At 43.9% G+C, this 144,179-nt stretch overlaps 2 protein-coding genes across 2 annotated transcripts; one reads left to right on the forward strand and one right to left on the reverse strand.

The window, feature by feature from the left end:
- The first annotated feature begins 2,672 nt into the window (after positions 1 to 2,672).
- Positions 2,673 to 28,000, forward strand: ACTR2 (actin related protein 2). Its single transcript, XM_080342211.1, has 9 exons — positions 2,673 to 2,769; positions 9,379 to 9,489; positions 14,976 to 15,191; positions 19,277 to 19,349; positions 21,620 to 21,756; positions 22,469 to 22,618; positions 23,307 to 23,452; positions 23,863 to 23,995; positions 25,080 to 28,000. The coding sequence occupies exons 1-9, from the start codon at positions 2,722 to 2,724 to the stop codon at positions 25,248 to 25,250; spliced, it is 1,185 nt and encodes a 394-aa protein (XP_080198337.1). The 5' UTR covers positions 2,673 to 2,721; the 3' UTR covers positions 25,251 to 28,000.
- Positions 28,001 to 53,217: 25,217 nt separating this feature from the next.
- Positions 53,218 to 116,574, reverse strand: SPRED2 (sprouty related EVH1 domain containing 2; the record flags this gene model as incomplete). The annotated part of the gene is made up of 6 exons (XM_080341155.1): positions 53,218 to 54,292; positions 54,649 to 54,798; positions 74,181 to 74,245; positions 76,748 to 76,916; positions 78,207 to 78,384; positions 116,528 to 116,574. The coding sequence occupies 6 exons, from the start codon at positions 116,572 to 116,574 to the stop codon at positions 53,642 to 53,644; spliced, it is 1,260 nt and encodes a 419-aa protein (XP_080197281.1). The 3' UTR covers positions 53,218 to 53,641.
- Between the last annotated feature and the right edge of the window lie 27,605 nt (positions 116,575 to 144,179).

A 144,179-nucleotide genomic window follows, 5' to 3' on the forward strand; every position in this document is an offset into this window, starting at 1 on the left:
AGCAAATGACACTGAGAAGTACAGACCACAACAAAACCTCCCTCCCTGTTACTAACAAGGTTGCTGCCATGCTCTGCAACCTTCTTATTACAGACACTGCTTTTTTTATTTCTTTAGAACAAGCAGCAATATCTCAGTTCAACTAAACTGGGAAAGTAAGTTTTAAAATAGATTTCCATTCAAACCACAATATATTTCCTCTCCTGCATTGTACATGACCTTTAATAAAACACAAAAATCTTTTAAGGCTATCCAACGACTGACAGCAAGAGTTGGTAGCAAGAACAGCGATGGATTTACTGGCTCTACTGTGCAGTACGTAAGTTCCTCCTTAATAGATCTACTTCCAGTATAGAACATGCATCACTTTGATATGTGATCTTATATGCTATGCTAGAAGCAGAAAATCAACCATTTATTTTGCAGTGATCGGTAGATTTCAATATTGCTATTTCTTGAGTGACTTTAATGACGCTGTGATTTCTGACTGTAGTTCTCAAAATAAGCCTTTGTCATAGAGAGTTTTCTTTATCTAATAGTCTAAATCCCAGGTAGGAAAAGGCCCATGTGATATAAGTTACAGGGGATGTGTATTAATGTAATACAATTACAATCTTCAACTTATATAAGGATCTAGTGAATATCTAATCTCAGAAGAGTTAGTGAAGGCAGTTTGCTCTTCAGTTTGCTCTTTTTTTTCTTCAGGTCTGCCAAATTAAAACATAGTTAGTCTCAGTGTATATTTTGCCATCTCTGTACATGAGGAGGCATAGCTGAAGCATTGTCTGTCAGATCAACACAAGATTTGAACCCAACATCAAACATTTCTTATTCAGAGATTGCAGATGCTTTATTCATGAGCATTAGTATGATATGGCATGGCATCACTTCCAGTTTACTGAAATTAAGACATAGGCAGGTTAAGTGATGTGTCCAGAATTAGAGCAGAACAGTAAACGGGGCGTAGTTCCCCTGTCTGAGCCCTTGATGCTGTGTTCAACAAGCTGCGTGGTTTCAGATACATAGTTTAACTATTTTTTCTGGACAAAAACCAAGCTTTTAAGGCAATTGCTTTATGCATAAGGCATCAAACAGCAACGGATCTACTTGTATAAATATCAAGATGTCATGCCCTGAAAAATATATTAAAATATGAATGATAAACATGTCTGTATTAGAAAACAATTCATACCCAGCTAAAGCTGCTACGGTTCCAGAGTGTCCTTCCATTAGAGCTGGCTGGCACTGGATTAGTCCACGTTTGTTTCCATAGCCTCTTCACCCTCCTAGGCAATACTCTGTCTTCTCCTCATTCTCAATATCTGGTTATGATTTAAGTTTTGTTTTGTTTTGTTTTGTTTTTAAAAAAAGGTCAAATATTATGGCCTATATTCTGGATTTTAAAAATTTCTGATTCTTCCCACTAATCTGTAAAGTTCAAGTTGGAAAAAAAAAAATCACAACCACCATTATTTACATAACTCATATAACTATTAAAAACCCCTTGCGTTTATATTGTTTCTGCTATGCCTAATTGTAACAGGCTGTTGTTCATAGCAGACTCATGTAGCTCATGGCACAGGAGTAAAAGGTGGGGGTTTGTTCCTGCATTCTCAAGCTTCATGGAAGTCAGTGGACCTTTGAGGAACACGAGTCAAAAATCGTGGACCACCAGAGGCAAAACAGATTTATTGTATTTATTCTTTCCTTTATTTGGAGTCCATTGGAAAAATGCGAACCATGCGCCGAGCAGACCTGGGCAAAACCTCTTTGGGAGTGTAAAAACTCTTCTAGGGTGACGAGCTATAAAATAACACAATATTAACAGAATCACAGGATGGCTGGGGTTGGAAGGGACCTCTGGAGATCATCCAGTCCAACCCACCTGCTAAAGCAGGTTCACCAGAGCAGATCACACAGGAATGAGTCCAGGCAGGTTTGAATGTCTCCAGAGAAGGAGACTCCACAGCCTCTCTGGGCAGCCTGTTCCAGGGCTCTGGCACCTCACAGTAAAGAAGTTTCTCCTCATGTTTAGAAGGAACCCCCTGTGCTTCAGTCTGTGCCCATTGCCCCTCATCCTGTCGTTGGGCAGCACTGAAAGAGTCTGGTCCATCCTCTTGACACCCGCCCTTCAGATATTTATAAACATTTATAAGATCCCCTCTCAGCGTCCTATTAATGGCAAATAGCTCCTTAAAGGGTGCCTAATTTTGCTCTGTGCCAGGAGAGCTGGCAGGTGAGCCGAGTGTGCGGGGAGCGGGCGGGCAGCCCCTCACGGCGGGCTGCGGCCTGCTGCCCTCGGGGACCGGGGACGCCGCTCCCGCCCGGACCCGTGACACGGCTGCCCCGGGCACCCCGTGCACACGCTCCTGCGCCGCTGTCCGTCCGTCCGTCGGAACGCGAAAAGAATGAATGAATGAATGAATAAATAAATAAATCGGGCTGTTTCGCTCGGTTTTCGGGCCGCTTTCCTGCCGGGAGTGCCCCGGCCTGTGAAGCCTGCGAGGCCGCGGGGCCGCCGCCATGGCAACGGGGCGGGACCAGGCGGAGCGGGAAGGGGGGGGGGGTGTCGCCGCGCTGATTGGGCGGTGGCGGGCTCTGACGGCTTCCGGCGTGCGCGCGCGGCGGGCGGCAGGGCGGGCGCGCGGGCGGGGGGGCCCGGCGGAGGCTGAGGGCGGCGGGAGCGGCCGGGTCGGTGTCGGTGCGGGCGGCGGCGCAGGGATGGACACGCTGGGCAGGAAGGTGGTGGTGTGCGACAACGGCACCGGGGTGAGTCGCTCCGGCCCCGGGACCCGCCCTGCTGCCGGGGCTGGGGGGGGGGGAAGGGGAAGCAGGGCGACACCCCCCCAGCCCGGCCCGGCTTCCTGCCGGCACGCCCGCGGGCCGCGCCCGGCCTGCGCCGCCGCCACCGGGCCCGGCCGCCTGCCGCACCGCGCCCAGCCGCTGCCCGGGGCCGCCGAGCACCGCGCCCGCCCTCCCGCAGCCCCGGCTGCGCGGTGCGAGGGGCCGGTGCGGGCCTGCGGAATGAATGGGCGGCGGGAGCTCGGCGCGGAGAAGCGGCGGTCCCGGCGCTCTGCCGGTTGTTGGGTTGTCGCCGAACCGGCTGAGCAGCGCCTGCCGCGGCGGGGGTTTTGGGTGCTGTGTCTGGTGCGCAGATGATGTGCTGTGCCCCCCCGCGCCCCCTCCCCCCCGCCCCCGGCATTTTGCTGTCTTACGGTGGATATCTTGTTTCTCTCACGCCTGGAGCCAACCTCTCTGTAGCAACGGGCGCTTAACAAAAAATCCCGTTTTTAAAAAATTCTGAATGAGCCCATTATACACTGAGCAACCAGGGATGTGTCCTATGCATGCAGGATTATTAGCTTTAGGGAAACGATGCGGGGTTTTTTGGAGCAGCATCCTTTCCTCCATACCTTCCCGATCTGCAATATACTCAAAATTGGCATTTTTTTAATCATGGGACCCCCCCAAAGGTTTTCTCCTCGTCCTTGCACCTTTTCCGCTCTCTGTGACCGTGTGAGCACCCACTAGAAAGTCATCCTTTTGTCAGTGTACGCAGGCTGTGAGGCGCCTCAACAGGAAGTGGAGAAGATACCATTTTAAAGCAAAAAGATAAGATGCTTTAGGTGGATATTTCCCCTTGGTAATTTTATTTAGCAATCCAGGGTTTCCCCCAGTAAAAAATATTATGCAAAGAGTTAACAAAGCTGACAGCATGTAAAGATCTCTTGAATAGCAAAAAAAAAAGGGAAGTGATTTTTTTTTAATATAAACACATGGAATAAAGATTTTATGTTTGTTTTTTTTTTTTTAAAGCCCAAGAGGGAATAGTTGAAACAAAGGCCATTGTCTTAGAGATTCAGCATCCCGAGTTAGGGAGGTTTGCAATTAGCATCTGGATTGATATTCTAATCAGGTTGAGGAAGAACGTCACATTTGACAGTTCTGATGTCTTCTCATTTTTCCTCCTAAAGCAAAAATCTTTAATAGGGCTGGCATCGGATCTGGAGCCTTTGAGTGGTTTTTGCACTCATTTAGAAAAAGGAAAGAAAAAAAGAAGGCATTTACAATTTTCTTCTTACAAAGGGACATGTAAGCTTTTTTGTGTGGGTGGTGGTGTTTTGTTTGTTTAAATTATTATTGTTTAATACTCTTACTGTCAGGCCCATATCAAAAAAACCAAACCAAACAAAACATTTAAACCTTTGTCCCGTAGCATGATCCTTTACATAGCAATACATCATTGGGTTGTAAAATGTTTAGTATACGGGTAATGTCAGCAGTGTGGGCCGTGGGGTTGAAGCCATTATTTTTACCCAATTTCCCAAGCTGGGTTTGCAACACAGATTTTGTACAGTGTAACACATCTCTTTGTGCTTTTAAATCAAGAGACATCTTGGAATTATACTTTTTTTTTCCCCCTCTGTGAGTTGTACCAGCGTGATATAAATAACTATAACAGCGGACTCGTATCACTTCAGCAGCTTTGGGTTGTGTTCCATCTCTAAGCAGAACAACACATGTATGGAAGTACCCTGGCTGCAGAGTTCATTGTGTTGAGGGGAGTAAAGTATCAAGAAATAATCGTTAAGTCAGTAAGCTTGGAATATTTAGGTTGACTTGGGATAAATAAAGTGAAGAAAATTCCATCCAATACATATTTCGAGCCTCAACTGTGTATTGAGATTATCAACTAGTCCTATATTGTTAAACCAGTATTTTTATGATATTTTTTCAGTATGACAGATAAAAGATGCTTTATGTCAAAATGATTTCTGATACACTGTTATATGTCATACTTAAAACCATGATTGAAGTTAAATCTTTTGCCAGGTGCCAGAAATATTACATGAAAATGGAGAATATCTTTAGAAAAATCAGGTGCAATTTTAATTTTAGACTTGTCTTTGAAAATTACTGTTCTTATTATGCTGCAGCAGGACATCTAATGTCTCTGGCTGCAACCGATCTTTGAGGAAGAGGTGACGAGGAGGAAGTTCTTGCGACACGGAGTGTGGCAGAGAGGCAGGCGATGGCACCTCAGAGGTCTAGAGCATTAGAGGTGGATGTTCTTATTGGTATAGGACGATCGTAAGTGACTTTGTGGCCGGTCAAATTGCTCTAATTGTGTTTAGGGTGTTTGAGAGTTGCATCAACGGAAAGAATCAAGCACAGAGACCTGATAAGGATATTAGTATTCATTTTAATACTTGTCATGTGACCACTTCGTGAGCTTCCTCATTCTTTTTGTTTGAAAGAGCACTTATACATACGAGTTCTTACTGTTCGATGACTCAGTAGGAAGTGAAAGAGTCGGTATAAACCACAGTGAAATGGAGAAAAAACTATATATGGTAAAACTTCTTACATCCGTGGCCTTGCACACAGGCAAGCTAAGTAGCTATTCTTAAAACATTCGAAATGTGTATCAAATGCTTGCAGAAATGAATGATGATGAACTCTTGGCTTCCTTACAAAGATACATAAATTCATTGAGCGTTGGTGTTATTGTTCGAGATATGGTGTACTGAAATCATTTGGTAATTGTTCCAGGGGGTGTGCACAATGAGGGACAGAAGAGAAACAAGTGCACTCTACTTAAATTTTATTAGAAGGCTTCCAATTGAGAGTGGAAAGAACAGTGAGTAATATCTGGCACTGGAAAAGGGAAGCTGATTATATTGCAAACTATTGACTTCATAACATTTAATTGAAGATTTTGGATGATCTTCTGTGAGGAAGGGCAAAGTATCTTATCTTTCTTGTACACCTTCAAAAATATAAAGCTGTTCAAGATCTATTATATTGATATGTTTGTGTTTCTTAGGTGCATTTACCTCTTGGTAGGTTTTCCACGTCTGGTTCGTCAGCCATAATTTCCAATGTTGCATCATCATGAACCTACTGAAACAGCTGAATATTCAATGTTGTGTCAGGGAGAACACAGCAATGAGGATGCTCTCACTGATGGGGAAACTTATGTACAAGGCTAATTTGTTATCATCTTCACCAAATTTTCATGTAGCCTGGGGGAGTAAATTTCAAGTTTGAAGAGGAAGAGGCAGAGTTAAAGTTTTGCCCCTTCTGTCTACTGTTGAGTTTACCAGACTTCGTGCAAATGTCTTTTTTAAGACTCTCTGTTCTGGCCTGAAAGAAGTAGGGAAGAAGAACCGTGAATGTCCAAGCTGAATCTTGCTAATTGAAGTTCACGTAGATTAAATCTGGTTTTGATTGTGTTTTAGGCTGTTTGGAGAAATGACAATCTGCAATTAAAATCTAAGATTTATTAATTGCCAACATAGTTAACTACCCAGGAAGGTATGTCATGGCTTTAATATAGAGGGGGGGCTGGAAGTTACTATTACAGCTCAAATAGAAAAAAACTTAGAATAGTATTTTTGTATGTTGGTGTTTTTTAGGTCAGCACAGTTGCATGTGACTTTTAGAGGTATTTTTAAGGTTTGCCAGGAGATACTTATTGATTTTATGCAGTAATCATTTTGGTCATGTATCTCAGTGACTGCTATATGTAAACGTCAGGATTTATTGTCCATTTGGCAGAAATTAAAGCTGTGGCTAGCGGAGCTTGTTGAGGGCTGCTCCAGTACCTTGGGTTGTAAAGATTCATTTAGGTGTTACTGGTCCTCTCACTTCTCTTACCCAACAGTGATGACAGGTAGGGAAGTTGCTTTGTGCTGGGGGAAAGAAAAGGAGGAAAAGCTGTGAGTTCAGTATATGGATGTAAAGGTGCATGGGCTACCTGGAGGTGCTCGTGGTTGTACTCAGAACAATTTATTTGGGAGGGCTTGTATGGGCTGCTTTATAGAGCTTCTTTCTTGCTTGACCAGGTCCTGTACAATTAAATTTATAATGAACCTACCTAAATGTTGTAGTCGCAACAAAAATTGTGTGATTGCCCTGAATGCAGTAATTTTCTAAGTCTGAAAGGGGGCTTATTTAAAAAAAAAAGTAAACGTGGACACCATTGGTATAAAACTGGTATAAAACTTCCGGTGAAGTCTTGTGGAGTATTTCAGGTAGTGTGATCCAAAAATGCTTGTGGCTACTTCTTGCTTTCTCATAGCAGCACTGCATTCTTGAATAATCAGATAAGATCTATGTAACTCCAAGGTGCTTCTGGCCTATAAGCGAAAGAGTTGATAAGGACTTGCCTTCTTGGAGAAAATGGATTGAAGTAGAATGAGCATAAAGAATTGTATGCATGGTGTCATTCTTTGGGTATTCCAAACAGCTCTGCCTTTGGAGACAGCAAGCACTGAATGGGTGAAAGAAATTAGGGTCACAACAAACAAAACAATTCCCTTCCCCTCTGTATTAGCTTCACTTTAATTAAAATCTCTCTTGGCTCTTTCTGTAACTGGCTTTATAAATTTGTTTTCAAAACAGGTGCCATTTTGACTACAGTGAGGCGAATAATTTGAGCAACAGAAGGTGACTTCAAGTTACCGTTAGTGTAATGGCAGAATTCCTCTCAGCTGCAATTAGCTGTATGCCTTGCTGTGATAATTGTTTCAGTGGCAGCCTTCAGACCTCCAGAAAACTTGGTGAATGTTTGGGAAATTATAGCAGATTTCTTTTAATACAGCCCGAAATGGATGATAAAGCTTTGGCACAGGGTTCCGGGGAAGTTGTGAACTGGAGGCTTCCAACACCCAACTGGTCAAAGCCCTGAGCAATGTGATCTGAATTCAGTGCTGACGGCTTTGAGCTTGACGTTGGATGAGAGAGCTCCTGAGGTTCCCTCCAACCTGAGTGATCCTGTGCTGCTGTACTACTGCTGTTACACCCAGATGGTTGAGTAACTTTGCAGATGAAAATGTGTAATGTTTTGTCTGGGACTGCGGGATGTTGTTCTGGCATGCTGGTGTAGCACAGTACGCTAAGTGCGCATCCAAAAAAGCGAAACCTGCTCTGTATGAACTGCAGCAAAACATTAGAGTACGGTATGTGAACATCAGGAGGGCCACCAAAATGATCAGAGGGCTGGAACACCTCTCCTGTGAGGACATGCTAGAGATTAAGGTTTGGTCAGCTTGGAGAAGGCACTATGGAGACCTTATTATTGCGGCCTTCCAGTACTTAAAAGGAGCCCGTAAGAAAGATGGGGACAGACTTTTTAGCAGGGCCTGTTACGACAGAACAAGGGGTGATGGTTTTAAACTAGGAGAGAGGAGATTCAGGTTAGAGATGAGGAAGAAATTTTTTTGTGCTGGGAGTGGTGAAACACTGTCCCAGGTTGCCCATAGAAGAGGTGGATGCCCCATCCCTGGAGACATCCAAGGCCAGGCTGGACAGGGCTCTGAGCAACCTGATCTGGTGAAGATGTCCCTGCTCATGGCAGGGGTTGGACTGGATGAGCTTTGAAGGTCCCTTCCAACCCAAACCATTCTGTGATTCTATGGTCAGTGTCGGATAGCCAAAGAGCACAATTTGCTGCTCCTCACCAGCTAAAATTGTAACTTCTCGCTGACACATTTAAAGTTCTCGTTTTACAACTGAGCTTCCTCCAGTAACTGTATTTTTAATTTTTCTTTTAATGCTTAGTTCATCTTCACTGATTTCTTAGTGTATACACTATATTGTGCCCTAGTGATATAAAGCTTCCTTTCGTACATATTTGGGTGACAAGCATTCTGAAAGAGTGTCCTGTTTGGTGTGAACTACCATCAGCTGAGGTTTTGGTTGTGCTGTTGTTTTTAGAAGTGCTTACTGCAAACTTGAATTTTTATCCTTACAAGAAACCCTGAAAATTATGAAACTCTGTGAAATCCGTCTGAATTGCACAATCTGCTAGTTCACTGTTAAACTCTGTTTATAACAGCATAACACCTGAATTCACAAGGTGTGTGGTTTTGGTGGGGATTTTTTTTTTTTTTAATTTGGTTTTGTTTGTTTGGTTCGTTTGTTTATTTTTTCTGTTATATAATTCATTAGGCTACTATGTGCTCTAATTGGAAAGGCGATTTAATTTGGTCTCATTGGGTAAGCTCTATAAAGTGATCCATTACAAGATGATGTGTTTCAGCTTGCTAGAGAACTTCTTTATAGCTTGACAGGAAATCCAGAATAATACACTGGACTTTTTTATAGCTCTCAATGTCATTAGTTGGTTTACTACTATTTCTCAAAAATCTGACAATCTCATTCAGAAAACATTCTGGAAGATACTTTAATTCAGTGTTACAAGTCTACATATTATCTTAAACATGTACATTTGATTTGAAAGTATAAATCAAATTGGTTTCTGATGGGGCACACGCTGTTAAATCTGGGCTTTTAATTCTTTACTCACAAACAGATCTTTGTTAGTAAGGAAAAGTGATGCATGTTCTAATAAAAATATTTATTCTTTTTCAGTTTGTGAAATGTGGCTATGCAGGCTCAAATTTTCCAGAGCACATTTTTCCAGCTTTGGTTGGAAGACCCATTATAAGATCAACTGCCAAAGTGGGAAACATTGAAATCAAGGTAATTTTCTTTTTAAAAAATGTTTATTCCTTTCTGACGGATTAAAAGTTCAGGGCAGCCTTTGACTTTTATGTAATGTTTGGAAATGTTTTTTTTCCTTAATTCCCCTCTATGTTTTTTTGCTATCTCTTGATTAATTGCTGTATTGGGTTTTAGCCTGTCACATATTACAAAGTTATTAAGAGGATAATCTAAAGCACTGGAGGCCTTCAGATAGTAGGGCTGAGGAGGCAGCAGGTAGGGCTCAAGTGGTTCTGGGCAAAAAGGGGCTTCAAATGCCAATATGTAAATGATCTCAAGATTGGAAGGCAGAAATTGGATAGAAGTGGTTGATATTTGTCACCGAGCTGTGCTGTGAGGTTCTGAGACAATGCTGAAGAACTGCTGGAGCTTCCAGGTCTTTATATACTGTTTGCTTTCTGCTCACAGTTAATAATCTGTGATCTTGTATGAGATGTTTAACCTTGGTTGTGTTTGCATTTCATTGTTTCTGTTGTTTTTGTTTTCTTTTTGCTGTCGGTAGAGATAGTACTCCACACCAGTTAGAGATGGAGAGGCTTTCTTCAGACTGCTTCATTTTGAGGTGTTATTCCAAGTTTGGAATGCGGGGGGGAGCCACTGAGAATATTTTTCTAAAGTCTGGGGAGCTATAATTTCTTGCTTTATTTTATACTTACAGAGAAATGCTTCAAATGTTAGTAGTCACTTCTGCAGTACAGGCTTCAGTAAATGTCATGGCCCTGCTGTGGTCACATCCTCCCTTTCTTGCTTCTAGCCACATATTCTCACCTTGTGCTGGCCGTACTGGTTGTGTAGTCGCGTGGTGAGCCACTTCAGTGAGCTGATCCAGCTGAAAAAGAGTGATTTCCTTGTCTGGCAGAGTTCTGACCGCCTCACCAGACGATTGAGGAAGCTCCAGTTTGAGGGCAAGGCAGAAGCAGGAACTCGAGGGAGAAGTGGGAGGTGATGCAGAAGCCCTCACTTAGGCCACTGAAGGTCAAGTAGAACCACACATGTACAGGCTTTCAATTTTGCCTTCCCTGTTGCTTCTGAGCAGCAGCTTCTTAAAAGAAAAAATAAAATCTGGTCAGCCTTCTGTATTATGTACAGAATCTATGGGTGACAAGGAGAACTCCAGTTATCTGATGGCTGCTGCTGCCTGGAAAAAGTATTATCAGCAGAAGGCCATGTGGGGAAGACAAGAGGATGAAAGACATCAGACCTTTCCAACCTTTCCAAAATGTGCTCTTTTTTTTTTTAACATTGGAATACCACTTACCTTACATCAGCTAGGACAATTTGCTTGAAAGGATGGAGATCTTTCACAGTAGACAGGAGTTTTTTGTAAGGAGAGAGAAGAAATCTTTTGCAAGACTTAAGGAGAGATGTTTCTTCAGATATCTACTTGAACTTTGTGTGACAGTTTCTTCAAGGAAGTCTTGGTGAAGTTTTATGGAAGTTATGTAGTGATTTACAAGTCCAAGAAAAATTCTCTTGCATGGAATCTCATTGTTAAGGTCATGTTTTCTTTCCAGCTGATCTGATAGAGCTTGTCCTGCCAGTTTTGGTATCCTCTGATTATCTGATAATTTAATATAATTACAGATGACAGTGCTGAATTGGAGAGATAGGAGGTGGAAGTGGTTAGTTGCTGTGAGATTAGTGCGAAAGAACCAGTGAACTGTGATTTGGCTTGTGTTGCCCGTCTTCTGCTTCAGCATGGATCACATGGGTGTATTTTAGAGAGTATAAACTGTGTCTAGATTCTTCCTGGAAGTGTTGTAGTATCTTCTGTGTAACAGCTTGTCACTCTTTCTTAAGGAAACAATGTGTCAAGAGAAGAAATCCCTGCCACAGATACTTCAGGTATCCCAGTAGGATAATGCAGTATAAAGACTTATTAAGCATGAGTGCTGGTTTTCTTTGTGAGACTCTTGCAGATTTCTTAAAACAAAACAAAACAAACCAAACACAACTATTTTAGCAGATGAGTTTTATTGCAAAATTTATTTCTAGCTATTCACTGCAAGTTCTTATAGGATAAGTTTAAAACTAAGTAAATGAAGCTGTCAAGAAGATTATCAGTTTAACTTTTCAAAACTATTCAGAAAAGCTGCCCTTCCTGTGAAATTCAGCGACTATGTGAAAAGAGTCTGGAAGCTGAGCCAAACAGTGGTTATCATGCAGCTACTGAGTTACTGATTTCAAGTTGCTTTGTCTGTGTATTCTTTCTGGATTCTCATTTGAGCCGGCAGCAGGCCTATAGCTTACTCTCTTACAGTGTCCCCAGTTCAGGACATAAACACAAAAAATCAGTTATTATTTGGGTTATTTTGCTTAATATTGCAACATTAAAACTCTAAAACCAGAAGCATACATACCACTCGTAGCTTTTACTGACATATTAATCTTTGCAGCAGGTTTGGGGCTTAATAACCTTCTTAGGAAGGCAGGACTGATGAGTAGCTTTGACAAGTTAAAACAATTAGGATTTTAGGGCAGATCAGACCTGCTGAGCTGTAGTCAGTGTCCTACAGTTCTGCTCCGTTTCTGCCAGCGCCTGGAGAAGGTCAGTCTGTGGATTTGAAGTGAGGAAGAGGGACATGTTCCAACCAGCCTCTTTGGTGCTGCCTGTGCAAAGGCAGCTGCCAGAAACTCTACGCACTTTTCCTCTGACACAATTAGCGGAATAAATAGATTTGTCCTAGTGGTGCTGATGGTTATCCTGTGGCTTTTGACAGTTTAGGTGACTCAAAGTAAATTTAATCGAAGGAGGAAAAATCTCAATAATTGTGAAAATTGCTTTAGTATAATTTTGGACAATGTTCGTAGACTTACACTTCAGATTTCTCCCAGTGCTTCCCAGCTGCTTTAATTATCTTCCTACCTCTGTGGCTCGCTATAGGGAAAGAGCTTTGACACACAGCTTTTACTACTGCACTTCATGATTGCTCATTTACATTCTGAGATTAGGTACCATAAGTTCAGTAAATATCTCTTCTTTTATTCTTTTGGGGTATTTGTTCCAAGATACATGAACAGATTAGCCTGCTTATAGGTGAATGCTTTTATGTTACAGGTTTCAGTTCTTGTGTATTTAAAGTAGAATATTTAAAACAAAATTTAAATTTAGTGTTTGTCAGAGCTAGTTATGGTAAAATGCCTTGTGCGGAGTCTTGTCTAGTTCATATAAACACCTTGCCCAGGGTCAGACTCCAGTGTTACAGAATATTTATGCACAGACTCTTATTTATGAGAAAGAAGCAGATGTACTGATCTTGTTTGCAATGTAAGAAGTGTAAACATGAATCGCCAGTGACATGTAGCAATAGGGCCCTTTAAAAGAGACAGTTCAGTCTGACGTCCTGAGAACACTAGTCTGGCCCTAACTAAACTAACTCGGACCATTTCCCGCTGTACATGCATCTCTTTTCAACCTATTTCTGCTGTGTACTTAAAATAATTTGAGAATTTCATTTAGGCCTTTTCTGACTTTCTTGCTTCTACCTTCTTTCTTCACCTTTCTTGACCTGTTGAAGTAGAATAACAAAAAGATGGTAAGTGAGGTGCCCCCATGCTGTTTGTTTGCCATTTTTGCTTGATGGGACTTAGTAGCTGTTATGTTATTTTTTGATGCTATTCATTGTTTTGTCTTGTCCTACATTTTACATCTGAATACATACTTATTTTGGAAGTTGTTCATTGCTTTGGTTTACTAGCAACTAATTAATGAGAATATTTTATGTGTTGCTTCTAAATGCCACACAACCTGTAGTTTTGAAAGATGCAAGAATAACTCTTAAAGATCAACTTGAGCTCAGCACCTTTAACAGCAGAAGTTGCTATATTTAACATTACAAACCAAGAGCTTGAAAAAACTTTGATTTCAGTTAGACAAATATTACTGAGTACCAAAGTGGTGGCAACGTTGAATGTCATACGGGTTCCTCTCTGCAAGTGCAGTTGTGCTGTCCTCCTTCCTCCTCACCTGCCAAGTGTGCGTGTTTGTTGGAGTGCTCTTGAGAACAATTGATCTACCCTTTAACTTTGTTTTAAAAGGATGTGAAAGTTTTGTGCAACTTTCATTGCACATTTGAATAGCGGCTTTTCCTGGGCTGCGTCCTGTTGAGCAGCATAGAGCCTCAAAGAACAATGCACAAAAAAAAAAGGACTTGGGATTTTCCTAACTGGTGGAGTTTCTGTCGTCTTAAATTCTCAGGAGTAATGTGGCTGCATGGTGTGATTTTCATAGTATGGTTTCAGTAGAGTACATTTGATTTAAAGTGTTAGAGTCTCGACTTCTGTACAGTGATCTACTGTGCAAGGGAAAACAAAATGCCTTGTCAGGGAGAGGGGTTGGAAGAGGAATGGTTTGATTTAAGCTATTTTCAATTAACTTCCTTTTTATATAGTTTAGGTTACTTCTTTAAAAGGGTGTTATAAACCAGACGCTGGATTTTTCATTGTGCATCATTTTTCCCCTAGCACTGAATAGTAGGTTGAGTAACCCTCACTTCAGAGTTTTCTGTGCCACAGTAACTGCAAACTGCAGTGGCATATTGTTGTATGAAGCAGCTGGGTTTTTTTGCAATGAAAGGAATATAATACTAGCGTGGTGCTATTGGTACCTAGAAATACGTTTTTATAGGCTAAATATGAGCAAGTCAGTTAAGGTTTCCTTAGAAAACATGCATACTTCCTCTGGGAAATACGTGGGAAAGGAGGAGATACGATGCTACTAATTTGAATGTGCAATGTTTGTGTAACTAACTTTAATAAACAGATTGCTCAATCAGTGTGAAATGCCTATACAAACTATGCATCAGTTGGTTGTGTTTGTGTAAAAATGCATTACTGGGGGTTTTGGCATGGAACAGACAAGGGTATATTTTATATTAAGATGTGTCTCTTCACACTCTACTGACACAGGCAATATGTAAACCATTGTTACTTTTAATGTCTAGTGTGGAACTTCTAATCTCCTATTTGCTTTTGCTACTGTTCAGTATGCTTATTCACCACTCATTATTCCTTTTTTGGTATTGTGCACAGAAATTTGCAACATGCATGGAAAAGTATTCTGCCGATCGCACCTACTACCCTTATGTGCTATTTTGCATCTCAGCCTTTTGAAATTAGTATTTGATAAAAGAATTTTGGAGGCATCAGTGGAGAAACATCTGTGCTTATAGAGGTCTCTGTGGTATCCAGCTGTAGCAGGGTTTATTGGTTTGCTTAAGGTTAATTGGACGATGGAATTAACAAAGTATTTTGGAAAAGGTTTGGCATGGGTAACAACCAAATTTAAATACTACATGAAATATATTCTACTTTTCTCCTAAGTGTCTGAAAATGATCCCAAAATGTGGGTATTGTTTAAGAAGACAGTTGGACACAGGCTGGAGGTGTTCACTGGCATTCTTGAGGATTTTCATGTTTGGAAAACTCGGCAAGCTCTGACATGCTTCTGTATTAAAACTTTACAGGATCTCATGGTGGGTGATGAGGCAAGTGAGTTACGCTCAATGCTGGAAGTGAATTATCCGATGGAGAATGGCATCGTTCGGAACTGGGATGATATGAAGCACCTCTGGGATTACACATTTGGACCAGAAAAACTTAATATTGACACAAAAAATTGTAAAATATTACTCACGGAACCTCCCATGAATCCAACTAAAAATAGAGAGAAGATTGTGGAGGTATGTGTGTCTAGTAGAAACTGATATATATACTGATGTTGAAGCATCACTAGGAGATTTTAACTTCTTGCAACACATAATAACTCTGTAAGGCAAAGCAGTTCTGTTTTCTAACCAAACCTTGTCCTCAGCCATAGTCATGAAGGCGTTGTGGTGAAATTCAAACAAACCCATGTAATTCAAAAGCTATGAGCTGGCTTCTTGTCTCAAGCCGTGTCACCAGTAAGACACAGAAATAGAAATACTTGTTTATCTAATATATCCAAGATACATTGATTACTAGCTATTGGATTAATGGTAATTACTGTGAATGACTTACACTTCTGTAAGCCAGTCATGTTTCAGAGGAGACTGAGGCTTGAGCAAGACGGTGCTTACCAGATGGAGTAGTGTTGTTGGAGGGAGCTGAGACACAAGGTGTGATGACAACAAAGTAAGTAATCTTTGATTAATGCTAGGGATTATCAATGAAAGCCTTCTAAGAAGGAAAGCCTGGTTCTTGGATTCTCTGTCTCACAGTGCTGCCCTGGGCAACCTGAGCTCCATCTGAACCTTGCGTTAAAGCACGTTGTCAGATGTATATTGTTTAGCTCTAGTGCTACACAACAAAAAGTCAATTTTGAAGAGCAGTAATATTTGAGGAGAACAAAAAGTTTAGTTTCCTTTTTTTTTTTTTTTTCCTTCTTCAAGCATCGTAGGTATTTCCAATTCAGCTAAGTATTCAGTGTAACAAAAATGTAGTTAATGTGTTGTAAGAGTAGCTGATGGGGCAGGAAAAATTGATTCTATGTCTGAAACCTTAGCCATTTATCAGAACTTTGAATATGAAAGCTTGTGTGTGTATATATTTTTTCCCAAATCTGTTGCTTAGTCTAACAAAAATGTACCTTTATCATTACCTGCTGACCTTTCCTTTTAAGCCCTTTTGTTGTCACAGCTACAGTAGTGCTTTCTGCAATGTGATGGTGAATATATTTGCACTAATCTTTCTTTGAGTGACTTAGGAGCAAGCAAAATTGGAAAAACTTAGGTGAAAAAAATCAAACTGTACAATCTAAATTCAGCATTTCTTAGCAATTGTGGACATTAGAGACTTATTGCCTAAGTATTATGTAATGCAGCATTAGTAATACACTCTATTGTATATCAGTCAGCTGTGGTGTGATGGACATAGTGGATTATTCTGGGTGGCCTCCATGTAGTGGGAATGTTGAGTTTCCTGTTCAGGCTTCTTTGCTTTTCAGCTGTCTGCAATAGTGTTCTTGTTTCTGTTTTCCTGCTAAACACAAAAGGCTGGGATTTAATTATTCTGGGATCAAGTAATTATATACCATAAATTGAAAGTTCTCGTATGGCTTCTGAAGTCTGCTAAAATATTAGTATTGCTATATTTGCTTTTTTTAAAATCACTCCAGAGATTGTAGATACTTAATCATGATCCAGAGGATTAGGGAGGCCTAAAATCCATTTTTGTAAATTTAAATTTGAGTTCAGCAGAAGCTCATTGTTTCTATTAATATTTTGAATGGATCATGATGTTATGAAATCTAGCAATGTTTAGTTTTTAACTGCCACATATTTATACTCCTTCTGGTTTTGACATGGACTCCTCCTTTTCAGGGAAGCTATCCCGGTATGAAGCAGAGGACTGAATTAAGATTTTTCCTAAAGCCTGCAGTAAATATAATAATGTCTCTGCATTTTGTGATACAGTACAGTAGCATTTTAAAAGAAAAGCTCAGTCATCTGGACCATATCAAGATGATATATAATTATTTACGCTGTACTTCATTCTATTTCCAGTCGTTCTCCCTCCTCACCCCATTGCGCCAGCAAACTCAGCCACTTAGTGACAGCAGCAAGTGTTCACATGACAGCTATATTGTAAAATGTATATTTTAAAAGTGCTGTTTCTTTCATAGTGTGTACAAAACACTGGTTGCTCCTCAGCTTAACTGAGTGTTTGCTGTTTGTTTGCCTCCAGTTACTTGCTGCATTCTCGTTCTGTAGTATGGTCGGGAGCAGCCAGACTATAATTGCCTGTTACGTAGCTGTAGGGATACTGAAGCACACTCACTTCTTGTAATCCCAACCTAGTGTGTTTTATCCTTTTTTCCCCAATTTTTAGTTTGTCCTTTCCATGCCAAATTAGAACATCACTTGGTACATAATCCAAAAGCTGCTGTCACAAGTAGAATCTTTTCCAAACATCCTGCTCAGTGTTAGCATCTTAAGATTTGTTAACATATATGTCCTGTGTCCAGGCATTTTTCATGTCAAATAAAACAGACGTAGATGTCTTGACAGAAAGAACAACAACCCTCCAACATCTTGCATATGGGTTATAAAAGGATTTTGCAGTGTGATTTTGCAGTGTACTATGTTTTAGTACAACATGTGAAAGCAGTAACTAATGCCACTTGGATATTAATTTTGTTGCACGAAGATGATAATTTGGATTTTCTTAAAATAGTTTCTTATTTTGTAAGCACTCAGGTTGTTCGAAAGACTCATCCTTTGGAATAATGCTGGTTTTAAGCAACGACTACTCAAATGAGATCTCTTTTTGAGTTGCTGCCCTTCAAGCTGTTCCTTTTTCTGGCAGACACTTCTGCTTCTTGTTTCTGAAGGGATTGCGTATGTGCTAAATTGTGGCCGGTACGCAAGTTACCAACCAACTTGGAAATGCCTTGCTCACACTTAGCCCATGCACCCGACTCCTGTATTGATTTTTCTTTTGATATTACCCGGTTCGCATTGAGGGTTTATAAAAACCCAAAGCGTGATGTTCTCCTGGCAGGGTGCTCTGTGTTCCTTTCTGCTTGACTTCTGCTGTATTGCGCGCACACAGCAAATATCCCGAAAAAAGCGGCATCACTCTTCCCAGGGGTTTTGCCTCGTGCTCAATACAGCTATGAATAATTAACTTGACTTTGCAAGGATCAGGTTTTTGATATGAGCCAGCCGTTTAAAATCACAGTATTCTAGCAGGGGTGGTTCTTTAAATAGTTCAGAATTCTAAAATTGTCAGGCATCAGCTTTTCTTAAAAAAAATATTTAGATATCTTTTACTTGAGCTGTGGGAGTACTTAGAATTTAATCACTTTCTAATCCTGGAAGTTGCAGAAGTGCTCAGGAGGCTGCAGAACAGCAGAAGCAAAACTTCTGTATATGCTGGAATACTCAGAGTTCAACCTTTTTTCCTGGTAAAGCATTTTGAGGGGAGAACTGCTGTACAGTGTGATTTGTTTACTTGGCCTTTTTGTGTTTAGAAAGAAGATCCTATAAACTCTGCATCATTTAATCTTAGACTCTGTTTTTTCACTGAAACTAGTTTAGTGGTTAGGAGAACCTAATCTATGAGACAAGCAGTTACTTTTCATGTTTCAGTAACGTTCTGCAAACCTGTGGTTTTTCTGTATGTGGTAACCGTGTAGCCCTACTTGTACTATTTCAATTGTAGTGGATTTTGCACTGATTTTTAGAATTTTGTCATCAGTTGTGCTTCAAAGAAGGGGAAAATAAGGCCCAGATGCAAGAGAACAACCTCTGACAGAGGACTGGTTCTAGACCCATATGCTTAGGAGTCTGTTTGGTCTTGTCTTGGCATAATCTGCAGTTGTACAAAGTCTGTAGGGCTTGATATGAAGAACAAAAAAACCCTTGAATTTCATTAGATTTACAGCATACACCTTTAACAAACATTTCCTTCCCAAGTCACACTTAAGGAAATACTTGGCTGGTCTACAAGTACTGCCTCCCACTCCTTAAGCACTTTGGAAAATGGCTTAGTAAAGCTTCAGAAATTGATGTGTGGGTTTCTTTTAAGCGTTCACTTTCGTTGCTGAAGGGATGTGGAATATTTCAAATGGCTGATCTTGTATGAACAGGTAAGGTATAGAACTGAATGTGGTACTTACTGCCATAAAGCAAGTGGGTTTCTAATGTTTATGTAGAAATTTCTTGGAAAGTGTTTTTGATTAGTAAAAGAACAAGATTATAGAAATACAGTTTTCAAACATATATGACATTTTGTGTAAGTATTTGGCCTGGTTTGGATGTTAATTTTTGCTTCCATCTTACAGGTTATGTTTGAGACATACCAGTTTTCTGGGGTATATGTAGCCATTCAGGCTGTTCTTACTTTGTATGCTCAAGGTAGGCAAAGATAACTTAAAATCCATTTAATTTATAAATATGTTGCTGAGCCAAAGTTCTAATGTGGTATTAACAGGTCTTGGGCTTAATTCAGCACTGCTACAAACAAGCTCAGCTCTGTCTTATGGGCTCGCTTTTTGTTTTGAGGAACTATTGACAGGTACCACTGTCAGCATTTTCATGGACCAACGGTGGAGACATGCTTGTAATTGCAAAAACCTGGTTTATCAAAACTGTCATTGTTTCAGGATACAGTCATTTAGCCTTAGCGACATGCTTTTGATAAAGGAAAACATGATTACAAGTGAATTTCAAGCAGGTGACTTTGCAGTCTGTTAAAAAAAAATGTTGATTCTTTTGCTGTAGATAAATGATCCTCAGCCTGAGGAGAAAATAGCGGATTCACTGAATTTGATAGAAATTCTACTGCTGGCTGCAATCCATCCAGGATTTTAGGAAATAACGCAAGCACAGGAGTTCTAATAACAGGACTTCTTACATCTGTTTATTCGTGGCTTGCTGTATTTAACTGTCACCTAGCAGGAAATATTTAAATATCTTTGTGCACTAGTTTCTATGTCTAAGAGCAAAAGTGATGGGATACTGGAAGGGTAGTTTTGTTATGCAAGTCATTAAAAGTAGCTGAACCAAAACCACTTTTGCAGACCTGAATATTAATATTATTTGCTATGGTCCGTGCAAATCTCTTCCTTCTCTGCCCCCCCGCCATGTTTTTTTTTTCTTTATAAGTATTTAATGGACTAACATACACAGTTTTAAATTCTACTGTAATTTTACATGTATTTTACCGTATAGTGCTCAACTACTTTGTGAAGAACAATAAGTAAAACAACTTAGAGCAGTCCACAGAGTTTCCACAAACTATCACCTAAAAGAAAGCTGAAGACGTTCTAAGATGTAAAAACCAAGTGGCACATAAATAAACATTTGCTTTTGAAAGTTAAAATAAATTAATAAAACCCCCACAACTTTAAAACATCCTACTTATTTACATTACATTAAAGTAGTGCCTAAAATTACATAGTGAGACGTGCCTCATTTCAGTGCACCACGTTTTGTTGCTGCTGTTGAAACTCTCTTAAGCCTGCTGTTGATTTTATCTGGAATGTTGTGCGCTCATGTACCTTTTAAAGGCAAAGGGGTTTATGTATCAAAACATAGTTCTAATAAGGAAATTTGTTCGCAATTCCTCACAAGTCGTTGGAGTTTGGTGTAGTCCCCTGTGACTGTTTCCTTCCTCACTGCGTGTGTCCCATTGCAAGGCTTGTTGTGTTTACATGACGGTTATTCCAGTTCACTAATAAATCTGCGGATCTCATCACACAGCTGAACCAAGGTTTGTTCTTTGGTTCAATCAAGGCAAATAACCAATTTGTTTGCCTTCTATTCACAAAACTTGAGCAAATTACCGACCCAAAGTACCTTGTCACTGCAGAGTAAATGTCCCTTCGTTATTTTAAGGTGTCCCCTTAAAATAGATTTCCTTGCTTTAGGTGACTTGCGAGAAACTATAAAACTTGTTTTCTAATGAATTTTTACCATAAATTCTGATTCTTACTCATTTTGTTAGTGAAGTATAGAAACTTCTGTTTCTACATGCTTATGATAGCTTTTTTGTACACCTTAGAATTTAATGGTTTTATGGTAATTTTTTTAACTGGAGTTAATTTCTTTAGTATACAAAAGTGGATCTGATTTAGCATAATACTATTTATGTGGGAAAAAGATTAAATGTGTGCTGTATAGTGCAAACCTTATGAAAGCATTGTTTTGTCAAACAATCAAGTCCTCATAATTGTAACAAGGTAAACTTGTGGCCTGAATACCTCTAGATTTCTTCATATTTGAGAAATTAGTATAAGATCACACATACACAGCTGAATCTAAGGAGGAATTTCTGGCCCATCAAGCATTTGATGATCTTCTCTTTAGAGTACAATTTAAGATGTCAATTTAATATGTCAAAATGCCAGATTAAATTGTGAGTGGTAGTTATAAGGATCTAGGAAAAAGGAGAGGTAATACTTTTTTAAAAGCTCCTGTGAAAACCTTAAGTTTAAAATCCAGCAGAATGGAAACAACTGAATTTTAAATTGTGACTACTTTTCCCCAAATGATGGCTGGGGGAACTGAGGTTATGTTAAGATTACAATTTAAAAGAAAATGTGTTAAGCTTGCTACTATCCTGCTCTATTTATGAAGGTGCTAATAAAAATCATACCTTTTTTTTTCCCACTCCATTCATTTAGGTTTGTTGACTGGTGTTGTTGTGGACTCTGGAGATGGTGTAACTCATATTTGCCCAGTTTATGAAGGTTTCTCTCTCCCTCATCTCACCAGACGGTTAGACATCGCTGGGAGGGATATCACTAGGTACCTCATTAAGGTAAGAGGAAAGAATTTGTAAGGTTGAGGCTGCTATCAGTGGCACATTGGTTCAGATTAAAATCCCTTGATAGCAAGAAACCACTTTACATTTTTCCTGTATTATTCACATTAATGACATAAAGAAGCGTATTCTCGGTATTGCTTCAGTCTATCGTTATTATGTTTCCTTATCTAAATCATATTTAATACTATTGGTAAGTTGTCTTTCTTGATATAAAACAAAAATAAAATTGTATTCTAATAGTTCTACTCACCTGTTTTCAGAAAGACTTTTTCTTACTGCGTGGAAAATAGCGTAGCCATTCCTGCGTGATTATTAAATAAGACAGTATGTTTTATAGACTATTTGTTTGGGTTTTTTAAATACAAACAACACTCTGGATTGACAAATTTTATGGTTAAACTCTAATATTGAAGTTTTCTGAACTGAAGTTCTAAACATAAGAATTACTTGGGTTATCTTTCACTTGTCTTTGTAACAGTTACACTGAAAGTTGTGATGACAAAGAAAATTTCCCACTCGGGGTCATGCTGCTGCTATTCTGATTTTCTAGTAATAATGAATTGTGACAGATTTGACTGAATATTAAATTTGCAGTTAAAAAAAGGAGACAAAGTTTTAAAGATACATGTCTGAATGTACACACGTACTGATAAATGGATCCGGACTGTTCCTCTCATTAACCGCTGACCTGCTGTGTTCCCTCCAGCTCCTCTTACTGCGAGGGTATGCGTTCAACCATTCTGCTGATTTTGAGACTGTTCGCATGATCAAGGAAAAGCTGTGTTACGTGGGATACAACATCGAACAGGAGCAGAAACTGGCACTAGAGACCACAGTACTAGTTGAATCCTACACAGTGAGTGTTTTGAGACAGCTTTTCTTGTCTTAAACTTCATAAGTTTAAATTCAGGTAGCATTAAGCATTGATTGCTTCTAATTTCTTTTCTTGGCCTTAGCTCACTTCCCAGACAGAGGAATCTGTAAAATGAGATTACTTGGTTCTGGGAAAACTTTTTAAAGTGCTTTTTTTTGTTTTTTTTCAGATTTACCATATGACTTTGTACTCATTTTTGTCATTGTAGATCCTTGAAATTTGAATATTATAGTCTGGGAACTGTAGAGAAAGTGGGCTTACTCTAGCATGTCAGATCGAGCAGTGACACATATGAGACTGGTATCTGCTGACAAGAGCAGCAAACTTGCTCTCAGTGGAAACTTCCTGTGATCACACATGGAAGAGAAGAACTTAGAGGAAAGCATTACTCTTACATTGCTGTGAGATCATCTTTTAGATGGATATTGTGTTGCAAGGAAATGTTTGTTACGTTGGTATCGATGTATCTGGTCCCTGATGTCTCTAAGTGAATCACGTAATGATTGAAGAATTTGTGTCTTCTTTCAGTAGTACTTCTTGCAGTCATGATAATTATCAACAATTTCCTGTTTTAAAACATTAGGGAACAGCGTAGGTTATTTCCTCTTGGTTTGTTTAGTATCTTAAGTAGCTAAAAGTAGTCTTCTAAATGGTGTTTTTTCTTCCCTAGCTCCCAGATGGCAGGATTATCAAAGTCGGTGGAGAACGGTTTGAGGCACCAGAGGCTCTCTTCCAGCCGCACTTAATCAACGTAGAGGGGGTTGGTGTGGCTGAATTGCTGTTTAACACCATCCAGGCTGCTGATATTGATACCAGGTAAGAACAGAACCCTGTTCCACCAGGGTACAGGGTGATGTGAGAACTGTGTTCAAACAAAATAACATCTTTTGCTTTAAACACTGACATGAGACTTGCTGGGGAAGACAGACTGGGAGTGGGGATCAATCTGAGAGACTCCTTAGAACTCAACAGGTTTTCTGGGAACTTGACTATTTTAGTATGAACAAGCAAGGATAAAATCCTGAAAGTGCAATTTTTATTATTTTTTTTTAAATGCTGCTTTGTGGGACACCTGGAAAAGCACAAGCAAGTCTGCCAAACTCACAAAAGCTGTTTTTGTGTAGCGACTGTTTGTTAGATTTTTATTTGTTCTCCTGTATGTACACGTACCTACTTGTACTATAGAGTATACAAAATAACACCAGAATGCCTGTTTTCTTGTTCAGGTCTGAATTCTACAAGCACATTGTGCTGTCTGGAGGGTCCACCATGTACCCTGGGCTGCCGTCGCGACTGGAGCGGGAACTTAAACAGCTCTACCTGGAACGAGTTCTGAAAGGAGACGTGGAAAAACTCTCGGTAGGCACCGAGTCGCTGCTTTACTTGTGTGGGGCCGAGGTTTATCCTCAGTCCCCACTAGAGGGAACCACGTAGTCAGAAATCTTGGGTTAGTTTGAATGTAAAATGGGCTGTTAACTGCTAGGGCAGGACTTGCAAGGTAGGTTTAATGAAGCTTTTGAGTTGTTGAGGCTCAGAAATTCATCGTTGAGCAAAAAATGATATTTTTTTTTAATCTTTGAAAGTTTTGGCTCGTGCTATAAGTGAAATACTCAAAGGCTAGAGTTCTCATATGCCTTCAAGTAGAATAAATTTCCCTTGTTCACTGGTTACTGTGATAAGCAGACAACAGCCACACGCACGTTACAGAGGTAACGCTGCCTTGTAGCGCTCTCTGCTTTTCAAGGAGGAGATATTTACAGAGAAAATTCCTTCGAGTGAAGTTTCGAATGTTGAACTGAATTGAACTTCCCTGGTTCTTAACACAGTGTTCTCTAAAGATCTTATGCAGCTATGCGGAATGACTCAATTGCACAGAATGTTTTAAGTCTAAAACAGTATTTCACACATAGCTTTGACTGTACTCATTTTTGCTCTTGGGGTTAGAGCTTTAGCATCCAAGAATTTAAGGGAATATTAATTGGTTAAGCTCATCTAGAATGTGTAAATTTAAAACCTGTCCCATCTGCCATTCTAAGACTTGGTATGATTTTAAAATATTTTGTGATTTTTATGATCTGGCAACTTCTGATAATTTTAGCCATCGAAGTATTTTATATTTTACTCTTTACCATGTTCATGAAATGCAGAAATACAGTCTTTAATTTTGTATTCTGACTCCTGGGCTGTTTTTGTGGATACACTGAAAGTATAATTTAAAGAAAGTGTCAATAACTGTCTATAATTTCCAGCGCAAAGTAGTTATTTTGCTTTGGTTGTGCAAGCTGGAAGCTCACACAGAGTGCCCTATGCTAGCATTTCAGTTTTCTTGTTGCATTGTTCTCACTAAACAGTTTCCATTTCATTGTTCTGTCGGAAAGCACAATTTGATTTTGAACGGCTTTGTTTCAGGAATCCTAGTAACGGTTTCTTTTCTTTTTCTTAGAAATTTAAGATCCGAATTGAAGATCCGCCTCGTCGAAAGCACATGGTGTTTTTGGGTGGTGCAGTTCTAGCAGACATCATGAAAGACAAAGACAACTTCTGGATGACCCGACAAGAATACCAAGAAAAGGGAGTGCGTGTGCTGGAGAAGCTTGGTGTGACTGTTCGATAAATCCCAAAGCTTGTTCCCATCACATGTCTAAAGCTTTTTTTCTTTCATTGCCAATCTCTGAACTCACTCAGCTACATGCTATGGAAAGGCCTGTCTGTGGCCTTTGACCCAAAGGTCAGGTTTTGTTCTGGTTTCTTGGGGTAGCTTTTGTTAAATGTTTCTTAATGTGGCGAAATTTGACTATTAAATTTGACCACTTCCCTGCAAACAAAACAGAGCAAGAGCAGCCTGTCTACTTCATTGTTCCTTCCCAGTAGGCAATTGGGTAATTCTGGTAGGCTTTTTCTTCTGGGTTTATTGCTGTAGTACCGCTAGCTTTTGTCTCTAGTTCACAAGGGGTTGTGTGCCTTTTTTAGCATAAGAAAACCTTGAAACAGGAGCTTTTGCTATTGGGTCATTGTGGTGGTTATCTTTGCATCTTTTTGCCTCTCTCTGCATTAAGATTATTTTTTTCCTTTCCTGCAATTAGGAATTTTGATTAAATATTGTTAGAAACTAGCTGAAATGGCTTTAACACACGGTTTCGATTTAACATGGTTCCATACGCACTGCTGCCTAAACTGTTCTGAGGTGGTTTGTCCTTCACGGTGGTGGTGGGGCTTTCATACTGTATTTCTCTAAGTGGGCATGTACACAGTTGCCACAAACAGAGAAACACACCTGATATTCTGGCAAATGTAAATTTGTGGCCTTAGGTGTCTTTTTCTGGAGGGAGGAGACAGGTTTGAGCTGTGTTGCTTTTCTGTTAAGGGACAGATGGGGGTCAGTCTGACCAAAAATGCCTCTTTTTATAGCTAAATTTTGGTACTATGTTGTCTCAGCATAGGGAGCAAGAATGTTAAATTAGCTATTATGTAATTGTTGAGAAACGTAGATGTGCTGAGACAGGAGCCTCTAAACTTCTGAAGAGTTTTAATGATTTCAGAAATGCTTGTGAAAACTGTAACTGTAGATATTAAAACCCCAAAAACTAAGTGTTAAAAGTATAATGTTTTAAGTGCTTGTATGTACATCAGAAGCACTTCCATTAAACTTTACAAGTATATTAACCTAGTGCCAAGTAGTTACTGCAAATGAATATTTTGATGACCCGTGTTTATTGCAGCAAGCAGATATTTATAAGCAACCACTGGCAGTAGGTTATAAAGAATGGCCTATATTTGATCTAGTTAAAAATAACATCGGAATATGAGATGTTGTTGATTGGTCAATATCCACAACTCATTTTGTCCAGTCTTGATTTTTGATACTTAACGTGGGATGGGGAAGGAAGTGAAAACCAGTGATGAAAGTGCTGTTACCAGAAAGTACATTAAAGCTGAGTTGTTCAGAAAAATAGAAGTTGTCACTAGTAATTATCAGCCATCTTCTCTTAGTTGCCTGTATTTTCTTCCTACTAGCAGACTGGTAACTATCTTCGCAATAAAATCTGCCTTACATAAAGCGTAGCAAGAACTGCTTGCATACGAATGCCAGTTAGACTTAGTTCTACTTTGCTTTTCATGGAAATGTTGTATCACTTCTTACTGGTTTTCCAAGCCTACCATAACATTTAAGCGTAAGGAAGTTAAGATCTGCTTTCGACTTCCAAACCTTGGAATGTACGAGATATGCTTTCATGTACTTGCCATTTGTCTACATCTTTACATTAATAATTGACCCCAGGAACATGGAAACATTAAACTCCCTTGGATTCTTAAAATTTGCTTTCTTTCTAAATCGAGCAGACAGCTTCCTTTTGGTCGAGCGAGCCAAACAGGCAGAAACCATGTCTGCATTTCTTTAATAACAAGACAGTCACTATAGTATTGCTAGTAATGACCATTTAATTATAGGTGGGTGGGGTTTTTTGCAGCTATATTTACTCTTAACTTGAACAATATGAATTTACAGGCATGCCGGTCATGCCTCAGTGCATGCACTTAAGCAGTTACTAGATTTTTGGGGACATGAATGTAAGGGGTACTCTGAATTCCTGTAGTCTTCTGAACATTTAATACACGAGATTTTAAAATGCTATGGGCTTGCTTTAGGGCTATGGTTTCTCATGTGGCTGTCTCTGGGCTTTTCAGACAGTGTTGAGAATCATGGAAGTAAACCAAAGAATGATTTTAAAACTTTTTTTGAATGACAATCTGTCATGTGATTTTTTTCAAATCTTGACCTTGACCCCGCAACCCTTTTTCTAAACCACGTTCTCCCCCGTCCGTTGGCTTTGATTAGGTATGTGCATGTTTGAGCAAAGGTTTTGGAATTTGGCCCTTTCACTAGAGAACTTTTCACAGCACCATGAGTAATAAATGTCAGTTGATTGTGCAGAATCTTGGGTTTCCATGGAAACCGTGTCGATTTTTTTTTTAAAAAAGGCAACTAGCATTTAAAATTACAGCTATCGTGGATTCAGAAGAGCGCATACGTAATCCAAATACTCAATGGGCTGTCCAGTTGTGCTCAGTGTGGTTCTCCATGTGTGTGTTTGCACACAGCAGAGCGTATGTGTGTGCTCTCAGCTCACAGCTTCAATATTGCTATGAAAGCAATCTGGTTTTAAAGGTGTTCTGTTTTTTTTTTTTTAAGACCAAATAACTTGAGTTGTATTTGCAATATGCTTCAGCTCCTGTAAAATTAGAATAGAAGATGCTGCATCAGTTGTAAGTTTTTTGGGAACATCCTATTTTTAATGTTAAGCTGCTTCAAACCCCGCCCTCCCCCAGTGTTCTAGGATGTTAACCGATGTAACACAAATGGCTTTTTATACAGTTCTGAATAATGTTAACGCACAACACTGGTTGAGACCATGAATGGAATAAACATCTATTTAAATTGACAGGTCTTTTCAATACAAAAATAAAATCAGATTTTTTTCAAAGTAGATTATGTTTGCTTTGTTTCCTTTGGGAAATCACAGGTCTGTCAGTTTTTCCCTAACTTCCATCACGAAACTGTCATGAGCTGCTTATGCTGAGGAAATCTGACATGACAAAATAACACATTCTCTATTTCCCTGTTGATTACTGTCATTAGAGTGCGAAAAGCACCCCTGCTCCATTCCATAGCCAAGACTACATTCCCTCTCTCCTAATTTCTTTAAAAGAAAATAAAATCCTTATCCTTGGACAGGAATATTTTCTAGTTCAAGCGCTATGTTCCCTACTGCAAAATGGGAAGAGCTCTCAACTTGTATTGACTTCAGCATCCCTGGCTAAGCTCAAAAGCCTCTGTTTAGGGAAAAATCTTGTCATTGTGACTGCATGTGCTACTTCACCTACACCCCTCATTTTAACTGCTAGAAATACTGTATGGGGGTTAATGTGGAGCATTTAGAAAGGTGCACTGGTTTGAAGCAGCTCTTGCACCTGAAATGTTGTAATTCTCAACTTGCTGTGTGGATTAGTGGCTGGCCCGCTGATCACGATGCATTTATGTCTGGCTTTTGAAACGAGCTCAACCTGTCTCTTCAGCCCAGCATGTTGTACATGCTGTTCTGTATGTATGTTCCCCAGTGGGATAATGGGTTTGGTTTTCTTGGAGTGAACCAGTATGTGCAGTTTGGCTCTGGGTGCGTGTGTGTCGGTGGCTGGGTCAAACACACGCCATCTTAGATACAGATAGACAGGATTTTAATAGGGAAAAAAAAGAAGCCCCCAAAATCCAAATCTTTATTCCATCACTGCGCATTCTTGGGGAAAAAGATAAATGGGCTTTATCTCTGCTCGGTAATAATTCATGTTCCCCACTCCTTCCCTTTGGCTTGCTTTGCCTGACATGGCTTTTGTGTGGGAAGGACTAAATACAGCTCAGTTGGCATTTGCTAGTCAACTTTTTCGATAGTGAATTCCTCCCTGCAGGTACTTCATCTATTTTCCACAAAGAAGCTTCATTAGCAATTTCAGTAGTGTGAAAAATAAAGGGTTTTTTTAAATTCAAATATACATATTCCTGTGTTGTAGCAATCAGAACAGTGTTAGAAAAATATGTTTTGGACCTTTTCAGCATGTATGGAAATCTAAACTACAATTTTGCTTTATTTGAGCCCTGCCATTTGATCCTTGTTCCTCTCTCTCATGGGTTGGTTTGTTGTCCTGCTGGTATAAGTCGCTGTCACTGCCATTATAGGCCTCCAGAAAAAAAAACAATCGTCCATTTGGACTAAGATGTGAATTTTGCCCCTTACCTTCCCTATATTACAACGTGAAGATCGGCTTTAAGTAACACCCTATGGGTAAATAGCTTACCTTTCTGTAACCTCTGGTTGCAGCTTATTGTCCCAGCTAACAACTGCACAAAACAAGATTGCAGCGCACGTCTGCTTATTGTCCAGACAGCTGGTGAAGGGCTTCTTGCCTTCCTTGTGCCAAGTTCTGCTCTGGTACTGCTGAAACAAGGGGAAGTTGTTCAGGGAGGAGTGGGAGTGTGGGGTTTTGCTTCTCAGTTTCCTTTTTTTCCCCTTTGAAAGCAATTCCTAAACATTGAAAAATAGGGAAACAGTTTCTGTTCAGGGTGATGAGTAAAGCATATTTAGAGTTTTAGCAGAGACTTTAGGTGATGCTAAAGGGCTTATTCCAACCGCAGAACTTGTGTTCCTTCCCGTACTTTTTTTTTTTAATCTCTGTTCCCCAAAGCCTAGGAGTGGTAATTAAATTGTAGCTGCAGGAATAATGATAGATATGGGCCCCTTGCCTACACCTTTTCATCACCGCGCCCATCTCCCGTCTGTTTTTTGTTTGCCCTAAAGCTTAAGTGGTTTCGAGATTCTCCTCTTGCACGCATGTTCTCACTGTGTGCACATTTTAAATCTCTCCAGGTATTTTAACGAATTAATTAATTGCCAGTTGCTGACCTCAACACAAGTACATCCTGTAAGTCCTGACTTGCATCAGGCGCTTTTCTTAGCACAGCAGCCCTTCTGGGGGCTCCTCCAAAGCGAAACCTTTGTGTTGTCCAAAAACTTTCTGTTCTAAACCGCTCCGTGTAACCCTGATGGTGGCTTTCCCTGCCAAAGCAGGAAAGGCGAGGGTGGCATTAAGGACATGAAAGGCAGTATTTCGGGAAGCGTCCAACCACATAATCTCCTTGGAATATTTTAGGGTTATCCTGTTGTAGTGGGTATCAACACTGCTTCAGACTACTGTGGGGCAAGTCCAGTAAGAGCAGGTGGGATTTATATTAATATTTATAATGCTGGTAGACTGTCCCCCCTAAGAAGGTCTTTACTTAAAGGGGGTGCTGGTGCTTCCTGTAGCATTACTGAGTAATAAGCTGGAACATGAGCCTTTGAAACGTGGTCAGCGCTGGAATCCGTGTAGTGCCATGTGAGAACAAAACACTGTAATGATAATTGCTCATTATCTAATTATACAAGAACTTACAGCCCTGGAGGGTGAACAACTAATTAAATGGTTATCCGCTTTTAAAATGGCAACAAAGAAATGAGGAATATTCATTCTTTGGCTTTTGTTCCAATACTGCCAGTGAAGCCGTGTTCCTTCAGAGGTGGATGAGGCAGTTGGGGATGGACAGTGCTCTCCCCATCCTGATGCTCCAAATGCCACAGGGGTTGTTGAGGCGGGGAACTTGCTTTTAGGAGGGTAGGTCTCTTACTCAAAAGCAAGTGAACTTCTGAGTTGCAACTCAAAACTGAGGAGGATTCACTGTCTGGTGTAGCCAGGAAGGCAGCCAGTGCTGGCCTGCAGACCAGTACAGGTCACCTTTTGCATTCAAGGACTTGCTGATGCAGAATTTTAGAGAGGATATACCTGGAGCATTTGGTCCCTTGGTGTGCATGTAAAGTGCTGGGGACACCCCATGTCAGGACATGCTGCTACCGCTCAGAAACAGAAGCTGCCCGTCAAAAAAAAACCAAAACAGTGGCATTTCTCTGTACGATGAAAGACCCTGCAGCTTTTGCACCAGCAGAAGTAGAACCTCTGCAAAATTCACCCTGACTGCTAAACCCATGAACAATAAGCACCCTAGGCTCTAATTTCACTTCCCAAAAAGTCCCAGACAACTTCTACCTCACCTCGAGGCACATAACTTCCTTCAGAACCTTCGTTGCTGCCTCTCACCATTTGTGCACTATTGCCCTCACCTGCAAAAATACCAAGAACCTCCCTGCTTAAACCAGGGCCCCCCAATGCAAGGAATGTGCCAGCCTGTACGCGGCAGAGCGAGCACCACTGACCTGCTGTTTTTTCACGGTTGTGGGATGAAGGCAGGCTGTAAGTGTGGTCCAGCAGGCACCAGCAGGGCAAAACACCTCTCCCTGGGTCACAGCAGCTCTGCAACAAGAAAACCGAGCTTCTGCGGGATTTGGAAATGAAACATTCTCCTTCCTGTCCTGCCTATGAAACCCAATACTGCAGGCATTCTCCAAATGCGGCCCGGAGGCTATAAAACACAACTGCAGGGCTGTGGTGCTCCCGGGGAGCTCACAGCTCACACCTGGGACGGGGCAGACAGTGTGTTAGCGCTGTTGGCTTTGGAGCAGGCTGCAAAGCCCACCAGAAAAGCCCCCTCAAACATGACCACCAAACACAAAAAGCAGAATTTGCACCCTTTTCAGGACCAGCGACTAACTATTTTAATCAGAAAGGCATAATTTCAACTAGGAATGAAAATTTAGTGAGTGCAGTGACACCCAGGCGGTTTCTGGAGAGCAGCACTCTTGTCCACATTTTTGCAATAACGGGGTGTGTACACTTTTGGGTTGCCACCTATTATAAAGCTGTTACCTGGATATCTTCTATACTCAAAATGGCTTTTTCTCTGTTTTTCCCACATACACAGCGCAAGTTTCTGCTGTTAAACGCGAGTACTAACTTGGGAGGTAGGATAGTCCCTTCTACATCAGAACACTTGCTATTTTTGGAGGTTTTCTTAAGGAGTTGAGTGGGTCAGAAGGAAGTGACTCTTTTTTTTTAATTCCCTGTCCACCCTGACATTGTAACACAGTTGTTGCTTTCAAGAATATGCATGGTCTGTTTTCTTCAGACTATTGGCTCGTCTGGTAAAATAATTAGCTGTTAGGCAGACAGAGGGAAAGGATCACATATGCACAAGACAGGAAGACTGGGACACTAGAACAGGGGAAAAAAAATTCCCTGCTTGAATCACAGCTGCCCACCACACATAGTAACAGAGCTTGCCAAGGATATTCAAATTGATTTAAGGAGAAAAGCTAAGGAAACTTTTAACTCCAGCCTGCTTGGACCCTTGATAGTATCTCTATGGACTGTTCTGCTCCCACTTGAGGCCGAAAGAAAGGTTTTCAGGCTCCGTGCTTCACCAGCCATCCTTCCTCCATCCCCCCTCCCCATTTGCAGCAGGAACACAAAACACAGACTAATTGTCAGGCATGAGGCTGTGAGCAGCTTTCCACACTGAGAAAATAACCAAAGGTGAGAACATTTATTTCATATTGATGGGATTAAGTTGTAATTGGATCATGTGATTAAAACCAGGAGCCAGGCAAATTATTTGTGACTAATTTCAGGCAATGGGAACCTTTTTGCTGTGTGCTGTACGCTCTGAATTAGGCCCCTTCTCAACAGAAGTGGTCAGCATGTGCATCATCTGCAAACAACCTTTTCAAGTGTTCGAGTCCAAAAATGACTTGCACAAGAGTTTTTGAGCACACACATCCGCTGCAGGCTGTTTGCAAGCAGTTGGGAGGGTTTTGCACCAAAATATTTGAGTAGCAATTAGTTTGGACATGCAAATCATACAACAAATACCTTTCCCTACTTAAATAAATCTAAATCTGTAATATGCTCATTTAACGATTAAAAAATAGGGTGTTGGGAGTATTTGTTCTCAGAACCCATTGTATCAGAGACTGTCTTTTCCTGCAGGAGTCTCAGGCTCAGTCCCAGAATTCTCTTTGGGATAAATTAAAAAAAAAGAAAAAAAAGAAGAAATGCACCGAACTGTATCCAAATAAAATAAAAGTGCTATAATGCAGGTGTTTCAATTTCAGGTGCTGGTGATCAGGTTTGAATCTGCAGCCCCAAACACCACCTAAACTCTGGGTGGGCCTTCCTTGCCAGCTGGAGCAGCAAACTCCAGCGTTCAGCCCCTCCAAACCTCTGCTCAGCTGCAACAGGAGGCCTTTGGCACATAAGCTTTTTTCCAGTTAAAATACAAGTTCCCTGGGTACCTCAATGTCTGCCGTGAGGGAAACGCAGATCTGCAGAGGCCCTGACAGCACTGAGCAGCTATGTGCTGCGTTCATGCCTAAACCACAACAGGCCTCACCAGCAAAGCGTTCCCCATCACGCTCGCCTGCGGAGTCAGGCTGCAAGATGTGTGCGCAAGATGTTTTTGGATCAGGTCTCACACAAAAACAGCTGTGGGAGGAAATGGGCCCAGTAGTCAGACCACATTCACCATTAATATTCATTTATGCATGAATACGAACACAATCATAGATGACTTCTAAAAGAACGGGCCCAAATACCTCCAGGAAAAGACACTTCTGTGCTTTGGACAAATGGTTTAGAGGCCACTGGAAGGAAACCCAAACCCTCTTCCTCTGTTTCATGAGAAGGGCCTCTCTTGCAGAGTTCCTGCCTGTGCATTCTGATGAGGAGGAAATATCTCATAGAATCATAGAATCATTTTGGTTGGAAGAGACCCAACAAGATCACCAAGTCCAACCATAACCTAACTTTGGCACTAACACATGTCCCTAAGAACCTCATCTACACATCTTTTAAACATCTCCAGGGATGATGACTCCACCACTTTCCTGGGCAGCCTGTTCCAATGCTTCACAATCCTTTCCGTGAAGAAATTTTTCCTAATATCCAATCTGAACTTCATCTGGCGCAACTTGAGGCCATTTCCTCTCATCCTGTCACTTGGTACTTGGGAGAAGAGACCAACACCCTCCAACCTCCTTTCAGGTAGTTGTAGACAGTGATAAGGTCTCCCCTCAGTCTCCTTTTCCCCAGGCTGAACAGCCCCATCTCCCTCAGCTGCTCCTCATCAGACTTGCACTCCAGACCCTCCACCAGCCTCATCACCTTTCTCTGAACTCTCTCCATCTCCTCAATGTCTTTCCCATAGTAAGGGATTATAACACAAGATTAAGCACCTGAATGGCTGTGAGGGGCCGGAGTAGCATCCTCAGCCTCTCCTCTTTGCCAGGCTTGGGCAGGTCCTTGCACACATCTGAGCAACTCCTGGAGATCCTCTGCACACCCCCTCACATGCACCAGCATGAAACGGGGTGTTTGACAGCCCTGAGCAGGGGCAGCTCCCCCAGGCTGCACGAGAGCCGCATCCTTGCTCAGGTTCAGGTCTGCAACTGCTCGATAGCTCCTGCGGGAGGGACACAATTCTCCTCTCCTGCAGCACCAGAGCACTGGGCAGCTATTGGATATAAATGTGTGTTGCAAAAGGCTCAGATACAGGAGTAGAGCAGGCTGTATCTGTAGTCAAGTGGATGTGTTTGAGGGGGCATGATTGTAGTTTAGTTATAAAAGGAGGAAAGAGGTGTAAAATAGAGTAAGAGTGGGTTAATTATATATTTTTAATTTTGAATGTGGTTAATCGGAAGCCCTGAAATCACATCCTGGAAGCAGGTGGGATTAAGCACAGCAATATCCTGAAGAATGACAGAGATCGAGGGTCCCAAACTCACAGCAGCGAGTCACATCATCAGCTCGTCACATCATCAGCTCATGGCAAGACAGAAATGGAAAAAGGAAGATACCACTCAAGAAAATAAAACCAAACAGAATGGGAGACAGAGAGAACCAAGGTAGGTGGAAGGAAGGACGAGATGGGTGCCACTGGCTTACTAACCTTAGTTACAGAGTCAAGACCTCTGTCACAGGCACATTTGCCACCCCTTGCTGGTAACCATGCGATCAAGCACAGCCCAAGGATGCCCTTCAGAGGCTGTGCTGTGTCCCCGCTCGTTTTGTGTGAGGTGACATCAGTCAGTGTGCAAACATGTGGCAGTTTTCCCAATGCTTAGAGTAGAGCCAGTGCTCACCCCTGGCCAGACTGCTCCTGAAGTCAATGAAATAAGCCCTGGGTGGGATAAGAGAGGCATCGAACAGTGCTCTAGGGGTCCAAGGAAAATTTTCACTTGTTCTAGCATTACATTTTTATTTAAAGTACTTGGTGGATCAAGGATTACTCCCGGCTGGAACCAGCTATTTCACAAGGAGCACAGCAAAGATGGAAGTTTAGGTTTCCTCAAGGACACCGCTCCACTTTGAGGGGAAGAGCCCAGAAAAGTGCACAAGAGGGAGGAGACATAGAAACCTTTCTCCTCGAGGTTTGCTCAAGTTCCCTGCTCATGCAAGGGAAGTTATCAAAAAGGTCAGGGCGTGTAAATCCACTAACACCAGGAATCCATTTTCTTTCAAACCAAATTCCTTTGAGAATGGCTGTGAAGAAGCAAACACACAAGACCAGATCCAAAAATCATGTTGCTGCCTCCTTGGGAGCCTCAGATAGATGGTTTAGCATCACCTTACACTGATGGTTCATCTGACTTTCAACATCTGCACGCAGAACAAGATGCCTGCCAACTTCAAGGGAGATACTCATGTGCATAACAGGCAGGATGAAGCCTTAAAACCACTAGTAGCTACACTTTTACTGCCAGAAGCAACATTTTAATCTAAGTATTGGCTCCTGGCAGCGGCTGTACTCCGAGGTGCTCCAACATCTTTGCTCCATCTGAATAATTGCAAATGCCTGTGTTTAATCTATTTTCAAGAATTGTTGAGTTTGGATTTTTTTTAAGTACAAAAGAAAATGTCTCTGTGTATACATTCATGGCAACAGAGCTACACAGAGACATAAACTAATGGAAGGTCCATATGTTGAGAGAATATCATATGTAATGAGAACTGCTGCATTTTTGTAAAATGTAATGGGACAGATACGCAGCAGCTGTGGGTTACTCAAGAAGCAGCTAATTTAGCAAGCTGAATCCAAGGATATTTCCCAGATCTCCCAAACAATGAATAGCAGTGTTGTTTAAGATTACCATTATGCCTTACATCCTCCTTTGACTGGAAGCAGGGGGAGGAAACCTTTATCTGTGCTTCTGGGACAGAAGTACATGATTAGTGCCTAGCTATCATAGGAAGCCCCAGGGGAGCAAGGGGGTCTGGACTTGAAGGAAGGAAGGATATTATGTAGGATAAACAAAAAAGAGCCTCAGGAAAGCAGTTGAGATGGGCAAGACTTGGTGAAAAATAGAAAACAGAGGGGAAAAAAAAAAAAAAGGAAGTGCTGAAGGGATCTATTTGAGTTCTAGCTAATATTAAAATTTTTAAGCAAAGACACCTTCTTTTAAAACACTAGAAATTTAGCAGGTTCACCTTTCTATACATTTAGGTTTGTTCTAAGGTATTACTTATTTCAAATCTACAAATAGCAGATTTTTTAAGGCTTGATTACCCTTGGATTTTACTTTTCCAGGGATTTTAATCTCCCCAAGCCTACTAAAAAAAAATACCAAAAACCTGGATGTAGCAGATGCAATCACAGCTCCATTTCACCATTCCCTACCAGATTCCCTGAAGAGATGGTGCTGGGGTGATCTGTTCTCCCAAGGTGGCCAACTGGCCAGTAGCCCAGGTAGCCCACAGCCACTCCAGGGATCCACAAACTCATTGCAGCTGTGGCTGCCCTGGCCAGGGCACAGCCCAGTAGCCCCAGCACAGCCCAGTAGCCTCAGCTGCCCTGAATTCCCGGTGTAGCTGGAGCCAAGTGCCTTGTTTTGGAAAGGTAGATAGACCTACAACAGGATCTGCTAATTCATATGTTAAAACAGATCATACCTCCTGCTTCAAAACCAAAACCAAACAAACAAAAAAGGGACTAGTTCAAACTCTGGCTCCCTACAAAATCTCCAAACTATTTTTCTGGGGAAGATCTCAGTGGTGACAGTGCCAGTACTGCCAAGAGCAAACTGCTGCAGTTCACAGCAACCCTTCTGCAGCTGGGAGGCAGAGGGGGAGGATATGGACCAGCTAATCTAGAATCCAAATTTGTTGCAGGTTTTACACATGTAAACAAAAGCATCCAGGCCATGCAGACTGTCTGGGGCCTTGTTACATCAACTCAAGGAAGATTTGCGAAGCAAAACACAAAACAATCCTCCCCCTGTGAAAAAAACCCTCTCTCTCAGCAAATTAAGAGATTACCTGAGTGAATAGAGTTTGCAAAGGATTTTCAGGTATGGTGACTTGGTAGGAGTAACTGAAAAGGAAACTGTTGCATTAAGACAGATTACAGTTATTTAGTTACCAGATCACGATAATAGAATTTCCTCTTGCTGTACCTTTGAGATAGCTGAAGGCTCTATCTTCCTATAAAAGAAAAACGCCTGATTTCCACACAAATGGAATGAGCTTACGCAAGAGAAGTACCAGGAAAATCCACCTCTCCTGACCAAGCTCCTCTCTCTGCTCCAGTGATTGATAGAAATCAGGAGTAAATGCCTAAAGTTCTGAGACTTGCTGTGTGCTCCTGGGGGTAGAAGAGAGGTTTGTGCTTTGCTGACAAGTCATTCCCACAAGCATGGCTTTAGAAATTCATTACAGCAACAGGCTCAAGCCAAACCTTTTGCTTAGTTACACAGAGAAGGGATCGCTCCTTCTGTTGAAATCAATGTTAAAACCACTGAGTGGCTTATGTAATGTAGCATTGGGCCTCCGAAGTGTTTTATGGCAGAGGAGCACATCTGGAGTCAGTAAAAGGCTATCTTGGGCCAAGGACTTTGCTCTTTGCCATATATGATCTACACATGCAAGTCTGGGATGTAATTCCATTCCTAGAGTCACAGCTGAAGTGAGATAGTGCAGCTACAAGCATTGGAACTATCTGAAATAAATACATTTAATATAGACTCTTTTTTTTACTTCTTAAAACTTTTTGAGCTGACCCTTTATAGTTAGTGGGAGACAAATACTACTCTGCTCTCATATGAGACTGCAGTTCCCAGCGCAGTTCATTCCTTTGCACAAGGACAAAAGCCTAGCCCTTCAGTGAGAGGAGCCTGATTTTATTCAGCAGTCCATAGGAAACAGCTGTTGCTTTCAACCCAGCCTCTCCTTTATCTCCTTTATTGCTTATTCATGTCTCAGCTAATACTAGCCACTGTGAGCAAGTCAGGACTCTGCACTCCAAAAAGCTCCTCAAAAGCTGATGGAACTCAGCCCAGTGCCAGTAGGATAGAGAAGCTGGGTTTTACATTATTCAATTCCCAGGTGGTGACAGAGGTAAATTCCTGACTTCGTTAGCTAATAGCGCAGACAAAAGCCAGGTCTTTGCCCCAGATTTTTGCAGAGGGGGACAAACATTCAGTGAGTTGCATGAGGGAAACCAAATGCAACAAGCCAAAAATGAAGCATGTGTTGGACATTCCTCCCCTTCTTCTCTAAGTTCATCGACAGTGCCTTTGTACTGCAAAGGATGTTTACTCCCCCTATCATCTGTAACGATGTGGTGAGCAGGATCGTGCTCAAAAACCTGCAAATGTTGCTTTGTAAAGACTGTGCTGTGGTGTCACGGCATGCAGAACTGGTCCAGTGCCCAAATAGACTGGGGATATTTCTACAGAGAAGCAGGGAAAAGGCACAGAGTGGTGACCCCAGTGGGTATTTGCTGAACATGTTTGCTACCAGGCAGGGGGAAAGATAGCAGTAACGAGCCCAGTGTGAAGAACAGGGAAATGGAAAGCAGGGCTCCCATGTCCTCCTTCTAACGGCTTTCATTTGTCTCTGTTTCACAGCCAAAATGTGGGTGTAATTGTTCAGGCATAGCATGAAGCTTTAAAGACTCACAGTGGACACAGCATAGCAGGAGGACAGCATGAAGCGAGTTGTTTTCCTCAGCAGTGGAAGAATTAGTGAACCAGAAATGAAAGGATGTAAGGCCTTTAGTCCAAATTGGAAAGAGCATTTGAGCTCACCAGTTTGGCAGGGGACACAGGGACAACCCTATGTCTCCCCTTGCAGAAAGGCTTGTTGATTTTCCTGACTTACGAACCACCAAGACCTGTACATATCACTCACACTCTTTAAGGTGCTACAAAACCCAAAGCAGCATTCCCATGAGGAGAGAAGCAACATGAGTTTGCCACAGAGAAGGGGAGAGGTGAGGTGAATGCCTGCTCCTAGAGCAGACCTCTTTTCATTTAACAGCAGATGACAGTGTCACTTATTTTCACAGACAGCTATTTAACAGTCAACATAAGGAAGGATCATGAATAGAGAACAGCAGACAAGGCATAAATTATACAGCTTATTAAAGAACATGGTTACTACTCTACTTTAAAAGGCAGGCCAGATGTCTTCAAATACAGTCAACTGTTAGTCGGCGTTGCAAAAGCCTTTCAAGACCAGCTCACTGGAGTCACAATGTGCGCTTGATTCACTTGGCTGAACGGGATCTTCCTGGGCTGTAAGCAGGATCTGTGCACAGCTGAAAATATGGTGGGAATGAGTCAGTTCCTTGGAGCTTGTGTGGGAGGCAAAGACAGAGCTGTGGGTGGCTTCAAAGTGTTATACAGCCTTTTAAATTCAGGCCCAGTTCTCAGAGGAAGAAGGATACAGAGATATTCACCCAGTCTGGATTTAGTTCCATGGCTTGGGCCAGCCTTCAGAAAAGTGCTCTCTGATAGTAGCAGTCGCTTCCCAGGCACACAGGCCTGCCTGCTCCCAAGCCAGTTCAGCTTCAGATGTAATTCTGTGGAGTTTAGCAGCGAGTCAGTCCCTCAGCCATAGCAAGGCAGCAGCAGCTGGCCCTTCTCTCCTGACACAGGCAGGCTGCCTCCGAGACAAGAGACCCTCACCAGCTCCAGGTCAGGCGTTTGTCTGTCCATCTCTGCTCTTTGCATCTCACTACTTGGAGCACAAGTGTGATGAGGAGCAGCTGAGGGAAATGGGGCTGTGCAGCCTGGAGAAAAGGAGGCTGAGAGGAGACCTTATCGCTGTCTACAACTACCTGAAAGGAGGTTGTAGCATGGAGAGTGTTGGTCTCTTCTCCCAAGTAGCAAGTGATAGAATGAGAGGAAATGGCCTTAAGTTGCACCCGGGGAGGTTTAGATTGGACATTAGGAAAAATATCTTCATGGAAAGGGCTGTCAGGCGTTGGAACAGGCTGCCCAGGGAAGTGGTTGAGTCACCATCCCTGAAGGTGTTTAAAAAGACATGTAGATGAGGCTCTTAGGGACATGGTTTGGTGCCAGAGTTAGGTTATGGTTGGACTTGATGATTTTGAGGATCTCTTCCAACTAAAATGATTCTATAATTCTATACTTTTGCTCGAGCTGCCTGGGATAATAATTCTGACAAAAGCAGCATCTCGGGTACCCACTCCCTGCAATTATGGAGAGCGGCTTCAACCTTTCCACCTCTGTTTTGGCAGGGAGCTTCCCTGCCACATAGTCTATCATCCCACCTCTGCAGTCCAGAGCTTTAGAATGTGCTCTTACCCACGACTGGTCTGCGCATACAGGGGAAACAGGCTGCTATGGATTAAATTACCTGGCACATTGGAAATTCAGGCCCCATCCAATTACCTTCTGCCAACTGTTTGCCATTCAGCCTTGTTCTCCTATAGGGCAGCCTGAGTCTGGTCAGCTCTAAGGAGGATTTATTGCTTTTACTGGATCAGGCTCACCCTTCCATTTAAGTGGATTAATGTGGGTTAGCTCTAACTTAGCCACACACAGCATTAGCCAAGTCAACGTAAAGTTCCCTACTACTGGCAATGTTGTTGTTTTTTCCCTGTCACGATGAATTTTTAATGGTCTTTATGTGCAAAAGCAGCTTTGCAAACTCTTAGGCTCCTGCTTTCCAACTTAGATGATTTGGCATGTGAAGAATGCAATGAATAATTAAACCTGTAGTTTGGCATAGCTCACACAAAGCGGCTAGAAACTTAGCCCTGGTCTCACGGTGACTGGTCTGGAACCATGCAAAACCCCCAGCCTGGAGGAACAGCACAGGGAACTTGTGAGGATACACGAATCTTCAGCGCTCAACCAAAATCACCCTAACCCCACCATTCTTTAGATTCTTTTAATTAACCTCAGGATTCATCTGGAGGAGCTGTACGCGGGTGGAGCTGTGGGTTATTTGATAGATGACTCTGATCACTCTGCCGGTCGTATTTTACTCACGTGAGAGTAACTGTTGAAGGATGTTATTTACCACTGGGACCAGGGTCCCCATCCCAGCAGAAAATGTGCAACCATGTGGTAACAATCTCTGCCTGGAAGATCTTACAATCAAACCAGATTAAACAAAAGGGTCAAAAAGTAAGGGACCTTTCTTTTGCCCTCAACATACAGATGGGTGAACTAAGGGCTCACAAACACATTCAAGCAGCCACCAATTAAGAGTTTACTGTAACCCCTTTGTATGCAATTTAGCCCACAGCAAAATCAAGGCAAATCGACTTAGCTTTATTGGCTGTAAAAGGGCACCCGGTTCAGGAGCCATCACAAGAAAACCTCCATCATCCGCTCGAACACACAAGGATAGATGCTGGAATTCAGCCAAGACAACGTGGCTTTCATCTTTTACATGAAAGGGGGCTCCCTTTGACATTTTGAGGCCCACTTTTTTAAGAGCTGTTATGGAAACTTCAGCTCACATGAGCATGAACAAAATGGAGACTCATACAACTGAAACTTCCAAAGTGAGCAACATTTCTGTATGCTGGACCCTGTTCTGCAAAGATATATGGAGGAATGGCCCTGTTGACTTCAGTTGATAAACTGCAACAGGTATTGGTTTGCAATCACAGATGAAAGATGTTTACTTCTGGTATCAGGGTCCCCTGAGCCATGGTGAGGGTTTAGATATCAGCATGGAAAGATGCACATTTCTTCAGAAATTGCTGTTGCTCTCTATCACAGTGTTGCCTTCTGGAAATCCCAGGCATAAATATTGGCAGTTCCATGATGTTTAATTGGTGAGGCCATCAGACCCCCTGTGGCTAGTGGCTGTCTTCACACGTGCTCATATTTAGGAGGCTCCATAAGCTGGTATGTCATTATCTTAGTGTGTTAATTGATTAAGTCTGGCCTACATGCAGTCAGCTGGACTATTCCCTTTGGGTTGTCATTATTAGCAAGACCCAGATATTTTAAGCCTTTTGGAGCCAGGAATCTCTGTCATCATGCAAGTAAAAGCCCAAAGGAAACTCCTGGAATCATTGACTTTCCAGCTACAATAATTTAATTTTGCAAATGGAAAGGTACTCATATTGATGCACAAGTGAGGGGAAAAAAAAGGTAAAAGCAGACTTCAATCTGCTAACAACAAAAAAAGCAGCAAATCATCTACCTACAGCCCTTCAGAGATACAGCCAACACTGGGAGCTGAATTAGCAAATTGCGAAGCAGACCCTTTAGCAGTTAGTTAGAGCCAGAATGAAAAAAACCAGGGCATTACTTGACACATTTCTTTGCCCTGATTGGGAAAACATGTCACTTCCCTCCTAGATATCACTGGTATATGTTAAAACAAGTATTCTGCAAGCGATGAAAACAACAGCGCTTGGTTTCCAAGCAATGTGTCTGAGCATGACCGGCTGTTTAAGAGAGGTATGGTGTGAGAGCAAAGTTGCTCTTGTGTGGTGGATGTTTAGTGTCCAGCGGGGCATGACTGCCAGCTGAGGGTTTACCCACAGGGAGTACATTCATAACAGGGCTTTTCCCATGTTGTTTTCCTGGTGTCTAATCAGGGATGAGCTCACACTTTGCTTCGCCTCAGCAAGACCACTCACAGCTCTCCACTTTATGCAGCTGCCTGTTTTTATGAAGCCTGTAGGAAATGAGTTTCTTCAAGACCTCAGTTTAGTTTCCACTGGCCGTGTGGTTCAAGAACCATTACAGGAGTAGGACTAGCAGAAGATTAATGATGTAAGTTCAAATCCGTTAGAAACCAAGCCAAAGTTGAATTTGTGTGTGCTTTTTTGCTCCAAGCTGTGATTAAATTCAATGAGACGCGAAGCCTTAGGACCCACATCTTAAAAACCCCCACACCTACTATTTTCAGCAATCTGTGGCCTGATTTCCGGAGATGCTGATCATCTGTAGTTTATGTTGAAGCAATCAACAACTGCTAAACAATCAAATTAGAAGTCTCAAATTATGATCCAAACATCAATCAATTAGTTTCTGCATCAGAACCAGTAAGTTTCTACTATTTGGCTGAATTGCCTACCTGGCCAGGCCTTGTTTTAAGCAAAGGTCTTTCACTTGTGTTGGTTGTGACTAAGACCAAACAGATGACCCTTAAATAGACTGTGATAGAAACTCAGGCTGCAGAAGCTTTCTGTTTTGCATAGAAGAGTTTTCCACCAAGAAATCAACAAAAAGAAACACATTGGTATTGTTCTATGGATTAGCCAGGCTCTTTGAAAAATAACTACCGATAATTAGTCTCCTAACTCTGTATTTTGGGGGTGATTATTTATTACTGAAGCCATTGGGAAGTTTGCCGCTGACCTCAGAGGGACCAATGTTTTACATCTACCCACCTAGGAAATCTTATGGGTTTCAGGAAAAAAAATGAAGCCATTCAACACCTCTCAGAGCAAAGCCACTTGTACTTCGGAGCCTAAATACGGACTTTACACCTTCATTTCAGACGCCCAGTTCATCCTCGTCTATATTCACAGCTACAGCACAGCCATCTTTGAAAGTATCTGAGTCCCAGAAAACAAATATTATAAATCCAGATCAATGTCAGCAATCTGACAAATAAACAAAACAATACATTTGCTGTCTTTTCACTACCTGCCTCATATCTTCTATTTTGTGTCTTTTGACACATGAGGCTTCAGAGAAACTGTACAACAATAAGAACACAATATCATCTCAACAATAAGCAAATTAAGGTTAAAGAATCCATAAAAAAGGGTTTAAGAACACGTGCCAGGAGAAGGATTTGGAGGAAGAGACACTGGCTTTTGCAAAACGGCTGCTATAGCGCTGCAGCTCCTGAGCATCATCACGTTTGCAGGGCTATCTGTATAAAAAATCTGCCTGGGAAAAAAACTCGAACTATAACTTCAGCACTGGAAAAATATCCAGAGAAAATAGTAAAAGGGTTGTGATGGTATTTCAGAGAAATCAAATACATTTTGAATAAAAATTTGTTATGCTTAATGAATAAACTCTGTGACATTCAATTAGATTTTTATTTTAGAGAGACACATAAACTTCCCTGTTTGAGGGGATAAATCAATGACAAATTGTTTCATGTTGGGAAGACATTTCCTCTGCTAGCAGATGATTCCAATACAGAGTTTCTTGTATTCTTTCCCTTTGAAGTATCTGGTACAGGCTGTGGTTAGAGACAGGATATCAGCCTGACGAACCCCAAAGACATTTTCTTGTAGCTCAAAGTTCAGATGGTCACAAACAGCAGTTGTTCTGGTTAGAAAAAAGTATCACGCATTTGCTTTTTCAAGAGCTCTCTGCTCAGCACCTGGATGTTCTGCTCTTCATGCCACATCTTTACAACCACTTCCTTCAGGAACTGGCCATAAAATGTTCTCTGATGGTGACAGCTCTTAAAACATTATGGATGTGAGTGGGTTTGAAAACATAGTCCTCTCGGAGGTGCTTCTCTGTTACAGGACCTTTTTCTCATAGGCACCCTTTCAGCCTTTTAATCTTTGATTGGAAATTCAACGTAATATTGGAAAGAATTACTGCCAGCTTGAAAACCTGCAAGCTGTCAAAAATGAGTCAAAGGTGGCTGAGAGATTGTCCCTGCCAGTTTGTCACTTCTTAAGTCAAAACTGCTTATGCCTTGTAGATGTATTTTTTTTCCTTTCCAAGCTGGTTTGTGGAGGTCCAAGTGAATAAAACAAGCTGGCAACTGGGCACAGAAAAAAGGTGACCAGCTAAGGTGCTAAGGTTAAAGCCAGTGATTCTGGGGTCCCACAAAGACCCTCCTCAGCTGTCAACAGGACGTTCTTGCTCCTCACTCACCTACTTGTAACTTTGCAAGAGCAGAAAGTGGCTCCCATTTCAAACACAGCCCTTTAAAGACAGAATTGGGGAGCACTGTGTAGGATAATAAATTCCTCTTAATGGACTTACACTGTCATTGTCCCTAGTGTCTTCCTTTGGAAAATAGGGGAAGGAGAAGACTGTGGAAAGCTTACCTCAGGGAGTTGCCAGAGAACGGGGTACTCTGGATGCCAGATCTTGAGATACTGGTATCCAAATCCTGTAGGTCCCAGGAGACAAACCGTGGCTTCACTTAAGTGCCATTGACTTAAGCAGAGTCAGGATTTCACCCCAGGGAACTGGGGAACGCAATCTCCTGGCATTGAATGGGCTATTCCTTTCCAGTCTTCTACCTGATGCTGGAAGGAGTTCATTCGATTGAAATCTGTTCACTGCATCTGTGACGGGTGCTAGAGTTTTGAAATGAAACGTGGTATTTCTTGTTACCTCTCTGCAAAGACAGGGCTGTGAGGACTCTGCTCACCCAGCAGCCTGCTCCAGGCTTGTGGCACTTCTGGCTACACGTGGAAGTACTAATACAAAAATGTCTCAGCCCTGCGGCAGACACCGTATTTAAACAGTGGTACTGGCATCATTGCAAACGCTGCCTTGCTCTGGCCGAACTGTTTGCACCAAACCCTTCTATTTCAGACAGATGAATGAATGCACAAACTTTCCTACTCACAGAGATGCCCAGGGTTTCCCCATGTGTCTCCCAAGTCCCAGCAAAGCAGATACTCCTCCGAGAAGAACACATGTCCCTGCTTCATCTTATTGCTATTTCTCTTTTGACTTTGGAAGCCTTGCCATTTCTGTGGCTGGCTCAACCACTTAAAGGGGTTCTGGGGTTTTCCCCGAGAAGAAGATGTTCACTGAGGTCTATTCACTAAATTAACAGAGAGATCGTGCAGCGATACCCAATACTTGGGGCTGCTGCACAGAAAACCCCATTCACTGTTGCCAAGCCACAAGGGTCAGCCACATAGCTGGAGTTTTACCTGTGTATTTATCTATTTAAAGGGTAACTATCACTTGGGTTTTTTGCTTATGTTAGTAATTTCAGATTTCTACTCCAAAAGGATACACACACACACACACACACACACACACACACGTGTATATACATTTCCTGCTTGGCAGCCTGACCTGCAGTGTTGGTCTGAATGCTCCTCTCAGAGGCACAAACCATCTGCCTTTCCCGGCAGGAACACGTGGAAACTGCTAAGGGTACCTCAGCTTGAGCATCAGGCCCCGTATCAATACATCACTGTGACCCTGGGAGCTTACTTTATTTTATTGCTCAAAAAAAATAAAAAGTACTGTATTTCTACTGATATTTCATATCCGGGATGAAACGTACGTCCTGCATCTGCATTTAGTCCTAGATTCTACTCTGTCCTGTTTAGCTGCTCAGAGTTTTCTGAAAAAAAAAATATCGGAGTTTGAATTTTACGATGTTCAGACTCATGAACAAAACCAGCAGAGTGCTGCTGCTTTTGGCCATGCACATCAAAATGCTCTCCGTTTTAAGTTGTGGCCAGCACTTTTGCAAAATGTGGTTGAAAGTTATACTTTCTAACCTGGCTTTTATCATTGTTCTCAGGAAGTTGTAAAGAGTAAGCACTTCTAAAGTGAAATCACTTGAGTTCCATAGTCCTGGAATCGGGCTTTTAAGGCTGGAAATGGCCCTCAAGGGCACAAGGACTTTAATGCTTCAAGTTTTAGAAGTGTCTGAGCTTTTAGTTTCTGAATCAGGTCAGAGCTAAACATAATCTGAATACCGGAAATCTCAGATTAGAAGACAGGGTACATCTGAGAATGTATCAGACTTGATACTTCACCATCAAGGATCTCATTGTTTGCACTGACAATCTCCCTGTCCCTGTTATTTTTTTATAAGATTGAAATCTCACATCAAGAGATTGAACAGTTAATAAGCTAACATTGGCACAACACTGAAACAGAGAAATTAAGAGCAAGAAAATCAGAAAAAAAGCTTGCTTGAAGCGGTAAGCCTGATACTAGTCCTGCCAGTTTCCTTAAAACAGGTGGGGGCCAATTCTGCAGCTCGTCATGACTTAACCTTAGAAAATGCAGGAAAAGAAATGTCAGTTTATATTACACTCTCTATATAATTAAGAATTCTAGAGAAGAATTAAGTTTTATGCTGTGTATGACTTGGTAATGTCTTAACCATCGCAAAGTATGCATTAATTCTAAGTCCCCTGTGCAATGATTCGTATTCTTAACATCAGTGACTCCTTAGGTCATTACATGAATATATTAAGTCTGGAAGTGACTTTGTACTTTCCTTGCCACCTCAGAGTACACATCAGTGCATGGAGCTGTGATTGCTCATGCAGAGAGATGGGCTGTGTTACAGTCCTTGGAAATCCTTCTCTTTACAGCCACCCAGTGCTGCCGTGAGATCGTGTCTCACACAACATTAGGCAGCAGGCTTGAAATCTAGCAGAAGCCAAACCAAAGTCTGTCAGCTCTTTCTAAATGAATTTACAAGTGGGGAATGAGGGAATGAGATGAATGGCATGGGGTGGTTGTGCATGAGTGCAGGGAAGCAACTAAAAATATTTGTAGAGATCTAAGTACACCACCTCAAAATACTTTCCACCATTTAAATATCTTGTCTCTGGGTGGAAGCCAAGCATTTTTCTATTTATTTCCATGTATGCCAACAAGATACTAAGGAATTTAATTGCCTAATTCAAAATGTTAAGAAAATACCAGAAGGCTCAACATCCTGGAAAAGGACAAGGTGTCAGGAGGATGTTAACTCATCCAGCATCGTGTGCTGAAGGAAGGGAAGCATTTCCGGTTGCTGGTTCTGCGAGCTCGTTCCCAAATGTTTTGTGAAAAAGGGCTGCACTTGGTCTGCATGAGAAGCCAAGCTCTGCCTGTGGAAAGAATTGGGAACACATGCAGTGATATCTCTTGTTTCCAAGTGACCTGACAGCTACTTCCAATTTGCATTTCTAAGTGGAATTAGCAGAAAAAAAAAAAAGGAGATTTACACATTCCTTGCTGACTGGGCCCTGTTGGTTTGGTTTGTGCTCCATGCAGCAAGGCTCCTGTAAAAGCCCAAACCTCCCACTTAATCTTCAGAGTGACAGGAGAGATGAGCTTTGCATGAAGATGATGGTGGACTTGTGCTTGGGATACTCCAGGCCAGACTGTGCCACAAATTCCCAATATGACATGACAAGTCATCTGAACTCTCTTGGCCTTATTCACTTTCGCAACAGGGATGTCACTCTTGCCTATTTAGACTGCAGCTCTCCGAGCAGAGAGAGAAGAACTTATAACTGAGCAATTAAAGGAGGCTGGGAGAACCCTCCTCATGCAAAAATTCTGCACCTGAAGGTGACGCTGGGCAGCTGCAGTCACTCCCAATAAATGTTTGGCTATTATTTTTGTGCCTTGCAGGAAAACAGAGCTGTTGTAGATGGAGGGACCCTTGCAGTTGTCCTCCATTCCCTTTGTAATTCCTGACTCCATACTGCTTTTATGAGGAGAGGCTTGTTCGAAGTATTTGCAGATTTCCTGAGTGAGCACAGCCAAGAAAACCCTCTCCTGGTTCTGCACTGTTCCTGCTGTCAGTGTGGGGAAAGGAGAACCTGGGAGAACAGTTCTGATCCACGCAATGGTAGAAGCACATTGGGTGTCGTCTCCTTGCTATGAAATGCTAAGGTGCGTTTGGCAACACCCAAAACTCAGCCCAGGTGAAAGAAAATTATTCTAAAATATAATTTGTAGCTAAATAGTATCGTTTTAAATCCAGGAAATAGTCAACCTTCTTTCATACAGTTGCAAGCTTGCATGTCTGTGATTGTCTCCTGCCAAAAGGCCAGTTGCCATCCCAGATGAACAGCAGGAGCCTTGGAGCCCTGTGTTGATCAGGCTGCAGAAACCCGGTCGCCTTTCATAGTGCCCTGTATCTTGGCGGTGCTCGCATTTTCCATGGATCCAGGGTCCAAACGTACCACTTATAGGTTCAGTTTAGAAATCTCTGGGAATCAACAACCTCTTTGATTCACAGACAAAAGCAAGAGCACATTGCAGGGGCTGCCAGAAGATACATGGCTTAGCCAGGCCTTCTGGGGGACAAGTTGAATCCAAGGGGCCAGGCCTGAAGTCACCATAATTAGTCAAGAGAGTATGATGAACCGTAAGCAAGAGGCTGTCAGAGTCACTTTGCCCTTGGCTTTGCCACGGATGGAGCCAACACCAACATACTGACAGCTTTTGTGTGCAGAGTCCTCCAGAATGCAACACCTGACCATAGCGCATGTGTTTCTTGGGAGGTCTGCAAAGTCTTTTTAGATTTATAGCTAATATACACTTGTTTAATAAATATACACAGAAATCTACATTTATGAGCATATAATATTTCTAGAAATACATGAATGCAAATATAAACCAATAAAAAGCAAACGTGAAGTCAGGATCTCAACAGAGGTGTCACAAATTCAACCATGGAGGTTATTTGTGCAACTGGCACATCACTCCATGTGCTGAGGGGTGAACATAACACAAGGCACCACCACTGCGGAGAGAAAACCCTTCATCTGAGGACATGTATAGTTTGGTGTATATGTTCTTTGCATCCCCTCTTACATGGTGCTCGAGGAAGCTTCATTATTCAGCAGTGAAAAAAGCAGCAGCACATAGAATAAAAGGAGCAATGGCCAGGTTGTGTTATTGCCTTGGTCATATGCATTACCACTTACCTACAGAAAAATTAAATCTGGGCTTCTCAGAAGTGCACGGTGGTGGCCTGACTAGCTCCCAACTGGAATTAAACGTAAAAATTCAGATGTACTCACCGTTTTTCCTGCAGTTTCCCCAGTCGGTTTGGCACAGCCAGATGTCCGTTTTAACAGGGTTAATTCCTCTTCCATCTTCAATGTTAAACCTCTCTGAGCGGGGATGGCAGTGCCAGCTGCTCTGGGTGTCCCTCCTTGGCCACACTGGTGTCTGGTCAGCCCCACAAGTTCCCACCGCACACCCTCAAAAAGCAAGGCGGCCCTCGCTCAGCAGCCATGTCTGCTGGCCTTTCCCTCCGCTGTCCTCTTTTCCTTTGGGGTTGCTCTGCTTGGGCGAAACTAAACAAAATAAAAACGTGCCTTTGCTGTATTTAGCCCAGCCCAAAGCAGCCCGTGGAACGAGGGCCCAGGGACAAGAGAAAGCAGAGCGGGAGGGGAATCTCGGCCGCTGTCATGGCCGCCGAGGCCTCCTGGGGCACGGCACTGGGCCGTCCTACCCCAAAATGTGCAAAATACCTGAAAAACACCTAAAAATACACCTGCTCCCATGCTCCCTGCTGCAATGGCCTGAGGCTAGCAGCATTTGCCACTGAAAAACATAAAATAGATCAATTTTTTTCCTCAGAAACCCTGAGGTCTTGAGGTGGTGGCTCCTGTAATGGCCCCATGTTTCCCCACACAGTTTCAGCTTCCCCTCATTTTCCAGCCAGCCGAATAACAATAAACGGTGTCATTTTGATATGATGTATTTATATTTACATGGTACATTTTAAAGCAATAGCTACACTGATCATACATATTAGAAACAATAAAAAAAGAAGTTAAGAACTAAAATGTACATCATACACTTGTATATATATATTTTTTTTTTTTTTACACAGAGGTAAAAAGGCTTATAAAAATCAATACAACAGGGTTTTAACTTTTAGTATATAGATACAATAATGATGAGGCTTCAGGCACTTTAATTTGTTAACGTGAGCAATAGCTTGGAAAAAAAACCAACCCAACCAAACAAAAAAACTTTCCAGAACAGAGAAAAAAAAAAAATAATTTGGTTAATGTTTTGTTACCAGAGATACAAAAATAAAATCTGAATAATTTCTCTCAAATGATCGATGTCAGTATTGCAAAGCTGACTGGGAGAATGCTACACACTGTTCAGCAGCAGTGTGGAAATTAAGGAGAAATATTTACAAAAAACCCACCTATTTCTATCATTGTGCCCTTACACCACTGCCTTCACAAACCAAATGACACACGCAGCAAAATCTACAAGTATTACAAAAACCCAAGAGAAGAGGGAGGAAGGGGAGGAAATAAAAAATAACAAAAAAAAGAGGGATTTAAAACCAAAACAAAACCAACAAAAACCCAACAACTTTCATTTGCAGACATACAGAAAGGCTTGGAGTATGTCTATTTTACTTAAATAAATAGGGGCACTTCAAGACCGGACAAAAAGCTGTAAGATCTTTTTGTAGTGTTGTGCTTTATAGAGAGAAGATCTTACAGATGTTTGTTTACATGAAACAACTTTGAGAACAGAAATTAAAGGAAAAGGTTGTTCCATTGATTTTTTTTTTTGAGGCTGGCTTGATGTTTACTAGACACCATTGAGAGATTTGTCAACTGCTATTAGGCACAAAATATCTATATTTCATTCAGCAAACCCAGACATCACCCAGAGTGTAATACTCCATCCCTTTTCCATTATCATTCTTCTTTTTTTTCCCACAACCAAAAAATCCCCAGCAACTGCTACGAATTAAGCCTACCAAACTCTATAGTGTATAAGCACATTGCATACTTAATTCATGGTTGACTAAAAAGCTGTGATTAACTCTCAGAGGAAGTGTTGGGACATTCCACCAAGAAAGAATGGCAAGCGTTCCTTTTACATTTATTTGGCAAATTAATTAAAAAAAAAGAAAAAAAATTCCTCTTTTAAGACTGATGTCAATGTGCAATAGAGGGAGGGAAAGGACATGCGCCCACTGGCAATTTACTGCAGAAAGAAATTATGGCAGGAACAGCAGTGCCAGCTTTGACAAGCCAATCCCTAGCTGCCTCAAAGTATTCAGATTGTACTATGCTAGTTAGAATTCACTGCGCTAAATAATTTTTTTTAATAAAAATTATTTGGCTATTCCTTGTAATATATTAGAAAAATACTCTTTTTCCAAGCTAATTACAAGCCTTGTACACAAGACAACATGACATTAAAAAAAAAAAAAGAAATTAAAGTAATCTTATCCTGCTGTATGCACCTTATACATCCACTTGACAAATCTGGGTGGTGAACTGGGGAGGGAAAAGCCAGGGAGATGCTTCGGTCTGGCTCCTGCGAAGACTCACATGCTTAATCCTACACACAGACTCACAGAAATGCCGGTTGCACGCACAATACGTCAAGACGTATGTAAGCATCTGGAGGACTAGGACCGCAGGTCAGGAAATGGAAGTGGTGGTCAACATCCTGGCTCTTGATTTTAAATATCTGTTTAGATTGCTAAATGTAGTTTCTACCGTGGACGCATATGTTCTCATGCTCATGTATTGTACAGAAAACAAACAAACAAACACGATTTTCCATATAACCCACCACTTAATGCAGCATTTCCCCAGAATTGCCATAATAGTGCTTTTGACATTGCATTGTTAGTAATTCTTTGCATAACAACAATTTTCCTCATCTAGAACCTTAGTGTTTTATTCACAGATCATTACATGGCTGGCTAATGAAGTTCCCTTTCTTTGGGGTAGTACTCTGAAAACACAGTTTTATTTTTCCAATGTTATTTAGGGAAAAAAGAAAACCCTAAAATTGAAGTTTCCCTTTCCAGTAGTGGTCTGAAATGATTACAGGTAAAGAGAACTACCAGATTCTCAATGGTTATGTGACGATGATAACTGAGCCTTGCTTTCTGTTCACAGAGATTTGCGAACAGAGAAATAATTTGTTTGCTGAAGGAAATGACGACGGACTCTAGAAGAGAAACTGCAGCTTAGATGGCTATTTTGGCTTTGGAAAACAGAACAAAAAAACCAAAGAAAACCAGCGACAGAAATACTGTGTTGTGGTACAAGTTTGTTACTAGCACACCTTCTATACACACACAATAACTTGACGGCAAGTTAAAATACCTTCCAAGTGAGATTTCATTCACTACACCACCCCATTTCTAGAAATGCCAAAGCTTGCTGACGTGCTGATGGTACCACACAAGCCGAGGCAAGACGGACACAACCTGGAGATGTTCTACAATCCACCACCATTTGAAGCAGTTCTTTTCTCAAACTCATTTTAACTGAAAAAAAAAAAAAACAAAACCAACCCAAAACATGTACAAGACAGTCTGTTTTGATTACAGATTAATAATACAAAAGTCTATGCTGTAGGTTAGTTAGTTAGAACACTTGATGAGCAAATCAATGCAGAGTGAGGCCCAGATGACCACATGTGAAGTGATCCGAACTGGCGGTTTCTGGATGCTGCTGGGCACAGTGGCTGCATCAAAACGAGTGATCTCAATGCTCCAAAACCAACGTGTTCCTTGAACTACAGGAAAAACATAACACTTTGAATGCATCTGTAGTCATCCAGCAGCTTTGTGTTTTCCACCACAGCACCTGCACATGACCCCACAGTGGTAACAAGCCCGAAGCGGCAAGTAACAGCACATACATGGAGCAATGAAAGACAAGGCAATAAGAGCCATCCACCGGAGGCAAAACATTTCATCACTGGTGTCGCACGAGCAAGGATCTGTATAGTCTCCTTCTGGATCGGACATACAGTGATAGAGCATAGTGTCTGCGCACCACATACAGCTCACTCGATGGATGCAAGTCTTGACGCGGTCTGGAGCATCCTGGCATTGACCCCGTTTGTTCTCCTCATGGTTGAACATGTCCCTGCAGTACACGCACCGTGACCTCTCACCATCTTCCTTCCGCCTGGGCTTGAATTTGACAGGTTGAGTCTTTATCACAGCACCCTTGATATCTTCACCCAGGTCAAAGTCCGAGTTGTCTACGTAAGGATAAGTGTATTCGTGTTTTGAGGCCTCACTTTTGGCAAAACGTACGTAGGAGTCCATGTCATCAGGATCAAAGTTCTTTCCTCTTGCTGGGGCATGGCGATAGTCCTCGTATCCAGTCATCCAAATCTTTTCCCGAGGATTGATGCGCACTATCTCCTCATCATCGTCTGGAAAGTTGACGTGCCGGTAGGATCGTGCTACTGACTGTAGAAGCAGGGACAGAGATGGGAGAGTGAGAGAAGATAAATAAGCTCACTTCACTATCAGTAATCACTGTCTCCTTGCTTAGTGACCCACCACAGAGTTTCAGCCTTTGGCTCAGGAACTGTCACAGACCTACAAGGGTCTGTGTGCAGATGGTACAACATAATCACAGTTTTAAATCAACTTTTTTGTTTTCTTTGTTATAACTGGAAGCCATTTAAAGCTAACCGAAGGGGAAAGGAGGGGAAAAAGAAGAGTGGAACAAGTCTTTCAGGGGTGTGGGGAGAAAACCAAACATCAGTCTCAGCTACAGCAGACAAAGCCCTTCAGGTGGCAACACTGAGAAGAAACCTTACTTGTTCTAGATGGTAGTGGTCAGAGCTATAATGGTCGTGAAGGTGTCCACGAGTGCAAATTCTTCGATGTTCGCAGGATGTAGGAGAAGCCAGAGTTCGCATAGGCTGTTCCCTTTTTTGAGAGGAGTTAGAGGAGCTATCTGTAGCATTCTGGTTTAAATGGAAAGCAGGGAAAAACATCGTCATACATTCAGCTGTTACCGCGCACGGTATTAAAAGAGATGTTTTAACATTCATTGACTTTGCGCACACCTGCAATATTGGCAACACCTTACAGCAGGCAGTTTCATAAAGTTTCACATAAAACACTTGAAAGAGGCAAATCTGTTGCCAGGCCATAAATGCTGTCACCACACACATGGAAAAATAACATGCCACAGCCGACGCATGACATGTTCACCAGCACCACTCGTATTTGCTTGGCATGTTATTTGTTATACTGGGCATTGCAGGATGATGAACATTCACACTAGAAGCTACCTCTGAAGAGCAAAGGTAAACTCCATGAAATGAAGCAATTGTGTAAGTCCTGCGGGCAGACTCAGCATCTGTGTGCCCAGGCTGTACCGTGCTAGTTACACAGGCTACAAAAATACTGGCAATTTTGTTAACCTGCAGGCATTGCATTAAGCCAAAAACTCCTTTACACATCCTTCTCCAAACACTCACCAAATTCCAGTTCATCACAGGCTACTTGAATAATCAGTTTTCCTTTAAAGACCTCAGGGTTTTTTTTCTTGCTTTGTCACTGATCTCTAATGTACAATGAATGCTACCTGTGCTTTTATACATTCCTGGCTCACAGTGAGCACTTCTTATAAGTTAATTAGTTACATGAATTACACAGCAATGATCACGAAAGGGTGAAATATCACGCAATAACATGCTGTCGCCAATACCTGCAGCTTCTTAATGTACTTATTTCTCCTCCTGGAGAAACACACAGTGGGGTACCAGTCTTAGCCATCCTCTCTCCACAACCCTTCCTTGGTTAAAATAGTCTCCATACAATATTGGTGCTTTGAGGAAGAAAAATCTCCATTTCCCTCCAACTAACAACCCACGCTACAGCTATGCTGAGTCCAAGGGAGAGGCTTCCATTTGCCACAACAGTCAGCTGGAGACACAACCTCAAGAGGGGAGAAAGGTTATATCAGCAGAGGAAGCAGACTGGTTTTACCTGAAAAACCTTCTCTCCTTGTCAAGAATGCACTCTATAAATATTATTTTCCAATGACTCGTACCAGATGCATCTCTTACTCCAAGAATGTTCACTGTGGATATTTGTTTATGCTGAAAACAACACTCTGCAAGCCTGCCCAAAGGCGAGCACACCTTAAAGCATTAGAACACAAAAGAGATGTTGATCCTTAAGTGTAGCACTCAAAGGCACTGAACTCCCAACTTACTTTGTAGAAAGCAAACACACAGATCCCGTTTGCAGTGTGATGTAAAGCCAGGCTGGGTTATCTGAGAGCTACAACAGGCAGGATGAGTTTTGAATGGCTGACCCACCCATTAGGAACAGACTTTTAATGCCTTTCTTTTTTTGTGCGTGTGTTTGGTTTTTCTATTAACAAGCACCTAGAAGCAGAACAACTCTTAAGATAGTTAACAACACCTCTAAAATGTAACTTCAGTGATATTCAGGCTCTTTTTAACAAGTGGTTTGATCAGCCCAGTCTTAATAACTTATTAGACAAAAGCAGCTCAAATCTGGGGTTTAAATCCTTCAGAGCTAATTCTTGTGCCTCTAACTTCAGGTCCCACAATATCTAGCACATTTTGGGTACATTACAAAAGAAAATTAACAGCTTCTACAAGCAAGTAATTAATAATAACATTAAGCTTCCCACCTATTTGGAAAACCCGAGAAGAGCCGGATGTAGTTACAACAGCCACCTCGTACAAGCACCTTTTTGCAGCACTGTAGGCAGCGCAGACCCAGATGCCGAGCTGTAATTTAAGCTTCTCAGAACAACAACAGAAAGGCACACACCCCATAGTCTGGGCAGCCTTAGTCTCTAGCATGCTCTCAAAGTTAAACTTTGACTGGCATGAACCAAAAAGGAGGCAGGGCCTTAACACGGTGCTCTGCCACCCAGCAGAACCCTTCGCCTTTACTGGAACTGCGGCCGAGCCCTGCTGGGACAAGCCTTTCATGGACACGCTCCAAAAACATCGTGGGTGCTCATGGTCAAAATAGCGAAGCCTGGGAAAATCACCAAATTGGTAGAGGTTGCACATACCAGCCTATTACCCCCTCACCCTCTTAGATGAAAATAAAAATCCCAAACTGGATATAAGAGCTAGATAATCTCAGCGGGGCAGCGGGGAGCTATAACTAGCCCTCCATGCAGTGAGTGCGTTGTTTGCTGCCTCTCAGGGAGGCAGGGTTTCTGCAAGAGGCAATTGGAAAAGAGGCTGTAGGGATTTTTATCTTGCCTGATTCTTATCTACCCATGCCTTCCTCCACACCTTACCCTCCTTCAGACCTGGCAGGGCAACCGAGCCTCTCCTCCACATGTGTTGACATGGCTACAAAACCTGTTTGCAGCATACCACAGAGGCTGTGGCTCTGGCCTCCGCTTTCACCTTATTAAAAGTTGCTGCATTTCCACGTTCAATGTCCTCAGATTAGAGGGGCAGCGTGCCAAAACAAACACTTACTCTAAAGCGCCCAGAAAGGGAGAACGTGAGCCATCCCAGACCAGGTCTCTGCTTGCTCGTCCGTAAAAATGTTCACGCTGTCTCCTGGTTGGTGATGCTAAAGGCAACTAGTTGACAAATGCAGTGTCCGCAGGGCTACCTTGCTGACCATCAGCTGGGATAAGCACCCTTGCTTTCCAACAAGGTCCCCCATCAAAACTTCAAACTTCTCTAAGAGAAGAGAGAAGGCTCTCGACACACAAGAATTAATGAAGACTTGGGGGAAAAAAAGGTAGATAATATCATGGCCCCAAGCAGAAGGTCACCAGTGAATCCCACAGGCTCCTACACCTGCACTGGTGAGCATACTCATCAATGATCTGAAGAGAGAGGTAAACAAAACGACACAGTTTTCAGATGAAACTTAAGTTATTCAAGATAGTAAAAATGAAAACTGCCCCTGCAAATGTGCTTAAGAACGTCATAATGCTAAGAGGCTGGATGCTAAACAAATAAAACAACCCCTAAAGTACAAAGTGATCAATACACCTTGATCTGCCATGTACAATGATGCACTCTGAGCCAGCTATCGCTGCTCAGGAAAGAGGTCTTGGGGTTAAAACAGACAGACCTGTGACACTGTCAGCTTGGTGGCTCAGTTCCACCCTGTGTCAACAAGGGTATTTCCACCCAGCTCACACAGGACAATGGAGAATATGGGATGGTTTCTCAACAACACTTAACTAAATTGCCTGGGTGTCTCCAGCCTGGAAAAGAGACAATGGAAAGGATCATGAAAATGAGAAGAAGTCAGAAGACCCATGGGAATGTGAGTAGGAAAAGATGATTAGTCTTCTGGTGTCCTTCAGAAGAGAAGATGGTGAGGTTTTCACTGCAACAGGCTCAGATAAGGTTTAAAGAGAAGGAGGTACTTCTGACAAGGCCCATAGTTAAAAAGTAGTTTGAGAAGCCATATGGAAACCCTCAGAACACACTAAGTGACTAAGGATCAAAGGCATGATGATGCTCGGGCCTTCGACAGCATACTGTTCCCTCAGTACCACTCCATTGGGACTGAACCTGGACTTGGTGACTGGCACAAATCAGGCACGTTCTCAAAGAAAAGGCACTCTCATCTTCAGCCAAGTGCCACCGTGAACAAATGATGGCAAGACTTTGTCAGTGATGGAAGCGGGGAACAACTTCCATCACCGACAACATGACTGGGTCTTCGCTAGGATTTTCTACCACCAGCACAGCAGTGAAAATTTTGGGGAGGCTGGTGGAGCAGAGACATGAGAGGTTTGTTACAGGTCACCCAAACGCTACACACTTGCCTAAAGGAATACATCTACAAAGGACGTGGCCTCCAGAGCCATACTACTTCACCAATGGAAAAACATGTCCCAAACCATTGACACACCAGTCTGCCAGAGAAACGCTGTCTTCCTCTAGAGCCTGTTGAAACCAATCCAGTTCCAGTATTTGTTTTTGAGGGGAAACTACTGAAAACATGCCTAGTAACCACATAAGAGAAATGAACCCAAAACTGAAGTTGTTGGAACAGGGAGTCCGGTAAGAAACTCCGTTTCAACACGCCCGCAACGCTCAATTGGAGATATTTGTGCTGCACGTACTAGAGCTTTGCGACTGCTATGGCCGTCATGAAGTCTTGTGGTTTCACTGCTCGGATAACAAAATCATTAATCATGAACCATAATAGTAATTTTATGAAACCCATGCTACACATTTCCTTTTGCAAGCGAGCTGTACACATCTGAGCGAGCACATGTACCGCATGTTTGATATGGCTGCTTCGAGAAATAACACCAGGCTTGTACATGCAAATGATTGCACTGTGATCATTTAAACATTTTTATTAAAATAAAAGTGCCCCCCAGTTTCCCTCTCAGTCTTTCAGAAGCGACTCGTTAAATTAAAAACCTCTAGTCATTAATAAAGAAGATCATGTTAATCATTTACTACTGTTTACTTCTCACTGAAATGGATTTGTTACACAAGAACGGCTGGCTAATCCAGTGCCGAAGCAATATTCTGAGATAAGCATCTATCATAAAAATGAATGAGAAAAAGAAGTCTTCTCCTGCCCCTGAAAATGGTCTGATCACCTCGTCTTTAATGGCTTTACAGAATAGTTTCACCCTGTGCGATGCAACATTCAAGGGTAAATATGAAAGAGAAGAAAGATTCATCTCAGAACTGTGAACCAATACAATCTGCAGCAGCTTACCAGAAATCAGTTGCTGGAAGGAAATTATAGAGCTCTATCACTTGTAACTTCCAGAAGTGCTCTCAGCCAGCTAAGGCATTTGCAAGATTGGTGTCAAAAATACTTGTTGGTCAAGCAAGACTCTCTCTCACCTCTCCAAGATTTTAATGGTTACAGGAAGCAGGGAGGGCAAGGGGGAATAAAAGTATGAAGAAGTTGAACTAGTAGTTTTACAAGTAATGGTCCTAAAGGAATCAAAAACCTGTGGCAGCCTGGCCGTTGAAAAGCGCAAGCCCTCTACAAGCCAACCCGCTCTCTACTGCCACAACTCGCTTTGCTCATCTCCCCCGCCATGAAAACCTTCTCACTGTGTCACCTGTATCTGAGGGGACTGCTGATGTGCAGCATGGAAATGCAACACTTGGTGGGGGCTCCAGGTCCTGTCTTTACCAAGGCAGGCTTCTTCAACAGCAAAACCTTCCGTAGCACCTCCTGTGTTTACTTTGGGAAGCCTGGACATAGCATCATAGAATCATTTTGGTTGGAAGAGATCCTCAAGGTCATAACGTCCAACCATAACCTAACTCTGGCACTAACACATGTCCCTAAGAACCTCATCTACGTGTCTTTTAAACATCTCCATAGATGGCGACTCCACCACTTCCCTGGGCAGCCTGTTCCAGTGCTTGACAACCCTTTCTGTGAAGAATTTTTTCCTAATATCCAATCTAAATCTTCCCTGGCACAACTTGGGGCCATTTCCTCTCATCCTATCACTTGCTACTTGGGAGAAGAGATCAACCCCCTCCATGCTACAACCTCCTTTCAGGTAGTTGTAGACAGCAATAAGGTCTCCCCTCAGCCTCCTTTTCTCCAGGCTGAACAGCCCCAGTTCCCTCAGCCACTCCTCGTAAGATTTATTCATGTTCAAAAGGAGCCTATTGCCATCTTGTTGTCTGAAAAGACATCTCTGCCATCCCCAGGATGAGAAACCCAGTTCCGTCACCCATCCACAGCTTGAGGATAAGCCTGGAAAACATGATACTGGGCCATGTCCACCCTTCTCCTGGCCGTACCCAAGCGCCTCGGGCTGCTACCCTCTGGTGGTGTGCTCTGCCCCGGTGCCAGCCCTTGGGAGCCTTGGCACAAGCCAGCTCTTCTTCACTTGGCCCTTCTCGTTCACTGGAATAAGGGAAAACACAGCTGTGCTATCAGTACGGAAAGGAAAAAATGATAAAGTCAGTGAAGCAGTACATCAGGGTAGCAACAGCGAGCTAAGCGCCAATCTGGTTTATCTGTAAGAGCCTCTGCTGTTTATAAACTTCACAAAGAGGAAGCCTGAGAGCTATTTCAGATGCACAGCAAAGAAACTTCCACCTTTCCGAAGAAACTGAGATAAAATATAGTCTCCCAGAACTCCCTCAGCTTAATCTTGCCAGAACGAGTCTTTCCCCTCTAGCTTTTTTTTCTCTCTTTAAGCGTGGAGAGATATAGCACTTGAATTTCACAGAGCGAGGGAGAGCAAAAGTCCTAATTTTTGTCTCAAAACACCTCTTTCTCTCTATTAAAAAAAATTAGAAAGAGAAACAGTTGACATTTTCCATCCACCTCTAAGTGTGCTCTGCATACTCAGGACAGCCCACTTCAAAGGGGGCTTAAGTAATTTAAGTATTAAGAAAGGAAAAGGTTCAGTGTGAAAAATCTTTCAAGATGTGAGACTCCTGTCTTCTGAGCACAAGCTTTTAATTTGTCATGGCAAGATAAAGCCACAGAAGAAAATGCTTTTGTCAAATTCCTGTTTGTTGCCTGTCAATGAAGACAAGAAAGAAGCGGAATTGAAGAAAACCCCTTCCATACATTTTAGAAACGTTTTGACAGCCTCATTCACTGAGGACCGCTGGAGCTGAATCTAGTTCTGTGCGCTACCAGAGAGCCTGAAGGAAAAGCTTCACGTCAGATCATATTCCAGTACAGTTCAAAGACAAATTGGCTGTAAACAACCATTACAATAACCATAGGTTCAGATTCTTTATAAACCAGAACATGACTATGAATTTCTTAAATTTCTGGACTGTTTCCTAGTCACCACTTACACAAATACCAATATAAAGTGCAGAAAGCTAGCTAGTTTTACTCCTACCCTTTTTATTTTTTTAATGTTGTGGTTATAGCTTTTAGTGCCAGAAAGATGCTAGTGGCTCTGCTGTCTTAAGTCAGCAAAACTTAAGGAACATTTACAAGGATTTGGTGCACAACATCATCTCTATTAAGCTAATGCTAAACCTGCTCCTGGCACCACCGGTCAGTTCTCTATGGACAACAGATGTGGCTTAACAGCTCACTTTGAGGAGTAAAAAGAACATGTGAGGATCAGACCTGGGTAAATGACACGGCAAACACTCAGATGTGGTGAGGGGGAAACCTCAGTGAGATTTTCCTGTTTCACTACTTGCCAGTGATACGAGGTGTCAGACGCATCTCTGCAAAAACAAGCAATTGAACAGACACAAAAAGACAGGACCCCATTTTGCTCGGATTCAGTGCAGAACCAGAGACTACAAGTGGGTCCACATGACATTTCCTTCCCACGGGATAGCCCTTGTCCTGCCCTTACCACACCACCCGGCTCACATACTGCTTCAATGCAAGGAAAAGCCTTTGCATCAGGTACCAGGAAAACCAGAATGTTGTAAAGGGAAAAAATAACCCCAAACAAACCACAAGCCCCTGTTTCTGGGGCTGCTCTGCAGGCAGAACAGTGATCCCACAGCACAGGGGGTGAGATGTGGATGGCCCTGCCTACCCACAAGATGCTCATATCCTTGTCAATCTGGAGAGTCTCTCCATACCGGGACTACTATGTTGCCTTCTTCATTTCTGGAACTCCTCCTTGCTGTGGCCTGACTGGATTTCTCCACGCTGAGATCAGCTACATCACTTCAGGGGGATGTTTTTACCTAAACCTGCAAACTGTTTAAACCAACCAACTGCTTAAACCCACCCAGGGACAGGGGCAGGCTTTTCCTTTTTGCATAAAGGGTTCCGTTAATCTGTTTATGCCTCGGAAATGACACCCTGGTGCGGACTACAGCACTGTAGGGATGATCAGCTGCCCAGTATTTGTGTTTGTACAGCTCCAAAAAGATTAACAAAGTCTCCCTCCCCTAACAAGTAACATCAGCCACCTTATCACAGCTGCCCTCTGCTAAGGCCACGACAGACGGGCCATCGAGGCCTGTGCTGCTGTGGGGAGGTGACAGTCCCTGCTCCTCCCTCCCACCCGCCCCACCACCTGCTCTGTATGCACCCATGGGTGAAGAACCACAGAAATCCAGCCCAAAATCATCTTCATATCAGCTCCCTGACCCCAGTTGACCACCCGTAGAGACTTGTGCCCTGATGGCACAAGAAGGTCTCTAGGCAAAGCAAGGGGCAGAGATGGGAGGTCCAGAGGGGGAGGTGGGTACCAGCTCCTCTTTAAAGCTTTTTGTCTTTGACTTGCTTGTCATCAGCATAGCTGCACAATTAATTTGGAAAGCATTAGGTCCTAATTTTAAGGTGTTAACGGTGAACCTGGCATATCCGTGCTGCCAAAAAAGCTCTCCTTTTGCAAGAGGGGTAGAAATGCTAGGAAATAAAGGAGCAAAGCTCAGTCGGGGCGTGTTAAACACTGGACGTGCACAGGGGATGGGAAGAGCCTGAGCCGCTGCTGAGTGCAGCTGGAACAGAGATCTCTAAGTAACTCATGGCTGAATCTCTGTTCTTCCGTACAGTAGTTTCCAAGGGGTGGGGAGAGGAAGAAAATTACACCAGGGGCTGGGAAATGCTAATAAAAATTAGATTAGCTAATCTAAAAGAATTGGTGCACCTAATTCATCATTCATGTCTTTGTTATGTACAAATTCAACATTTCAGGCTCTAAACTCAGCCGTGTGCTCCTCCTATATGATATACCAGCTTACAAATGGAGGGGAAAACACAGTTAAATGCAAACTTCCCATAGACTGATATTTTAAGAAGTCAGTTAGGGGTCATTTATTCACACAGTCATGAGCATCCACATTATTTTAGCTGGAATTCATCACCAAAATAGAATCCAACAGCTGATGCGAACTTTTAAAATACCCTCTTCACATGCACTGCAAATATGTCAGGCTCCACTTAAAAATGCAATGGTACTTATTTACTTCTGCCTTTCCTTCTCCTTTTGCAGACAGAACCAGAGACAGATGAACTGCTTCCTATAATCACTTCTGATTTAATTTTCGTAAAATATTTACGAGATACAGGGCGAGCAGACCCTTAGCAAAACACATTAGGCAGGTGAGGGAAGGAAACAGGGCTATTTAGATGCAGTTGTTTATAATGCATTTCTGTACTGGGCAGAGGTCCATTTTGAGCTCCCTGGACTCTTATACTCTGTTATTTGCCCTCAGTCACTACCAAATATATGCCTGGGAGCAGAGGGAACACCATTCTGTGGTATTTTGTCAGTCAGAAGGTTTGTTGTTGTTGTTGTTTTCCTCTCTTTAAAGAGGTGAATGAGGGAGCCTGCTACTTTGAAGGAAAAAATAATTCTTGAAGCCTCACATAAAAGCACATTTCATTGTTTAGTTTTACCAAACTCCTCCTCTTCCTTCCCAAACTCTCCAAAAAAAGAAACTCCAAACAAAACCAAAACCAAACCAAAACATTTGAGAGGACGCAACCAAATTATGGTTAGACTGGCAAAACTCGGGTGCGCGCTACAAGCAGCCTGAAGTCTTATTTCTTTTCTACAAGACAACAGATTTGCCAACGTTTAAACAGTACGTGGAAATTATAGGCTCCCTCCCGAAGAGCAGGGCAACGTAGTCATTTGCCCTGCAGTTCTGACTCAGCCTCCTCCACATCACAGCCAAGACGGATGCTCCAGCTTGGCACCTGGGGCCAAATACTTTCCCCTCTTCTCCATTAAGCTGAGGCTGGGACACCGGAGCCGAGCGCAGCTTTGCCCGCTCACTGCAGCCCCACCACTGCTGCCGGGTTATGTGCCAGGTGGTGACTCGCTAATCCCTTTCTGCCCTGGCACGGGAAATTGTCAATCAGTGCTCTGTCCCCCAGCCAATGCTGCCTCTTTCCAACCGCATTTACACCCCGTGAGGGGTCCGCTCCTCCTGTCACCCCCAAATCCAATGTCCCCAGTGCCCCCTCCTGCAAGTGCTCCAGGACATTTTGTTCAGATGCAGCAGCAGGAGAGACTGCAGCTTACAAATATAGCTGCTTGTTGAAAGCGACTTCCTTAGGCTCTATACTTAAATAATGGAAAAGGCCATTTTCTGTCTTTGCAAAATTTTCAAAGACCATGCAGCTGAAAAAGGACTTCAAAGGTGAACTGCATAGCCCAGGGTAAAGAAGGAACCTAATGGAAAACTACAGTAATATCAACTACCTATTTTCAAGTTAAAAGCACAACATTTGGCCATAATACGCCCCCATCCACACCGCCTCAGCTATCCTGTCATCTCCTCCTTGTCTCAACTGAAGGATGAATTTCACGGCAGCAACACGAAGGAGGAAAACACCATAAATACTAAGCTAGGCTCAGCCAGAAGTGCAAGAACCCCCTTACTTGTACCACTGGCACAAGCACAAAGGTCTGCAGTGAAGCTGCCTTGCTGAAGGTGGTGTATCCCCAGCCAGGGGGTATGTGACAAATTTCAGATGGCATGATAAATACTAGCGTGGTGGTGGAGGTTTTTTAACAGCCCCGCTTTGCCCATCACTCTTACAGTTTCCTTTGAACCAGCACTTCTGCTTCCCCGGCCCTACAGCGAGCTGGCTCGAGGAGCTAAACCACCGGAAAAGTATTCGCTTTCTTTTATAGGGCTTGTTTTTGGTTCACTTCCCCGGGCTGGCTCAGCACGGGGTCAGCCATGCTGGTAAAAGGGGGATGGTGGGAGCCCCTCTCCGCTCCGCTGGCTCTCAGCGGTGCAAAGGCTAAAGAAGCATCAGTCGAGTTGCATCCCTCGGCTGTGGTTTCACATACGGCATTAAAATAACCCAGGCAACCCCACTCCCGCTCCCCAATACCAGCTCCGCTCTTGGCAAGCCTGTGCTGCAAAAGCAAGGTGGGGGCAATGGAGCTGGCTGGAAAATAACTTGCTTTTCACAGGCATTTTGCCTTAAATCAGGTCCCCTTTACAGAATACTGAAGAAACGCCTGGGGAGCCACAGCTGAACAAAAGCAAGGCCAAAACAAGAAGGCCACGAGCCCAGCTTGCCAGGCTCCGTGGACAAGCCAAGGTGGGCCAAGCCACCGCACTGCAAACATGGGGAAGACAAGAAGCACTTGCAAATGCTTGTCCTGGCTAAATGTGAGAGATCAGAGCGATGCAAAAGGAACAGCAAGTGGCTGCCTCTGGGGAGGAACAGCAAAGCCACCTTCAGCAAGGGGTCCCAAGGGTGGCTTTGTCATCAGCAAGCAATTCGGGCTCCCCATCTGGATGCTCATCTCCTGCATCCCCCCTTTACCTGGGCTGCTGCTACTGCCTCCAGGGCCACGAGCTAAGTCCAACTAGTAAAGTGATCCAGGTTAAAAAATAATCCTTTAAAATACAGTAAAAGAACAATAACAAATCTTCCCCCTTCATTTTACTGTACATTAAGAATGGGCAATTTCATCTTGGCTGTGTTTTGTTTCTGACACATTTGTGCCTTAAACACACAAATGCACCAAAGAATTCAGCTCCAGATGAATTAAAAGGGAACACACTCATCAACAGCTTCACACTTTAACTCATCACATAGTTCAAGTACATTATTACACAGCCAAATCATTTTTTTTGGAGCTGATTGCAAGTGTGAAATCGTGCTACAAAGTACACAGATCACAAATTCATCGGCTGGAACCCACAGCTAGGAAAGCAGCAGCCAATTCACCTTTGGACAAGGAATCCTGCAGGCAGGTGTGAGGGTGACCCTTCTCATCCTGAAGCCTCAGTTGACTGTATATTACAAGAAAACTGTTTTTCAGTAATCTGAAGATTACTTATATGAATACAAGTCGGATTATACATAATAATTAAATAGAGTATCAAATCGAAAGAGCCAGCACACTAAAATACGCCACCATATCATCATTTAAGCACAGAGAGAGGGAAAAAGGGGTATTAAAAATAGAAAGAAACTAACAAAAAACAACCTGACTAAAGTCTCTTTTGAACCGCTGGGGCAAACTGAATCAACCAAATACTGAACTGCTGCACAAATTACAACACTTAAGTTCTGGCAAGATACAGCTACAAGGAAACTTCCATCACAGCAGAAGATCGTATTTCAGTTTCCTGCAGGATATATCCCAATCCCAGTGCAGGACCAACTGTGTTTGTATGCGGGAACGGTACAGAGCCAGAAAATACACTGCAAAAATGGTCTTGAGAGGAAGAATTGTGACAAGAGAAATTGCTTACCCTCAGCAAAGCAGCTCAACACACCCAAATCACTGCTGTAATTAGCCACATAAAACTGACATGACGGTGAGATCTGTAATATCTGATAGCAATACAGGTATTTTCTGCTTAATAATTTGCTACTGAATGACAGACGCTTCTTGCTTTGTCTTCACGCAGACAACCCAAACACCTCAGGTTCTCAGTTGTCCAATTCTGCAGGACAATTTTCCTTTCGCAGGAAAGACCTGCTTCCCATATTTGAACTAACATGGGGGGGGCGAGTAAAAGAGTCACATCCTTTCTCTTGGGTCTGGTTTTGTAACAGCAAGCTCTTTTCTGCCCCCTTCACAAAGCGCACGTGGGTGACCGTGACAGAGCGAATTTCCAACCATGTTCCCATCACCTCCCTGCTGTGACTGTCGGACCCTCGGGAAGCGCTGCCATCCTGACTGGGTGATCCTGTCCTTGCCAGGGACTCAGGACACTGTGCGTGGTAAAACAACCAGACTTGTACAGTTTGGTTTAAAGAAAGAAAAAAAGTTTTATTGTTTTAAAGCCTTAGACTGAAATAGTGCCAAAAACCCTGAAGTTCAGTGCATTTGGGAACTTTGTTAAACTGTATATTCCTGATCTCAAGCAGGAAAAGCTGCTTTGTGCACCAGAGACTGACCCAAAAGCAAAAAATAATATGATTAATACAATAAAGCAATATATAAATAATGCAAGACCTCTACTTCCCTCTCCTTTCTTTTAAAGAATGCAAATAAAGCTTCATGTCTATCTTAGCTACCTCCCCTATCAGTTCCCCATAGCTCTTCACTTACATCTCGTGAATCTGTTATACACATAAGAATAAACAGATTTTATGTACTGTACACCACAGTAATTTTCTGATTTCCTCCTGTCCAGACAGGGTGCGGGCGAGCAAGGACAATCTATAGGCTGAAGTAGACAGTAATTGCCCCATCAGTTTTGAAGGACTTAAAGAAAAGAGCAGCTGCCACCACAGATCGCAGCAGTGATACCTCCATCTTGGTGACAATCGTATTCAATCATCAGAGCAACCACAGCTTGCTTGTATTGGTAGAAACGGCAAGAAAAATAAATGGGTTAGTCTCCAGCATAACTTAAAAGAAATAGGAGGTCCTAAAGGAAAGGGATAAACACAGCACTATAAAAAACCTGACGGCCAGAGAAGAACTTTCCACTTGACTTTCCCTACTGAAAAATCTCTTTGAGCATTTGTATCAATTCCCTTTGAGCGACATGAATTTGTTGCGGGCAAAACTAACCTGAAGAAAGGCAGAAAACAAACAAACAAAAAAAAGGAATAAAAAGAAGCTAGCCTTAAAATAGCTGGATATTCAGGGCTTTTCTTTATTTCAGTGGCATCTCTCCTGCCTCCTGACCCCTGGCATAAAAGCAGGAAGAATTCCACCGAAAAGCTGATACACCCCTGTATTGATGGGAGGGAGGAAGAAAGAGAGAAATCACACTATAGATAAAAAATGACTTCAGGCTCTGGGACTACCTTTGTAGCCAGTCTGCTGGAACAAATCAAGTCAGATTTCACAGCACTGAAGTGCGAAGAGCAAAAGCTGTGTTCAGACATGACGAACGGCTGCTAAGTTGGTGTTGCACTCACAGTGCAAGAGTAGGATGGGGATGCCCAGAGCACTGTGGATAACTTGCGAGTCACAACTATAAAAAAAAATACAAATAAATCTTAGTCCAGTTCATTGCTCAAATCCAGGAAAGGCTTTTTATTTTTTTGGAGGGAGGGATTTGAGCCTGCTGGTTTCTGCATGTGAATTTCTCTCTTCTTGGCAAGTACTTTTCTTTCTTTTAAAATGTGAATTAGAATAGCTGTGGTTTACAATGCAAGCCCAAAATCCAGACATGAGAGGATGTGGCTAGCAGCAATGAACCCTCCGGCCATACATGCTCAGCACAGCTGGCTGCTGAGCAGGAAAAATAACAGAGGTAAAGCCATCTAGTCACATCGCTGTGATGAGCCCCTTAATGGCTTTGCTCAGCCTTGCAGAGCAAACAAGGAAGGTTTGCTCATGGGGACAAGCAAAGCCCTGCACCGAGCTCTGCCCTTTTTCCTTTCTGTTACTCTAGTTTAGCCTTAAGAAAAAGGAAATTGCAGGCTCTTGCAGCTCCTCAGTCCCTGAGCGCAACTCATGAAAGAAATAAATCTTCTCTTACTCTCAGTAACAGCGTTTTCCATGGAGGGGTGGGACGAGGGATGCTCCAGCATCATGCAGAACTTACCAATATATTCCAAAGGAACTGGACTGGGTTGCTACGTGTCTGTTTTAAAAGAGCTACGGTGGTTCTTTAAAAGAACCATCTGAACATGAAACAACCACGCCAGCAAGAAAAATTAGATTTAGTGTTTATCTAACTAACATAAATTTTATAAATTTTAATAGTGAGGCTGTAACACGCTTGAGGCCCACATGGGAGATGAAAGTAGGGAAAAGGTTTAATGGAAAAGCAGCAGGGAGAAATCTGTTTTTTTAATTAGGAAAGCAGAAGAGATGCAAGGAGGACTGTAACGTTAACATCTGCCACAATCTGCACCGCTATGGCGGAGAACGGGTAATTGTGTCTGTCTCTTGAATGACTGTCAGCAGTGTCCAAAGCCACATGACAAACTCCTTAACTCAAACATCCTTGAGCACAGGAGTACACGTTCACGCCGAGAAAAAGGCATGAGGGGTTCAGGGTTGCTCCAGACATGCAACTTCATGGTGAAAACCTGAGTCCGAAGCCCGAGGAGAAAAGTGGCGGCAGCAAGATCTGTCCATGCCAACTCAGTGAAGCAGAAGAACATTTTCCCTGTCTTGTAGTTGGGCAACTGAGGCAAATAGGCTTTTAGCCAGGAGTCTGCAAGAGAAGCAATGGATCAAGTCTGGGTGTCTTGAAATGCAACCCTCAGCTCAGCCATGCACCTCTAGATCATGCCAGCTCTACCTGCAAGACTCTGCACGTCTCATTTTGAACAAAAACTAGGATTTTTAAAAAATCACAATTGATTACATGAAGCAGCTACGATTGTAACATACATTTCAAACTTAGTAAGGCCGAGTTTTGTTGTTTTCTCCTTTATGATCCTGTTAACCCAGAAGGGGGGCTGGAGTGATTTTTAGGTTCACAAACCAGAACTGACATGGGAGCTGTTGCCCGTCCTGCCAGTGGGTGTCTTCTTTAGTACTGAAGTGGGCACAAGGCTGCGGGTCTACCTCTAAACCACTAGTGGCATTTTAGGTGAACTGGTCATAAGGTTTCAGAATGAACGCCTCCGCTTTTTCAGATGGGTTGCTACAAGAGACCATTTCAGACACTCTGCAGATCCTGGAAGACATTGACCTTTTTTTCCTTGGACTCAACCCACATTTTCACTTCATGATCACATGGGATTATTAGCTGTAATCAAAAGTAAAAGTGTACATTAAGGAAAAAAATTTTGCACAAGAATTACGTGACAAATTTTGGGGTTGAGGAACTACAGAAAATATTCCCTCATTATTAAACGTTATTTCTGAAATGAATGTTAATTAAAGACGGCTGAAGGTGCAAGCTGGATGGATGAAGACAAACAGAACAATCTCAGATCGTTGCAAAGACAATGTTTCCCCCAATGGAGACAGAATGGATGGCTAGTCTTACTCAGATTGCATCTCTTGAGAGGACGATTTATAATGTACAAGACAGGAGAAATTTATTTGCTAACATATGGAAAACATTTATGGGCTCTACTGAGGATCTGGAATTAAAGAAACACAACTACGTATTGTGAAAACTTCTAAACGGAGATTCCATTTTAGAAATATGCATTTTCCCCTCAAGTCAGTGACACTTATTTCTATATGATTTTGCTTTCTTCCCTGTTATGTATGAATTTCAGAACAGAAGTTTGAATTGATTCATCTAGTTGCTGTGGGACTAATCCACAGGAAAATTATGAGCTGGCAAAGTCCTGTTTTTAAAGACACAACCCATGCTTCAGAACGATGGATGGGGAGCTTACACTGTAGGGATGGGGCAAGGTCCTGCTGCCCAAGTTATGGTCTTGGCACTGCAAGCCAGAGATGGGAGGAGATAAGTGACACCAGTGATGCTTCCAAAGCAAATGCTCACACAGCCACAGCTGCAGATAATTCACCCCCTTAAAAACAAATTAAAAAATACCTTCTGGTACAAGAAAATTATCCTCCATTAAGACTCACAAGATCATAGCCTGAGGGAGAGCTCTGCCTCTGGAGCAAACCCTCTCTTGCCCATGTAAATACCTTGCAGGATGCCTGGAAGGGTCCCGTGCTGGCAGACGCATAAATGACACAGATGATGTACGAGTTACATGCACAGAGACACCATCCCATTGAGCAGTATTGAGGCTAACAGGATCACGGACAGTAAAAAAGCCCCGTGTCAATCGCTATCCAACACTCATATCAGGCTCAGTGCTTATTTGTAACGAGGGCGGTTGTTTTAAAGCTGGTACCATTACACCGCTGCAAACGTCAGTGCTAACGTGCAAGATAAAGCCGGGGTGGCCAGCTGCAAAGCAGCGTAAGAAATGTGAAGTTTTGGACCGCTGGGGTTGAACAGATTGAAACATCTTCAAGGAGGGGCAGGACCTCAGGCCAAATATTTAACACAGCAGCGACGGCTGGGATTTTCAGAGACGGGTAAATGACTGATTAAATGACTCAATCATGCAGATGCTTATGAAAATTCTGCCGCACACAGTTAAGTTTATTCATGCATGTGTGGGAGAGAGGGAGGACTGTGAAGATTTTAATAACTACCTTAGGAAATAAAAAAAGAACGAATGTACTTTCTCTTTAAAACAGAGGCAAAAAAACCCCCAAGCCCTAAAAATCCACTTGTGTGGCTAGGGAAGAAGAGTTTACAGGAAAGTTGTAAGGGAGTTTCGTGTGCAAGGATGCCCAAATGAACTATTAATATGATACGCAAGTCAAAAAGAAGTGCAAAGAAAGAATGAAACAGAAGGGTAAAAATAAAACATATCGCAGCCCTATCAGTTTTTTCCAGTCTAAAACCCCTCCGTGCCTGTTATTTCTGGGTTACGCAGACTTCACATCCACCAGATAAATGGGAAGCTAAGAGCTTCAAAGAGCCTAAGGACTTCAGGAAAAGGACAGAATTCATCCTGGGAACGCAAAGAAGAAATACTGAGGAAAAAGGTGCTCCTAAAGCCTTATTTTTGGAGTACGACAACACATCAACCCTGACGTGACAGCTTGACCAACAGCACCACGCCAGCTATAACCACCCGTGACGTCCCTCTCACACTCCAGAGATCACAAGGACACGCAGAGAGCTGCCAGGCAGGGGACAGCCCTGCTGTGAACGTCCCCCGCACTCCAACAAGCTGCCGACCCCAGCTGAGCTTTCCCTCCTTGGTAATGCTATTGAGCAGCCTGCTCCTCCTTCTCCGCTCAGCATCCTTCCCATAAATATCTGCACGGCGGGGGGGTTATCTTTCACCTCCCCGGGGTCACATAGCGGGGAAAATAATCTATCCAAGTTTTGGCTCTTCACTTTGAATGCAGGGGTTTGAGTGATTCTAATGCAGCTGGAGCATCATTCAACTTTCTCAATGTAAAGCAACACCTACTTAAAGGCAAGAACTTATTCCTCCTGGTAAAAAACATCCTACGAGTTCAAAAAAATCAACACTCAACCACAAGATCGAGGTTGTGGAGAAATACAGGAGCACTCCCAGGTCTCTAAATGTCAGCTGGTTGGATCTTCGCAAAAATATCCTTTCCTATTTCCCCCAGGCTATTTTTCATTGCTTTAACACCAAGTATTTTCCTTATATTATATGATTTCCACATCTAACTCAGTGAGATCTGTCACACACCCACCCAAGCCACATTTGAACAGTCGTCCCCTTTCTGATGAGCACAGAAAAGCTGCACGCAAGTTCAGCACAACATCCAGCCCCCGGCATAGCAGCTCACCTGGTGAATTTGGGGACAAAACAGCATAAATTGATAATGTGCTCTGGCTCCAGTGGTGCCTTCCCCCGTCCCAGCCCACCCCAGTGCCCATAAATCACTTCTGGCAGGTAGTTGGGAAGCAGCTGCTAATGACAGTTTTGCTGCGGAGTGCAGGAAGTCACCTTTTCACCCTGCCTGCTGTTGTTTGTCTCCCGGAGCCGTGACAAAAGGACAGATCCGGACGACGTGCCAGTCGGTGGGAGGATCTGGTCAAAACGCGGCAGGGAACCTGCCCCGGTCCCACAGTGGTGGAACATCATCCTCAAAAATACCTTTTGGCTTCGTGCACTTATCAGTGCCTGTTTACAAACGGCCTGATGCCCGTCCTCAGTTTTCCCTCATTCACCCTAAAGATGCAGGGAAGCATCCCAAAGACGACTTTAATCGAGTTTGCTGTGCCTGCACCACGGGACAAGAAGGCCATTTATAATATAACTAACGCGTGTACATGTGTGCGTTTGCAATCAGAGCTGAGCAAATAAATTTAATAAGACAAAATATGGATTGTGAGTGTAGAATATCCATGACTGGATTTCAATTTCATCTGACATCTCTTTTTCCCTCTTTTCAAGTGTGCACATGTAGTGGAGACAGTAGCTGCTTCTCTTTCAGAAAAGCCCCAAAACACAATTTTGACATTACCACAAATTAAATACGAGCAACTCACTTCTACTTAAGCCACTGCTGGTTAAGTAGATAGCAGGCTACTGCGCCTTCCTCCAGATGAAAAACTCTTGTTTGAAATTTCTACATTTCATGCACAGGCAAAACACTTTTAAAGTTGGCTTAACTACAGCTCAAAATCTCATTTCCTTGATTATGCACCTGAGTAGCAGCCACTTACTTGGGGTAAGCTTCTTAAGGACAGACAGAAAGGTATTAAGAGGTGTGTACATCACTCAGGCCAAGCCATACGAAATGTGAGAGCTATTGTTCACTCACTTCTAGCTCTGACAACACCTGCTCTGCCATGCTTTTCACGTGGAGACAGGAGGCCAACAGAAACCCAACGCTTTATCTTCTATAGACGATACACTTCCATCAAATAGAACACACCCACTGGCCAAACACCATGAGGGCTGGAAGCCAACCCCAAGGCACGAGAAGAAAAACCCTATTCCAGCCTGACCCTGTAATACGGAGTGTAAACGAGAACCAGCTCGGGTGAGATGTACTTACTGTGAAGACATCATCATCGCCAACCTCGGCCTCGTTGTGAAGTGTTGACGAGGAAGTCGTAGACCCTAGAGAAACAAAAACAAACCAGCTTTTTAAACCCAGGACATTTCTATGCAACTTTTTATTAGGTGGGTAAACATTTGGATTCTCACAGGTTTGTATGTTGTAGGTGTGTAAAAGAGCAGCTTAAATTAAGGAAGAAAAAACCCAACTGCTGGTAGCTGGTTTGGAAAGGTAAAATCTGAAAGTGCTTCTTGATGCGCAACTGCATGGTTGCCAGTGCTAATTAACCATGTTAAAAATAGCAGTTAACATTTCCAATTACAGAAGACTTTCATTCCTGAAGAACAGTAAAGCTACATACTAATCAGTACTTAAACCAGATATTCAGCTGTCAAGAAAGCATATATAAGTTATTCTTCACACATTCCCTAAGTCTGGGGGGAAAATGTCTTTTTATTACACATATATATATAAAAAAAACCCTCACTTTGACAATGAAGAGTTAGATTTGTTTTTTTAAGTTGTTATATTTTGTAAAGGTCTTCTCTGGTAATCAGCTATGTCTTAAGAGAACCACCACATAAGCAGAGTATTTGAAAGGAAATGAAATGTGTAAATACCATAGGTAAGAACAAGATATTTGGGTGCAGTTCTTATTAATTACATGGTAATCGTCTGGAGAAGCGGGAAATCACACTAAAAAAAACACCAACTTTCTTCCAAGCTTTTTTTTTTTTTTTAATGTAAACCCACTGCTATACTGAATTAGGGCCCCATCACATCTCTAACTAAAATAGTTGAATGGTTTGTACCACTTTCATTCTGGAATCTTTTAAAATAATGTGCTTTATACAACGCCATCCACACCAGCCTCGGCTGCTCTCAGTTGGACCATCACAAAGATGTGCAGAGCTAAGTGCGAAATCCCACTTAAAACACTAAGTAATGTGAAAATATCTGTGCCATTTGCTACATTAGCTTTAAAAGTGAAAAAATCCAGACACTCTACATTCCTGTACTTGTGCACAAAACTTCTATACTTCTCATGCTACGGGGAACAAACTATCGGTATAATAATAATAATAATATTAATGAAGCAGTGATTTCACGAAGTCGTTTGGAATGCCCATGGTTTGTTGTGCTTAAGAGTACCCGCTAAATTGGATGAACTACATGAACAAAAAAATGAATGATAAATTAAATCCGCTGCCCGATGCTGTGCGTGTATGAGCCATTTATTGTTTTTCATTCAGAAAGCCTTATTTGGAAGTTAAGGATGAACACATTTATGAGGATCAGTCCGTGCTGTTAATGGGATAAATATAGATTTGCTGATTTTGAAGTATCTGGGATAGAGCAGAGCTTGATTTTAAACACCTCCACTGTAAAATGGAACAGAAAGAGCAGAACAGGAGTTTCCATGTACCAGCATCTCCAAAATACTACTCGATACAGCTGCGTTATCGCCTCCTTGAACCTTCACGCAGTCCTGTGCCACTTACATAAAATATCGCTTTTATAACTCAAAATGCCTCCCAGTTTCAACAAGCAAGAAGAGAAAAAGGGCTGCTGTAACTTCTTCATGTTAATGACACATGAAAAAGCAAATGAATAACTAGTTCAGAAGATCCTTCCTCCAGCTGATTTACCAGGAAAGAGCCCTGGGGGATTTATTTCTCTCCCAGTATCTACCACTTCCATGTTAAAGCAAAGACAGGGCACCAAAAATATTAAGGTGTCTTATGGAGCTAATGTCCTCAAAAATAATACACATCTGTACATATATTTTAAACTAGTGTCCTCCAAAAATAATACCATCTGTTTATAAAAGTACCTGGTCACACCGAGTGAGAAGGAAAAAGGCTTTGGACCACTAAGTCCCTATGTAAAGTGGCACAGTTTAAAAAACAAATATCAAGAAAAAAAACATGAAGACTCAAATGTTCAAATTTAATTAAAATAAAGCACTATTGAATTAGAGCTGTATTATGATTGCCTGACTGCAATGAAATGTGAAAAGGAAAAATTTATGACAACTTCAAAGCACGGACAGAATCAAAACATAAAAACCAAAAAAGTCTTCAAGAACTACCATTCAACTAAGCGGACGCAGACAAAATTAATTACTGCAAAGAAACAAAAACAAAACAAAGCTTTATTCAACTCCAGGCAGGAATTCATACCATGATTTAACAAAGACTCAGACGAGATTCGGCTGCATATAAAGAAGAGCCTGGGCTATTTGAGTTGCCATCACTAGTGTGAAACCCAAGTTTATAAAAAACCAAAAAGCAGTAATAACAGACTCAATGATAATTAAAGGGGGAAGTCTGGACAGACCAAGCCACATAGGATTGGAAAATACTTGGGCTGAAATCCCTTCTCACCTCAAGGGATGAGAAAACTCAGTTCTTAAAGTCAGCTGGGGCTTGCTCAGCATGGACATGTGCACAAGAGACGTCCAAGCCCAAGAACTGATTTTAAACCCATCCCTCTTCCCAGCTCTGTGCGTGAAACCCGCTTCCCCACTCTTGCAAGGGTCCAGGTGGCTGCCGGCGCGGTACCTTCAATGAGGTCCTCGATGGCTTTCCTCACTCCTCTGTCGAAGGCTCGAGCGTCGGCGGGGCTTTGAAAAGTGAGCCCGAACTTCCTGTTGTCGACTTTCCAGTGGTGGAAGGTGGGGTTCGCCTTCGTGTACACCAGGTCCTTCTTCACAAAGCACTCCAGCACCACCTGGGAGGGCACGAGCCCCAAAAGAAGAGCAAAGTCACTTTTCCCACCCCAAGGACACAGCCAGCACAGTCTCGGCCCAAACTCAAAAGCAAGCCAAGTCACGCCTCGCGTAGGGGAACATCCTTCCCTACCAAACGATGACTAATAAACACCAGACACTGTAATTGTTCTCATAACCATCGCACATTCAGCTTTTGCTTGTGCTTTGAGTATAAGCCTATGCTAGACCTCAGTGTGGCACATGTTACAGGTAGCGGGGGGTCAGATGGAGGGAGAACCTCTTCCCTCAATGATTTTGCTAAACATAAATTTCATCTACCAGCAGCAGATTTAGGAGGTGCTAAAACCTTGCCCCAACCTTTTTTCTCTCCCTCACCCCTAGGCAGGCACTTATCTCAAGTTTTGCTGTGCCCAAAACCATGTCTAGCTCAGGGAGAATGGGAATGGTCTACCTCATTCCCTCAAAAACAAGCATGGCTCCAAAATATCCTGATCAAAACAGTATTGCAAAAGACAAGCTGTATTCGAAATAGCTTTAAAATTGCTGTTTTTTTGAAAGCAAGATAATTTCCGACTCAAATAATGCAATTTTGTTTTTCCCAAAAACTGTATTCCCTGAGCCTGTGCAGGGGAGGTATTTTTTTAAGCTAGCCCATCTCTTCACCAGAGCAAATTTCAGAAGAATCAAATATATAGAAACGAGATAACAAACTACACCATCTAAAACAGACCCTGCAAAAATGGAAAAGGCTTTATTAATTTGATTTGTGTCAGGAAAGGAGAGAGTTCATTTTTAGATAAACAGCTACCAGGAGAAGCTGAGTGCATCAATTCATAAGAGACAACTTGTCTTCATATTCTCACTCTGCTCGTTCAAACCTTGAACGGCACGCAGCATAAATAATTCATGGCTGTTTTAAAGGCTCGCACTGCATTACTCAGTGCAATGTGACTGGCTTCATGGGTTCTTTACACTTCAATTCACTTCTCACATACCTCTGCTAGGTCTTAGGAAAAAAAAATAACAGGCCCTTTTTCAGTCATCAAAAGGGGTATTTTGCATGGGGGTTGACAATTTACCTGCTCCTTCCAGGTGGAAGCACGACAACCTAGACAGCAAAAGATGGCAATTCTGGATGAGGATGGCTTTGCTTTGTCCAATCTGGTACTATTTGCATATGCTTGTTCTTTGTGTTTTTTAAAAAAAAACTTGCACAAGAATACAATAGCAACAGATTTGGGATAATTCTCATTATAAGAACAGACAAAAGTTAAATTAAGTTCTATTACCAGTTTGTCTTTCTGCCTTTCACCATGGATTAGAAATCCACTTCTTCCATTGCCCTCCGGGTACGTGACCTTGCAGACGCCAACTCTACTGAGACCGCCTCCTTCTTGCGGCAACCATCCCCCACTGGAGTCATCTCGGGTCATAACCACAGCTTTGACTCGCACAATATAGCTGTCACTGCAATGGTAACAAAACAAAAACAAAACTTTTTGTGAGCATCACATGGTCCCATCAGAGCATTTTTCTTGAGGGTTGTATTTAGTCAGCACTGGTCCGGTCCCAAAGCAAGAGTTTCTGCCCAGGATGGAAAATCCACCTCCATGGCGGGTGGTCTTGACTGTGCAAGCCACCACAGGAAAGAGACCCATCAAGAAATAGCCCTGCTGAATCTCCAAATACCAACATACAAATCAAACAATCCACGGTCCCAGACACCCTTTCCCTCATGCACCTGGAGATGGAGACTAAGAGAGGAGGGTGAGCCAGGCAGCACCCCAAGGCCACCACCTACAGGGGATGCATTGGGGCATCAGGTCTTCAAGGTGCTGGGAAGAAATTGTGGAGCTCAAATAACCCATGAACAAAGTGTTTTAAGGTTTTTGTGATCAAATTAGCAAAGTGGGATTTGGAAGATGACAAATTCTTCCACAAATGGGCCAGCCTTGAGGGAAAAACCCCACAAGCATAGCTCCATCTGGTACCTCAGACAAAATGAGATGGGAACCATCTCGGCTTAGGTCATCAGGACCACACCATATCCCTAAAACGCCTCCCCCAGCATTTCAAGAGGCTTTCAAAGGCGGCACATCACAACCTCACAAGAAGCCATTATGGAAGCAACTGAGAGATATGGGAACAATCCAGGTGCCCACTGCAAGGGGTCATCAAAAGAGCCCCCACAGCAGGAGGCTCCACTTCCCCAGGCCTCTTCCTGTACCATTTCCACGGAGCATTTGCTCCAGCATCTACGGGGGACATCACCAGGGAGGGGTGTCATTTGGGAGAAGAAAGGTGACTAAAGGACATCATCAAAAGCCATGCACCTTGCATGGGATATGCAACAGACTCCAAGCTAAAATACATTTTCCCCACTCCAGAGCTGCTGGGAGATACCAAAATTAGCTTCCCCATCCTCATGCTGCTGCTGAGTTCCAGCTCGGTGGAACCTGTCACGTGTTAGACATCGATTAACCCAGTGACTGCTGAGGAACAGCGGTGACAGCTGTGACGCCGTCACGTGGAGGTCACCCCGGCATGGTCAGACATCAACCACGTGCAACCACAGCACCGCCGGCTGCCGATACACATCAGCGCCCACAAAGGTCCTGCGAGGGCACCCAAACCCGGGCAAAACAAGGAATGTCAACAAAGGCCAAGAAAAGCAATGCACAAAGAAAACTGCCTGGGAATCGTCCATCTCCAGGACACCAAGTCAGCTCATCAGGAGGAAGCTCAACCTGTAGAGGGCTTGTGGGGGGTCTATGGCGGGTTCGTGAATTCCCTGATGGAGCACATGGGAACAGAAATTAGCCTTGAGAATATTAAGGCCTACCAGTGAGAAAGATGGGAGTAAAGGAGCATCCGGAGATGTTAGGGATGTACCCATGAGAGAGAAGGGAGTAGAAGAGTAACATTGATGACAGCAAAATTAGCCAATGAGATGTTACTGCTGTAACTTGTAACTAATAGTGAAGAGACACATGAATTGGTAAAACTGTATAAAAATGCACCTGTGGCAATAAATGGCATCTACTGCTTTCATCCTGGAAGAACTTGGTCTATGTTGTTTGTCCATCTCAACCACGACAAGAGCTCCAGGAAAAGGCTTTTCAAAACAACAGGTATCACCCCTTAGGGAAAAGAAACTCCTCCTTGAGGAAAGCTCCATGTCCAGGTATTTTCCCAGCATCCTGTGCAACATGACAAGAGAATTGGCCCTTTCCATCCAAAATTACAATAAAGGCAGCAGTTGCTTTCTTCATCCTGCACCAGGTAAAACTGCCTCTTGTTTTCAGACGTTATTTTTGCATCACTTCTGTAATCTGAGTGGTATGTATTTGAAGTCCAAGTTCCCCTTTCTCTAATATGACCAGATTTTATTTAATAACTAAGCAAGCAACCTCACGCACCCCATCCGAAGGCAGTTTTGAGCACAGACCACACGAGGCAACAAGCATCTTCTGGGCGGAGGTACCTGGGATCTGCTAATCCCTTCTGCAGCAGGACAGATCTTGCAAAACACACGCTGCCATTTTGCCTTCAATGGTTTTATTTTGTGGACATGCCAACTTTCTCACCAGACCTATGTGATGAAGGCAGTATGTAGATGCTGAAGGTTCATTCCCCTATCGCTTCAAGGACTTTGCACTGGCTGATAAAAAGCTTTTTAGCACACTCCGATATGCAGCCCACACCACAGCTGACACATACAAGGCACTCACAGAACTGAGAAACAACATTTTTAAGAATATTTCTGTTCTTGAGGCCTTAAAGCAGCATACTGGTACAGGCGACAGCATCTATAAATGGATCCAGTTACCTTTTTATTTTCTAATGAAAACCTCTTTCTAGATTTTACTGGTGGCACCTTTAATCTCCTGGCTTCCTGATACTCAGAATTCAGCAAAATACTTCAGCTTATTTCCTACTGTGCAAGACTTGAGCCGCTCCCATCCAAGACAAATCTTTGTCTTCTTCTCTCTACCTTTCCCATATGGTAAGGATTAGCAATTAACAGATAAAGAATAACGAAAGCCAACTATACCTTTCCATCTAGTTCTCCTGTTCCCCGAAGATCCTTTCTGGACTTATTTTTCACTCTTCTCACTTTTGGGGAACTCCCATTAAATTTCAAGCTCTCTTCTGAAGTCAGAGCTGTTCAATACAACCATCCTTCCCACCCCTCCTGCAAAAGTCATCCACACAAACTGCTACTTCTCCTTCCACGCTTGAAAATACAGCTGGCAATACATCTTCCTGCGGGATTTACCACTTGCATTCACGGCAGCAACCGGAGCCTTCAGCTGTCCCAAAAGTAACGCTGTCTTCAGTTACTTTGCTGCAGGAATCCTCCACTTAAAGGAAAACTAAGAAAGCAGCAGCTGCTCGGTACTTTGTGATTTCTACCAATTATTTGCGTGTTTCCATCACCTCTCAGTGATTTCTCTAGGCTCATAATTAAGTTTGAATACTAGTGGATGCCTACATGTTAAATTTAGGTGTCTTGACTACTCCCCTGCCCATTATACCCACTATCTGGTAGGGCACAGAGCCATATAGTTTCCATCTTCATATCTATACTTAAACTCTGACTTCTGCCTCTTACAACCTCTGTCACCGAGATCACTGATTTCACCCACATGTCCCACATCTCTGCCACTAGATATGATGCCTGTTAGGGGAAAAGACAGGTTCTTTATTAACTAAAATTGTTGGTTTACTTTTCAAAAGCTTTTTTTGGAAGTCAGCATCCTCACCTGGGGATGCCTTGTGCACCCAGTTCAGGTTCTTGGAGTTCGGTGAGAAGATGGGACAGGATTTGGACCAGGGCTTGGCAGTTGGCATCTGGCTACAGCTACGATGCTACTGTGATGCCTGAGGGTTGGGGATTTGGAGACAATTAATAATTGAGACAATGTAATAATTTGCTTTGATGGCAAGTGGATGGATTGATGGTGAAGAAAAATTTGCTGGCTTTTCAACAGTACACGATGGAGGAAAAATTTAAAGGAACCCAAGTGCAAATTGAAAGACATTAAAATTTTACTCCTTTCCTCATTAGACAGTGCATGTGTCTGTCACCTGAAAATACCCAGGAGAACACCATATAAACTGCATTTCCCCCAACCTGAAGAGCTGCCTCCTTAAATATATCAAGGCAGAAAACCTAGTTTCCATGCCCCTACCATGGCAAGATGACCTCTTCTCCCCTGTTAGAAAAGGACCTTGTCCAGCAGAAGGCTTCACCTTTAGCAAGGTATGCAGAGCTCTGGCTTCATTAACATAATCCCTTGGCACACTTCCCTGCACGATCAAAAGTCACCGGTGATGTCCCCATCCCCACTCCCATGAGACTCCAGCCACACAATTCCCTACATGCAACAACACCAAGGGACTTACGAAAAAAAATACAAAGGTGAAGAAAGAAAGCAAAAAGGTGTTTAAGGCTTCTTAGGGCTTGACATCTTGGTTTAGTCACTGGACTAGGGCTTGGAAGCCGCACGTTGAGTTTTCAAGGCTACACACCCCACTTCCTTCAGTTTTATATGTCAAAAATCTTGCCTGCTGTTTCCATCTATAAGCCTAGAATAGGCAACGCTTCTTTCCCTCATGCCAGTGTTGATAAATACTTGGGAGGTACTCAAATATTTCAGGTCCATATAAAGACCTTGCTTCCTTAACGTAAAAGCTGTTTATTTTCTTTGCTATTTAATTTTACATGACTGCACCGAGGCTCTGGCTGGCTCAAAGTCCTCCGGAGCGAAGGAGCGATCTGCAGATCCCATGTGTTTGTCACTGCTGAAACCTTGGTGCACTGAGGCAGTGAAACGACCACGTTCAAGTCATTCACCTGCACTTTTCTCATGGCAACTGTGCAGTTTGACTATTCCAGAAGAAACGGGTAACGAGGTACGTGAAAATATTCAGTCCTTTACCACCAATGAAATACCGATTGCCACTGAGATTAGATAACGCAAGCCTTTCATATAGTTAAAAACGAAACAGCTAAAAAAAAAACCCACAGCAGCCTTAGTTTCCCTCATTTTATTGGCTTCTTAAACTTTAAGACCGCTCTAATTGTCAGGTTTATGGCCTACGCAGTACACGTTTCATGCAAACTGCTCTTAAATGGACTACTTTGCTATCTTAACCCTACAGATTTGTCTTCAACAGCCTTAAAAGCTTGGGAAGAAAGTGTCTGCAGGGATTACCCAGCTGCATGGCAGTCAGCCAGCGTGTTCCACGGCTGCTTCAGGTTGTTCGCCTGCCCCACCCAGAGCAAAAAGCCATAATGAACCTGGGGAGTAAAGGTAGCACAGAAAACCACATGCTGTTTTTATTGGAAGGAAAAGGGCTTTAAAAATTATAGCTCGTGGGTGTGCACGCATATATATATTTTTTAAAAAAGAGTGTGTGTGTACTTACTGAAGAATATTGAGAATTTTCCTAAGCAAGAAGTGATTGCATGATTACCTTTGTGATAACTGAGGCACGTCTGCGTTACCTATAGCCTAACTTCTACAAAGCATTAGCGTCTATGAGGCAGGTGACGTTTAAAGCAGATAAAAAAGTGCTTTCCTCCAGCATGCACGAACCGCATGGTAAAACACAACTGACACCATCCAGCACTCTCTGACATGAGCCACATCACTTACAGCAACCACACAGCAGCAAAAACAACGGGGGACAAAGCCTCACCTGGGCTTACGGCAGAAATCCTGCATCCAGGACTAAATAGCAAATAATTCCTTTGTTAGTTAAGGCTTTAATTTTGTCAGTGTCCTTGCTCAAAGTACACAGCTCCCACCTGCCATTCTTCCACTTTGTTTCAAATGCAGCAACTGCAAATACCACCTGAAGTGTCTAAAAATCCCACGGGAAAACAAAAAGAACAGTAGTTGAACTCCCCACACTTAGTGCTGTCTTTTGAGTCACATTTTGCTTCTCCACTTCCCAGACGCCTGCCATAATTCAATGATATTTTTCCCCTAGCCAGGCTAGTTGACCAAAATATAAACTTATAAACTTCCATGCAAATGCAACCATACAGCACTTCAGTATTTTCCTCCCTTATCAACTTCCCAGCTTACTATGCCAGGAGAGATTGAGGTCTCAGACAGAAAGGTAATTGCATATAATGGCTCTCAAAAATACGGACTGCCGTCTTTAATGCATCGACATTCGCAGATTTCAGACAAGAGCCAAAATAACAGCAGGAGGCTGGTAACGAAACAGTGGCAGAGATCGGGTTGCACCACAGACACCGGTTGCTTAAACACAATTTGAACTATTTGGATCCGTGCAATGTTAACTTTACGATTACTGGGAAGTAACCTGTCTTTGGCTGAGCTGGATGTATTTCACAGTGCTCTTACTTTGTTCTTCATGCCCAGCAGCTCCAACAGCTGGAGTTAGAGCCATTTACTTCTGCCCTGGTGATCGCTGGAAATCCGGTTGCAAGGATCCTCTCTGGAGCTCATCCTGCAGCTGGAAAGCAGCAGCATTTTGATGGAAGTCATGAGAAACTGCTTGTTCTGGAGTCCCACTTTCTTGATTCTAGCAAGGGTGAAGTATCTGCAGAATATTATCAGCATTTTCTTCTTCAAAACCCTAACTTACCACTTTATTAGAAAGAAAACTGAGTGCACAGAGCCACAGCAAAATAAAGTTGGTATTTTGACATCGTTCAGATTTTCAGCAGGTTTGAAGTTTTTTCATTACATACCAGCAAGGAAAAAAAAAAAAAAAAAGCCATCTACACCACTCTGGTCAGATTCAACATTAAAAATGGAGCCTGCATAAAACTATGAAAAACCTCCCAAAAGTTTTCCTTGCCCTCACCTTTGCATCACACCAGGAACACAGAACCACATGTATCTGTATCTCTAGTATAGCAAATGTGCAACTTGTATTTTTCTGTCTTTCAAAAGCAACACTGACAGAATGAAAAGGTGTTCTGAGAAATTTTGGTTTCCACCTGGTCAGAGTAAATCCCAAACAGTTCAATCTCCATGTGCCTTGTTCCAGCCGTTCTGGCTGAGTCTGCAGCACGTCTGTCCTGGGACGTTTCACCTTAAACCAATATTTAAGCTTAAAACCTCTCTTTCAGGACATTTTTCACTGTTTCAATGAAATGAGTAAACTTGTTGGCTATTAGCATTTCCTCACAGCGTCCCTCTGAAGACAGAAAGGAGTTTTCTCTTCCAACTCCTCAATTCACACCTGGCTGCTGAACTGAGTTCAGCAACATGTGTTCAGCTTGTACACTGACTGTTTCACGGAAAAAGGAAAAAACCTTGAAATCCTATTAACTCTAAGAACACTGTCAGCTGTAGCAGCACAGAAGGTGGAAGAGGAAAACCCTGCCCCGAAGGAAGCGGTTGTGCAAGGTTTGGAAATCACTGCCGTTAAGTTATAAGATGCACCATCCTACCTGCACATCCCATAGGGCAGCCCAGAGGAGAAGTTTTGCATCCAGGTTATTGACCGCTGGGGGTTTTCCTGCTACTTGAGTGCTGCCCAAAATCATCTTGTGTGCAGCAAAAAAACCCCCAACCCAGCAGGGTGGTCACTGACGGACTGAGGGTGCCTGGAGGCGGCAGGGATGCTCCAAGGCTCAAGTGCCTTCAACCCTCGAAAGTTGTTCTTCCCATAGGACACATGGCCTCACACAGTGATACAGCTCCAGGAGGCTGGAGCCAACCCAAATACCACCTTTTGGTTTTATTTTTCATTCCTTGATGCCTTTCTATGTCTAGAGCAGTCCCAAAGGCAGAATAAAGAGGAGCCAGATCCCCCACGGCTAGTGCCCGGCAAGCCTGGGTTTGCATCCAGCGCTGCAGCCCAACCGAAAAGCCTCCATAAGAAAGATTAATAGCAGTTTTGCTTGTTTTTTTCAGAAGGAAAAAGTAATTCTCAAAAAACCAAGACACCTGGAACAATCCAGCCACCCGCCTCCACATCTGCCTTAAAAGCCGAAGCAACAAGGAACAAAGGAACCCTTTCACCAAAACGTTTGTTCAACGTTTAAGGCTGATTTTACTGAGTTTACGAGAAACAGCTCTATCCTAACTTTTTCAAATGGGATCTCATAATCCCCTAATTAATTCAGATCCTTCCAGGAAATGCATGTAAAACTCATTTTTAAATAAATATACATGTATAAAATATACATATATAATATATAATGTAGATATGAAAATTTAATATATATATACACATTTTGTCTGTTTTATATATGCACTTTTTTTTTTAACACCACACACAAGAGCATCATCATCTGCCATGAAATCAACTCTGGCACCACGTTTTTGCAATGTAATGTCCCAACTAGTTTGGATGCACCAAACTAGGGAGCAAGAGCAATTTTCTGCTGCAGACGGGGCCCCCAGCCCTCGCTCCTTACAGGTCCGGTGTTAAAAACCAGCAGGGCTTGGTGCAGGCAGGACAACACGACCACTACTCACACAGCTCTAGGGGTGGGTATTTTAACCCTGCATGGGCTAAATCCCATTTTTTCGGCCAGTATAACCTCTCCTCCTGCGCCAGGCCGGCACAGCCATCCCTACAAAGTGCTGCACATGTGGGCAAACCCCAAATGAACCAGTAAGCAGCTTTTTAGGGAAAACAGCAAGCTTGCATACAAGCTGACGGGCAAGCAAAGATCCACTGACACATCTCCAGTGCATGGATTTTAAGGGCTCTCCCCAGAAATTAACTTATTGCGCAAATAATATTGGAATAAAATGAAAGTCTACCAGCATCAGAGGTAGATTAGTTCACTACTCATGGTTGTACTGAAGCAGCTATGTGATATATTGATGGAACGATGTTAAGGTTATCAAAACCCGCAGCAAAAGTTTTTACAAAAATAGGCAAAAATATATTTTTTTTCTAAAAAGACAGCCACAGCACCACTGGGACACACACTGACGACAAAACTTTTAATGAGCAACCACTTAATGAAACCTCTTCAAAAACCAGTGAACCTCATTTTCACTGGGGAATTGAATCACCTCAGGACCAGACTCTTCGCAGCTTTGCGCAGCAGCTGCTTTGTTGGTGACAGCAAACTACAGGTTTAGGGATTATTTAGAACAAAACCCAACCAAACAAAAAAACCCAAACACCACACATCAAAAACAACATCAAAAAAACCCCAAACACCAACCCCCTCCCCGACTTTTCTTAAAAATTGTCTAATGGATCAGTTCTGCAATAAATCATTATGGCTGCACATGACAGTACATCTTGGAAAGTTTTAAGTCGGTTTAATAAGATAATGCACTTGAATAATTCACCCTGCAGCTCGGGAAGCTGGGATGCAGCACAGACAAGAGCTGCACACTCAAGTCCTCCCATTTTCCTGCAAGGGTAACAAAATATTAACAGATTTCAAGGAAAGCTAATTAGTACTATCATTTACTGTAATGAGAAAGGAAGTTGTTATTGCGTGACAGATGGTATTTGTTTTATACCACATGCAAGATAAGCAACAAGCACGTAAAAGCTTAGCCAGCCGAATAGGTAGTTGCATGAGATCTGCATCCTGAATTGATTTTTTCCCCTTCTCCCTGAAAAAAATGCCATGACCAGGTCCTATCCTAAATTTTTCTAATGTAACTGACCATAAACACTCTGCTACTTATGTTAGTTAATGAACGGTGATCTTTAGCAAAAATAAGAAATAAAACAAGCACAGCAACTGTATGCCAGCGTTAGAAGTTTTATTGCCCTCCTTACTTTGTAAAATGGAACTGGAGGTTTGATACTGCTCGCCAAAAGTTACAGAGGAATGTGATGGGGAAATCTATTCAATTCACAAGACAACGCTATTTCCACATGACCCTCTTCCCCATCCAGTGTTTTTGCCGCCACGCTGCAGACCGGCCGTGATGCCACCAAAGGCGCAGCCCAGACGGGGCGTCCCGGTACTCCCGTATAACATCACGTTTTGCAGATTAAGTGCCACCCGTCCTAACGTGGACAGACTACAGCGCGAGAGAAAACAATGCAAGGCATGCTCGCAGAATCAGTGACACTCCAGAACATAAAAATAATTACATATGCATATAGTATTTCTGAAAAATTCAAAGTTTATAAACAAAAGAAGAAATTCTTCACCATAAACCATATGCATTTCCCTCCCAATCTCCTCCATTTTGATGAGTGAAGAATACAACTATATTTATCCCCCTGTAAATATCCTCCCTGACATGTACTATACAACTACAAAGGCTCGACAACATTTTTGCAAAAATATATATACATAAAAAAAATAAATCCTGAGACTTGGTTCCAGATGAACCTATTCCAGAGAAGGCAGGAAGGAGTAAGCAGTATAACTGTGGTCTAAACATAGAGGGGTTTTATCTTTTGCCAGGTAAATGCACTTAAAAAAACATAAGACATTCTTAACTACATCAAAACCAGTCCATGGAATTTGCCTTCCACCTCTCTTTAACACTCTCCCAACCCCAATAAGCATCCATGGAGAGAGACACCAAGGGAAGAAGCTTCCCAGGTAGTACCTATTTTCCTCTCAGTGTTTAAGAGAGGGCGCATGTTAAACCATTACTTCCGAAAAATAATTGTATGCAATCCTAAAAGCCTGTGCTTCACAAAAGTCATACGCACACACGCTGATAAATTATATGGAAAAGATTCAGAGGAGTTTTGGGGGCAGATGTAGAAAAAAAAACCCCAAAAACCAGTAAAAAGTATGAAATTATACAGAGTGACAGCGCACACACACACACCTGCTGGGGGATGCCATTTCCTCTACATTTTTCACCCCGATTTCTCCGGTTTACCATCATTACTCCTACCAGCCTCCGGCTCGGCACTGGCTGCCCCGCGTCCCGGCTGGTGCAGCAGGAGAGCCGGCGGCTTCCCCCCCATCCGTGATTCAGTCTCCTTGAGGGATGTGCTGCTGCATTGTACCCGTGAGTCATCCCAGAGGTATTCTGCATATTACAGCCCCGGCTGCACCATTACTCATTGGCAACAACATCCTTTTGGCTCACAGAGCACAAGCGCACGCACCCGACCAAAGATCCTGGCTTCCCCACCCCGGTTACAGGCTGGTATACAACCGTCATAAACTAGTAATGCGGGCATTTAGCAGCAGCTGACGGAGCAAACCTGCTGTCAAGAGGTTGCACCAGACCGGCAGGCGCGTTGCCCGCTCACCCAGGACTGCAAACAGGTCCAAAGTTGAAAGTGGCGTCATTTCCTCCGGTAACCCCGGCTGCACTTTATTCCCCAAAAGCTGCTAATGTAGCGCTGGGACCAAGGGTCCAAACAAGTCGACAGGCCTGGGGGAAGCACTCAGCTTCTCAATGAGCCTGTCTCCATCGCAGTTTTTAATAGGATTTTAAATACTCCTAGTTTGCAACAAGCTGGTATTTAAAATATCAGCTATAGGTCCTTGTACACCATACCTTTGTGGGCAGCCAAACACTCTCCGAAGTGCTGATACAGCAACATCCCCAAGCGTGAGCTTCACGTCAGGCAGATCTCAAGTGCTCACTTGCTGCTTGCAAACTTCTACAACTGCTGTGTTCAACTCCTTGCTAAGCCAGCGAGTGTCCCTCAAAGTCAGACGATCATCCCTGAATGCCCTTTCATTTTTTTAAAGCAGAAACGTTGCTCAAGAACAGCCTCGGCACCAAAGACAAGAATAAAAATTGTGACATTGAGGCTCTGAAAGCAGCTTCTAAAAATACTTGCCTGATTTCAGAACTAATCTGCGCTGAAGATTAGACAGGAGAGGGGTAGAAAGCTAATGTGTTTCCAGGCTCAGCTGCCTCTGCCTTCCTCAAATCCAAACTGTTTTAACTTCAATTTGAGGCAAAAATCCATTTTTCCCCACGACGGAGAACAGTGGCCAAAGTGATGCTGCCTGCAAGCATCCTTCAGGAAAGCTGCATCCTCACTTCACAGATGTAATAACCTAAAAATCACACATGCTCTTGAAAACTTGGAAGCTTTGACCAAGGAAACACCAAGCTCAAGGCCACCAAGGTCTGAAGCCAGTTTCAGTGCACACAAAACAGGCTGCAGGAGGGAGGATGCTGAGGATGTCCACAGTCACCAGGACAGAAGCATTTGGTTGCTGCTTCTCTCCAGCATCCATTGAGCAGGTGTAGCTGCAGGCGCCTGTTCGCAGTTTGGTTGGACTTGGCAAGCTACAGCCCAAAGCCATGCCGAAGGCAACAGGCAGCATTTTAAGTTTGTTGTAGTGGGATCAAATGACAGCTGCGTTTACCCTATCTCAACAACATAAAAAGGTCCTTAATTTATGTGGTAAAGGGTACTCCATTTTGATAGAAGCGCATTTGTGACCACTGGGCAACTCATTGGCCAGTGAGAGCATCTTGCTATCCAAGTAATTTTTAAAAAGGTATTTTAAAAATGTGTTTTAGTTGCACATCGCCGGTCCACAACTCCTGCTACTCCGATGCACTGGGATTTGCTGCCTTGTGTTCCTCTTCAAGCTCTGCAGCAGCACTTTTCCCCTCAAATGCTTAACACAGCACCCATCAGCTCTGTCCTCAGCTGTCTCCAGTAAGAAGCCAGCACACAAGTCCAAAGCAACAGCAGCCAGAAAAAAATCAAATAAAGATTCCCAGCCCTTTTGCTGCAAGTCCAGTTTCTAAAGTTTTTCTCCCAAGGGACAGGGGAAGATGAAATTAGACCCCCAGTGTAAGACAAAACTATCTTTGAATAAACTGTGTTGTAATCATGTTTTTGAAATGAACAGCTTGAGCGGATCCGTCTCCCCAAAGCTTGCCCGTTTTCTTGCCTTCTCACCGCTCCACAGACCAGCCCATCACTGACCCTCTTAGAAAATGAGGGGAGAGCACGTGTCAAACCTCGGGACTGAGCACCCACATACGGTGGCTTACGGAGGAGCAGCATTAACAAACAGGATCACAGCATCACACATCAAAAGATGGGTTTATACGGAAAAGCCATCGCACTGTAAAGCTAACACATGGTTCCACGGCTGCCGCAGGGCAGGTCTCAGCTCACACGGGTGGGGTCAGCCATAACTTGGGTGCTTTTGGCAGAAACACTCTGCATGTCAAAAAGGAAGACACGGAAAAGCTTGCAGTTAACAATCCACATGGATGCAAACAAAGCCCTGGCCTTCTGTCGACACCAAGAAGTTGTTGCGTCACTCAAGAAGAACCACCACCTAATGCAGTTGGCTTCAAGCCCTGCTCACAAGGGTTTTCTCCAAAGGGAAGCGGATATCAAGTCACCAGACAGTTGTGAGCATCGGTTGAATCACCGGCTGGGTTCTCACTTTTGCAAATGTCCTTTAAACTTAAGGCTAAGCTAACAAAGCTCAGCTCCAGGGTTGGCAATGCTGCCATACTATTTATTTTCTTCTTAAATACTGCCCTGTCCATTACATCGTAGCACACCCAACCCTACCAGCTTGGTGCTGCAGTGAAACACCCTCCGACACTTTTGTGCATTTCCTAGCTTGGACTGGCGAGTGGCTGCTCTAATATATGAACATTTTCCCCTGTGTCCAGCTTCACGCACTCAGTTACAGGGTTTTGCTATTAGAAAATTAAAGTAAACATTGCAACTGGAGAGCCAACAAGGCGGCGGATCTGCTTTCCGCTGCCTGCCGGCCAACTACAAGCATGGTTCAGAGAGCTGAGACTGTGGTCAGAGCAAGAGGAGCCCATTTTCACTGCAGCTGCTGGAGTATTTCTGATTAGGAGAATGAAATTCAGTCACCTTGTTAATGCCCATCATATTAACAGGCTGAGCAGAGCAGAGCAACATTAACAGAGCACACAGGACCAAGAGCTGAGAGCTTGTGAACCAGGCAAAAAGATGGTTTAGCACACCATTTCAGTGCAGCACGGGCTTCCAAGTATCTGCAGCCCCAAGTCTGTATAGGACACCATGAAACTTGTGATGTCTCATCATCTGGGAACACTGGGAAACCTGCCTCAGGTGCAGCATTCAAGATTCGCCATAGCAATATTACCTAAACATTGCTTACTGTGCCTTGTGAGGGGTAAGGAAGGTCTCAATTTTTGTTTTAATTAAAACAAACAAACAAAATCAATCAGTGAGATTCAATCAGTGTACCATTTTGTCCAGCACTTCAGAGACGAAGCTTCTTGAATACAGCATGCACTCAAGTTACACTGCAGGGAAAAGCTGCAAGTATAGCAGAAAAAAGGGCAGAAAAAGCTGATCCTTCGGAATGACTTCAAACTTTTTATGACGTACCTGGGGCTGCTAAATATTCAGGAGCACTAAAATGCTCCTCCCTACCTACCATTAACACACTTTCCTTCTTTTCCATGACACTGGAGTAAGGCTCTCCCATGCTGCACACCTCTGCCAGCTCAAAACGTGTTATTTAACATACAACTGAACAGAGTTTCAGGAGTCAAGGAGTCTGCTGGGGGATGGATGGCCCATAAAAGCCCATGCGGGAGCAGTTCTGGTCACAGCACAGCTCAATTCTGCTTATGTATCTCTCAATATAGACTTCACCCAGATGCTAAGCATCATTGAGCACGATGCTTTCCTAACACAAATGCACCTGGAATACCGCAGTAAAACTAAAGAAAGAGGAAAGTTGCAGTATTTAATCTCTTGTAGACATCACCTGACCAAAAACAGAGAGGATTCATCCTTTTTTCGTTTTGCTGCAAGTCACCAACACAGGGAGCATCTCACCATTAACAACCCTTGCTCTGCAGTTCAGGGCCCAGGCTGGGGGTCACTGTCCCAGTCGGACCAGTGCAGGTGTCCCTTTGGCACCATCATTACATGTAGCACAATGCCAGGTCCTAGCAAAGGTACAACCTATTAATAAATTACAGAGATGCTAAATGAGCATCGCAAATTGGAGGTTGTGTTTCTTTGTGGTTTCAAACTGTGCAAACCAAGGCAACTCTAGATATTTGTTCTAAAAGTCCTTTGGTTTATAAAGTCCATGTCCAGGTGACTGATATCTTGCAACAACTATTTTCCTCCTCTGGGTGTTTGCAAGCTTAGGCCTTGGAAAGATACGTCATTCTCACAGATGAATGGACCTTTGTACATATGGATGACAATAAAAACCAACCCCAGCACGGATGGGTATTTCTGAGCATTCAGAAAGGTTCTGGGTGGAGGCCATGTGGATTTAATTTTCCTGCAGACAGATCAAAGGAAAGCCGCTGAGAGCATCTTACTCAACTCCAAATAAACATCCCTGACCAGAAAGGAGGTTACACAAATGACAAGCACCGAGTTCCCCTGCGCCGGAAAAGCCTCATGTGCTTTTCTTCTAATTAAACCCTTCCTCCATAGCTACTAATTGATACCTGGACAAACAGCTGTAATATACTACAGGAAATCGAACCCTGTACTTTGCTCTACTTGTGTAACATGGACTCAATTATCATAGGGCAGGCTGTGAAATCTGATTTTCTTGATAAAAAACTGGTTACCAAAAAAAAAAAAAAAAAGCGCTATTAAAACCTCAAAACCTTCCTTTATTTCCCTTTCCCCCCCGCTCCCACCCCAACTTAAATGCTCAGTTCAAAGGAGAGGTGCTGCCTCTCCACAGTTTGCATCTCTTCATGCCCTGGTACCAGTGTCTCCTAGACTGGGCAGATTGCAGAGCTCAGTGCTCAGAGCTCCTTGCCTCTCCGAGCCCAGATCAATCACTGCCGCAGACGGATCCACACCTTTGACCCCTTGAGAAAACCATTGCTCACAGTGCAGATCGAAGGGCTTCACCGAGCGGCTTGTTCCTAAATCAAACTTTACTTTCATTTCAGCTTTAATCTAGACTCTCTAATCTAGTAGATGCTTTACTCCAGTTTATCTGCAACAGATCTCAACTAATGAAGAATCTACAACGTTCCCCAAAAAACCCACTTTATTTTCAAACTGTGAATCTTTTAACTTCTAACCACTGCATCTTTCCTTTCCTTTTTTGTAGGATAAAAATTCCCCCCATGCAGGTACTCCCAAACTAATTATGCATACCCCAGATCACATATATCCAGTTTCTTGTCTTCTCCAATTTCTTATTTCTAGATTCCAAATCACTCTCGTTGCTCTTTCTGAGGGCTGACACTATCTTTTGCAAATCCCCCATGCCAGGACTCAATACTCCATGCTAGAAGCCGCTACAAATGCAGCAAGATACAGCAGACCACGAGGCAAGCACCATGATATCATAATCTCTATCCACCTACGTTTCTAAATCCACTGAAAACTTCTATAAAACTGTGCTGATCAGCTGCAAGTTCATGCACTCAAGCTGATACTGATTGTGTCTCCTCTCAGCCAGCTCCCTGTTTTGCTGGGGACTGACTGAATCTGACCAGCTTAAATTTTCAAGATCATTCTGCCTCCCCTCTTCAGACTACAAAGATGCTGAGAGGTCTGGAGCATCTTTCTTACAGAGAAAGGTTGAGAGAGCTGGGTCTGTTCAGCCTGGAGAAGAGAAGCTGAGAGGGGATCTTATTTATACTCACAAATATCTCAAGGGTGGCTGCCAGGAAGATGGGACCAGACTTTTTTCAGTGGTGCCCAATGACAGGATGAGGGGCAACGGGCACAGACTGAAACACAGGAGGTTCCATCTGAATATGAGGAGAAACTTCTTTACTGTGAGGTGCCAGAGCCCTGGAACAGGCTGCCCAGAGAGGCTGTGGAGTCTCCTTCTCTGGAGACATTCAAACCTGCCTGGACACATTCCTGTGTGATCTGCTCTGGTGAACCTGCTTTAGCAGGTGGGTTGGACTGGATGATCTCCAGAGGTCCCTTCCAACCCCAACCATTCTGTGATTGTTAGTAAAATATTATCTTGTCCTTAAAACATACCTTGTCCAGCTCTTTCCACTGCTCTTGGGAAACAAGTTGCTATTTTACAGACTTAAAGGAAGATGTTTAATGTTCTGCCTTGATTTTTAGTAGCGTGGGCATTATTTCATTGTTAATTTAGAGCACTGATGCTCACAGTCTGCCTCTTGGAGCACAGAAAGGACAGAGGGGCAGGTCTCCCCTCCTGCACAGAGTACGCCTGCCTTGTACAAGGACACCAGTCATTGACTACTGCACAGCTTTCTGACGTTATTATTCAAATCCTATAGCAACCAGAGATTTCTCACCAATACCTTTGGTTTCCTGCAGCCAGCTGTGCGCATCTCCCAACCTCGATTCTCCCTGCAGCCAGCTTTCCTGTTTACATCTCTGCCGCTGCTTCCCTTGCAAAGGCGAAGGGCTTTGGAAGAAGAACAAACAAACAAGCGTTTCCTCAAGCTGCAGGCAGTTGTGTGCCTCTCTTCCTACCACCGTCCTTCGCCTAGGCACAAAAGTGTCACTTGCGTTTAATGGCTATTATTTCCTGTGCTTTGGTTTAATAGACGGATCTTTTAAAAGCTGTAAGATACGGTGGTGTGAAGTGCAAGCTGAGTATCTCACTGGGAAGAGCAATTTTGTTCACAAAAGGCATGGAATTCAATCAGTGGGGTCACCCCATATTCTCATTCTGACGAGTGAGGATGAGTTGTTCTATGTGCTGCACGTTCACATTTTCATCGCCAATTCATTCCAAAAAGGTTAAGTTTTAGGTACGTCTGCTTAGGGACAGTCTGTGTCCTCTGGCATATCTGAAGGTGACCGAAGGCTCCTGTGGCCTTTCCTTCGAGCAGCAAAGGTGGTGAAAGAGCTGCTCATTCAGTTCCCATCCGGCTTTTTGGCACACTCAGTATTAGCTGGGAGCTGCAACCTCAAATCTCCTGAGTTTAATTGGGGAATACCATCAATGTCCCACACAAGACCAAAAAATCTGCTAAGCTTAGAAAATATCTAAATATCTAAGTATATATATATATATATATATATATATATATATATGTATAAGTAACAGCTTATGAAAATCTATTAATTCTCAAAGGTCTTTTCCAACCCAAACAATTCTATGATTCTATTTCTTCACTGAAGACTTGTCAGGCACTGGAACAGGCTGCCTGGGGAAGTGGTTGAGTCACCATCCCTGGAGGGGTTTAAAAGACACGTAGACGTGGTGCTTCGGGACGTGCTTTAGAGGTGGACTTGGACGTGTCGGGTTAACAGTTGAACTTGATGATCTTAAAGGTCTTTTCCAACTGAAATTATTTTGTGATTTAACAGGCCACAATGCACTGTTTAAAAACATCAAAAAATGAATATTGAAGAAAAGTAACATTATCTTCTTGCTGAAGATCTGCAAGAAGAAAATATTTACCTTCTGTCTTTGGGCAAAGCCCCATCTATACCTTGCCCACCCCCACTATATTATTAAGGTAACTATCTAGACAGGAGGAAGAAGACATACCCTGATTTTTTTCTAACTTTCCACTTGTTTTTCACTGTTTCAAGCTGTGTTATAACCACTCTACATGTGTTCAGTGGATGATAATGGAACCGCAAGCGTTTATCTCAATCCAAAATGGCCTATTTTTTTTTTCCCTTCCCCTTAAACTCAGATTTAACTAGGGTTTTAATTCTTGTTTACCAAAGACAAAAACCGACAGGAGGGAATGTAGAAGGATAAGTGTGCACATCTACCAACTTGGTTTTCTTTTTTCTTAAGGTGGTTTCATGCAGTTATGAGTTTCTGAGTTCCTCACTTAGGATTTACCTGGCTCTGACACTAGGTTCACTCATATCCTGGAGCAACAGAAACTTCGGAAAGGAAAAGCCTTGGTCTGAAGATGGGTCTCTGCTGCATTTGTGCACAGGGATGCAGCTCCGCACCCAACACTCCAGCGAGATGTTTTGGCCCCCTGACAAGACGGTGGTGGAAGCACAACGTGCCAAGACTGCCCTGTAAGGCCTTGTTGTCCACTAGAAATTAATATTTGGAGAAAAAAAGTGATGGCGTTTCAACGTGCTAAGGGAGAGAAATACGCACGCATTGCCCCAAAGAGAGTTGAATATAAGCTTTGCTAAACAATTCGCACCCAGATGGGATATCACAAGTTGCTGAGTTGTCTGAAAAACAAACAATCAAAAGAATAAACCAAAACAAACACCAAAAAAAATCCACTCCCCCCCAAGCCTTTCTGACTCTGATCAAGTGCTCTCTCTTATATTAATCTGCAAAGTGGGATAAGGGGCAATTCAAAACGTTATGCCTTGAAGGACCCTCAAGCTGCTTCTTCATCCAGGGATGCCTTTTTATGAATGTTAGCACCACAATAAGGTGCCCAACCCATGTTTCCTCCACCACAGGGACAGCCCTGGAGGAGCCACCAGGCCAATACCGTGAAGACGCCATGGATATTGGTGTGATTTGGTGCATGCTGCAGAAACCCAAGGCAGTGCCAGCACAAGCGCTGAGTTGCGGGTGGCATAACAGACCCAGCTTTGGTATATTCAAGGACAAACTGGATGACGAGAGCTCCATCCAAAATAGAAAAGTGAGTAGGAAAGCCAGCTACTCATCCTAATCCAGTGCGCTTCCTTGGAGATGCATGGATGATGGATACCATCAATTTTGAGGTAGAAGGGAGAAACAGCATCCTCTCTTCAGTCTGTCCAGATGTACCCAAGCTCTAACAACTCCATGGAGAACTTAGGAGTCAAGTCCCCATCCGCCATGCGCAAGCATGCGTGTTTTAGGAGGAATATATTTAAATGCACATCTTTAATCCATGTATTCAAAAACTGTCCTGAGATTAGCTACAAGTAAGAACAATTAGTAGTACAGTGGCTGAAAATATTGCCTCCATTCCCTTTAAAACAGGGCAAAATAAAGGCTGGACATGCAAAATAGTGTTCTTCTGTTGATTAATAGCCAACGCTTGCCTTGCATACATCTTCTGCTAATAAATTAAGTGGAAATCTGTGGTAGTCTCAAGATAAGCTCTAGACTTAGCAGCATCCCTCTTCTAGGTGTCTAGGTAACACTTGGACAGGAGACCTCCAAATGAACTTACAACCAAATAAATGAAGTTTATCTGAAACAAAACTTCCACAAACCCAACACAAGGACAGTGACCTCTGGAATTTGGTACTACTTGCAGATGTCCTAAAGGATGCCATCGACTAAGTCATACAAAAGGTACTTTAAGCCCTGACAGTGATTCATCTAGATATTTTTTCTAGCAAAAAAGCCTTATTACTGAAGCAGAGCTTCCTATTATTTGCAGGAAAATTCAGAAGAGAACAAGTAGATACTAATTTGTTAAAGAGACAGATAAACATGTACAGGAAATATTTCTATGAAGGTCCTGATCCTCTGAAGATTAATAATCTGCAGTACTGGAGACAAAACCATGACACTGAGGAAATAAGCAAACTATAAAAACAGGAAGAAGTGGAAGTTTATTTTTTTTATGTTATTTTGAGGGACTATTTGTTTTTCTGAAGCTTAAGATACCAGCAAAAGCCTCCATCTGCAGGTCACACTATTCTCTATACAAAAGCAGCTGCAGAGAGTTTCCTCACTCAGATCCCCAGAGCGGGCAGGCCAGGGAGGCCATGCCGCACGTTACAGATTAGACACCTCCCCAGCCAAAAGTGTCATTTACTTTTCACCTTCCTTAAAGACATTGGAAGCCTCTGAAAGGGCTGCTGCTACCTGGACAGTGTTCTATAGGTGAACCTGATAAATCAAGTTATTTTGCTATTGCATTTCCATCACCCCCAGCCACAGGATGAAGGCACTCCCTCTCCAGATACATATTTCAGTATATTCACTGTAATACCCAAATAAGGTAATATTTGATGGAAATGAAGGGTTTTGCCACAAACAAACTACAAAGAAAAGCTGCTCTGGACTCTACTGTCCTGGAGTTTGTTCAAATCTAAACAAAACTACCATCACCGTGAATTACAGCCCCTCCAATGCAATGGGGACGTGCTGAAGCCAAGCACCGCTTCCACAGCAAATTGGCGGCACAACTATTTTTGGACAGCTGCAAGTCACCTCAGCTGAGCAGACACAACCACTTTGGAGGCACCAACCTTTCCTTCCACCCCAAACATCTCGTGCTAGATCATGGTGGCATCACAAGGAGCCCTTGGACTCCTGCCCCATCTTATACATAAGTTATCTTACTTAAGTGAGTTGGGCTGAGGCACAGCATTGCCCAGGGGTCTTCTGCTATTACGGGAGGTGGGAAAAGCAGGGGACAGGGACATCACACCAATTTATCCTCATTCAGGAGCTTTTTGAAGCAACTTCTCCACTTCCTTCTTGCAAAAATTTCGTATCATTCCCATTGCAACCAGTGCTATGCAGATGTACCAAATGCTACTCTAAGAGCTGGATTAAGCTCACATCTGTCTGCAGAATTCCCAGAACATGAAGTGTCATAACTACAGAAATGGAGTTTAACTCACACTGTAAAAAAGATCTGTTTAAATATTTATGCTTCTGAAATGTTCTCATCACTTTGCTCTTTAGTACCCTATGCTGTTTAATTATTTTTGACCACTGGAAGTGATCCCTTCAAACTAAGGCATTCATCGCTTAGGAAATAAAACTAGATGTCCATGTTAGTTAGCAGATGTTAGTTAACTATGGAGGACAGTGATCTACATTAAAAATAAAAAAAAAATCAAGTGCAATACTATCAGCTTAGCTTTCCATTTGGATTTGACCTCTACCACAACTGCACTGAAGTTATTCGTATGTGTTATTCGTATGCTTACTGTATGGAACATTTGTATAGACAAATATATACCTATATATTGCACTAAATATTAAGCATTCGCTATTTGTCTGACACAGAATATACCAATCCACATGCTTTCTGATCTTGTACATATCAACTAGGATAGCAAGCAACTATAAAAATGGTATGGTAAATTAAATAGAAGTAAAATCAGAGAAGCAAAGATCTGACTCAGAAACAATTTAAAATTTGAGTTCACATGTATTATTCGTGCCTAGAAAAATGCTGATGCTGCTACAGTGGTGCGGAGCACATCAACGTGCTCCCCGATGACAAGGGATAAGCAAAGGTCTGTGCCCAAAAGCCCACCTGAGCCAGGCTCAACAGTAATACCTGCCTTATACCAACTCGCATTCCCTTGTCAAGTGATTCATCACATTAAAATCCTACCGAATCGCTGCACATCCAAGAGGACCAGCTGTTAATCTTTCCTAATTTTTTGTTTTTGTCTCCCACGTGTAGTCAGCATACCAGGGTTTTCCATGACGAAACGTTTTACACCGCCTTGTAGTTCCTCGCGTTGACTGATAGTATTGGTAATTAAACAACTCACATTAATTACAAGCAGAAACTGGAATAATAATAACAGACACAGACAGAGCCATTGAGCACCAGCTTCTAGGAAATCACTACCAGGAGCGCTGTTAAAGTTCATGCTCTCCAGCTAATTAAGTATTTGAGGCGGCAGTGAGAACCTGCATCCCTATATGGCGCTTGCCGAGGCTCCCTGCACTTCACACCCAGAAATGTCATTTCAACCCTGAAATGACACCCAAATATTCTGGCTTCACCCCTTCTTTCTTTGCTGTAGTCAAAGATGAAGGAACAAGCTATGAAGGAAAAACTGGACAATGCTTCTACAAAAAATATCAAACTTTGACTCCTGCAATTAGGGCAATTCGTCAACTGTCAGCCAATCAGCAAAATAAGACAGTCTGTTTTTCTCCATCCTTTGTCAATACTCAAGAGATACTTTCAGAAGTCACAGATTGGGTCTTCAAGTCCCTTTCTTCAAAGCATACAAAATTAGCAAGAAGTAACAAAGAAGCACAATAAAATGATGGGTGCCTTGTCTGAAGCAGCCTTCCTAGCCTTGGTGATGCTGGTTACAGAGCACAAGGACAGCTGTAAGCCAGGTGATGCTGAAAGTGTTGGATATCTCTGCTTCTGGGGCACCTCATGACTTCTTGGCTTCATGCAGCCCTTGCACAGGGTGTTTTTAACTCATCCATAAGATCAACCAGCGTCTGAAGTCCATGGTTACTTCAGCATGTCAGAGATGCATGCCAATGACATCAGAAATAAAATAAATAATAATAATAATAATAAAGATCAAGCGGCTTAATGGCATTTAAGAGTGTGTGGACTCTCCTGCCAACCACGGTGGCAATGAGGAAGGCTGTGCTCTGCTGCCAGGGACCTTAGACACCCACCATGCCTACGATGACCAGCTGCTGGTACGGAGGATGGTACGGGGACTATTCTAAAAATCCTGCTCCTGGATGGCACTCAGGACTTCTCCATGATCCTCTGCCAGGCTCAAAGAGGTTTCTCGCTCACCTTCTTGAAACACAGCTGTGAAATGGGCACAGGCGGCTCTCGTGAGCCTGGCAGCGCCCAGGCAGTTTCCAAATGGCAGATTTTATTGACTTTAACTTGCTAAGAGCTGGCAATGCAGTGACCTGCATCCACGGGCTGCTGAAGGTGCTACATCCCATTTAGATTTGTAAGGCTAAAATTAAGCTTTTCCTTTGATATGGAGTCGTTTTGCTTGGTGTCCTAGTGCTTGTTTGGGCAGGCTTGCTATTCACCTGAGGCAAGCATGCTCTTCAAGTTTAATTAGGTCATATCCCAGGCTAAAGAATTGAATAGTTAATTGAAACAGCGTGCCAACCTACCGTGTGCTCTGCATGTCTCACGTTGTGAAAGTCCAAGGGTGGGAGAGCAGCTTGGGGTGGGCAAAAAGGGTTAATTTTACCCAAAAGGAAGAACATGTCCAGCACACTGTCTAGCTAAAGAAATAAAAATAAAATAGAAACTCACTCTGTCACAGTCCTGCTCCATGACATGGGAAGACTAATTTTAATTTACACATGATCCAAAACACAGAGGAGCCCTAAATGGCAAAAAGCATTCACAAAACTAGAGCTACAGCCATAGACAACATAAGCCAAGACCACCATGCTACACAACGTGAGGAAAAAGCCTGCAAACTACTTGACATTATCAAAACCTTGATGCTCATCCTTGAGCAGTTGCAACCGCTGGCCATGCTCGGGCAGCGGACTCGATCTGGAAGGCACCTCCTGGTCACCAAACACATGGGAAATACCTTCTTCCATAAACAGGTTTCTTGCAAACTTACACATCTCCGTGCCAAGTCATGTGTTTTTGTATGAAAAACCACAAAGACCAATCTCAGAAAGACTTTTTTCACATCTGCCTGCGCAGCTGATCACAGGAAAGACAGTAACCACCCTCTGACCTTTACAACAAACCACTCTTGACAAAATTAAGGCTACCCTGCAGAGGGGAGTTGCCACATACAGAAGCAAACATATTCCTTAAGCACAAAAGAAGATAGTATATTTCGCATTTTAATTAGATCATGAACAAAAAAAAAGCCACATTCCTGCAAAAGAGTTCCTGTATTTGAGATATTCCAAAATGAAACCAATATACTTGATTTTATCCTTTTAAGTATTTGCTTCCCCATATTTAAGGTCTACAGTTTTCAGAAGTTAAATATCAAATAGCAAGAACATGTACAAGCTGTGAATGTGCACACCCTTTTGACTTCTCTTATTCAATTAAGCAAAGAAACTCTTGCACAGCACATTCACATTCCCTGCAACACAGCACCTTCCAACAGGCCACATTTCCTCCTCTCTCCAGTCTTTAAGTTTTTGCTGGGTTTTAAAAAAATCTACCTTTGCTGTCCAGGGAGTTTCTAAATTCCCTTTATGAATCACACAGCAAGAGATGCCTGAACCAGGTGCTCAACCAGGCACATTCCCATTGGAACCATCCAAGGAAAACCCTGCTTGGTTTTGTGCCATCTCACCAGCGTAGGGGGCTGCAAGGGCAGCTCAGGCAACCTATAGGTAAGACCTTCCTGGACCTTACAATATGCATCCTCTAGAAAATGATTTTAAGCTTCTGGAGTTTTTTCTCTACAGAGTTTAAAGCTAAACATCAGCAAAACACCCCAATGGGTTACTTCCTTTCATTGACTTATCATCATTTGCAAGTGTCCTGAAATGGACGACACAACATGAAAATTTACCTAGGGATTGAAGAAAACCTTTCTGTGTTTTCTGTACTTGTTGCAGGAGACCTTGAGCACAGCTTTAGGCACCGGGCAAGTTTTCCCCTAACACACCACCACTTCCATAAAACACAGCATGGTTCCCTTTATCGTTTGCTTTGCACCACGGATTTCCACGCTGCGTGCCTTTCCGCGCCAACCTCGGCCATCCGTCACGCTTCGGTCGCCTCTCCCTGGCTATTTACTTGCAGCTGGGTACGGCCAGGAATTCCTGCGTGTAACAAAATGTACAAACGTGCTTTTATACGGTGCATTTCAATGCTGGAGAGTGCTCTCAAGGAGTTCCCCTCTTCTGTCCTGAGGAGCTCGTTGTACTCAGAAGTTCGGGGAGCAGCAGAAGTTTCTTGCTGACAAAAGTCACATGAAGAAGTAGAGGAAAGGGGCTGAGCATTTATTCCTTCCACCTAAGGAAATAATGGCTTAAAAGAGCAGCTGGGTATCAGTTGCTGGGAGCCTCTTTCAATTCAGAGATAGCAAAACCCAAAGCATCCCTCTCTTCTGAGTCATTTTACAAAGAGGGGCTCGGTGTGACCTTGTGCTCCCCACACTGCTTCATGGAGGAAGCAGAATTGGGTTTTCCTCTGCAAAAATCCCAGCAGCTCAGCAGGTAAGAAAAAAGCCAGGTGCTTCGTACCCATAAGAAATGTTCCTTTAAACAATAAGCCAAGGAAGACGCACACCAGCTGACACTGGAAGACGCTGCTTGGAGACATGAAGAAGATTCATTTCTACTGGTCTAAGAAAAATACATTCACCACCTTCCCGTGCCCTGTGTAGCAAGGGGTGACCCAGCTGGCCCAGGTTCACGTCATGGCAGTTTATAAAGCCATCAACTGGAATGAATCAGTACAAAAACGATGAGTCCTTTTTCTGCTGACCCACCACCAATTAAGTCAACAAATTTCTCCACCATCCCATCCTTCCCTTCTGTCCCCACCGTCCCTCTTACGCACAGGAATGTTTATTTCCATATACACTGCAAAAAAACAAAGCACTAACTGCACTCAAAAGCAACGGTGGTGGCTCTTAACCAAGCATTCTTTTAATGCGGCCCAACATTTCCACAAAAAGATGACAAAAGATGTAAAGGATCTGTCTTTAATGCTCAGTTCATAGCTGAAGGCCACCTGACACGAACCATCTGAAGATACAACCTCTTCCAGGCTCAGGCACCTTCCCTGCAACCACCAGCAGCAGTTTTCAGCTAGATCCCTGGAAGTCCACTGAATGAGTCTGTTACAGCATTAATTGCAACTAACCGCATATGTCATATATCGTCTCCAACTGCTCCACAGATGACCGGTCAGAAACAACAGATCCAGAAGGCCCTGGCAAAGCAGCTTGGATTTGTCACCCTTGCTTAGACGGCAGCGGTTGCTTTACTGTTGGACAGTTGCTGCCTTAAACATCTATACCATGAGTAGGTACCCAGGGCTCACCACCAGTGACTGAGGCTGGGTGATCATCTGGAGAAGGTCCAGCTGGGGAAGCAAATTTCTGTTCCCACCTCTACCATTCATAGCCCAAGCAGGTAAATCAGAGCAACTTTTCCCCTCTTAAAACACATATAGGGGACGACTAGGTTTAGCTATTTTCAGAACAGTACCAGACCCACGTAGAACTACAACCTGCTAAATGGTCTTGTGAAAAATTATCCCTCCTATTCGTCTAGCAGAGAGGAAGCAGAAGAGGGAAATAACCCAGTAATACTTAACTGTTCTTAACACTAAATTTGCACAAAAAGCACGTACTTTACTGAAATCCCAAAATTTAAGTGCCGGAACAAAGGACATGTTACTTGGTATCATCTTACTCCAAATCAACACATAAACCTTAGTTACACTTGTAACACAAAGACAAGTGATTTGCAAAAGCACCCAGGGATTTTGTTCCTTAAATCACCGTAGAACTTGAAGTGCATTTTGTCTAATAGAGGCAAAATCAAATCAGCAAGCTCACTGCTACTCCCCTTTGCTTTTGTTTCTTTAAGTCAGCGCTGAGAAAGCAAATTAAGCTTCCACCTCTCAACTCCTATAATCACATGAACTACAGGGCACCAACTCAAAAAATTTATGTATTTTCTTTTCAAAACATGAATGGGAAAGTATACACAACCAGCCTTCTCTCCCCATCCCTTCCTTCCCATAAGGAGGAGTGTTTGCTTTTTTGTTCGACCTTATGAAAGGTGGGGGAAGCTATTCCACCAATACTCTGATAAAGGTGGCCCACACTTCCTTAGAGATATTGTAGAGGGAAAGAGGAAAAAAACAAAACAAAACACCCAAACACCCTCACCATCAACAAAGTTGCTAGAAATATCTCTTAATGACTTCTGTACAGAACAGTGAATTATATCAATGCATTAACCCAGTTTACAATTTGCCTAGAGCTTTCCTGAACAAGAACATATTGAGGCACACGGATGCAGCAGAATTTCGGCGCTCCACAACCAAACCCTGGCACCCACGATAAAAATGCCTCAGATGGGGATTTTTGTGTTTCAGTTCATAGATGTTTACAATCACCGTTTCTACAATAAACCACATGGCTGCTGACTTTAGGGAACAGACTTTTTTGTTGCTTACAGGAGTCTGCACGCCCTGGGAATTTATCTCAGGGACCTTGTTTAAAGGTATGCATGCAGAACTGAACCAAATGAGGGGCTGGGTGGCAGACTTTGTTAAGCCAGGATTTTTTCACTCATAGCCTGTGATTTCAAAGGGCTCCTTAAGTGCTCACTGGGGAGGGATCGGCACAGCGGCCGCTAGTGCCATACCCAAAAACTGGGAGACCCCAGCTGGATCTTGGCCTTTGAGTACACAAGCATTTCTGGGACCTAATAATAAAACCGGGAGAGAAGCAAGAGGATTTTTTATGTGCAAACACAGGAGAGAAGTTGGGTAAAAATATCACTGTACCACAAGCAGACATATTTTAATGTTTTCCAGCCCGGCATCAAGATGGGCATGGCAATCTCTGCACCAACAAACTTTTGGAGTTCAATCCAAGGCACCAAAAAAAATAAGCATATCTCTGCCTACCCTTTGTCTCTTGCCTGTTAATCATTTCTACACATACCACATACATATAAGCACAACTTTAAGGTGGGGGAAGATCCCCCCCACAGGCAGACATCAAGTCAAACAGATAAAAATCACCCACCCTCCTTCTGCCTCTGCCCATCTGCACCAAGCCACGCGCCTCTGCGTTTGCAAGGATTTTAACCAAAAATGGTCACTTATCCACATGAACTGACCTGGGAAGGTTTATGACTTCTGCATAAGGGTGAGGGAGATGCAGACTTGTAAATAACTTGTAAAAAGTACAAACAAACCTGATAAGCTAAAAAAAAAAAGGAGAAAAAGAGTTGGTATTTATCATGTAACTTGTTTTAGGAGCTACTGTAAAAAGGCACATCACTGACCTGATAAGATCTTTTGAACCAGTAGAGTTTATGTATACATAGGCATAGGGGAAATGGTTTATTTGGGCTTTAAGGTTCTTCCTGTAGGATGCAGTGTTTATAAAGGGTATTTCTAGAACTTCCTGACTGCACTGCAAGGCCGTGCTCTCCACACCAGCCTGCCTGTCCGTAGTCATTCTGTAATATTTACACCCAGCGCCTTCAAAGTGCAGAGGCTGTAGATGTTCCATGAAAAGTCCCACGGTTCAGCAGAACTGAGCTCCAAGTCACTACGGCAGACAAGATACAGGAAAAATAAAGTCCTTTTTAGGGTGTTTTTTCTGAAAAATCTGCAAGTTCTCCTTGTGTATATAATACATAATGCTGTTTGGGTTTTTAACAGCATTTTTAAAATGCATTTAGCCCTTTTCTCCCCTTCTCCTACCTTTTCCTGTTTAATATTTTTTTAACCAAGCTAGCTAACTCTCGACATTTCACTTCCTTCACACAACAAGCAGAAGGCTCATCTCCAGCACTGCTTAATAATTTTCCATCCATTCAACATTTGAGCTCTCATTTAATATCATAATATTTAATACCACAATACCAAAATCCTAAATACTTGCAAAGACAAAACCAAAAACAAACACATCAGGAAACTTTTCTCTTAAGCAGCGCTAGTGGTTTAATTGTACTGCAGCCTTTTATTCTTGCTTTTAAACCCAGAAAACAAGCTCTGCACTAAGTTTTTCCTCTAGTTCAACTAAATATCAGACACTTTTTTAAAAACAGAAGGTAATTCGTGCAACACAAGTATTGGAATTACTGTTTCACAGACGTCTATACAGTATCTTTACAGCCACCAAATTGCATACGTCCAGTAACAATACGCAAAGCAATGATGGGTTGGATGGGTTGCAACCAGCTTAACACCTCCTATGTCAAGTTTCAGTAAAGAATGAATTATGTTGGCAACGCTGTAAGTCTCCAGCGATAAAGTTTTTGCTATCATTTCACCAGTATTTAAAGGAAAAAATGCACAAGCATGCTCTGCTGAAGCACCAGTGGCTTTTCTGTAATTTACACACAGACTCTTTAAAAATATTAAGTGTAACAAACTCTGAAATACAAGGATTTACACTGCAGTCAAAAAGTGGATCCAAGCACTCTAGGTTTCAGGAAATATTCTCAAATAAGTCGTCTGCATCGCCAAAACCATGGAAAACATGGTCAACGACAGGTCTAGCCCCTGCTTTTCAGGCACTCAGCTCCCCATTGTGCCACTGGACTTCTGTCCTTGAACCTCACCCATGCGCTACCAACAAACGATGGAGAGATGCAAAGGTCCAAGCATTAAAGGAATCACACTATTGAACAAAATCTAAGTTAAACAGCTGAAAAAACTCTAAGCGTGCTTTGAAGTAGCCTGGGTGATACTTTCAGATCTGTGCCTAGTTTTTAAGAACCAGACTGTAAACAACCTGCAACCCCAGACCCAGAAGCCCTGCAGCAACCGCCAAGTTCACTCGCCAGCTCCACGGATGCCTTCCAGCAACTTGTTATGGCATCCCTTTGATTTCTGGAAAACAAAAAGAGCTCTCCAGTATTAACACCTGGATGCTTTTTCTTTTCCCAGCCCTCAGAGATCTTGTAATGACACCACGAACAACCGATCTGGTGGTACCCTCCTGCCGCTCCAGCCCAGAGGCAGGGTGACGGGCTGCAGGGGAGGAGGGACACCCGTGACCAGCTCCCCAGAATGCCGCTCACCACCGAGACACAAACCCAACTATTCACCCCACACCTTTGCCTCATTTCATCTCAACTTGAGGCAAAGTGCATGTTTCCCTATATGCCACAACTTGAAGCATTAGTAACCCTATATCAGCTCGGGGGCATACCTTTCCACTCGTAAAACCAGGTAAACAGCCAGCTTTGCTTTCCAAGCGCTTAAAAAAAGCCCAGGCGGGAGTGTTGGGGCATGTCAGCGGAAGAAATGCAGCGAGCAAAGGTGAGCCGAGCTCTCGGTTTTCAGTGCGCGATGGAGGGGAGCAAGCACGGCGGGTGTCTTTTTGGGCAGCATCCCCCTCAGCGCAGGGACCTGCTTAAGATGCTGCAGGTGCGGAGTCATTTCGGCTGCAGAAAACAATGAGCGTTGCCCATACTTAAAAGGGAGAACCCCCCCCCCACCTAGAAACAGATATACACACGGCTATGGAAGAGCCTCCTTTCACCTCATGCTCTTCCCCTGAAAACTGCTTTCCGCCACCAGTATGTGAATTAATAAATGGTCTAGAGCAGGGGTGTCAAACTCATTTTCATGGAAGTAGATGACATATTTGTTGTATCAGAATATTATATAGCCCCAAATTATAAAAAAATCCTTATCTCATTAGATGAGATTCACAGTATAGAAAGTATAAGCTGCAAATTATCAACTATAGGTGAACATATATTGCAGGACTTTAAAAATCTAGTCCTGTTTGAGGATGGTTAATAAGGAAGGAAATAGCCATACATTAATCCAGACTTTAAGATAACGGTATCTAATTTTAAAGTTTTCTGATAACTTTCACAAAGTTATCAAAACTCTTAAATGTGCCAAAACTCTGAACTACTACATTTATACAGTCCTAAAATTACATTCAGCTCTTTGAAGGCGACTGCAAGGCTGATGTGGCCCCTGGTGAGAATGAGTTTGACACCCCTGGTCTAGCGACTCAAAAAGAAAAACGATTACACAGATGTGCTTTAGCTCAGATGCTAATTGCTGCTAGTGGCATCAACTAATCCTAAGCATGGACTTAATTCCTATAAACCCACACCATTTAAGAAATGGGGAGGATGAGGAAGGAGCTGGTAGGCGAGACTGCGGAGCTGCAACAGGCTCCGGTGTTTAGGCAAGAAGCTCCGTGATTTCCCACAGTGTTTTGAAACTCTGACTGCTGCACAAACACCTTCAGCACATTTAAGCTATCTCAAAGGAAATTAATCTTGCTCCTAACTACTCACCTAACAGGCCAGCAACACTAAACATTGTAATGCACAGTGAGGGAGGGAAGCTGTCTAGTCTTCAGACCCGCTTTCAACTAGCAAAGAAGTAATGGGACTATCAAATAGGACGTATGTATAATGCAATTAAAAAAATAATCTAAGCGTTTCCAGGATGCAAGTGCATGTGCAGAACACGCTCCTGTCCTCACACGGCAGGTCCTTACAAGCAGAGAGACGTGCCTCCCATAAGCTATATCAAAAACACCATCAGGTTTTACAACACATCTCCCAGCGCCATCCAAGCGAGTCTCACAAAGAGCAACAGCAGAAGTGCACTAGCGACCAACTCAACCTTCCTACTAAAAACGAAACAACAAACCAAAAAAATCAGGGAAAGCAGTTGCTCTCAACAAGAGACACACACTTCTGTTCCTAGAGATGGAGATATACAGAGGTAGCAAGTCCTAACATTACTTTTGAAATGTCATTTAATACACACGCAAACAACAACAAAAAAATCCATTTAATTGTTTAGGTAGTTCACTAAAGATGCTATTTTCTGCTTGCATTTTGCCTAGTTTCTGTAGCACCTCAGCCAAGAAGCATTAGCTAGCAAGGAACGAGCTCCACCACCACAGCAGTCTTCAGGACACGAAACGCTCTTCTCCTTGCTAGGCCCCAGTATCAAAGTCCAAGGGCTTTGTGGAGGTGGGCAACTCCACAGTCTCACTTTCGAAAACACCACAGAAGGGGATATCAAGTAATTTTGTCAGAAACGCCTGTAACCCCTGCTCCCCATGCCTGCCAGTAAGAAGTTTCCTTCCTAGCTGGAATAGCCATCAGCTACCGGGCTCAAGATCTGTCCTCTGATTATAGCACATGTAGGAGTTGAGAACAAAGGGGAGAAAAAAAAACACAAACAAACCCAAAACATAGTCCTTGAAGTGCAAGCTGCAAGCAATGCAGTCTAAGAAGAAAGTTATTCCAAAAGCCTAAGAAAAAGTAGACTGGAGACAAAAATAATAATTTGGGTTATATCTCACTTAGACCCACTGCAACAGGTAGAACCTGCCGGCTGTTGGCAGTAAGGTCTTTAACATCCTTGAAAGCACACTTTGTAGTGTTGTTTTTGATGAAACACAGCTTACTTTTAAGGTGAAGCATCTACTTCTTGCAGCAGACCAATGGCTACATCGGCTGTATGTTATGGGAGACCACCTTCCCCTGATGCAAGGGAGAAAATACCACCAGCAGAGCCCGCGGGGTTTGGTTTGCACCAGGAGCTGCGGCGATGGCAGGCGTTCCGCTTCCAGGCAAGAGCAGCACGTAAAGGAACAGAAATCAAATGAGCAAGAAGCAAAAAGTAAAACCCAGGAGTGCAGGGGAAAGGAAGTGAAAGAGCACAAAACGAGAAGCGAAACGGAGAAAGCGGGCAGGAAAGCGCAGAAACCCGGCGGAAGGAGGGAATGGCCCCTCATCTCTGGCTCCATACGGAGAGATGCTCCAGCGTCAGTTGCAGGTAAAGCTGCATCTCCCATGGCAAAGAGCCGGCCAAGCAGGGAAAAGCCGCTTCCCGGGGTGCTACAGGTACGAGGCAGAGGAGGGAGGAACCACCGGTGAGTTTGCCAGAGGAGGGACAGAGATGAGACAGAGTGAAGACATCCTCCTGGACTTGAAGGAGATGAGCGTCCTCTGCTCATGCAACATTAGATTGACATTGAGCTCGACTAGGAAAACAGGTGACGAGCATCGCTACGATATTTGTGGGTACCCACACCGATGGCCATGTTGATATGATAAAAACCTTAAAAATGACCCTGCCAGAGTATTCAGGCATTGCTTTGCTCTGAGGAAGCGGGGCATGAGAAACCATGCAGGCAAACCCAACCTTTGCTCTGAAAAGCTGATGCAAAACCAAAGGTGAGGGGTTAGGCACAAAGGGAAGGCATCAAGAAGGCGGCCAGCGCAGCCCAGCTGCATTTCTCTGCAGCTTCAGAGGATCAGGTTCTCAGCACTGAGCAAGCACCAGAATAAATGATTAAAGGAAATCTGACAAGGAAAGGGGGTGGACGTGGGTAGGGAAAAGGGAAGGAAGGGAAAGAAAACTCACAAAACCTTGGCAGAAAACCAGCAGGGAGGAGAAGAAAGTGGGGGAGAGAAAAAAAAGGAGCATTAGAAATCACCAGCTGAGTTGACCCATGGCCAAGGTGGGAAGAAAACACCAGGTGCTGGGAGATGCTGCACCGCTGTGCCCACTGGCAGGCCTGGAGAAGACCTCTCCCAGTGGCGCTGGGATTCAGGACATAACAGCCGCTCGCTCGCTTTCTGCGCTGCACAGAAACGGGGACCGCTGCGGCTCGCATCTGCTGGCAATCAGCTCCACAGTCTATCTGTACCCCTTTTAATCAACTGACCTTTTCTTTTTTCCTTTTATTTCTTTTTAAATTTCTGCATTGCTTCAGAAGTTTAAGCCCTCCAAAAATCAAATGCTCCGCTTAGTAAACAGGGCATATACCAAAAACACAGTCTCCAGAGCTGTAGTTTTAGTTTTACTGATCTCTGTGCCCTTTCCACTCCTGCACACCTCTTGCAAGAAGGATTGCCTTCTACTGTTAAAAATGGGGAGAGAAAAAAAAAGGAAAAATAAAACAAAACACATTTTTCAATGAATTTGTTGAAGGGAGCAGTTCCTATGGCCAAAACTGGTGTTAAGAACAGCCAATGCAAGAGGGGCACCTTTGTAGATGAAGCGCAGGATCTCAACTTCAGTGGAAAAGGGTGCTACCATTCAGTGGGCTGAATCAACGTGTAACCCCTGCTTGTGTTGGGATGCGACCGACTGCCTACTCGAACTTCCCAAGTACATCTTTTCCAGGTTTAAATGAATTTGCCCATTCCTTAAGCACACCAGAAAGCAAATGGAAGGACTGAAACCAATAGTTAAGTTGTCTCTCGGTCCTCAGCTCCTGGTTTTCATTCTGGTCCAGAAGAAGGACAATTGCCACCATCTTCCTGCGGTTTGGTGGCCGACAGGAAACAATTCTGTGGTTTAAATCCAGAGCAAGCCTTGCCACACAACGTACTTTTGTTCGCAGCCTCAGGATTTAATTAAATGGGCAGATAAAGCCTACCTTTTAACCCACGCTCAGGGCTGCGTCCCAGACAGATAAAGAAAAGGCTGCAAAAGCAGGTTGAAGATGATCCCACTGCTGGCGCAGCACCTGTACCACGCTTGAGGACTATGCCACCATGGTTCTGGTCGAACGGTGCCTCACTGAACACCCTCACTTTCTGGCCCAAAAGCAGGTTGTTTAGGCTTCTGCTCTTCAGTTCAGGACCGAGGTTATCCAAGGGCTGCCGGTGGTCATAGTGTGAACCAATGTGCTGAGAAACTCAAGTCCGGTTTCCTCCGGCTTGTGGCACCTCTTCCCACAGGTCTCCCTTCCAGTTGTCCAGCCAAACACCCTCTCCATAGGTTCTCCAACCACAGCTCCTTTCCAAGTCATTTCCAAGATAAAAGTAGAAAGGGTAAATCATCCCCCCCCCCTTTTTTTAATCCTTCATCCGACAGAGCTATTATTCCCTTAAAAATTTATCCCAGTAACCGAACAAAGCAACCACTTACATGTCATATTTTAAACAGGCATGTTTTCAGGCCAAGAAATAAACAGTTATATTTTGGCAACCCTTCATTTCCTGTCCTATTTGCAAGCAATAATGTCACGATACACAGTGTGTCCCATGCCTTCCTCCCCAGCTCAAGCTTGCAGCAAAAAAGGAAAGGTCAGCTGAATGAGCCACTTATGACAGCTACAGAAAAATAATTGGTATTGGGCAAAAGTATGGTGAAAATGAAGGAAAAAAAAAATAAAGTGAAAGGAATTATTTTTTCAGTGCAAAGGGCAAACTGCAATATCGATAGACTCAGTATTCAGAGCAAGTGTCGCTGGTCCCTGCTCAGAGATGGAGAAAAGCGGGATGTTGGGACCAGCAGAAGTACAAACGAGCGTCAGTCAAGTTCAATTTTCTTTCCCCAGAATGGGGAAAACACAACACCCCGAAGTGTCGGTGCCGCTGGTCACCACATTTTGCTGTGCCCCTTGATGCTGCAGCAACCCTCTACACTGCCTGGGACGTGTTCCACTTCACACAGCTCCTTAAAAACCTCCGGGGCACCGGTCCCACTTGCAAAGCTCAGCACAGGCGGGCTGGAATCAATCAGGGGTGCGCTGGGCGAACGGGGGGACACCCTGGGTACGCGGCCGCCGCCGGGCGTCGCGGCTCCATCCCAAGCAGCGAAAAGGCTGCGGAACCAACACTTCCTCGTTCTCTGACCTTTTCCATTTAATTACTTCCTGTGACTTTCTTGGAACCCTGCATCGGAACAAAGCAGGCGGCGGCAGCCTCCGGGCGTCACCGAATCACTTCGAAGGTTCGGCTCCATCCTCTTGCTTTACAAGTGGAAAGACGCCAAGAGCCCACCCGGGAGCCGCGCTGCCCAAAACTCAACTCTCCCACCGCTTTCGCTGGGTGCCTTTGATTTATTACCCCGCGTCCCCGTTTCCCCCTCTCACCCTCCCCGAAATGTGCAAAGGAGCAGCACAGCAGTGATGGGGGGGAAGGAGGGACGCAGAACTAAAGGCTGAGATGCAGAAAGAGGCGCTGGCTTTGCAATGACAAATTGACCTCTAAGTATCGATCTGAAATGGTGCAGTCATGAAGGGACCAATGAGTTTCCAGCATCCTAAAGACCTATTTTTTTCCCCCCTCCTTGATTTTTATAAATTGTTTCAAAACTCAAAAGGTTACGAGCTAGTCTCAAAAATTTATTTATTCAAAAAGAGTCAAAAATGGGGGAAAACCCTGTATGATTTACTTGAGGAGGGTTAGTTTAAAATGCATCCTGACAGAGGTCCTCTTTTTTTTGTAATCTGGCTGTTAACATTTGCTCACAGTGCACTCAGTGAAATGAGAATAGCTATGCAAATTAAAGCCAGATATCTAGGGCAAATAGCACGCTATACTACCATTGTTCTGACAGCTTGAGAAAACTTATCAGGAGAGCCTGTCCTTATTTCTTTTAACACCGTATATATTGGAAAAAAAAAAAATCACTTTACCCATCACTGAAATGAAAAACAACCCATGAGTCACCAGCTTCAGCGATGCTATCAATCAATGCAAGGCTGGAAGCGAAGAGCTTACGGAGGAAACCATTGCTTACCTAAAACACCTCCAAGGAGAAGACCTGGATCACACCCCAACGAAAACAGCTGCTCGGGATGTGCACTGGGCCAAGGACCATAGCGCATCATTTACCCGCGAAAGCCAACGTGTCCAGCCACCAAGAAACACTCTAACTCTTTCCTGGGAAGTAGGTTGGGTACCAGTGCTCCCCATCTCCCTCCTGGGGACCAAAGCACAAGGTTGCTGGGTTGACTGGTGACCCCAGGAGGGGCAGCGTCACCCGAAAGCCTCCCTTCCCAGTCCAGGTGGGATGCAGATGAAGGCATTTGCTGAAGCCTTCCTCGGCACAGCATCACACAGAGGAAGAATTTACTCTAAAACAAAGTGCAGCCTACAATTAAGATATTTTAAAAATAAAAACAATAAAATGAAACAACCATCAGAGCTGAGCACTCGCCATTCTACACCAACACTCGCCTCCACACCGAGCCCTGCAGGGAAATGCATGGGGAGCAACATCTTCCACCAGCTCTCAGCCACCAAATCGGGTTGGGTTTGCCCCTGCGCCCTCAAACCCAGAGACAAGGACCCACCTCTCCTCCTCTTGTCCAATTTGAGAAGCGAAACCAAAATACTAAACCAAGAATCAGCGGGTTTTTATTGGAAACTAGTTGCCCACATTCTTCCAGCCTGCCAGGTCATGGCAATCTGTGAGAAACTCAATTTTTTTTTATTTTGGAAGAACCATACCGACTTCAAAATAACCACAATTTCAGAAGCTACACATAAACACGTATTTATTGTCTCTTCATTAAGAATTGCCAAAATAACAACCCCTCTTCACACACGCGTTTGCAGGCAGAAGCCATTTCCTTCGCCGCTCAGATTTCTTCAGTAAATCTCCCTAAAACGAGTTTGACTTTACAAAGGTATAAGCACAGTGCATGCCGTCAATTATGATTTTTTTTCAGGCTCCAAACACCGAGCCGAAAAAGTTGCACAATTTGGACGCCGCTTTATAAGCCCTGAGAGAAGTCATTTTAAAGCGCGGTACATCCTATGGCGCTTGGCACGAAACCAGTCCTGCACGCAAGTGAGTCATTCCTCTTTGACTGTCAAAACCCAGAAAGAGATAGCCAGGAACGATGTTTGGGCCAGCACGGCTTGTAAAAGCCCTTCCTGTAATTTCACTGTAATATCCCTGAGTTTTATTTTTGCGGAAGAAAGAATTTTAAATTAAAAGGCGAAAGGAGCACCGTCAGGCATTTTGAGTGTCTTGGTGCTGCCTCTCGGGGGGCTTATTTGCGGGGGTGTTCCCGAGCAGGGGGTCTCTGCGGGGTGGGCGCAGCCGGTACCCGCAGCCCCCGGGCCGGGGTGGGTACGGGGGTGGCGGTGAATGGGGAGGCCGCCGGTGACCGGATTTATGAATGCGGCGTCATGTGACGGCGGCGGCGGCCGCCCTCCTATTCACAAAACGGCAGCGGCGGCCGGGGCGGGGATCCGCGACGTCCCCCCCCCGTATTCCCAATCCTCCCCCCACTCCAGCCCCAGGGTGCGGGCCGGGGGAAGGGGAGGCAGCGCCGCGCCGCCCCCCCTCCCGCTTCCGCCGCAGGCCGCCCCCGCCGGGCGCCCCGGCCCCCCCGGGCACGGAGGGGAGAGGTGTCGGCGGGGGGGTGTCCGGGGGTTCGCGCCCCCAAACCCTCCCCCCCGCTTCCTCACACCCCGGCCTCCCCGCACCTCCCGGGGGTTTTTATGAATGAAAAGGCGGTATGCAAATGACCGCGGCCCGGGGGGGAGCGCGAAATGGCGGATGCGCGGGCGGGCAGCGCGCACACGTACGCGCGTGTCCGTGTCCCTCCGTCCGCCCGCGGTCAGTGCGGTGGGGGCTGGGGGGCGAGGGATCCGCAGTGGCTCCCGCCGGGGCAACAAAGGGTGGCCCCCGCCCGCCCGCCGCCCCCGCCCGGCCCCGGCCCCACTCACTCGTCAGGGTAGGCTTCCTCGGTCATCTTCTCCCCGTCTAGGCTCATCCCTCGCCGCGGGCGGCCGGGCTGCGCCTCCGCATCTTTCTGCGCTTCACATGGCGGGGGAGGCCGCGCCGCGGCGGGCCGGGGCTGGCGGCCGCGCCGGGCCCGACGGCGCGGGAGCGCGGGCGGCGGCGGGGGGGCGGGGGGAAGGGGGTGGGGGCTACGGCCGCGCTCGTCGCCGGGCGGCGGCGGCCGGGGGCGGAGGAGGCGGAGAGGCGGCGGTCAGCGCGCCGCGGGGGCGCGGCGGGGCGCGGCGGCGGCGGCGGCGACGCGGGGTCCGGGCCCGGGGGAGCGGCGCAGCGCCCGGGGGCAGGCGGCGGCACCGGGCCAGCCCCATGGCCGCGCTCACGCCATGGCGAGGCGCCGCGGGTGGCGGCGGAGCGGGGAAGGAGGCGGGAGGGGGGGAGCCCCGGCAGGAAGCGGCGGCGCTGCCGAGCGGCCGCGGCCGCCGGGAGCGGGCAGGGCAGCGCCGGACCCGGGAGGAGGGAGGGAGGGAGGTAGGGAGCCGCGGCGGCGGCGAGGGAGGAGGAGACGCGCCTGCCAGTGGCACCTCCCCCGCGGCGGCGGGGCCCGCCCCGGCCCGGCCCCCCGAGCCCCCGCGGCGCAGCGCCCGGGTTGGTGCCGGCGCCGCCCCCCGCGCCGCAGCCCCTGCGCCCCGCCCGGCGCGGCCCCGCTCGGCTCGGACCCGCTCGGCTCGGCCCGGCCGGGTCGCACTCGGCTCTCTGCTCTCCCCGCTGTCCCGGCCGGGTTCCGCCGCAGCCAGCCCCGCTCGGCCCGAGGCCCGGCTCAGCCCGATCTATCCCATCTCAGTCCTGCCAGGCCTGGCTCACTTCAACCCAGCCAGGCTCAGTTTGGTTCTGCTTTACGCAGCCTGGCACGGCACAGCTCCTTGTCCTGGCTCACAAGGCCCATAGGAAGGATTTACTTTCCTGTAGGCGATTAGCACGATGCCGTGTGTGCAGCGGGGGGGAGAAGAGCTCAGGGAGGCAGCGTTGCCCCCACAGAGCTGGGACCTGAGGTGACAAGGCTCCTCTGACCATACTGATGGGTTTGTCACCTCCCTTGTGGCACTGCATCTTGCCCTTTACAAGAGCGCAGATCAAGCCTTGGAGCCATGGGGTGAGCGCAGGCATGCTGGTAGCATAAGGTGGCTATTTTCATCAGTTTAATTTGGTTTTGCTACAATGCACAGTGCCGTAGCTGGAAGCACTCTCCCAACTTGTGGTGTATCCACAGCTCTAACGTGACATCTCCTGCCCTGGAAACTTGAATAGTGCATAGAGGGTGACAGGAGCCAACTTTAGAAAAGAAGGTTTGGCCCATAAAGTTGAACAACTAGGAGTGGGTTTTGGTTTTGCTTTCTGCATCGGGTCCTCTGTGACCAGACAATCTTGGGAGAAGAAATCTGTCTCATCCGAATATATCACCTTGCCCTTCTGGCCTCCACAGGCTCCTCAGCTGCAGCATCTCTCTCCCATTGCAGCTGGGGAGATGTCCTGTGTCTGCTCTCACTGTGTAGGGATATTCAGACCCTGCACGACTGGGATTTCTAAGGAAGCCCATTACCAAATTTGTCTTTCAAGTCTAGTAGATGAGATTTAGTCTCAAAGGGGCCTTCAGATTTCGGGGTGGAAATTGTATTTGTGCTCTGTTTGGTTTCAATTTCTGAGTGCTGTAAATTTTCTTTTCTGGAAGATAAGTTGAAACATGGAAAAAAAATCTGTGAACTGCTAGTAATGCGATGGAGGCACAAGCTGATGAAGTCTTTGAGGTCTTCTTTATGGGTGGTTACCCCTATGGAGAAGCCATGTGTCCTTTGGAGATGGTACCAGAATCCGCAGCTTTGGTGGCATTCTGATATTATAGTAACACACTTGTCGCTGCTAGAGGTTTGGCCCTAACACCAGATAACATGTCAGAGTGCGAGCCTGATTCCCTCCCCTTGGCAGCCTGTGGCGTGCTTATTCGGGTGGCAACACTGTCCCTTTCCCACCCATTCATTCCTCTGCATAGCACAGTTTGACACCCCCTCGGCTGTGCTAGTGCATCCCCCTGTTGGAGAGTTACGCTGCTGGATCTGCTAAATGGTCCCAGCTAATAATACCTCCCAATTCCTCTTCATTTTGAAAAGTTATTCAAAGATCCAGCTTGCAGAATGGCATGATAAACATCTTGGCAAAGCTGAGCTGGCAGCAAGAGGAAGAGTCAGGGCAGGAGTAAGTGGTTTGGGGCAAGGAAATGGCAGGAATGTCTTCAGCTGCTGTTCCATAAAAGACCAGATGTAATGATTTGACACACTTCCACCCATCCTATATCTTTTTTTTTTTTTTACCCCCAAATGATGCTGAGATTGCACAGATGTCTAACATCCTTAATTCATGCCAAAAATCTCTGTGGTCAGCAGGACCATCGACAGACATGGAGTGGGGAGTGTGGCATTTAGCAGTTGGCTACTACAGAACCAAAATAAGGGGAGAGTTATGGCCATATGAAAAACCCAGGGTGCATTCATGTAATTAAAAGGCCATTATAGTGCATATACCACTGAGGAGGACTGGATATTAATCGTTGTCTGATTAATGCTTGAGAGCTTGACTGTACGATCTGAATGAACTTTTATGTACTTGTGTTGTGCATGTGTGCATTTGCCCCAATGGCAAGAAGCAAACGTGTCTGAGGCTGGAAGCTGAAGTTTTACTCGATCTAGTTTATTGAGTCATTTCCTGTGGATCTGCAAGATCTCGCATTTGATCTGTGCTTTCACTGTCCAGCTAATTTGGAAGCTACTAAACTACTTATTCTCCGAACAATTATCTCACTGCACAACTCTCTTACTACTGTGTACATGCCTTTTGTATTGATAAACACTGAATTTTATTTCTCTGATATTCTGGTTACCGTGCCAGTTCTTGTGAGTAGTGCTCTCACAATGACTGACTTTTCTGAATAAAAAGGCTCTCAGAGGTGCGATTTCTGTTCGTGTATTGTACTGTTTGTATACAGAGCTTCTGCTCTACACACAGAATAGCGCTTCCCTGTGATGCGATCGTTACGGTACCAAGAATTAATTGATGGCAGAGCTTCAAGACAGCAGCTTCTGCATGCTAATAATTTGCATGCTATGACTATTCTGTGCTTCATATTCAAAAGAAATGTTTGTTTTGCAGAGTAATGCTTTAGCCGTTGCAGATAACCAGATATATGGACCTTGTTTCTGCTTGGTCTGAAAACGGACTTCACCGAGTGCCGATACACCATTAGTTAGCATTTCTTTGGGGCAAGAAGCACTGGAATTTAAAGCTGCGGAGTTTAGGATGGCATTTACTGCAGGCTTGCCACATAGCCTGCTAACTCTACCTGTGCTTGCTTTTAAAACCCATACCTTTGAGCTGAAATCTTCCACGCTGTTGATTTGGGAACTTAAATATGAATGTCAGTCCCTTGTTGACTGTGCGAGTTTCAATGACTTTTCCACTGACTCACTCAGTGACTTTGAATGAGTGAGGAGAAGTAGAAGTCAGCAGTCCTGAATCACGCCATCCTCCAAACAATTATCCCCCTCCTCGATAATTCTTTTGAGGAGCGATCATATTTTAGAAGCAATTGTTACATCTGTGTTTTCCCCCGTTATAATCACCCAGAGCTGCAGAAACGATCTGCAACTTTTGCAGTCAGCTTGAAAGCTTTCAGAGTTGACACATTTTGGGAGGCCACTGAGTTTGGAAATAAAAAGTTGGGTTTTTTTTTCAGTGGGAGCGGGATTTCAGTATGTGGTTTGGAGAACTGTCAGGAGGATTTCAAGCACCTGCCAGGAGAAGAGGAGGTGGAGGGTCTCCTCAGGATGTCATTTTGAAGGGTGATACGACCAGAGCAGGAAAGCAGAAAGGGACCTTTGCTGCCAGATGGGCTGCTTTGCCCAAGATCTGACTATCCCACTGATTTCTCCATTTCTTGGTGTTTTACTAGAACAGAAGATGGCAACAAAGCTTATGTGGCCTCTTCACTGCTGCATGTGTGTGTGCCTCTGTACAAGTTCGGAGATGCTGAGCTGGTGGCTGGAGTGGGAGAAGGGGAAGGGAGGAACGGGAAAGGACAGTAGAGAACTCCAGAATAACCCAGTTAAAATAAAATAAATGACTGATTAGAGGAGCAGCTCGGTGCTTTCAGCTGGAAGCAGAGGTGGAGCAGGAGCTCAGCCCATTCTGGACACGATGGGATTCACCTGGGCAACAGCACTGTCCTGACGGCCGGAAAGGCGATGACCAGCATGTACAGTCAGCCATGAGTCGCACGTATGGGACAAACCTGGTTTCATTCGTAACCCTAGTCATGAAACCACACACTCTCCTTCACCCTCTCCCAAAATAAAAGCAAAGTTTATTGAAATGGGTGAATTGTGAGGAAAACGGTGCTTTTCCAAACCCTTGCTTTTGTACTGGGCATTCTGATGTCTGCTTAATATTCAGCAGTATGTGATTTATAGCACTCCTGACATGATGGTTTGGTGTTTCCTTTGTGTGCATAACTTCCTTTTGATATCAAGAGATGATAACAAACCTAAATGGTAATCTCACAAGCACATGACACATTGTCTTTGCGGTGCAGATAGCAGGAAAATGCTCTGATCTTGAGTTCAGCGCTTCAGCCACCCCTCCACCCCCCAAATTTCACCCTGGTGACAGGGTGGCATTAGCAGGTTTAGTGAGACAGCAACAGTGGGCTGATTCCTTCAGACATAGTGATGCAGGATGATGGTTTTTGGGCATCCCGCTAAAGTTGAGTCCATGGCACAGACTCAGCAAGATATGGGTGCACAGCTGCTTCTTGAATTTCTTACATACCTTCTTTTGCTGAATGCTTGGAAGGGAAAATTGGTGCAAAACCTTCCCATATCACCATGGGTTCCCCAGCAGCGCTTTGCTTCTGTGCGTTCCCAGCTCAGAGCATGCCCTGGCCCATTGGATCAAAAGAGGATTGCGCACGAACTTTGCCACTGTCACGAGTGCACTGGCAACCTTGGGATCAGTCCTAAAGCCAGGCTACTTTTGGCATGAGGGAAGGGCTGCTCTTCTCTCAAGATGCCTTTCCACCCCTGAGAGGTTTCTGCATTTATGATACAGCTGTTTCCAGGGCCTCATGGGAGCTGAATAAGCAGACAGCAAATAATCTGGTTTTCCTTCAGGGAACACAAAAGTGGATGGATCTGGGGAGAACACTGGAGCTGTGCACACCTTTTCCTCTTCTCCTTGGGAATTATTTCAATTAGGCTTGAACCCTTAAGTGTAGTTTAAGAAAGTTGCTTTCTGATACCCAAACTCCACTCGATAAGCTGTATTCCTCCCTTTCCTGCATAGCTAATGGGAGGCCATCCCTCCCGGATGCCTGTATCACCTCTTTCGCAAGGCTCTTGGGTCAGCCTCGGCTTGTGACAGGATGAACTGTCATCTCCTTACATTGGCAAAACCAGTTTTTGTGGCTTGACCTGCTTTTCTCACCTAGTGTCTTGCTGTGAGAAAAGGCTTCTCGTTCAGTATCTGAGCAGTTATAATTACAGGTTTACCCAGCCCAGGCCCAGCTGTGGCAGAAACCCCCCCACAGGTATTGATCTGGAAAGGCTTCTGGAGTTAAATGAAACTTTTGAAATATGGAAATGAGAACATGGCTGGGTCATGCGATTAGTGGTGTGTGGTACACAGGGGAAACGAGTGGAACGAGTGATGTACGTACCTGCCTGTATCCTCCTTAACCCAGCCCTCGCCTTCAAGGCTGCTCAGCGACAGCGACCCACGCAGTCCTTTACAGACGCTTGACAAAATTTAATTTCAAAGAATAGCAGTCCACCCTCTTCTCCAGGCAGATATTTTCCCTTGTGTCAACGTCCTCATAGCAACTCCAGCTAGGCAAATATAGGACGGGGCTTATGAGTGTCCCGGAAGGGCTCAGAGGTGGAGAGTTGGAGCTAAAGAAAGTTCCCGGTTAACTCCACACACCACTGGAGAGCTTTGCCAGGGATAAGTCACAGAACATGATGAAGAAGCTGGGAGAGTTTAATGGTTCTGCAGAGAGCACCACCTTAGACACCATCCTCCAAGACACTTGCAATGCTGTTCCTGAGGATTCCCATGGAAAACAATCATACGCTTCTTTTATGTCCTTATAATCACTAACATATTATGCTTCCCTGGCCACTTCTAAGGAGATAAGTACTTAGTCACCCCACACATATCTTTTGGGACTCTACATATACTCCTGTATGTATTCCGGCTCTGTCTACGACAGAATGAAGACACACGCTCTGCTCTGTGCATGGTTGTTAACAGATGCTGCCATTTGCAGAAACTGGGTGCAAGGCCTTTCATGTGCTCACCGCCAGCTGCATCTCCAGCACAGTTTGCTGCCAGGATTAACAAAGCCCAGAAATGCAAGCCCAGGTTATGACAGCTTCACGCCTGCAAAGCTAAAAGCATGGGCTTGCCTCCCCAGAGCTCGCAGCCTGCTCACAAAACTCCCTTGTTTTAGATAGGAGCCCCTCCAGTCTCTTATTAAAAAAAAAGGCTGTTTATTGCTGGGCGCATGTTCTGACCTTAAAAGCTGAAAGTAAAAACAATCCAAGATATGGGGCATACTGAAGTGGCAACTGAAGGGCTTTTTTTGTTCATTCTACAGTTAATACCAGCAAGCTAAAACTGCAAGTGGGGAGGAGTGGGGGTTAATTTAGGGTTTATTGTGACAAAGAAGAATTATTTAGAAAGTGCTGGAAAAGCAGCAAATGGAAGACATTCTGGAAAATAGGCTTCGTTTCCCTAGTCAGGAGTACTTATGTTGTAGAGACTCTGAAGGAACTCTAGATCCATGGCAGGTAAACATTTGCCTTTGATTCTGTTTTTCTCTTTGAGTCTATAAACCCTAGCATTTACACTTAAATGGGTGTGCTGAAAGCTGTGTTAGGAAGAGAATTTCATCCCCTCCTGCACGTACTTTTAACACATGATAATTGTTTGACTGCAACTTTACAAAGTATGGCTGGAGGGGTGGTTTTTACAGGAGGAGTTACATGGCGATGATGATAACTGCCTGATTCAGCCCCACTGAAAGCAGCCGTAGCTGTATGGGACTGTCCAGAAGAGATGGTTTATTTTAAATAGCCATAATGTACCTTCAGTGGCTTATGGCAAATTCCTGCCTCCTGATTTCACCCATCAGAGAGGTCCCGTTGATGACGTGGAGAACACACGTGTGTGCCAGGACCACACGTGTCTTCTGGGCCACACGCATTCAACACGGGCATTGATCTCTGCAGAATTACAGGCCTTGCTTCAGAAAGGTTTTCAGTCACACTACATCTCTGGGGGAACAAAGAACAAGATCAACAGTATCCAGACACCTCCTAGCTTCTTACACATCCCCAACTTGGCGGCGCTGTCTCGCATTTTAAGCTTTTTATTGCTTTTTATTTTTTAAACAGCTTATGAAGAAGACATTTTGGTGACTGATTTTTGTTTAATGCCATCGGCTTTGTCTTCATCACACTTATCAAAGAGTCTGGGCTCTTCCTTTATTTTTTTGCTTTCTGCTTCTTCTCTCCCACCAGATATGTTCCTCCCATACAATGTAGTCCAAACCTCATCGAGGGGCGACAGAATTACTCTAACTGCATTACCCACCTGCATTGCCTTGCATATAACTGCTGCTCCTTGCACCAAAGCCATTAACACTCTACCAGTATTTAATTTATTGCCACGAAAAATTATCTGCGTAACTGTGACATGGAAAAGCTGCTTATAAATCAGTTCCTGCTCAGCTCTAAAGAGATTTGGGTCTTCTCTGACATTTCTGAGTCTAAGGAGTTAACAAAGTTCTCCTACAAGATCTGATCAAAAGCCTAGGAGGTTGCAGTCCAAATTTGGGCCCTTCTCCTCTCTCGGGGTCACAGGCAAACCAGCATAAGTTTTGTCTCCTTGAAGGAAGGACAGATAGCTGTCTTGCTTTAAAATCCTGAAGGTGATGCGGGGTGCAAAGCAGAGGTGATTTTCACCTTGCTGTAGCAAGTCAAGGTCCTGCAGATGGACGTCACCTCTGCTGACAATGGGATGAGCAAGGCACCCTTTGAGAAAGGGCACCAGAGCCTGCTGCCATCTGCTTTATGGAGAATACTAACAGTAGAAAGGACTTTATGCCATTACTGTAATACACAGCGATCGCTGAAATCATGTCCAGAGCTGTAGTTGACCATAAAATCTGCTATATATGAAAGAGGTGGAAGCTTTGCAGTAGCATTGTTTGCTGCACACAGTTACCCCACAAGGGTCTTTGACCTTTTATCAATGGCACTTCATTATACAGAATTTTCTCACATTCATTTTCCAAGTATTGGGGGGAGATAATCACCGAGGAATGTGAGATCTTGAGAAACGATAATCACCCAGGTAATAAATTATATATGGCAACTTTTGATATAGTTACTGCATCTGTGTAATCATATCCGGTCTTATATACTAGTTTTCATTAGTATCCTGCACAGTTGTTTGTAAGGGCAGAAGAAATTACAGCCTAAGGAGATGCTCAGGTGTCAGGGGGAGAGCTCAGACTCAGGAGCACTTGGGAGTCATCTAGGACAGGAAAACAACATCCACTTGAGCTTAATTCCCTGTGCTTATTTATGTATGTGTGTCTAACTGCTTGGCTGTAAGTGGTAATTTAAATCACCTAAACCCCTCCGTTCCTCCGTAATTTACTATCAGAAAGGATAGATATAAATCCTAACATGCTTGTGAGACATACTAGAACTACTCCAAAACTTAGGAGAATTTTGGAGTGAAGTTGAATGCTTTGAGCCTGAATACCACATGGTTTATTCTCTTCTCATATTTTATATCAGCATGGCTTAAAATGAAATGCTGCTGTGAGCTGCCCCATCAAACTGAATGTGTTTGTAATAGTTTGCCCTGTGTGGCCTGAGTAAAAGTGCTCCAGTATGCATTTCCAGCCTTGGAAAATTCTTTATGTCCTGATTTCCAAGTTTGAAAATAACTCTCTACAGATGAAACACATTTTTAACCGTCCAAAAAAAATGTTTTCACCTACAAATACTTTTTGCTGCCTAAACAAGAGCCCTTTCCTTTGCACTTGTGCCAACATGTAACTTGGAGAAAGAATTAAACTTAAGTTCTTAGCTAGAATGCTTCCCCCGACTTTTTTTTTTTTTAATAATGACTGTAAGACATATGCTGTCTGTCTTCTGCATTTAAATCTTTCTAATGAAGGTGTGTTTGAAGAAGGCACACCCTTCAGAAAATGTTTTGTGGTATCATATTTGTGCCTCTAGTGTTGAGGACCAGCTGCCTTTTCAATTTTAAATGCACTTTTCAGGGTCTTACATCACAGAGGTCTAAATTAAAAGACACTTACCATAAAGGGGTGCAGCATATGCATTATTCCTGCAAATTGCACTGCGACATGAAAGATATCCCAACACTGTATGTAATTTTGAAGATGAGCAAGGCTTGGCCTTTCAGATGTCCCACGCGAGGGAAGCACCCACATCCCGCAAAATTGCAAGCTTCTGAATCATGGAAGTCAGATCATAAAGCCTCTAATTCCCACTGTTTTGAAGACCTGTGTGACTGCAAAAATTGATCCCGGTGCTGAATCAGGGGTGGCCGAGCGGCTGAGAGCCTGTGCGGGAACCCCTGGGGCTGGGCACCCTGCGTGACCCGTGAAGCTGCAGAGCTCAGCGATGGGGTAACTCTCCCTTCCTGCCCCTCAGCTGCTTCTCCCCATGGTTTTCAGGCTCGGGGATCAAGGTCTGGTGACTCCCTGTAGTGTGAAGATTTGCATTAGTGGCTTGCAGGCTGAGAAGGGGTGTTCATGCCTGGTGCAAAGAATTATTTGTTTAGTTCTAGGCGGCTTTCTCATCATAGAATGTCCCGAGATGGAAGGGACCCACAAAGATCATCAAGTCCAACTCCTGTCCCTGCACAGGACAACCCCACAGTTCACACCGTGCGTCTGAGGGTGTTGTCCAGTCTCTTCTTGAACACTGTCAGGCATGGGGCTGTGACACCTCCCTGGGGAGCCTGTTCCAGTGCTCCAGCACCCTCTGGGTGAAGAACCTTTTCCTAATGTCCAACCTGAACCTCCCCTGGCACATCTTCCTGCCATTCCCTCAGGTCCTATCTCTGATTGCCAGAAAGGAGAGCTCAGCGCCTGCCCCTTCTCCTCCCCTTGTGAGGAAACTGAAGGCCACAATGAGTGTGGTCACATAGACAAGGAGTAATACCACTGGTGCCTTTACTTTGTATATATATACCATGGTGAGACCGGCAGCCGGCCTTTAACATAGCTCCCTTAAGGTCTGCAGCTATAGAAACCTTGCCACAGGTTGTGCATCCCTGCAGAACCAAGCTCCTCCTTTCTGGGTTTGTATGGGATTGATGCTTAATTCATTCTTCAGTTCTATGGCTCCTGAGTAGTTTCAGTGATCCATCAGCTCCATCAGGCTGTGGGTATGCAGAGGGACCCCCCCAAACTCCAGCCAGTGTGAGATTTCCTCTTTTACCTCTATTCGGCTGCAGTCTTTACTTGTAACTCCCTGTTGGGGGGAATGATTTTGCAATCCGTTTTCAAGTACCAGACATTGGCAATCCTTCTCCTAAAGGATCGTGGTTGGAGAGTATCGTGGGCTAATTTAGGAGGTGCAGTGCTCTCCCGTGTCTAGACATTGCAATAAATGTTATTCATCTGCCTGTGGGGTTACGGGGCTCAACACAAATACGCTAGCCAAGCTCAAAAGGAAGAGGAAATATGGGAATATTCACCACCAGAAGACACTGCCTCCCTTGACATTTTCATCTGCAAAACAATGGCTTTCAGAGAGTTCTGAACTGGAAGGTGTTGTTGACCTTTTTCCTTTTCCTCTTTTGAATGCTGTTTCCTGTAGGTGAGTCTCTGGAATTACTTAATGTTGTCATCAAGTCCTAGGGATTCCCCTCCCTGTCCTCTTCCAATTGTGCTACATCTCCCAAGTCGCCTGCGATGCACAATTGCTGAGGGAAGATATTTCTGTTTAAACTGAAATGAATACAAGAGCTGCTCCTCCCAAAGGAAATGTTGTTTTTCTTTACTTCCACTTCCTCAAATAATTCTTATTATAAATCTTTGGTCTGTACCTGCGTAGGTCCACTTGGAACTCCCCAGTTTCCTATAAATTCTGATTTACTCTCTTTCTGAGTCCGTGGAATCAGATACTAAATCAGTCTTACGGAAAGAAAAAAAAAAAAAGAACAATACAACCCTAATTGAAATACTTTGCTGAAAAATGTCACAACATAGTGATTTTTGAAACAAAAGCCCAAGAAATATTTCTTGCTTTTCTAAACTAGGAAAAAAATGCATGCGTATACTCCTTTGGTTGGAGTGGAGCTTGCAAAGTCTGATACGTTGTACGCAGCGCCAGCTTCAGGAAAGGAGAGCTTGGCTTTGTCTTTGTGTGTACTTGTGTGTCTTTGTGATCAATAATGTCGGGTCAGTCTTGGGGAAGTTTTGCTGTGATGTTAAGGAGAAGGTGGCTGTGTCAGGCACTAAGGTCTCTCCTTGAGAAGGGCTGAAATCCAGCTGCCTGCTCTCAGGTGCCCTGAACCCCTCTATACCCTCAGGGACTCTGCACCCCACTTCTCTCTGACTCAGGGCAACCAGATGCCCAAGGCTTGGGTCCATCCTGGTGTCCTAACAAGTATCTTTGGGACATATTTTGTCCCGATTTTCCTATCTGGATATGTGTTTTTCTCCCAACAAGCCCTTCTTAATCTTCAATGAACGGAATTTATTCCATGCCAAGCAGCCAGGACTCTCCAACACGTTACCCTCCCCAAGTCTTCCTCCCTTCGCTGCTCCTTTCTCCCTTTAGAGTCATCACTCAACTAAGCGCCTCATAATTTCACTGCACTTATCCCCCTGCTCTCCCAGATCTCGAGGGATAAATTCCCTGTCAATCCCACGCGGAGGGATCATTCTCATGTGAGCAGCATCTTTCGAGTGCAAGGCATGGGACCATAAGACAGGATTCCCTGGCTGAAACCCGTGTTCGCCTCCACCACGTGAAAATGAAAGTAAGCTTGGCCACAGCAAAACCACAGAGCAGCAGTGGAGCTTGCTGTGTTTGCGGAGACGGTGTAAGGCACCCAAAGCTTTACTTTGGATTTTCAGATGGTGCAAAATGCATGGATGTATCCATCAGTGGGACCTCCAGAAGGACAAAATGCCACTGGGATCCCCGCTACGAAGAGTTGCCCTGAGGTTGGTGTCACAGGATTTCCGCAAGCTTCTGCTTATCTTCTAGACAAATCTCCTGGGGAGGAAACGTCAGGCACCGACACACAGGTACAGTGAGCACAGCTGTCTGTTGTGGGGCTGTAGGAACCGCCGGAAACCCACGGAGGAAGATGCAAAAAAAAAAAACTCAAAAAAAGTGAAAAGAGGAAAGGAGGGGAGGGAAGAAGCTGTTTTTCTCAAAGCTTGGCTGCCCTCATAAGCAGAGTAACATCCCAAAAGAGACACACACGTTAGGCAAGTTTAGACCATTAAAAACTCTCGGTATTCTGTAGACACTGAAATAGAGGGAAAGAAATTTCACTGCACCACAGTGCAGGGGTTAACGTGCTGTTTTCAAGTGTACCCATGAGCTGGCGCGGCCGCTTGCTATGCTGATAAAACTTGTTTCGGCTCCGGGGTCAGGGAAACTGAGCCACAGGAGCAAGCGGACTTGCCAAAGCCACACAGTGAGTGCGATGGAGTTAGAAAGAAGATTAAATATGAACAGATTCCCCTTACGCCACCTGCTTCACACACTCATGCAAAGACTATATCTGCACCGAGTGTTTTAGATGCTCCTGAAATTCATGAGTCAGGCAGCCTGGATAATACCAACTCACTTCTTATGTAGAAGTTAAGATATTGAGTGGAAACGTGGCACCTGAGGGTTCAGCTGGCCCCAAAGGAGCAGGGTTTTGCTGCTCACTCTATGTTTGCCCATGCACTGCATAGCAGGGTGGCACAAAGCACAAAGAATGTCCTATGGAAAGACCTGGGAAAATAATAGCTGCCTGAGTTCAGGCGCTGAGCTGGAGAAAACAGAAATGAAGAACTGGATTGGGTCAAACTGAAAGAAACGTCCATTTCCACCCCCCACCCCCCTTTTTTTTTTTGTTCAGGGGAAATGAAAAAACCCCAACGTGTTATTTTGGGTCAACCCGAATCACATTTTGAATGTAACGTTTTGTTTTGAGGTTAGTTACCCCTCTTGCTTTTCACACTTTCTTTTATTTCAGGTCTCTTTTGAGGGGAAAAAGCCACTTCAGAATAGCAAATCAAAGGGTTGTGTTTAAGAAGCATTGAAATAAAATGCTGTGGCATTTTCAAAACAAACTGTTTCTTTCAGGAAATGCAGATATGTATGTCCTTTCCCCCTATATTTTGCGTACAGCTGAGAATGTTTGCCATGTTTCATTCATTTTGGAAGCTCCAAAATTGCATGTTTCGGGTTTGTCTTTTTTTTCCTAGACATATTTTGGGTTTTTTTGGCCTCATTCAACTCCTGCTGAACATTTGCTTCTGCAGAAACAAGCAAAGAGAGGCGTGTAACCTGGGGAATGGGAGGATCACGTCTCGTGTTAGCAAAAGGCCCGGGGAGCACTGCAGCTCCTGGGTTGTGTCCTCAGGCTACAGGACAAGGTCACAACAGCACCTGGGGAACACCCCAGGCTATGGCTGAAGGCAAGAGCTTCCCCAGTGCCCTTTTGTTTCCCATCAAAGCTATTGAAGAAGCAGCACCGAGGAAAGAGATAGATGCGTGCAGCTTTTTGGCCCTTGGTTTTAAATGGCCATGTGGCTGGGCTGTTGCTTTTCTCTCAACCTGAGTGTTGGCACCAGCTGGTGAGGCCACACCTCGAATCCTGTGTTCAGTTTTGGGCCGTCAGTACAAGAAAGACATTGAGGTGCTGGAGAGAGTTCAGAGAAGGGCAATGAAGCTGGTGAGGGGTCTGTAGCACAAGACTGATGAGGAGCAGCTGAGGGACCTGGGGCTGTTCAGCCTGGAGAACAGGAGGCTGAGGGGAGACCTTATCACTGTCTGCAACTGCCTGAAAGGAGCTTGTAGCATGGAGGGAGTTGGTCTCTTCTCCCAAGTAGCAAGTGATAGGATGAGAGGAAATGGCCTCAAGTTACACCAGGAGAGGTTCAAATGGGATATTAGGAAACATTTCTTCCTGGAAATGGTTGTCAGGCATTGGAACAGGCTGCCCAGGGAAGTGGTGGAGTCACCATCCCTGAAGGGGTTTAAAAGACGTGTAGATCAGGTTCTTGGGGACATGTGTTAGTGCCAGAGTTAGGTTATGGTTGGATTCAATGACCTTGAGGGTCTCTTCCAACCAAAATGATTCTGTGGTTCTATTCTATGATTCTATCCTGACAACCTCAGTTTTCTGGCAGGTCATATAGAGGTAGATGTGGGAGGTCACATGAGAAGCATCAGGAGCTACTTTTATTAGTGTGCACCCCGTTCCCTGTGGGATGGCTCTCTCCTTCAGCTGGTTTGCTCTCTTAGGGCTATGGATGTGGAGGTGCACTCGGAGATACCTCCCTGCTCAAGCCGGGGGCTCGCTTGCTCTCCAGCAGGCAGGCTAGCGACATATGGAGGAGCAAAATGCCTTGTGCTCACTCCAGATAAGAGAGGTGATGCTGATAAGCCTGAGAGAAACATCCCAAGCAACTGACTGAAGCAGAAATGTGGTTTGCAGCTCAAGTGTTTGCCTGACTTGTTGGCACTCTTGGGCAGGGGCAGGCGGGAGCTGGTCCAGGGGGACTGTGGCTCCACCACAATGCCCAGTGGACAGTCAAGTCCTAAAGCTTCTCTTTCCAGCTGTATCATCTAACGTGAAGGCAGCAGCCTTTTAAAAACAGATGTATGGTATCTGGCAGCTTAGGTGACAGGCATTTCCTTCTAGACCGACAAATAATGCTGTGTGCTCCGACTAGCAGGGGACAGAAATTCTGAATTAAAGGCATTTTAAGTCAGCAAACTCTTTTTCTGATTTTCCCAGAGCTGGCTGGAAGTGGCCTTCTGTGGTTGCTCCAGCATGTGATGTTTTGCAGTGGAGTGGTGTGGTCTCAGCAGGCCTTGTTCTGTCACTGGAACAATGGAGCACGGACTTTCTTTATATCCTGAAGGGCATCAAACAATAAGAACAAGAAAAGCTGTGCTTCAGCTGGAATAGTTTTCTCTTTTCATTTTTTTCAGTCAGCCTTAGTAGACAGTGTGGCTGCCTTATTCACCTATCTTCTGAGAAGGAGACTTAAAATGTAAATAGAAAACTGGTTTTAAGAAGTGGAGTGTGTCTAGCATGAAGAGGTAAGAATTAACCCTGCTGGAATAACCTTCTTTTTGCTGGGATTATATCGAGGAGGAATCTGGTCTGCTGCTTGGCAGCTCTGCGCACAAGCTGAATGGCGGCATCGTTAGTGGTTGTTATTAACATCTAGAAATTAATTCCCAACCTTAGTCACTTCAGGTGATTTAGGCTTGAAAAGATCACACAGCTCAGTAAATTTGGGCAGGATGAATAAAGGAACACCAGCCCAAACTGTCTTCTGTCTGGCAAGGACTAGGGTTAGTCAGGTTTCTTGGCAGAGCTGGGCTATTCACTGCTTTGGTCTAACTCCCTGTAAAGTCCACGTAGAGGTGAAGGATTGTGGGCAAAACCTGCTGGCTGGTCTCTCGGCTCAGAGAAGTGCCCGGAGGTGGCTGTCACGGCTTGCTGGAGCTCAAGGTAGGTGAGGTTCTTAGGGACATGGTTTAGAGCCAGTGTTAGGTTAACAGGTGGACTCGATGACCTTGAGGGTCTTTTCCAACCAAAATTATTCTGTGACTCTGTGGTTCGAAGGTGTCGCAGAGAAGGAAGCCAAAGCATCTGGCAGGACTTGTCAACCTGTGGGAGATGTGCCTGTGAAGGTGCAGGTGCATGTTTGCTGCTGTGTCCAGCTGCTTGCCACAGCAAGGTGAAAATGAGCCTGAAAATCAGCTTGAAGAATGAATTTTGAAGGGAGCAGGTCAAGCCACCTATGGGGACTGCAGTGGTAGGAGTGACTCGGCCAGCACAGCTGCAGTTGGAGCAGGAGGACATGTATCACAGAATCATAGAATGTCCTCAGTTGGAAGGGACCCACAAGGATCATTGAGTCCAACTCCTGTCCCTGCACAGGACAATCCCAGATTGACACCATGTGTCTGAGGGCATTATCCAGCCTCTTCTTGAACACTGTCAGGCTTGGGGCTGTGACACCTCCCTGGGGAGCCTGTTCCCGTGCTCTGGGTGAAGAACCTTTTCCTAATGTCCAACCTGAACCTCCCCTGGCACATCTTCCTGCCATTCCCTCGGGTTCTGTTGTTGGTCTCCAAAGAGAAAAGCTCAGCGCCTGCTCCTCCTCCTTCCCTTGTGTGGAAGCTGGAGCTGCAATGAGATGTCCGCTCAGTCTCCTCCAGGCTGAACAAGCCAAGTGACTTGGGCTGTTCCTCATATGGCTTCCCCTCCAAACACTTCACCAAATTTGTGGCCCATGTATCTCCACCTGTATTCTCCTGCTGGGAAAGGACCACCTGGGAGGCAAAGCCCATCTCAGCAGGGACCTGCTGGGGAAATAGTTGATGCCGAAACAATTCCCCTGCACCGCTTGAAGCGAATCAAGTGGGCTGCCCAGGGAACGACTTGTATGTTAAGCCCATCATACTTGCTATCAGATTTTTTGTTGTTGTTGAAACCCCTACAGAGAGCAGCATGTGTCGAGGAGCCTTGTTCCAGCAAGCAAACTTCCCTGTGGCTTCCTGCCGGCCTGGGAGGATTAATTTCTGGGGATGCTTTACCTCTTCCATGCCAACTCGACTGGAGCTACATCTCAAGACAGTTCTTTGATATCCTATACAAAGGATTGTTCCTTGTGGTGTCTTTTTTTTTGGGTCATGAAATAATATCTTTCTTCAAAGTTTAATCTGATTAAAACACAAAGAATTAGGATGGGGGACTGGATACGTGCAAAGTAGTATTTATGTATCTGTTTCTTTTGTTAATAGACAGGCTTGCCAGTCCCACAAAAAGTTAAGCATGCATTTAATGTTCCCGGTGGCTAATCCCATGCAAGTCTACTCCCAGCGTATAGTCAAGCACACACGTACATCTGTAAGAGGCACGGACTGCACAGCCCTAATACGGATGTGCTGACTTAGGGCTGTCGCGTGGTGAATGTTTGCGTGTCTGGAGCGTCTCATCAAACCCAAGGATGCATAAACCCTCACTGTCTGGATCTACAAGGTATTAAGTAGGACTTGGAAAATGGAGGGCTGGCAGGCACAGGCAAGACGTTACATTTAACGATGTGAAATAATGGTAGAAGCCAGGCACAGAGTCATTAAATAACGGCTTTGGTTGTCCATTATTTACTTCAGCCTTCCTTCTGCCCCTGCGAAATGCTGACTCCTGCACTGTCTGACTAGCACTGGCACAGTTGCCATCACTTCTTTTCAAATGGACACTTTTTAATATTTCTAAAGCAGGCCTAAAACGTACACAAGTATCAGTGTTAGGCAGAGGGAGAGAAAGCCGAGAGATAATGCAGTATACGCACATCGTAAGGCATGTGCCTTATCTCTCAGTAAAATTGGTGAATTACTATCAGTGCCACAACAGCATTCTCAATTAGTGCAACAACTTACAGCCTTTGATACAAGACCACCAGAATTTTTGACTGTAATCTGATAAAAAGCCAACTGTACCAAAGCAGCAAAGAGATTAAAAGCAAAACAAACAACTAAAGGAAATGAGGGGGGAGAAACCCTCAACAAATGAAAAACTACAGGCTCAAATTTGAATTAAATGATGTATTTTTTACTGAAAGCTCTCAGAGTATATTATAGTACTGTCTTGAAGGCAGATCTGTTGCCCATGTGAGACTGGAGTGACTTACACCAGTGTGTAGGTACTGCTGTGCAATCAAAGGATCTCTAGAGCATCTGTGATTGTGAATCCTTCCTTCCTTCCTGCAAGGAACCCATAGACCTGTATACCTGGGGAGATATGCTGGGTTTGGCTTTCAGTTTAACCTGAAGCAAAAGCCAGCCTGAGGCTGCCAGATTGTGTCTGGTTTCAGATCAAACCCCTGTGAAAGCAGTGAATTGAGTATGATTTCCACTCAAAACCATAAATCGGTCTTGATTTACTTGAAACTTTGCCTGTATTTTTTTCTTTCTTTCTTTCTTTCTGAACTTGGCCTGTGTTCTAGGTTTGTAACAAAACCTAAACCAAACATCCCTGAGTTTCAGGTTTAGTTGTAAAAGTTTAACACAGAAACCATTTTCCTCAGAGGTGGGGAAGGGGGATGCTGGCCTGTGTGCTGAGGCTGAAGTTCATTTTTTTATTCTTTTGAGAATGATGGTGACAGTCTGTAATTTCTACCTTAAAAGCAGCTGGAGAAGAGGCTTTGGCTCAACATACAATTTGAAGGGCAGAATAGAGGAGGATGACCATCAAGTCCCCACTTTCATCTCCAGCCTGGTTTTTGCATCGCTGTTGGCAACAGGGAGCGCATCAGTGCAGAGAAGCCCCGCTGTCTCGCTGCTGTGCCGTTTAGCTCAGAGCAGCACAGCTCTGAATCAGGGTCAGAATTTGATAGCATGGAGGCCAAAGATAGCAGGAGGACAGATTTTTGCCTGGCACATGGTAAGATCGGCAACTGGGAACCATGCCACCACAAGGGAAGGAGCTGTAAGAAATGGGAGCTTCCAGCTTATGCTGAATTCCCGTCTCACCAGGAGTGAGGCTTGTCCTGTACAAAAGCAAGATTCCATCCATTAATCGCTGGCAGTATTTTGTCTTTCTGTGAGACAGGAGCTTCTGATTGCTCTTGTGTTTCTCCCAGCAAGCTGAGCTTCACATTTCAGAAAGAGAGTCCAGGCTGGCATGTTACCCTTCCTCTGGTCTGCCAGGGAAACCAGCATTTTCACATTAGCCTAGTGCTCCATGTGCCATCTTATATGGTGTGAAACAGAGCTTTTTTTTAAACAAACAAACCAACCCCAACAAGATTTCTACTGAGCACAAGGTCAAAGACTGCAGGAGATATTGTTTGCCATGCTAAAACGTTGCCGCTGTCTCCGATGAGCACAGATATGCTGTGTGGTCCCTAAAGCTTTTTGACCCAGAGGCATGAACGGTAACACCAGAGCCCTCTTGGTGTGCCTGGCTATAATCACAGGAAGCTCATTCATTACTCAGGTCCTGAAGATATGGAAGTCTTGGTAATCACTTTGGAGGGGAGGGGTAAATTAATCATTTCCTTTTACACTTGTTGATAGAGCAATTCATTCTGTCATGAGAAAATTTGGAAGTGCGGGGGAGTTTCAGTAAACTGTGAGTAAAACCTGAGATTTCAATCAGATGTTGCGGTCCAGCTTTGCTGCTGCATTTCCCTTTCATCTTGCTTCCCGTCCCCTCACAACAGGGCCTTTTTCAGGGCTAAGACATGCTTTCCAGAGCTGTGCTTTTGAGATAACCAGGGTGATAGATAACTTTTCATCCAGGGAACGGACTGGGAATGTAGGGAAGTGCATCTGCTGTCCCCATTCAGGGCACCGGATGAGATCCTGCAGAAAAATGCCCAAGGCAGTACAGCAACTGTTATCTCCAGCCACCAGCAACAAAAGCAGATTAGAGACCTCCTGTGGAAAGGAGTGTCCTGGGTAGTTGGGTGAAATCCTTTTTGCCTCTTCCTGGCCTGTTGGGCACAGCTGAACTCTTGCAACTTGCTGTTACAAAAGAATCTGAAATAACACTCCTTTGGCTGCTACCCTGGGCCAGTTTCACAGGACAGGTGAAGTAGTGCCCATCTGCAGCTCTCTGTGTCCTTCTCCTGGCGGTGCCTGACTCTTGCAGGGATATTTTAGCCTCTCCAGAGGCAGCTGCTGAAATATTGTTGAGTGTAGAATTAGAAAATAAGTAAGTAGAACTGAAGCTGGGGCTGGGCTTTTGTTTTGTTTCGGGTAGGGCTTTTTTGCTACATCAGGCTTTAAACTGCTAATTCTAACAATAACATTTCAAATCATAGTCCAATAATACCACCATGTGTTTTAGGGATATTGCTACCATGGTGGTTTTAGATGCTTGTATAGGTCCTACCCATTTTGGTGGGGCGTGTACATAAAGAACCTCCAAACTACTTCATAACACTAAGGTTTGAAACCAGAGATCATTAGCAAAATGTTCTGTGTCAAATCCATTTAGACATCCTACATCATTTAGATACAGCAGTTGTCACAGGAAATGAGCAGCACCTTTGCACGGCTGTTGTATTAGAAGAACTTGCTGCTTATTTTGCCTAATTGCTTACCTGTCTGCTGTAATCTCATTATGCTAAGTACAGACCTTTTTAAAGCTCCTGATAGTGGCTATTTGGTAGGGTGGGACTGGATGTTATTTAAATCAGAGCCAGGATAAAAGGAGCAATTAGTGTTTCCTGAGATCACAGTGCAACCTTTCAGTTGCACTAGGGGGATATAAAGCTTGGTTGTTAATTGGGAGGGATGAAACCTCAAGGCAACAGATGCCATCGCATCTAGGGTCAGTTGCAAAAGAAGTCAGAACTGTGTGCTACAGGAGTTTGTAGTTTGCCAGGATTGCATGAGTGTCGCTGCACTTTCCATTGACAAAACACAGCCATTATTATTTTTAAAAGTTAGTACAGGTGTGAAATGATCTTTTTTAGACCTTTTCTCCTCAAAGCACTGGTGCTGCTTTATCTGTATTGAGGCAGTGAAAATGTTACATGCTACCAACCCAGCATGTTAGGTTATAGAGCTGACAGAGGGGTTTTAAGTTAATCTAGCTGATTTGGGAGTGCTCTGATACAGACCTGACCTCTGGCTTCACCTCGATGACAGGCAGCAGAGAGTGGTTCCATCAAAAGAACTTGGTACTTAGGTGTCTTTAAGCTGATGTAAATGCTCCTTCTCACTCAGGCTGTATTGGTACAATGCTTTGGATATTTATAGTTGTCAGTGGGCAAAACACTGCTCTGGTGTTGCAGAGACCTTGACAAATTAGGCTCAGGCAGTACCAGCTGGGCTGAGCTTGAAGTGACAAAATGTTGGCTACGCAAATGCATGTTGGTTGGGCATGGGTAACCCCCATGCTTGCCAGGACCTATTGCTGTAAGGCAGTAGCCACAGCTGCTCCTTCATCAGTCAATGCCCAAAATCTAGAATGATTTTGCTAAACCATTTGGTTTCTGCTCTTGATCTGGTTCTTCATATCTTGAGGGAAGCTTCTGCTCTTCAGCTCTTGCTCTCTGCCTTGTATTCCTGAGTGCTGCTTCCAATTAGTGCAAGCGGTGGTCTCATCATCAGTTCAGGTATGGAGGCTGCAACATGGGGGCATAGGAGTGGGAAGGATTTCTCTGCTCTGCCTGGATGGGTCATGGGGCCTTTTGGTGTACTGTGGAGCACCATGTCCAAAAGGGTTTTTGAGAATTGCCTTTCTGGGAAGCTCACATCATAAAGGTAGACCTTATTCTGGTAATATGATGCTTTTGCCTGTGGGATTTTGGCCCTGAAATGAAGTGATTCTTTGCTGCTGTAATTGTACCTAGGCAACATTCTTACTGACAAAATTATGTACTTCCCTACCTCCTTATAGCACTATAATCCAAATTGCTGTGTTGGCAAAACAAATGGCAAAGTTACAGAAGAGAGCTTAAGCTGATCTAATAGCAGATTGCTGCTAGAAGAGGAGCATAACCCCCCTTTGCCTGCCCTTAACCATGACTATTCTGCTTCCCCCTTTGTGCCAGTCTTCAGCCTGCTTGGGATCCTTCAGTTGAATGCACTGGACCAAAGGTTTGAAATATGAAACCTAAAGTGAAAAAGTAAAAACCTAAATCCACACAGAGAAAAAAAAAAAAAGAGATTATTTTTTTGACCACACTGATCAACAGAGGGTGGAATTCAGTACATGGGAAGGGACAGAATGCAGAGTGAAAATGAGAGCTGCAGTGAGGATGGGAACAGCATAAAGGAAGAAAAGAGAAAGGAAGGAGGAAGAGGAGAGCAATGAGCTGTCATTTAAGCAGTGGAAATTCATCTTCCTGCAGCCAAATCGCAAGGTGAGAGACCTACCCTCTACCTTTTGTCTTTGCTGGAGACCTCTGCCATTCATTTGCAAATGGGTCTGGCAAGAAAAACAGCCACAGCACTCGCCTGCATGCAGGAATATGGGGCACACATGGCATTTTGGGACCTCCTGCTCCAGGCATCTGGATTAAGCTGTTGGCCTCAGCCTACCGAGTACTGCTGCTGGACACATTCGTGCACAAAGATCTGGGGATAAGCAGGGAGTTAAGCTCTGGGGCAGAGAGGAAACGAGCTGAAATGAATGTAAGAAGCAGTGTTTTCAGGCTGCAAGACATGTAATAACTAACCTGAACAAAAGCTCTCTATCCCAGCAAGGTGTTAATTATATGCCTTGTCTTTCTGGATATGTGCGAGCAGGGTCTCTTTGCCCACTGGGAACAATAGGTGTAATTATTATTTAGTTGGAAAGGGAGGAAGCCCAGCTGCCTTTAATGCACAGGATCAAATGAAGGCCAATAAAGTGTATGCACATGTGGCCTGCACTCTGTGGCTTAGTGTAACCTGCGGAGTTTGCCAGTGTAATTCTAGGGTGTGGAAAGAAATCGACTCCCTCACTGCTGGCAAAGCGCTGGTGTAGACAGAGCTCTGCTGACAGATGAGTGTTTCTGACAGTTTAGCGTGTCTGGGTACGTAGGTGGCGTTGCTGTAGGCTGAAATTCCCTTTGGTGGCACAGGCCATGTCTCCGCTTGGGGGTTCAACCCATGCTGCTCCGCGGCAGTAGCTCTCACAGGACAGGCAAGGACAATTACACCGTTTGTTGTTGTTCTTCTTCTTACTGCAAGATATCTCCTAGCCTGGGACAACGTTTTTTATGCGTTAGTTTGCTGATGTTCCAGATGTATTACATGGTACAGCGTATGTTTGTCACAGCTGAGCTCTGTGTTTCAGACTCTGGATAAGCAGTGTCGTAGGGGAACAAAATCTATGAGGCTGAAGCAGGAAAGTATTTATGCCAGAAGGGATTGCAGAACTGCTCAGGTCTGCTGGTGGGAGGCATGGAGCTGCATCCTGAGGACCTTGTAGAGACAGAATCATAGAATGTCCTGAGTTGGAAGGACCCACAAACATCATCGAGTCCAACTCTTGTCCATGCATATGACAACCCCACAGTTCACACCCTGTTTCTGGGACCGTTTTCCAGTTTCTTCTTGAACACTGTCAGGCATGGGGCTGTGACACCTCCCTGGGGAGCCTGTCTCTGTGCTCCACCACGCTCTGGATGAAGAACCTTTTCCTAATGTCCAACCTGAACCTCCCCTGGCACATCTTCCTGCCATTCCCTTGAGTTCTATCACTGGTCACTAAAGAGAAGAGTTTGGCACCTGCCCCTCTTCATCCCTTTGTGAGGAAGCTGTGGACCACAATGAGGTCTCCTCTTAGTCTCCTGTTCTCCAGAAGAGAAGAGGACAACTCACTTGAGCCTCTGTATGTGACACCCTCCCTCCTGCCATTCGAGAGCTAAATTAGAAGATAAATCTCAAAAACCATCGTAAGACTGTCCAGGTAGGGACTGATACTGCTCTGTCTCCAGCAGTATCTGTGGTACTCTCCCTGTGCAGGACATCTCCTATGCAGAACAATCCCCTGGCACAAAGCTGCCCAGCCCTGCTCCCTGTGACAAACCCTAGATGCTCCTCACCACCTCTTCAGCACACTCTAGTACAGTGTATTCCTCCAGCCTGCTCATTTGCTCTTTCACTTTGGGATCGAGAGGATTTTCCCCCTCCTGGCTGAGTGCAAAAAGTGTGGACCTTTGTGTCAACATCCTTGCTGGCTCTGATTTCAAGAGCTGACTGTCATCAAGCGTGAGTGTCACCAGGGAGCTTTCTGCTAAGTATGGTCCAGACAACTGCTTGGACTGATGACTTATGTGCAGCTGTAGAAGAACATGGAAACCTTCTCTGCCAGAATGCTAGAGGAATTTCTAGGTTTAACCCTCCATGGAGTACCCTAGGCTTTGAATGTGAATAAAAAGGCATCTTCTGGTAAACGAGATTAATTTTATTAGGAGGGAAAATGTAAGAAAGTTAGCATTGAATTTGTTCACAAGTACAGTAAGTGTTGGTTGGAAAAAAAGCATAGAGACCACCTTATGGATAGCTTAAACAACCATGGCAAACTGAAATCTGAGAGTGCAAACATAGAGCACAGATCTTTCTGCTCCCTCCTCAAAGCTTAAGGACTGGGCAAAGAGGTGTTTGATGAAAGTTTCTTTCCCTTTGCTAAATGCATGCTTTTCCTGAAGAGGTGCCATGTATAAAGAAAGAATCATGCTAAAGGCGTAATTTTGTTTTCCAAGTCAATGTTTCATTTGCCTCCTCTTAGAATATACATTTCTTTGCTTATGATCTTGGCATGGTTGTGCATATTTGCTATTCTCTTCAGGGGTGGTTTGCTTTGTTGTCATAGCAATGCCTTCTAACTCTTGCACTCACCAGTTTCTTTTCAGGTTCCTGCAGGCTGCAACCAGTCCCTCATTGTGATGATCACATCTCCTAGCAGCTTTAACACCTTTTTTTTTTTTGATTCTCCTAACTATAGGCACATTCAGTAGCAGGATTCCAAAGAATTCTGGCCCAAACAGGTTTTCAGCTTGAAGTTAGAAACATTAAAAAAAGGCAATAACATTGTTGGTTTCTGTTTGGGGTTTTCATTGTTCTAGTGATGACCTAATATTTCAACATTTTTATTCATTCATCTTCTTAGCTTTTCTTGGACAGGAGCTATAATTGCTTTGGTGATCTGACTATCAGAGAGGAGATGCACCAGGCTAATCAATGTGGCCTGAAGTCTGTTTTTCCCTAGGCCGTGATCACAATTGCAAAGTGAGGCTGGGACCAGGCCAACTCATCAGAATTGTCCCCTTTCCCTGTGCAGTCTGTCTCAACAGCTTTGCTTCTGCAAAGCTCCACTTCTAAAGGCTCATTGCCTCCCCTTGTGTCCAGCTCCACCTTGAAAGGCTGGTGAGGCAGAGCTCTTCATGGCTAAGCCAGGCAAGAAAGTGTTGAAGCTACATGAGTGGGGAAGGCTAAATGGATTTCTTAAACCCTCTCCCCTCATTCAGGGCACTTTTAAAGTATGGAGTAAATCATCCCAGCCATGGAATATTGCTGGACATGGGCAAAGTGGGATGAGAACTCAACCTTGCACTCAACCAGCTTTGTTGCGGGCTTCCCCCTCCTTGAGCAAGTCACACCCTCCATTCTGCAGGTCAGCACACCCAGGGCAACAGGCAGAAAGTGTTTTCTGCCTGATGTGGGAGGGCAAAATCCTTTCAAGCCCATCTAGGCTTAGGTGCCCCCATGTAAGGGATGGTGACAGATACTATGGAGGGAGAGCATAGACTGTCCTTGTAATTTCTGCTGTTCCTGGCTGACCGTAGCAGGGAGGACGGTGGGCTTGGAGGTGCTGCTCAGCAGCTGCCCTGAACTAAGGCAGGGATGCTCCTTCGAGCAATGTGCCTGGATTTTAAAAAGGCGAGCATGGTTCAACCTTGTATTACACCTCCTGTGTGTTCTGCAGCTGCTGGTTTTACACATATATGGGAAACGCTTTCACGGGATGGGGTGATTCTGCGATCTTCCACTGCACAGCTCTCACTCGTTTTGTTGATGCAAGCCATGTATTTGAGAGGATACACGAGGCTTCCAAAGCAGTGAGCCAAAGGAACCGCAGCCTATATGCTCACCCCCAAGTATTTCCCTGAGACAGATTATTACAGGCTTGCATTCTACCCTTGCCACACAAAATACAAATCCCAGAACAGAGATGGCTCCTGCTCCAAAGAGCTTTGTTCATCGCACAGTGGCTGTATGAGGTTACTGGCTAATACTCTGTTGCTGTTGGAATTAGTTTCAATATGAATCAATACCATTTTTTTTTTTAGCGCAGTAGGCACATATGCTATACAATTGAAAGCAATTTTAAAGGAACTTGTGCTTAAATGAAACTCCTCTTGGGTTTCAGTTCCAAAGTGGCTATCAGGCATGATCATTAGTTATTTGCTGTCTTTGTAAACATTCCATTCAGTTTGGATTGTTGTTGTTGTTTTTTAAATCAAAGATGTTTCATTTTTTTTTTTCCTTTTTCCCCAAAGCAGGAATATTTATCTTTGAATCCTCCAACAGCTTTGGAATGCAGCCTCCACACAGACTTTAATAGCAAAACCCACTTCTTCTGACTCAGGGACCATTTGATGAAATGTCTAGAGAAGCAAAAAGCAGCAACAAAAAAAGCTTTACACAGATGCTTCCCTGTGACTAACAGAACGTCCACCCAAAGTGGAGAGAGTATAAGTGCGTTTGTCATATGTGGGTGTATTTTTCCCATACATTCATTTTTAAAGCTATGCAGTAGAGCACTATAAAATTATAGTTTTACAAATAGGCATTATTTGACCGTCACTGGGCTGAGCTGATGACTCACTCTGTGACCTCCATGCAAGTCATTTGATTTTCTTGTTCCTCAGTAAGACTGGCTGGGAAACAGGCTGGAAAAAGAAAAGGCAAAACCAGAAAACATTCCTGACAATATGTTCCCTACCTAAGCTTTGTGTGTTGACTGGAAACACAACGTTGGAAATAAGAGCTTTACAGCTGTTGGCTTGATGTCTGTGCCCAGCCCTGTAGGAATTGTGGGTGGCCAGTGTCTTTGAAAAGCATGCTCTAAAAATGGGTTGTGGTGTCTGACCTATTCTAAAACATTAGCAGCAGAAGACTTGCAGTCAGCTGCCAATGTCATTATAGTGTCCCATTGTCATTGCGGTGTGAGCTGGGTCTTTTAGCAATATAAATGTACCGTCTCCAGATGCACTTGGAAACATTAGCCTTATAACACAGAGCTTATGGGCTTCAGCATATTTCCAGACATCTCTGTCCTCATTGTTTACTTTCTGATACCAGGCTTCTCTTTGACCTGAAAGCTACATATTTGCACATAAACACCTTTTTTAATGAAAATAGTCTCCTTATGTCCAGAAAGCAGTATAGTTGTATAGCTTTTCCAGGGCCCAAACTGTTAATTCATCCAACCCATGCAGTATTACCAGCATTTTGAACACTTCCTCACTGTTCAAAAGTTGTGGGGCAGATCTTAAAGAATTACCAGGTCGTTCTGGTTTTAAAGACCCAGTGTTCACCAGCCAAATCTGGGTGCATTTTCTGGCTTTTCTTTAAAGCACATCTATGGTATGTTTTTGAAGTCTTCTTTGCAGAGGATAGCAAGAAGGAGAAAATAACTTTCTTTAATGACACTGGGGACTGTACACAATCTCCTGGCTCCAGGGATTGGGGCTTAAACAGTGAGGCTTGGAGAGGCCTGTCTGTTTTGCCTCTGTCTTTGTTTTACATATGTTTTTAGTTTATTTTCCTGTTGCTATTCATT

This window comes from Nesoenas mayeri (assembly GCF_963082525.1).
Source record: "Nesoenas mayeri genome assembly, chromosome: 3".
Classification (NCBI taxonomy): Eukaryota; Metazoa; Chordata; class Aves; order Columbiformes; family Columbidae; genus Nesoenas; species Nesoenas mayeri.

Excerpts from the sequence above, each read along its gene's own strand:
- ACTR2 (XM_080342211.1), top strand. The coding sequence starts at position 2,722 with ATGGACACGCTGGGCAGGAAGGTGGTGGTGTGCGACAACGGCACCGGG. Across the intron at positions 21,757-22,468 it reads TCACTAGGTACCTCATTAAG|CTCCTCTTACTGCGAGGGTA; the intron begins GTAAGAGGAAAG and ends TGTTCCCTCCAG. Across the intron at positions 23,453-23,862 it reads GCTGCTGATATTGATACCAG|GTCTGAATTCTACAAGCACA; the intron begins GTAAGAACAGAA and ends TTTCTTGTTCAG.